A 139,657-nucleotide genomic window follows, 5' to 3' on the forward strand; every position below is an offset into this window, starting at 1 on the left:
AATGAAACTGTGGTATATACACACAATGGAATATTCTCAGCATTATAGAGAATAAAATGGGGGCTGGGGTTGTGGCTCAGTGGCTTTGATCCTCAGCACCACATAAAAATGAAGAAACAAAATAAAGATATTGCATCCATCTATAACTAAAAAATATTTTTTAAAAAAGAATAAAATCATGGCATATGCAAGGTAAATGGATGGAGCTGGAGAATATCATACTAACCAAAGTAAGCCAATCCCAAAAACACAAAGGCCAAATGTTTTCTCTGATAAGTGGATGCTAACCCATAATGGGGGTGGGGCATGGGAAAAATGGAGAAAATTTGATTGGGCAAAAGGAAGGGAGGAGAGGGTATGGGGGCAGGAATGGTGGAATGAGATGGACATCATTACCCTAAGTACATATATGACTGCACATGTGGTGCAACGCTACATTGCTATATCGTGTACCAAGAAATGAAGTTGTGTTACAATTGTGTACAGTGAATGGAAATGCATTCTGCTGTCATATATACCTAATTAGAATGAATAAATAAATAAATAAAAATAAATTTTAAAAACTGAATAATGTTGCATCATGTGTATATATCACATTTTGTGTATCCATTCATCTTTCAATGCACACAGGTTGCTTCCACATTTAGGCTATTGGGAATGAAGCTGCTATAAACATCAAGTGGATAAATATCTCTTCAAGACCCCACTTTCAATTTCAGATATGGACTCAGGAGTGGAACCTCTGGTCCTATGGTTGAGAATAGCCTGTCTTTTTTTTTTCGGGGGGGGGGTAGGGATGATAGAACTCAGGGGCACTCGACCACTGAGCCACATCTCCAGCCTTATTTTGTATTTAGAGACAGAGTCTCATTGAGTTTGTTAGTGCCTTGCTTTTGCTGAGGCTGGCTTTGAACTCCTGATCCTCCTGCCTCAGCCTCCCAAGCCGCTGGCATTACAGGCGTGTGCCACTGCGCCAGCGTGGCCTGGCTTTTGAATCAGAGAATTATTAGGAGCTTGGAGGGTATTAGCTGTGGGTCCTTAAGCTGGTCACATTCCCTCTTTGGGAACCGACCCAGGTTTCTAAAATGGGCACTTGGCAACTACACACATCCCCAGGCCCCATTTCCTGGGAGACTCTAATTCAGCGCCTGGCCTGGCACCCCGCTGACTTTTATCACCTAACAGGTTGAGGGATCACAGGGCTTGCAGCTCTGACCTTCTCTGACCTTGGTGGTTAACAGTCTCAGATGGTTCACTGTAGTTTCCAGTTGTCAACACCGACCCAGTGTCTTCACCACCAAAGGGGACGGGCCCCCTCGGGCTGTTGCATGAAATAAATAGAAATGAAAGAAAATAAGGCTTTAGCACACACCTAGTGCCAGAAGGAAGGGAGGACTGGAAGGAGCGCTCTATACCCTGCCCTCTCCCAGGGCCAGGCCGGGGTCCTCCTCGTAGGTGGGTTGGTGCCGCCACCTGGTGGTGAGGCTGGGTCGGTGCACCCACATAGTCTCTGCCTATCCCGCCTCAAGCCTGGGCTCTCCAAGAGGCTTCAGCCCAAAGTGGGAAGGCCTGGTGCCTGGGGATCCTAGCAGCCTACATTCTACTGCCGCATCCCAAAGATGGCGAGTTGGCGCCGCTGGGCCTCCCTGGGTAGATTCCACCCTAGGGCCCTGGTTTGATCTGGCTGGTGTCAGCTCTGTGCTGGGGCCTTTTATAGACTTCTCACTCACCTAAATCTCTTCCTAAGGTGGAAAAACATAGATATGCCTTTTCCCCAGAGGAAGAAACGGAACCTCAGAGAAGTTAGGTAACCTGCACCAAGTCACACATCTTGGAATGACGGAGGCAAGTCTCCGACCTAGGTGGATCTAGCTCCGGCAAGCCATAGGCCTCTGTCCCGGTAGTTTCCACTTTAGATGGACATTGAATTCACCTGGGGAGCCCAAAGGAATACTGATGCCTGGGCCCCACCCAGAGACTCCGATGAACCAATCCAGGGGGTTTCGTAAGGCTCGGGAGGGCCTCTAATGGGCGCTCAGGGTGAGAAACACTGCTGTGAACTTGCTGGTCCTGTTTCCTGTCCCTTGGGGCGCTGCCCTATGAACTGGGGGTGATAACAACCTGATCCGGCTGAGGCCGTCCACCCTGGCCCTTGAGCTGTACCCGAGGGCGAGCTTGCCTCCCAAGCAGGGGCCACCCCGGGCGTGGAAACCTGGATTGCGCTGCATCCTGGCTTCGGGGCCTTGGCTAAGTGACTGCACCTGTTGGGTATTAAGGGCGCTAATACAGATAAAGCGCAGAGTGCCGGAACCAGCAAGCTCTCCATAAATGTTACAAAGTTACATTCACTGTTAGCATCAGTTCCGGCTGAGACTACTCTGGATGCTGTCAGCCACTCCCCACCTGGACTCCTGCGGACTCTCAGAAGGATCCCTCTTTCCCTTTCAGAACCCCACTCTCCTATAGGATGGGACACATGACTCAGGCTGGCCCATCAGAGTATCCTATACTCACGTCCTAAACCCACAAAACCACCCTCTGCACCTAGGTTAGTGGAAAAGACAGGAACTCATTCCACCACAAGAGCATCAGCCCCTGGCACTGTTCCAAGTGCATTTGTGGGCCTCCAATGTGACTGTGGTGGTGGGGACACTACCTGACAGGCACTGCACAAGATTTCAATAGACAATTTATAAGATTTTTTCTTCTTTGCAGTACTGGGGACTGAACGCAGGTGCTCTCTACCATGGGCTATGTCCCAGCCCTTTTTCTTTTCTTATTTTGAGACAGGATCTTCCTAAATTGCCAATGTTGACCTTGAACTTGGGATCTTCCTACCTCAGCTTCTGACATAGTTGGGATTACAGGGACCACTGCTCCCAGCTGTTTTAAAACACTTTCAAACTGTTACATAAGTTGCAAGAATAGTAAAAGGAATTCTGGAATACCCTTGGCCAAAGACCCCTCTGAGTGACCCAAATAAATCCAGCCAGGCCCCTCTTGGAGGGGTCGACGGGAGTGACCAAAGCAGAGGAAAGCAGAGATGCTGAGGTGCATATTTCGAGCCCGGTGTACAGCTATAGCTGGGGTGAGAAGGCTTCTAGCCATCAGAGGGAAGGGACAATCAGTACCCTCTTGAGCTTCTGCTAGTTTGCACTGGACTTCTGTCACCTGCCATCAGCAGAGTCTTGCCTGCTTCCCCCAGGGACACTGTGGATTCAGCAGAGACGATGCCCAGAGAACAGCTACTGACCTAGAGACTGGGTGCTGAAGGCAGTGTGCCAATGACCTTAACTGGCCATGAATGAAACGTCAGCCTTGACCCACCCTCATGGGAAGGGACCAGGGGGACAGAAACCAATGCAAAGCTGGTTCTGCCCCTGTAGGACACTGTGGGGCAGTTTGCAAAATTCCAGAGTTCTGTTCTTGCAACATTGTGTCAATATGAAAGTGAAGTGTTTTAAGATAAAAAGCAAAAAGAAACACAATCTAGTAAATTGACTAGTGTCTTCACCCCCACATTCACAGGGGAGGCCCCCAAATTCACTTTGGCAGAAGTCCCTATCTTCTCCACCTGGGTGAAGAGGCAGGGTCAAGAATACCCCTCCATGCCAGAAATCTACCTTGAAACACTAGAAACACCAGAGTCACATTCTGTGGAGGCTGAAATAGGGTGATATGAGGACCTGATAAAGTTATCTGTCTCCCCCTCTCTCCCCTTCTCTTGCCCTCTCTCATTCTCTGTCTCTGTGTCACCAGCAGGGCCAGGCCCTGGAGATAGATTTACGAACAGGATGCACAATGTCCCTGTCCCCCTGCCACTTTCCATCCCCAGCTCATGGACAGGACATAGCTCCATCTTTCAGAGAAGCTGAGAACTACCCAAGGGTCTTTGTGCCTGGGGTCTCCTGGAGACCATGGTCTCCTGCAGGGATTTGCAGAACGCCTGGAGGATATGCTAATGTGCTGGAGCTGGCCGCCCCAGAGCTCCCAGGGCTGGGGAGACACATTTCTTCATATTCCCAGGTGCTCTGCTGCTGCTGCTCTGGGCACCCTCCTTCATGCTCTACTCATCCCTAGCGTAACTTCCGGTGATTTCCATATCCTAGTAGCCCTTCCCAGCACCGGCACCTCAGTTCCTTGGCCACCTCTCTCTCCTCTGTCCTCATGTCCCCCACCTCCCCTCTGCCACTAGCTTTCAGCATGACTCGTTTTATAACTGACCCCCAGAGGTCCGCTTCATCCCTCTCAGGCTCTGGCCACCTCTCTTTCTGGCTCATTCTCTCCCTCCCCAGCTCCCACCCCCTCCACCCTCCCCAGCAATGACGTCCACTGATCTGTCTTTCCCTGTCCCTTTGTTATTTTTCCCAACTTATAAAAACAGAAACAAAACTCAAAGCCCTTCCTCTCTCTGCACTCCCTGCAGCAGGACACCTTGGGTCCACTCTGTTCCTCCACATTCCTCTCCTTCCCTGCTCTCCTGACTCACTCCACACGGGTGTCACCACCACCCCGTCCTCCAAAACCTGCTCATATCTGTGTCACCAGTGGCCTCTGTGGTAGTGAGCCAGCAACCAACTTCCTGGCTCCTCTAACTGGGCCCATCCCATCAGAAGAGCCAGCAGGGGCTGGACATGGTGGCGCACGCCTGTCATCCCAGCAACTAGGGAGGCTGAGGCAGGAGGATCACAAGTTCAAGGCCAGCCTCAGCAACTAAGGAAGGCCCTAAACAACTTAGCAAGATCCTGTCTCAAAATAAAAAAGAAAGAAAGAAAAAGGCGTGGGGATGTGGCCCAGTGGTTAAGTGACCCTGAGTTCCATCCCTGGTACAAAAAAAAAACAAAACACAAGAGCCGACACGTACAGGGTTTGGATAACTGTGCCACCACCCCGTCTTCCAGCAGCTGACTGCTGCCCACTCCCTTCCTACCTCCCGGGTTGCTCCTTCCCTGTCTCCCAGGACCCCTAACTCTAGAGCGGTCCTTGCCTCCTCTGCCTCCACCTCATTCCCACCAGATCTCAGTCAGGTAGTGGGTTTTCACGACTATTTGAGGGCTGCTCACTCCTAACTCTATAACTCCTTATGTCCAAGTGTCCATGTGACATCTCCTCATGGAGTCCCCTCGGTACTTCCAACTGCCACGCCCTGCACTAGACTCCTGACCCCTGCCTCACTCTTCAGGCCTCCCATTCCCTTGATGTGACAGTCATGCCTGCAGGTGCTCAGACCAGGACCCTGGTGTCCCCCAGACTGCCCCCACACCCCAGGCCCTGCAGAACCTGCTATCTCACCGCCTCCTCACCCAGCTACTGCCCGGAGGACCACCATAGCCTCCTCCCAGGCCTCCTGCCTCCGCTGCTGCTGTGGATCTGTGCTCCACATAGGATTCTGGGTGATCTTGTTAGAACTTGCTATGTCCTATCTCTGCTCAAAGCTCTGCAAGGAAATCAATGGCATAGAGGAAAGGGACCAGTGGCAGGCAGAGGGGAAGAGAAAATACTTGGGAATGATACTGGGCAAAGTACATTGTCATATTGCGTGCCTGTCCACATGTGTAACGGTGAATCCCACTGTCATTTAAAATGATAATGCACCAATTTAAAACTATGGTGGGGGGAAACCCTCCAGTGTCCCCAGCTCTCACCAGCCCCTGTGTCTAGCCCTGGTCAGACCTCTTCCCTCTCTGACCTTGCCTGACCCTCCCCTCCGAACTCTGCTGCGCTGGCCCCAGGCTAGACCTTAAATAACTGTGGCGGAGAGCACTCCTGCCTCAGGGCCTTTGCACTTGTTCTCTCTGCTTGGAATGTTCCTCCCCCAGATACTGATGCAGCTCACCCCTCACCTCTTCAGATCCTAGCAGAAATATTGGGTCACAGGGAGGCCGTCCCCTGTTGCAGCACGCAACCTTCTCCCTCCTCATACCTGAAACTGGTTCATTCTTCACTGCGTTTATTTTCTGCATAGATGTTATCACCTCTTAACAAACTGCCTGGTCACTTAGAATGTCAGTGGCACAAGGTCAGGGACTTCGTCCACTCTGGTCATGGCTGTGCGTTAGGTGCCTGGAAGTACCTGGCAGCCTTCCTGGGGGCCTCACAGCCTGCCTGCCCCACCCCGGCTCCTCTGGCTCCAGCCCTCAGGTATCCCTTGTGTCCCTCTCCAGGTAACTGGATACAAACAGCTCTGGTCCCCACTCCCTTGTCCTGGACCCCAGGTGTTGGAGCTAGGGCCCTGGAGGGGGCTGTTCTTTCCAACCCCGGATCCTTGGGAACTTGTGGGGTGGAGGCCACTCTGGGTCAACTGAGGCTGTGCTTGTCCCACTGCAGAGGGCCCCGTGGACCACAGGAGTGGCCTCTTGTGCAGAGGGGCTCCCCTTGCCACTGTCTCTGTGTAGCATGATGACTTCAGAAGGTAGTGAGTGGCCGGTGCCTGGACAAGTGTGGGCAGAGGCGGGCCTCCTGCATAAGGAGGACCTGACAGCTGGAGGCCGGCTCAGATCTACCACCTATTCCGTGAAAAGTCATGGAGTCCCCAACAGCATCACCTGTGACTAGTCTCTAGAGGAGGGTGAATGTCATTGTTTTGTCCTCTGAACACCCATAACCAGCTCTCATCTCCCAGGCTGAGTTCTGGGGGGGGACAAAAACGGAATGATCCCCCAAAACCAGTGCCCAGCAGCTGCCCAGGGCTCTGTTCAACCAGCAACTGAGAAGCCCCCTGTGGGCCACGGCGGGGGCCAAGGCCAGACCCAGGGAATAAGAGCCAGGCCTGGGTCTCCTGGGAGTGGGGACAGTGACTTAACCTCCCTGAGAGGAGAGGCTGAGATCAGGACCCTGGCACTGGAGCCTGGGGTTCAGACCATCCGCCAGGGGCCGTGCGATGCGACAGCACATACTCAATAAGACAGAGGCCCAAAAATGGGACTCTTCCAGGTGCAGACCTGTGGGGCATCTCGGCAGGGCCCGGCCGCCCCTCCAGCCACACCTGGGGCTGAAGCTCAGCAGCCGCACTTTCCCAGGGCGAGTGGAACTTGCCAGGTTGAGAAACTGCTGTTCAGAGGGGAGGCTCCAGCAGACGGGCGCTTGTCACCCAGTGGGGACATGGAGCAGCAGACTTGCAGTCCCGTCCTCCACCTCCAGGTCACGTGGGCCGAGTCAGTGAGGCATGATCTGGAGTCCTCAGTTGCCTTATCTAGGAAATGAAGGTAAACGTAGCGACTAACTTGCTTTGTGGCCGGCGTCGTGCCAAGCACTGTGCTTGTATCAAACCATCTCATTCTCACAACTTCTGGAAAGACCGGTGCAATCACGGTAACCACTTTACAGCACTGAAAAACAGGTGCAGAGAGGCAAAGTCAAGTGTCCACATTCTTTCAAAGTTTCCATAGAAACTAGAAATAACAGAAATGATAACCAGGCACATAGTAGGTGCTTCATTCATGGTGTGGCTCCACTAAGCACCAGCTGTGTGACCTTGAGCAAGTTCCTTCACTTCTGAGCCACAGACATGAGAGTATGTTGTGGGGATGAATTAAGAGCAAGGGGGCCAGGGAGGTGGCTAAGGCGTGTAATCCCAGTGGCTGGGGAGGCTGAGGCAGGAAGATTTCTAGTCCAAAGCCAGCCGCAGCAACTTAGCAAGGCCCTAAGCAACTTGATGATACCCTGTCTCTAAATAAAATATATTTTTTAAAAGGGGGGGGGGGGCTGGAGATGTGGCTCAGTGGTTAGATACCCCTGGGCTCAATCCCGGGTACCAAAAAACAAAACAAAAAAAAAAACTGGGGTTCAGGGTAGGACCCATTATTTATCAGCATTATCTTTATTGCTGGTAGCAAAGCTTCATCTTCTGAAAGTGAACTTAATTTTAGGAAGAAGCTAAATTCGTGTGGAATTGAGTCCTGGTGACTCATGCCAGTGATCAAGTTGAGAAATGTCATTTTTAGTCCAAAACAAGGTGTAATTATAGGGCCTCGAGCCTGTTTTTCTTGAAGCCTGGAGTGCAGGAGTCAGATCAAAAGGTCCCGAGAGATTATCTATGTTCCTGATCTGAATCTTATCCCTAAACTGAACTCACATTTTAACCAAAATCTTGACTCCTGATCCCAAAATTGCCCTTGACCCAAATCTGAACATTTTTACATCTCTTGTCACTCCAGCCTCACCACCACCCTCAAGTTTCTCCTTATTCCTGTCGGAGTTCCACTGTGGAAATTTCTGGGGTTTTACTTATTTATTGGAAATTTCTGTTTCTGTCCTGCTCTAGACCCACACGAATTTTCAAGGGATGGAAACAAAAGGAATTGCATTCAAAAGCATACAAAATTCAAAGACATTCTTTTCAAAAGTGATGAATACAAAGGTTTTAAGTATAGAAAATTAAAATTATTTTCACATTTTCAAAAGTCACTTCTAAAATATTCAAAATTATGTATTAAATTAAAAAGGCTCCTGCCTGTAATTCCAGCGGCTTGGGAGGTTGAGGCAGGAGGATCACAAGTTCAAAGTCATCCTCAGCAAAACGGAGGCGCTAAGCAATTCATTGAGACTCTGTCTCTAAATATAATACAAAATAGGGCTGGGGATGTGGCTCAGTGGTCGAGTGGCCCTGAGTTCAATCCCCAGTAGCAAAAAATAAATAAATAAATTAATTAATTAATTAAATTAAAAGACAAGGGGCTGGGGTTGTGGCTCAGCGGTAGAGCGCTCGCTAGCACGTGTGGAGCTGGGTTTGATCCTCAGCACCACATAAAAATAAATGAATAACATAAAGGTATTGTGTCCAACTACAACTAAAAAAATAATTAAAAATTAAAAGACAAAAATGAGTAATGAAAAAATATTTTAAAATTAATTACACATAGGCTGGGGTGTAGCTCAGTGGTAGATTTTGCTTACCTAGCATATGTGAGACCCTGGTTTCACCCCCAGAACTGAAAAAAAAAAGTAATCAAACATATGCAACTTTCTAAAATTTTAATTCTATCTTATTATATACAGAACTGTTTGCAAAATAGCATTCAATGTCCTACTAGTTGCTGATATAAAGAATTACAAGCCAGGTACCTGTAGTCCCAACTACTTAGGAGGCAGAGGCAAGAGGATCCCTTGAACCTGGGAGCTCAAGACTAACCTGGGCAACATAGTGAGACCCTATCTCAAAAAAAAATTAATTTTGTTACCACGCTCCACATATTATATCGACACCTACATACAGCCAGGTGCAGTGAGGCATGCCTGCAATATCAGCAACTAGGGAGCCCAAGGCAGAAGGAGCACAAGTTCAAGGCAGCCTCAGCAATTTAGGGAGGAGCTAAGCAACTCAGTGAGACCCTATCTCAAAATAAAAAATAAAAAGGCCTGGGGGGTAGCTCAGTGGTAAAATACCCCTGGGTTAAATCCCTAGTACCAAAAATAAATAGATAGACCTACATATATACAAATTCAACGGTAAAGTGGAATGTTCCTTGGCTGCCACGGGCAACCTCCCGACATTTATTATTATTATTAATTTTTTTTAATATTTATTTTTTAGTTTTCGGCAGACACAACATCTTTGTTTGTATGTGGTGCTGAGGATCGAACCCTGGCCGCACGCAAGCTTGAGCCACATCCCTACCACAGCCCTGATACTGAGAGGAAAGATCTGAGAAATTATCTTTCCTTTCATCTAAGATCTGCTGCTCACTCTCCCCGCATTCCCAAGTAGTTTCCATCTCTGACATTGGGGCACAGCTCAGCCCAACACTGGTCCCAGATTTGGGTGCAGGCCGTATTGGTTTTGGGAACAGGAGGCTAGAGATGCGGAGAAGGAGGGTCCCTGAGGTCCGAGCAGTGTCAGAACATGGATATTGGGGTTTACAGTCCTGCAGACAGTGCTGAGCCCCAGCCCCTAGTGAGACACATGCCCTGTGGTTCTTAGAAGAGTAGCTCCTCTTATTTACAGGGGATACATTCCAAGACCCCCAGTGGATGCTTGAAGCTTCCGATAGAACCATATCCTACATACACTGTTTTCCTGTATGTACATACCTATGATAAAGTTTAATTTATAAATTAGACACAGTAAGACATTAACAATAACTTGTAATAAAACAATTATAACAATAGTCTGTCATAAAAGTTATGTGGTTGGTGTCTCGCTCTTGAAATATCTTGTACTTGCTCAGCCTTTTGTTGATGGTGTGACATGATGTAATGCCTAGGGGATAAGAGGGATGAGGTAAAGGATGTAAGCCCTGTGACACAGCAGGAGGCTACCATGTGACCATAGTTGAACACAAGCTTTGTGATTCTGTAACAGGTGATGTGATAACTGAGACAGTAAGGGACTAAATGCCAAGTAGCATATACAGTGTGGACACACGGGACAAAGGGCTAGTTCTCATCCCAGGTGGGATGGCCTGAGATTTTATCGGAAATCTCGGAACCGTGTGCAATTTTAAACTTATGAATTGTTTCTGGAATTTTCCACCTAATATTTTGGACTGCAGTTGATGTTGGTTGACTGCAACCGCAGAAAGTGAAAATGACAGATAAAGGAGAGCTCCTACAAATAACTTGCTTGGAGTTTAATTTCCTCAGGAGCTCTCTGAAGCGTGGGTCTCAGGCAGGGCTGCTCTTGCTGTGGTTCAGGAAGGTACTGCTCCAAGGCACCAAGTTTCTTGCTGCCTGCAAACAGTCCACACTTGCTGTGCCTTGTGCCTTGAGCATTCTCTTTGCTAGTCTTTGAAATCCCTCAGGGCCCATTTTGAAAATGCCCTCTTCAGAGAGCCCTGTCTAAATCCAGACAGGATTCCACCTGCTGTTCCCCTGGAATGTGATTCTTTCCACTTGTTGGCATTTATCACAGATAATAATGATGAGCTGGGTACACTGGCACACACCTGTAACCCAGCCACTAGGGAGCCTGAGGAAGACAATAAGTTCAAGGCCAAACCAGACAACTAAGCCAGAATTTGTCTCAATTTTTTTTTTTTTTTTTTTTTTTTTTTTTGGTACTGGGTATTAAACCCAGGGGCACTTAACCACTAAGCCACATTCCCAGCCTTTTTTTTTTTTTTTTAAGAGTCAGGGTCTCGCTAAGTTGCTTAGAGCTTCCTTAAATTGCTGAGGCTGGCTTTGATCTTACAGTCCTTCTGTCTCAGCCTCCTGAGCCACTGGGATTACAGGCCTGTGCCATCACATCAGGCTTCAAAATAAAAATTTTTAAAAAGTATTGGGGATGTAGCTCAGAGGTAGATAACTCCTAGGTTCAATCCCTCAAAACTGCAAAAATAAACAAACAAATAAATAATGATGAGATCATTATAATCTATTTGTATGTTTATGCCTTTACTTTCTGTTTTTCTCACATGATTATAAGCTCCATGAGGACAGGGACTGAATTCTTCAGTTCATCATTATATGACCCACTGCTTGTCATAGAGAACAAAGTAAGTGCTCAGGAAATACATGTTGACTGACTTTCAGCTACAAGTTTCCTTACTTTTAACATCGGATTATTAATGTCCTCCTCATAAATATTACTGTGAGGTTGAAGAGAGGTGGGGAGCAAGGGTCCTGAGACATAATAGGTGGTCAATTAATGCTATTATTATTATATATCCAGAGGTAGATGAAGACAGGACTCCTGGAGGAGGGGATTGGAGGTTGTTTAGTGTCAGATTGGGTTTATGTCACAGGTGGGCATTCCAGGAGGGGACAGCGGCACAAAGCCATGGAGGAGAGTAAATGCCAAGGCAGTAAGAAACCTGTGAGTCTAGATCAAGAGTAGGGTGGGGGATATCCAGGGAGTCAGAAAGGCAGAATGAGAGCTGGGCACAGTGGTGCACGCCTATGATCCCAGCTACTTGGGAGGCTGAGGCAGGAAGATCACAAGTTCAAGGCCAGCCTCAGTCAATTAGCAAGACTTTGTCTCAAAATAGAAATTAAAAAAGGCAGTGATGTGAGCTCTGGAAGAGCCCTGAATGTCACTTAAACACATTTAAATTTGGTCCTTGGGAAGTAGGAAGCCAATGAATGATTTTAAGAAAAGGAATCAATGGGGCTGGGGATGTGGCTCAAGTGGTAGCGGGTTTGATCCTCAGCACCACATAAAAATAAAATGAAGGTATTGTGTCCACCTTAAATATAATAATAATTATAATTATAAAGAAAAGGAATCAAAGGAAGAAGTAGTATTTTAGAAAGATGTGGCAAATCAAGTAACTAAGAAGTGAAAAAGCATCAGTTTTTCATTCAAAATCCATCTCTGATCCCTGTGATTATATGCACGGGTTAGAAGCAAAAGCTCCCACAGGACACAGATCTAGATTTGGATCCATTCAAATCCAGCAACTTAACTATGAGCACAGTTCACCTCCCTGAGTCTCAGGATCATTTCTACCCTACCCACCTCACAGGACTCCCGTGAGAATCACATGAAAAAAAGAAGACACTCATTAAAATATTGAGCCCTGGTCAAGTTGTATGATATATGCTATGAGATAGAGATGAAGTAGAAGTGCTCTGCACAGACCAATTATTGAATGCTTACTGTATGCAGCTTTCCACCTATTATTTCACCTTATCTACAAAATTTCACTACCAGGCTGGTACTATAAAATCCATTTACAAAGGAGGAAATGGAGACTCAGAGAGGCCAAGTATCTCACCCAAGGATGCTTAGCTTTTCAGGGGCAGGGCTCAGGGCTTGGGTTCAGCACTTACCCATGCCTGAGATGGCTGCCTCCCCCTATCGCTACCTACACCTTTAAGCACACAGCCAAGTCTGTGTCTTGCTGTGCCCTTTCCTGGTCGATTTTTTTTTTTTAATATATGCTTTAAAAAAATAAAAAGTTTTATTTTGTTTATTTATTTTTATGTGGTGCTGAGGATCGAACCCAGGGCTTGGCACTCCAGGCAAATACTGCACCACTGAGCCACAACCCCAGCTCCCCCCCTTTTAATTAGTCTTCAGAAAATTTCTGGGACCTTTGATTGGGCCCCTCCTCAGCTTTCTCAGCACTTAACCAAACCTCTCCCACGACATTAATCTCACCAATATTATCCCTGGACTCCAACTCTTTAAGAAAGACATGTCCCCTATCAGAAAAAAAAAAAATAGGTTTACACCCCAACATAGGCACAATCATACACATGCTTCTGGAAATCATATATTAAATACTTGCAAATCCTTGTTCTTATTTTTAATTTTTTTTTTAGTTGTAGATGGACACAATACCTTTATTTTATTTATTTATTTTTATGTGGTGCTGAGGATCCAACCCAGGGCCTCGCACGTGTTAGGTGAGCGCCCTCCCACTGAGCCCCAGCCCCAGCCCTTGTTCTTGTTTTTTTATGAGAAATAAAGATAAACACAGGATCTGGTCCAATGTTGTCCTGGTTGGCCGAATTGATCACTGACAAATTACAAATCGGCCCCTTGAACCCAAAGCTCCTGAGTGGGGGGCACCTAGGTTTTTAGGCTGCTGGGGTCTCAGAAAACGAGGGAGCTCGGCCTCTCCGGCCTCTGGGCTAGGTGGCCGGGACCGGTGGGAGGGGGCCTGGTGGCCGGAGCCCCTCCCACAGGGCTGCAGCGTGAGGTGGGGTGAAGCTGAGCCGAGATTAGCGGGTGGCAGGGGAGGTGCCGGCGGCCGGGCGCCCAGAGCGGGGTGCGGAGGCAGAGCGCCATGCCGCTGCAGGACGACACCCTCCGAGAGGTGTGGGCCTCGGACAGGTGGGAGCCCCGCAGCCCGCGCTGACCCCGGGGCCAGGTGGAGGGGCGGCGGTGGGAGGAAAGGGACAGTGACGGTCCGATCCCTTTGCCACCCTCAGCGGGCATGAGGAGGACAGCCCAAGCCCCCAGGTGCAGCGGCGCGCCAAGCAGGTATGTCGCCCCCCCCAGGAAGGGGACCGAGGGAAGCCCCGTCGAGGTACCGAGCAGGCGGGGCGGTGGGGGGCCGCCCTCCGCCGTCTGTGGGGGTCCCAATCTGGAGTTTCGTGGGGGGGGGGGGGAGAGCGGAGAGCTCTGCGGAGTAGGCGGCGTCGGGGAGGCGCGGGGCCGTGGCCCTGGAAGTGGCCCTGGACCGCAGTCCCTCGGCACCCCAGGAAGGGGCTGCAGTCCCCTCGGGATAATCCGCGGTTATTTCTGGCGGCTCAAGGGATTAGCGGGTGATGGGCAGCCCCGGAGCCCCCCTTTCCCTCCTCGCCGCCTCTTGACCCCCGTTGCACAGAGATCGGCCCCCGGACCCAAGTTAAGGAAGAAGAAGCCCGAGACCCCCGAGTCCCCCGGCGCCACGGGCTCCAAGCCGCGGAGGCTGGCAGGTGGGCGGGGCCGAGACGCGCTGGGGAGGCGAGGGGTGGGGGGACAGGGGACCCGGAGACCAGAGGCAGCGGGGAAGCTGCCGCAGGTGGGAATGGCATCCGGGAGCCCGCGCTGGACACCCAGCGCCTCGACTCTGAGCCCCGTGTCTCGGCCCAGCTGGGCGGAGGCAGAGGCCACGGGAGGAGGCCACCCCGGAGCCCACGGTCTACGCCAAGTTCCTCAGGGACCCCGAGGCCAAGAAGCGCGATCCCCGGGAAACTTTCCTGGTAGCCCGGGCCCCAAAGTCCGAGGACGGTGAGAGGACTGGAGGGGAGGGTTGGTGAGGGAGGGTTGGTGAGGGGAGGGGCTGGGCGGGAGCACCCCAGAAGACAAGTGAAAACCGCCTTCTGTGCTCTGGCTTTGACTTGGAGCCCGTGAGGTGCTAAGCACCCACCTCCGGAGGTTGATTCTCTTATTATTTCCCCCATTTTACAGACAGGGAAACTGAGACCCGCAGAGGTTAAGAGTTTCGCCTTAAGCAACAGCTAGGAGCCAGAAGTAGCCCAAATGGCACTGACTGGGGGTTCAGGAAGAGTGGGACAAGGACAAAGAGGAGGACCCAGTGAGAGGGGAGTGGAGAAAGGGAAATGGGAAGACAGAGAGGAAGGGAAGGGAGTCAGGAAGGGCTTGCAGTTAGAAGGGCTTGTTTCCCAGAAGAGCATCCTGCAGCCAAAGCCCACCCTCCCGACCTGAAAACCTGGGGATTTGGAGGCCCCCCTCATTCTTCCAGGAAGGTGCCAGCGCGCCTCCTGTCCCGGACCTCAAGGTGCCCATTCACCCCTTCCCAGCAATCTGGGAAGGGGGGCACACCCCAGCCCCAGCCCCCATTATGAAGAAGTTCTATCTACAGATGAGGAAGAGGAGGATGAAGAGGAAGACCAGGAGGAGGAGGAGGAAGAAGGAAAGAAAGAGAGGACCCCTCTGTCTGCTAAGAAACCCCCAAAGAAGGCTTCTGCAGACAGGAAGGAAAGGAGGTCCAAGGCCCAGGGCCCAAGGGGTGGGTACTGAGTTGTGGACAGAGGCAAGCAAATGTGGGCTAGCCTGAGGGCTGGGGCTCACCTGCATGCAGGCTGAACCTCAAATGTGACTAGAAGCTTCACAGGAGGGTTCTTCCTCAGAGTTTCTTCCCCCACAGTCCTTAAGGATATAGATCATTATGTGCTCCCACACACACACCCCTACCCTGGCCCCTGCCCAGGATACTCATTAAAAAAATAAATTGTAGTTGTAGATGGACACAATGCCTTTATTTTATTTGCTTATTTTTATGTGGTGCTGAGGCTCCAACCCAGTGCCTCACACATGCTAAGTAAGCTCTCTACCTCTGAGGCACAGCCCCAGCCCTGTTTTTTTTTTTTTTTCTTAACTCAATGTGAATGAGGGTTGTAATGTTTTATAAAAGTATCAAAGTGATAGCAGTAAAAAGAAATCAATGACCCAGACACCTTAGCACATGCATGTGAATCTAGTGGCTCCGAGGTTGAGGCAGGAGGATGGTGAGTTCAAAGCCAGCCTCAGCAACATAGCAAGGCCCTAAGCAACTCAGTGAGACCCTGTCTCTAAATAAAATACAAAAAAGGGCTGAGGATGTGGCTCAGTGGTTGAGTGCCCCTGAGTTCCATCCCCCAATGGCCCCCCCCAAAAAAATCAATCAATAAATGCTGCCATGGCTTCCTGGCCTGGGTGCCTCAGCCTGAAGGTGCCTGGAGTCTGACCCACATGGGATCGGGCAGCTAGAACAGTAAGAACCCTGGATCTCTGGGGAGAATCAGAGGACTAGGGATTCCGGCCTGAGCTGGTTTCCTGGAGAAGGTGGGACAGCAGGATTCAGGAGCTCGGGTAAAGGGCCTGGTGTGTGTGTGTGTGTGTGTGTGTACATGCTTTAATCTATTCATGTGGTAACTTGTTAGGCTCCTAGTTTTTGCTTCTTTGAACTGGGGGGTTGGGGACATAGACTAGCAGAAGGCTGCAGGCCCCCGTCAGGCCTCAGGAACTGGAGGAAGGAAGAGGAAAGTTCTTCAGCCCCGTGAAGCACCTTCTTTTCCTAGCCCCCATCTTCCATTTCCAGGGGACCTTGGAAGCCCTGACGCCCCTCGTAAACCTCTTCGCATTAAGAAGGAAGCTGGGGAGGGGACCAGGATCAGAAAGACAAAGAAGAAAGGTGAGCCCACCCAAGGAGGTGCAGGGGATTGTGATGTGGTGGGGGTTGTGACCCTTTAGCCTGCTCACTGTGCAGGGTCTGAAGAGGCTGACAAGGACCCCTCAGAGAGTCCAGCCAGAGTGAGGAAGAAGAACCCAGCCGCCATGTTTCTAGTTGGGGGAGATGGCCCAGCGGAGAAAGCTTTGAAGAAGAAAGGTGGGTAGCAGTGGCCTCTGGTGCCATGACATCTTGAGGCGGTCCCAGAGGTGGGCAGCTGGTAACATTTATGTCATGTGGTACAGCACAGGTGACAAGTGTGGGTTTGAGAGTCAGAAAATTTAGGGTGCTTCTTGATCACCCACTTTGAGAGCTGTGTGGTCCCAAGCAAGTGTCTCAGGCTTTCTGAGGCTCTGATAATAACATGGGGTGGACCTTCTTGTTGTGGGGAGGGTCCAAGTGAGCCCCAGGGTGTTGGAAGGCCTCAGACAACTAGGGTAAGGAGTTCACAGCCATTTTCCCTCATGCCCAGGGCTGCCCAAAGGCCCAGCAGAGGAGGGCAAGGAGGAAGAAGAGGAGGAAGAGGTGGCAACCGCAGTACCCAAGAACAGCAATCAGAAGGGCAAAGCCAAAGGAAGAGGCAAGAAGGTTAGAGCCCAGCGAGGGAGGGCCAAGGACCCTTCAGGGAGGAGTGGCAGGTCCTGGACTTGGGGCCCTAGAGCGTGGAGCCTTGTGGGTTGGGGTCTTGGGTCCACTAGGAGTTAGAATCTTGTCCCCCACCTTGGGACAGGATACAAGGACAAAGGACATCAGGCTTCTAAGAACAGGGGAGGCATTTGTGGGGTCACCAGGCTAGGACTGGTCACCCAAAGGCTTTATGTCATCTGGTGACTGAGGCCTCCCCTTTGCCAACACACAGACAGAGATGTCTCCATAGGGCCTTGTGAAGAGACACACATTTTTCAGTTCAAAGAAGGTGAGCACACAGGCAGAGGGACACATCAGTACACACCTTCGGGCACGTGGAGCAGCTGACAGTCAACTGGCTGTACCAGTTATTTCCACCCTGTTGCTCTGAGTTCCCTCCCCAGGACCTCCCACCATCTAAACAATCCAGCAACTAAAGAGTTAACGCCTGGTTATCCTGGGCCTCCAAGCTTCTCCTCCAAGCTTACCAGGGACTGGGCATTCTCCACAGGCAGAACAGGTTGTTAAATACTTTGGATATTGCCCCTGCTCACAAACAGAACTCAGGTACCAATACATTTCAGCTGGAGTGAAGAGGAGAGGGAGGTTTAACAACAGCAAAAAAAAAAAAAAAAAAAAAAAGTGATGAAAGATGAAAGTCTTTGAGGAACAGGTTTCCACAAGTGGAGAGAGCATGGCAAGGGTATGGCCCCGGTCTTAGCTTTGTGGGTTTATTAGTTTGTGCGGGAGTGGTCAGGTCTTGTGGGACTGATTCACATTAACCAAGATGGCCAGATGCTGATGTATAAACTGAAAGGCCAATTTATTATCTCCCAGGGGCAGTATAATTGCAGAATAGCCTTCAATGCAGTAGGCCCTTGAAATTCACAGCTGTGGAAGTATTTGAATAAGTTCTGGCTTTCTCCACATCACATACCAAACATAGTCTTGTGTTTCCCGAGTTTCTTCTGAAGCAGGATGGAGTGGAGAGTCGAAGGTTGTTTGCCCTCTGGCTAAGGGCCCACTGTTCCACCACACTCACCTCACACAGGGCAAAACTGCCCTCACTAGAAATGGCCAGCCATGGCACACCCGGGCTTCTGAGTGGGTTACGCAGAGCATTTAATCCTCAAGTGCACACACCATGGTGGTAGTCTGTTTTCTCCCTGATGTTCCATCAAGTTAGGCTTAGAATCTTGGATCCCCTCCGATAGAACATGAAGACAAAGGGCACCAGGTCTGTGAGAACAGAAGTGACCATTATGGGGCCACCAGCCCACCCTAGGTCCTTATGTAACTGAATGTTATTGGGAGTTTTCCTAAGAGCAAAGTGAGCATATTCACACATTCATGTATTAGCTAGGTATTGCCATGTAACAAATTTCCCCAAAACTTTGTGTCTTTAAACAAGAAATATTTATTTTCTATGCAGTCTCTGGGAGTTAGAAATATGGGAGGGGGTTGGCAGGGCAGTTCTGGCACAGGGTCTGGCATAAGGTTGCAGTCAAGGTGTCAGCAGGAGCTGTGGTCCTCCAGAGCTGGCCTGGAAGTGGACAGTGTACTTCCACAATGATTCACTGCCGTGGTGTTGGGTGGAGGCCTCTGTTCCTCTCCACTTGAGCTCTCCCCGGTGCTGCTATTTTCATGATATGGCAGTCGACTTCTCCCAGAGCCCAACAAAAAAAGGCAGGCAGAGGCCAAAATATCTTATGTGACCCAGCTTGCAGGTGACTCACCTTCACTTCTGCCATACTTTATTGGTCACAAAGACCAACCCTGACACACTGTGGGAGGAGACTAAAGAAGAATATAAATACTAGGAGGCAGGAATCACTGGGGCCATCTGGGAAGTGGGCTACTAGATCCACTGAGTGTTTGCTCTATGCTACCAATAATGGCAGCAGCTAACCCATGGACAGTGCTGCCACCACGGGGAGGACACAGCCGTGCTTCCATTCAGCCCCGGTTCACCCCTCTGATGCAGTGTCCTCACGAGGGAAGATCTGTCTAAAGTCTCTGATAACCAGGCTTGATGGTGCACACCTGTAATCCCAGCTCTTCAGGAGGCCGAAGGCAGGAGGATTGCAAGTTCAAACCCAGCCTCAGCAATTTAGTGAGGCCCTAAGCAACTTATGAGACCCTGTCTCAAAATAAAAGTTTTAAAAAGGGGGTTGGGGATGTGGCTCAGTGGTTAGGCACCCATGGGTCTAATCAATCCCCAGTAACAAAATGATAATAATAATAGTAATAATAAATATATATCCCAGATCCTTTGTGGTTCATGAGGGCGCTGACTGGAATTTCACCCCACCGTGTGAGATGTGTCTCCCTGAAACCTTGGTACTAGTTCCCTGTTACACAGTTAATGTGAAAAAAGGAAAGGGGACGATCAACAGGACAGGCGTTTGGTGGTGACCCAGGATTTGAACCCACCACGCCGTCCAGCTCCAGGGGCTGGGCTCTGAGCCACAAGCTAAGTCAGATAACAAGGAAGCACGAAGCCCCGGCGCCGCGGTGCGCGGGGCTCAGGGACCGGGCGGTGGGTCCTGGCTCCGGTCCCGCTGCTCCATCTGGACTCTTCTCCCCGCACAGAAAGCGGTGAGTGGTCCCGCCCGCCCTGCCCGCGTCCCAGCGCCCGGGACCTGCTGAGGGGGCGCTGGCCCGGGGCTGAGCCACCCTCTGCCCACCCAGAAGGAGGAGCGGGCGCCGTCCCCACCGCTGCAGGTGGACGATCCCCAGACCTTCGTGCTGCGGCCCGCGCCCCAGGGCCGGACGGTGCGCTGCCGGCTGACCCGGGACAAGAGGGGCATGGACAAGGGCATGTACCCTTCCTACTTCCTGCACCTGGACGCCGACAGGAAGGTGGGCAGGAGGGAGAGCTGGCCGAGGGAGGGTCGGGGCCGGGATCGGATGGGCCTTCTCGCTGTCCCCAGGCGCCCTGTCCTCCCTTCATCCTCTGCCCTCACCCCTCCCAGGTGTTCCTCTTGGCTGGCAGGAAACGCAAGCGGAGCAAGACCGCCAATTACCTCATCTCCAGCGACCCTACCAACCTGTCCAGAGGAGGGGAGAATTTCATTGGGAAACTGAGGTGGGTTGGCTTCCTGGGGCTGGGGCGGTCAGGTCACTAGGGGGCCGTAGGCAGTCGTCTCCGACCCACTGTGGCTAGCAGTGGCCCCATGGTTCAGGGCGTTTGGGGTGAGCCCCAGGCACTCCTTTTTCTAGTGAGTCCCCAGGTGACGTCCACACCCCTGCTCCTCGCTTGGAGCAGGGCATTGGCTCCAGGAGGGCAGGAACCACCCTGTCCTGTTAGTGGCTGAATGTCCAGCACCTGGTCTACAGTAGCCACTCAACCAGCATCCCTGGGTGAAGGAAAGCGCACAAAGGCCTTAAGCTGCTCATCCACCCTGGCCACAAGTGTGGAGGGGGGCACTGGGAAGTGAGGCCTTGTTGCTTGTTTATGCATTTCACAAAAACTTACATAAGGCCTAGGAACGCAGCAGGCATAACCTAAGCAACTTCCAGATATTAAGTCATTTCATCCTTTTATCAACAAAAGGAGGGGAGATATTCATTCATTTATTTATTTTTTTTGTGTGTGTGTGGTACTGGGGATTGAACTAAGGGGCACTTTACTATTGAGCCACATTCACAGCCCTTTTAAAAATTTTGGCACAGGCTCTCCTCCCACCTCAGCCTCCTGAGTGGCTGGGATCATAGCTGTGGGCCTCTGCACCCAGCCAGGGAAATATGGTCGTGATGTCCATTTTCTAGATGGAAAAGTTGATGCTTGGAGAGGTTAAGTTGTCTGCCTAAGGTCACACAGCCAGTGTAAAAGAGGAAGCTGGGATTTGAATACTGCTCAGTCTTCCTATAGATTCAGCTATAGGAAGAGAGGGAGACCTGGGGTAGGGTCATGAATTTCTCAGTCCTAAAAAAAGCCACCTTGCTCTCCAAACTTGAAGGCTGTGGGGCAGGATGTGGAATGCCTCCAGCCTGGCCTCCAGGTCCACCTTGCTTGCAGGTCCAACCTCCTAGGGAACCGCTTCACCGTCTTTGACAACGGGCAGAACCCACAGCGGGGAGGAAGCAGCACTGACCTGGGGAGCCTTCGCCAGGAGCTGGCAGCTGTGATCTATGTGAGAACTCCTCCTGTCCCCTGCCAGGCTCCTCCTCGTGCAGGGGGCCGGCCTAATGGGCATCTCCCTCCCAGGAAACCAACGTGTTGGGCTTCCGAGGTCCCCGGCGCATGACGGTCATCATTCCTGGCATGAATACAGAAAACGAGAGGGTCCCCATCCGACCCCGAAATGTGAGCCCAGCATCCCCTGGCCCCTGGCCCTGGAAGGTCTTGTTCCCTATGTGGCCCCCTCTGGGGAAACAGGGAGGAAGGGACCCAGCACCCAATCCGCTGACACACACACCAACCTCTGCACAAACTCCTTCTGCAACTGTGAAATGAATCCAGGTTCTTTGTAATTGAATTCACTGACAGGACCACACAGAGTTTTCCAAAGTGTTATCAAATCGTCCACTCATATTCACAGAGTTGACAGATAGCATGGAGCATGGAGCAGTGGCATGGAGCATTCTAGGTACCTGGAAGGCATCCGTGGACAAAACAAAGAAGTGCCCCTGGAAGCTGGCATTGTGGTGGAAGGAAGCAGCCACTAGACGATAACTGAGATAAATGAGCATGATAGTGGAAAAAAGGGAGATAGCAAGTGTGGGTGTTAAGTTTTCAATATCAAATATGATTGTTGGAGAGGGCCTCATTAAGATGAGATCTAAGCACTCTGGAAGGTGAAGGAGCAAGTCAGCAGATATCTGGGGGAAGGGCATCTAAAGAGCCAGTGCAAAGGCCCTGAGGCACAGGGTGCCTGCTTTGAGGAGTGGCTAGCTGGCTGGAGTGACCTGAGGTCAGAGGTGAGGATGAGGGCAGAGAGGGCCTACAGGGAGATAGGTGCCTAACTGGTTTTTTGCTGAGAGAAGTAGGAAGCCATGGAAGGGTTTTGAGCAAAGGCATGACATGGCATATTTTTAAAAGCAGAGATTGTTTTGTGTGGGCCTGGGGGGAGAGGTGTCCTGGAGATTGCCAATTCTGGGCTCTGCTCCTGAGCTCTACAAATTGGTGAGTCCAGGATTTCAGAGTGATTGGCTTGTACCATACTCACAGGATACTGATGTCACTTTACTCATTTACAATGAAAAGTAATACCCCTGTCAGCTGATCCCTCCACATCCTCTCCTGCTACAGAGCCAGGCCATAGCCAGGCCAGGCTGAGCTGTGGGGCACAAGCCGTGAGAGGCTCCATCTTGAGGTTCTCAGCGCATGGGTCCCACAGCTGCCCCTCTGTGCCTGGGGTCAACACACACATCTAGTTTGGGCTTGGTAAAAACCAAATGTGCAGTTTACTCATCCTGCAATCATTTATTAAACGCATACTCTGTGCAGGGTACCAGAGATCCAAATGCAACACAGTGGTTTGACTGCTCAGTAAATAATCTATTTATTTAAAACAACACTCTGTGCTCTAACACTCCAAGTGCTGTTAACCTACTGAATCCTCACAAGAGGCCTCTGGGAAAGAGAGTGAGGCACCCTGTTCCAACAATAGGGTGTCCAGGTCTGTCTGTTTCAGTGCTGTAGAGGGAGCATAAGAGCAAGAAGCCACAGGGACTCAGGGATGAGGTGCTTAAATTCCATGTGGGGTTCGGAAGTCTCCTTGTAAGAGATGATCTTGAACCCCGAATAGGTGACAAGGACACTGGGAAAGGACCATCTCACAAGCACTGTCCTACAGAGGCTGCTCCTTCCTTTCAGAAACTCTCCTCCAAGGACATTCTTTTTGGCCACTGTCTACCTGTCCGTCTTACCAAGCTCAACTGTGCTCTCCTGGAAGGTTCTAGAACATTCGGTTTATCCCCGTAATGGATGGCAGCCTGTGGCCATCTCCAAGGACCCTCAGGCACCAATGGCACACAGCCCCTGGGTGCCAGGGGCCCTTTTCCAGTCTCCAGCCCTCTACTTGGGCACCCCCTTAGACATACCCCATTCTCACGGATGTGCACCCTGGCCACTAGGACCCTGCCGGTGCCAAGCATGCTCTAAAACGCCCTGATTGGACATCAATGGCCAGCCTGCACACCTGTGGCTTGCCAGGGTCAGCACCAAGCTATCCCGGCCAGCTCTAACCATCCTCTCCCTGTCTGCTCTCCCCTACCTCACCCCTGGCTCCCAGGCCAGTGATGGGCTGCTGATACGCTGGCAGAACAAGACCCTGGAGAGTCTCATCGAGCTGCACAACAAGCCACCTGTCTGGAATGAAGACAGTGGCTCTTACACACTCAACTTTCAAGGCCGGGTCACTCAGGCCTCGGTCAAGAACTTCCAGATCATCCATTCTGATGACCGTAAGTATCTGCAGGCCAGGTCAGGTTGTTCCCCAGCATCCCTAGGACCAGGACCCCCACCCAGGCCTCTCCCTCTACATATTAGCCCGGCTCTCACTCTCAAGCCTGTAGCTGAAATATCCAGCATGGTCACTCTCCTCCACGGGCAGTCACGTTGCACTCCCAGGAACCTCAGATGTTGCACGCAGCTGTCTTGAGGTTTACTGTTCAAGTTCTTGTTCAAGCATTGACCAGAACTCTGGGGTAGGTTCTGGGACATTCTGGGTAAGACTGTGTTGAACGGAGCGTTGAGCTGCTGGAGTTTGAAAACCACCAAGAGCCCAACCCCTTTGTGGTCAAAGAGAGGGCTGAGGCTCAGAGAGGGCAGCCCTTTTCCCAGTCTCTCAGTTATTCCAGGCAATTAAACTGGCCCTCAAAATTTATTTCACCAAAATGACACAGTGCTTTCTATGTGCCAGACACTGTTCTTGGGATTTTGCAGATATTGCATCATTATATCCTTTCAACCCCATGAGGAAGGTACTATTATTATCTATATTTGGCAGATGAGAATACTATGGCACAGAGAAGTTAAGTAACTTGCCCAAGTTCAAACAGCTAGTAAGAGGTAGACCTAGGATTAGAACCTTCACAGTCTGTCTCCAGTGCCCATGCTCTTAACCCTCTTCAAGACGGTTGCCTTTTTGGAGCAGGGAATATTAAACCAACATTTCTTAGTGCCCGCTGTATGTCTTAATTGAGGTCAAAAGATAACAATTAAGTGAAAACGGCCCTGTTGCAAGCTTGGGGGAAAAGACCCCACTAGGGTGAGGAAGTTTAGGGATAGGACAGTGTCTCCCAAAGGACTCCAGGTTCACAGGGTTAGGCCAACACTAAGCAACTCCCCATCCCCCACTGCATCCTGGGGATGTGCCCAGTGTCACCTGTCCCCTGGCCTTGGGACTGCTTTCCAGATCACATTTCTGGTGAAGCCTGGTCTGCCACCAGACCAGGGTTTGGGAGTATTTTTAGCAACTTCCTGTCCCTATGGATGCTGGGGGAGGTGTTGAGACTGGGGCTGGGAACAGGGATCACAAGGGGAGAGTGGGTGAGGGGGAGCACTGGTTAAGGAAGGGAGCCTGGGGTAGAACATGGGACTTGGGGGACCAAGGATATGAAGAAGAAATAGGGTCTAAAGACAACAGAAGAATTGGGAAGGAAGGGTTCTGGGCTTGGTTAAGGTTGACAGGGTCGTCCTGCTCTTGATTAAGTGCCTCCTTCAGCATGGCTCTGGGCCACAGCAGATAAGGCAGGGCCCCTGTCCCTGGGGGCTTACAGTGACAGAGGGTAAAGTACAAGTGGTGCTGGTTGGATATGGAGAGATGGGTGGAGGTTGGTTGAGGATTGGCGCTCCAAAGGGAAAGAGACTTCTCCCTGTTAAGAGCATTGTCTGCCAGGATGGGGGTCCAAGGAGGTCTGGGACCGCCCCCACCGTCTTGTATCCACAGCGGACTATATCGTGCTGCAATTCGGACGCGTGGCAGAGGACGCCTTCACCCTAGACTACCGGTACCCGCTGTGCGCCCTACAGGCCTTCGCCATCGCCCTCTCCAGTTTCGACGGGAAGCTGGCCTGCGAATGACCCCAGCAGCCCTTCAGGGCTCGCCTGCGTGGGAGAAAGGATTCAGTGGAAGGTGGCACGGTCCCTCCACCACAACCCCCACGAAAGGCCCCTCCCCTATCGGGGATTGACCCCTCACTGCCTTTCGGTGACCTCGGTCCGCTCCCCAGCCTGGCACTGGCCGAAGCGGGCGGAGCTCAGACGGCGGCTGGGATGGAGATGAAGAACATCTGGAGTTGGAGCCGCACATCTGGTCGCGGAGCTCGCCTGCGCTGCTTCACCCCCCTCCTCCCCGCGCCCCAGTCACTTCCTGTCCGGGAGCAGTAGTCAGTGTTGTTTTAACCCCCTCTGGGACCAAGCTAGGGCTCGGAGGAGCTGGGGCGGGTTCGGAGGAGGGGGCAGTGGCGGGTAACGAGGGTCAGGTACCCACATCTCCAATAAAGTCGCGTGCCAGGCCAAGCGCAGCGGTGGTTCTTCGGCGCGCGCGGAGAGTCGGGGGCGGGAGGGTCCGCAGCGCGGGAGAGGTCCGGAGGGCGGGCTGAAAGCCTCTTCCCCGCCCAGCTCCCGCCTCAGCCCCGGGCGCTCCCGAGTCCCCTGCTCCCCGCCGTCGCGGGTCCTACCGAAACTCGGAGGGCGCGCAGTGTCGAGATGCCCCCCGCGGGGGGCCCCCAGGAGCGGCCCGAGAGGGAGGGCCCCGGCGGTCCGGGAAGAGGGAGAAAAGGAGAAATTCGAGAAACAAGCCACTCGGGGAGAACCAGACAAACCGGGTCCGGGCAGGGCGGGCACAGTCGCCAGGGCGGAGCCCGGTCTGGGGCCCCGGGAGTGGGGGGCGGGTTCTCGGGCGGGAGGGGGCGCCCGCCTCGGCGGCTCAGGACTCGGGTGGAGGGGTGGGGAGTCCCGAGGCCCGTGCGCTCCGGCTCCGCTGAACTCCTCGTGACGCGGCACCCCAGGCCCCGGACACCGACGGGAGCCCAGCCTCGGAGGCGGGAGCTCCGCCCTCGGCACCGCCCCAGGCCGGAGCCCCAAATTCCGGCGGGGTACTGGGGAAGGGTGAGGCTGGTGTGCGGTGGGAGGTTGGGGGCGCCGCGCCGCCGGGCGAGGAGCAGGGCGCCCAGGCGCGGGAGGCCAGAGCGGCCCCGGGTCCCGCGGGCGCCGAGTGGACAGCGCGAGCGCAGGCGGGCGGCTCCACGCGGGCCCGCCCCTCGCGGCCTGTGCCCGCCCCCTGCGCGCCCCGCCCCCTCCTTCCCGCAGCCCCCACCCCCGCCCGGCTCCTCAACACAAACTTTCCGTCCCGCTCGCTCCCTCCTCCACGCCCGGCGCCTCCCGCTCCGGCCCGGCTCATTCCGTACATTCCGGCTAGCCCCCTCCCCACGACCCCCCTTCCCCGACCCCCCTCGCGGCTCCGCGGGCCCGGTGGAGCTGCCCGGCCGGAGCGCCCCCCCGAGCTCGGACCAGGTAAGCCCGGCGGACGCCGGGAGGAGGCCTTGCTTGGGAGAGGTGGTTGGTTGGTTGGTTCTGAATCGGGGGAAACGCTCAAGAGGGGCAGGGTCCCGAGCTATTGTCCACCCTGAGCTGGAGCCCCGGATCTGGGTGCCGGGAAGTTTAGAGGGAAGGGGGAGAAAATCTCTCCGGGAAGCCCCGCCCACCTACCCCCCCCCCGCGACCGGGACTAGTCGGTCCGCGGAGTAGGGAAGCCGGGAGACTGTGTCCCCCGTGCCTTCGCCTGTCGGTCGGTTCGCGCTTCGGGTGTCCGCACCGGCACCTGAGACCGCACGGTTTGGAGGGCCTGCCACCCGGGACTTGTACCCGGGGCGCCCAGTCCCGGGCCCCGCCGCCCTTTGGACTCCCGGCCCGCGCTCTCCAGGAGCCCGCCGGGCCCCAGCTCCAGGCAGGCCTTGGGCCGGGCCTCCCGGCGCCCGGGCGGGTTCTTGCGCGCGGTGCCTGCGGCTGCACTGGATTGTGGAGGGTGTCAGGGAGCCAAGCTGTGCGCCCCGCCTGTGTGCCCCTCAAAAGGCAGGGGCTCAAGTTCGCTGCAGTTCTGCTGCCCGCGTCAGGATGGAAGTCGGAGTTCCAGCTCAGAGCTCGGAGGGGTGGGATTTGGGGCCTTCGCGGCACTTCTTCAGGGCCCTTCTTTAGACAGTAGAGTATTGGAGGGCGGCTGGTGCACCCTTTCCCACCGGGTCCCCTCATTGTGTCATGCCCTATTCCTGCCTGGGGAAAGGGAGGACTGGCGTGCTGGTCTGGGAAGGAAGGGTCTGTTTTCCAGCCCAACCAGGCTCTGGGGCAGTATCATTGAGACCCCACTCTGTCACCTTTCCCACTCTGTCCTGGTTCAGAGCTGAGATTCAGGGAAGGGGGCATGAGGCCCTGGGCGAGGGCTTCCTCTTTCTGTCTTCCCTCTCTCCAGGTAGGGGCAGAACCAGGTCAGGCCTGGACTTGTAGTCCAGCACAGAGGAGGGGGATGGGGGCTGCATACAGCTCAGAGGGTCTAGTGCTGGTGGTGGCTCTGTGTATCAGGGTCTCCTGAGGCCTAATTCTGTGAATACATGTTCCATCCCAGAGTTGGGTGCCAGGACATCTCCTTGACCAGGATGCTGCGTGCAACCTGGGGCCGGGAGGGAAAGCAGAATTCCTAAAAGGTTGGAAGCTTGGGGGGATTTCAGACTCCTATAGCCCCTTCCCAAGACCCTCTCCTCTAGAGGTACCCCCAAAGTACCTGGTTTTGTGCTCTTCTGGGTTCCTGCTCACCCTGTGGGCAGGGGATAGACCGATGTGTGTATCTTCCCAGATTGGTTATCTATCTGGTGAGGGTCACTTCAGGGTCCCTGTATCCCCACTCCTTCTGGAGTGGCTAGGAACCTATAAGCATCTCAGGCTCTTGCTCCCACCCCCATCTCCCAGGAGGTAACAGTAATTAATGCTAATTAGCACATATGTGCTGGGACATGGCTGAGCAGAATGGTCAATGGTTGGCAGGAGAGAGCTTTGAGTGTGTGTGCCTGTGTGTTGACATATGTGCCCCTGAGCATGCATGCCCTAAGCCCCATGCTGGCCCTCACAGGTTTGCAGACCCTAATATACACTGCTGGTTGGAGACAAACTAAATCAAGACGAGGTAGCTCAACAGAGGAGGTCAAGAAATTAGGGATCTGGTCCCAGGTGAACCTTTCACTAACTGTGTCAAGTTGAAGTCTTTTGGGTCTCAGTTTCCCTGCTTGGAATAAATGACTTTCTCGGGTGTCTTTTCTTGGAGCCCTCCCAGAGTCTCTGTATCCCTCCTTTACCTTCCTTCTCCTCCCCTCAGTGAGCTTGAACCAGGTGGGTTCAAGACAGTTGTGTGGGTTCTCCCAAATGGTGCATCGAAGAAGGCAAGACAGACAGGGTGGGAGGCGGTGAGGAGTAGCTACACCAGGTAGACATGGCTGAAAACTTTGCCTGCAGCAGGTGTCAAGGGACAGGGAGGCCCAGTAGAGTTGGGGAAACTTGTCGTCTGGAGTAGGGTATAGCAGGGCTAGATGAAATGGGGTATTCAGAGACCACCTGGATGGCTGCCCCTCTGTTCCACTCCCAGAGCCCTCTGGGGGCCCACTAGGGCTCACTGTGGAAGAGGCTGGAACAGGAGCTGCCTGTCCTACCCACCTCCTTGCTCAGGGTACAGTGGAGCAGAAAGGGAGTTCATAGTGAGAAGGAAGCTGGTGGTGCCAGCTGGGGAGCTTTGAGGGTCTGAATGCTGCCCTCTGTGGAGGTGCCCAGGAGGTTCCCGGCCTCTTTTTCCCACACAGGGCAGCAGAAGCGGTGGGGTGTAAAAGGTGGCCTTCAGGATCTAGGTCTCCGAGGACCTCTGGGCAGCCCTGAGGACATGGCAAGAGCCACCCAAGAGCCTCTCTAGTTAGAGCTGGGAGGTCAGCAGGTCACACTCAGCATTGTCCCCACGGCCTTTCCCTGGAGATCTGCTTCAGGAGTGGCTGCTGCCCAACTGGAGAGGGCCCTGCTCCTTCCCTTGGACCCACAGGGGGCTGGAGGCTAGGGCCCGTTGAGAATTCCATCCCCCTGCAAAACCTCAGCCCTTGGGGTTTCCTAGAGTGCTGATTGCTTCCTGTACTCCCTGCCAGGCTCGATTGGACAGGAAGTGATACGGGGAAAACAGTGCAACTGTGTGTGATGCTGGGTGTGCGAGAGAGGCCGGGAGTGTGACACTGTGTGGATGAGACCGTGTGTCGGATGAATGTGTGTGGGAGAGGCCTGTGCTCCACAGTTCCTGGGAGGTTGGAAATGTATGTGAGAGAAACTTTCTGTTACTTTGTGAAATTCATGCATGTGAGAGCCACTGTGACATTTTCTCTGTGTGACTGGCAATATAAGTCCCTGGGAGAATCTGCAAATCTTCACTGCATGCTTATGTGGGAAGCTGTATGGGTGACGTTCCCTGTGTGTGTGGCCATCACACTGGAGTCTGTGAGGGAAACTGCTTGGCCATCTGTGTGTGTGCCTGAGGAGGGTGTGCACAAATGTGAGGCTGCATGTGTCAGAGGCAGAACCAGTGACATCCTGGGTGACAGAGGATGCTGCAGCGTGACCAGTTCTGATGTTGTATGTTGTGAAACAGCATGAGATGGCCTCAGGTGTGACTGGATAGGACACTAGGTATGAATAAAAGGATAGGACCCACTGTGGCCGTGCTATGTGACAAGGGCACAGTGGTCACATCTGAGGTGTACTGTGGCGAGGATCTGAGTGTGAACACCGTGCACAGGGGAAACAGCGATTGCCACTCTGAGTGCGCATGTCTGTGTGAAAGAAACTGTGGGGTGTGACTGAGACCGGCTCTGTGGGTGGTCAGTATCTGAGCTGGTGTGGGTGATGTCCTCAGGGCTGTGCCAGACAGGGCGTGGGATCCTGTGGGTGATGCTTGTGGGGACCTGAGACCCCAATGCATGTGGCATCTATGTGGAAGACCATGAAAAAGATACTGTTCAAAACCATAAGAAGAAATGTCCTTGGTGCCACTCAATTGTGCACATAAAAATAGTTTCAATGGTAAAACTTATGTTTTATGTATATTTTGTCAGAATACAAATTTTAAAAAGGAAGGGGAGAGGCGCAGGTGACAGGGAATGAGCAGGACAATGGCAGTAAACAGAGCATGTGTGAGAGAGGAAGAGCACAGAGGAAGCCTGAGTGGCTGGTACAGCTCAGTGGGTGACCCAGGGCACCAGGGGCCCAAGATGCAGCCCACTGTTAATTGAGAACCAAGGGGTCCCCACTGATACCTGGGACTCCCTCCTTGGGTATGGGACCAGATGAGGGAAGGACAGTCTCAAAGAGCCGGAGAAGGTCCAGAACTGGTCCCTTCTCTGCAGGAGACTTGAAAACTCTCTCCAGCCTGCCTCCTACACTGACAACCTATGGATGAGCTTTGGAGAAGGGAGCCTGGGGGGACTATCCACCCCACACTGGTCCCAAGAAAACCCCCACCCCAAGTGGTTGGAGGAGGAGGGGTAGAGGCTTGATTCCCAAATTGGAAGCACATTAATGATCTGGGGGAGAGGGGCGGAGGCCCCCATCTCCTCCTAGTGGGCTCTGCAAATTGCTTCCTCCTGTAAAAATCCCGGATCCTGCTCCAGGGAAGAGGGTCCTCCCTCCGCAGCCTGGCAGGGTGTGGCCACTTGGCAGGGTCCTTCAAGGGTCCTTGAGCTGGAGGTGGGGGATGCAAACATCATCCTTACCCCCTCCCCCCAGCACAGTCTGGTCCTAACCAGAGCGTGGCCACTTCTAGGGTGGGAGTCTTGGCAGCTGGAGAACAGCTGGCCCACTGTGGGGCCGGTAGGTGGGGGTAGGAGGAAAGGCCAAGGGCTGGGGAAGCTCTCCAGGTCCCCCCCCCCTTGCCTTCCCATGCTCAACCCTGCTGCTCAGCCAAGCCCAGGGTGAGGACAGGGGGCTCATGCACTTCACAGATCCTCCCACACTTGAATGGAGGGCCGGGGTCTGGGGAGACAGGCTGCCCTGTGGACTGGTGCAGGGTGGCAGGGAGGCGGGGTAGGTGTGCTCCTGCCAGTCTGCCTTTCCCACCAGGGTACAGTTCTGAAACAGCTTGTGCTTCGGCCTGGACCGCCCTCCCCCTGGTGGAGGAGCTGTATAGGGCCCGGTGGGCTAGGGACAGGGACGGGGCTGGGGCCTCTGCAGCAGCTCAGCTCTGGCTGCATCCCTGGAGCTGTCCAGCCAGTTCTTCCAGCAGGTCTGGCCTCAGGGTGGGGAGTGGGCAGTAAGGTGCCCCTTATCTGCTCCAGGGCCCCAAAGCCTGCTCACCTAGCCTCCTAGCCCCTGTGCTTGCCACCACCACCCAGAGCCACCTTCTGACCCCGGAAGGCTGAGGGCCTGGGAAAGGCAAAGCAGGTGGGGCTGGTCAGGCAGGGTGAGGCTGAGGAGCCCACCTGAGGGCTGCGGCCTGAGCTGGAGGTGGAGGGCTGAGCCCTGGGACAGGACGGGGCGGGATGGCCTGGATGTGGCTGATTCCACTGTGGCCTTCCCCGTCACTCCTTCTTTTTTGGTCTGCCCTGACCTCTGGGTATCTCTGTCCTTGTCCCTGTCTTTCTCTGCACCCCCGCCCCACCCATGCCTGTCTTATCTGGGTTTATTGGCTTTTCCCCTCCTGTCCCCTTTACTCCCTCTGCTGCATGCCCCCTCCCTGGGTCTTGGTCTCTGTGTGGTGTGACCACTCTTTTTACTCTTCTCCCCCCACCCCAGCTTTTTCCATCTGTCTGTGGCTCTGGCACCCCGTCTCCTCTGGCTCTCTCTCTGGGACTCTTGTCTGTCTGTCCTACCCTGTCCCCTCTGCTCTCAGGCTCCACTCCCAGCCTTCACTGGGTCTCCTGCCCCTCTTGCTGGCACAGCCCAGCAAGGTGGTTTGCCCCGGGGGCTGCGTCCCTCCCAACCCCTGCCTGCCCTCCTGCCCCAGTCAGCCCTCTCTGGATTTCACACAGGAGCCTGTAGCCACTTCTGTCACCAGGCCAGTCCCAGTGGGGCAGGGGCCAGGGGGTGGGCACCTGTGAATCGCTGTCCTTGCCGCAAACAGGGTAGTAATTCTGGGAGACAGCAGCCAGGTGGCTCCTCACGCTGACCCTTCCTGCATGATGAAGTCGCTGGAGACCTCACCAGCCCCCAGCAGCTGCCCGCTGTGATTGTCCACTTGCGCACCTCCTCCTGGGGTAGGAACACAGCAGCAGATCTGCTCACTGGTGCTGCTGGGCAGAGGTCTGTTTTGGGGGTGCCACCTGCAGGCCCCTGTGTGGGCACCTCTGCCCCCAGGGGCTTTCCTGGAAGGTCAGTCCTGTGGGTGCCTAAGAGCCAGCATGAGGGACCAGGGTCCCCATTCTCTCCTTGACTCGTCCTTTGGGCCCCCACTGTGCCCCTCCCCCTCCCCAGCTGCCCTAGTCCTGCCACCAGGGGCCACTGCCCTGCCCCCAGTCTGTCCCAGCTCCAGGCAGGCAGTCGCTGCTCTGTTCGCCATATTTGGCCACAGTGCTCCCGAGGGGGCGGGGCGGGGCTGACATCACCCGGGAGGGGAGGGGGGGCACCTCCTGGACAAGGGAGGCCGCAAGCTGCTGCAGAAGTCTGGGGCTGCCAGGGCCCCCATGCACTGGGTCCCATGCTGCTCTGAGGGAGGCCTGGGGAAGGGGTTGAGGACTTCCCCAGGAGGGTGGAAGCCAAGGAACCCCTCTTTCCCTCCAAGAGCCAATTTGGGGAGAGGCCCAGCTTCCCAACAGCTTCAACATGAGAGTCCCTGGCCCCTCAGCATCCCTCCCCCACCAGACAGCACCCCTTTGTCCCCTCATTCCTATCTAAGCATTGACCTTGAGGCTGGGGGGGTCTGCATACTGATTCCTGGCGTGAGGGACAGGCTGGGGATGGGGGAATCTGGCCCTTCTGACTCTGGCTACCCACTGGCCCTGCAAACAATTTCCTAGTGGTCTTGCAGGCCTCACACGAAGGCATACACAGCAGTGTGTGGCGGCGGAGCCGGGGGTGTCTTGAAGTTGCTCCAGCTGCTTGGACTGAGGGGATCCCCTGGCCTGGACCCACTGAGCAGACTCAAGGCAGCTGCTGTGAGAGCTGGGCGTGCTTGGTTAAAAGACTCCAGCCAAATACCCTGGGCTCAGAACCAGCTCTAGCACTTACTTGCTGTGTTTCCTTGAGCCAGTTGTTGAACCTCTCTGTCCTTGGCTTTCTTATCTGTAAAGTAGGAATAATGATGTCTTTTCAGTAGGATTATGATGCGGATTAAATGAGTCAACATGTGTAAAATTCCAGAGCCATGCCTGGCACATGGCAGGTGCTGTTATTAGTAGTAAAATTAAGTCTAAATTCAATGTCTGCCTGATACTCAGATAACCCCATTCCACTAGTGACCCCCTTAGGCTTCTCAGAGCAAACAGGTTGCTCCACAGGGAGAAAGCCCCCATACCCCCACCCACACCCACCCCTGCTGCCATTCAGCAGGGCCTGTCATATTCCCCTCCCTGGTTCCTGATGGGCTCCCCACTCTGAGGATACCCTGCCCACTGTGTTTTCTGCTGCCCAGAGCAAAGCTCTAGGGTCACAGCCCCACAGGCCCTGTGGCCCCTGGACTCTGATATGCATCGGTCATGCAGGTTCTGGGTTGAGGGTTTGAGGAGAGGCTGTGCTTTGCGGGGACTGGCTGATGTGCTCTGAATTAATAACCCAGCCCGGCAACTGCCCGGAACTCAGTTTACAGAGCCCTGGCCCATCTGCTGTGTGGGTCAGGACAGGGGAGGCGTGTGGGTGGTTTACGGGCTGCACTGGGGCCCTGGAGGTGAGGGAACAGGAAGTGGGATGGAGGAGCGGGTGGGGTCTGGCTTGGCTGTTGGCGGGGCACCTTCTCAGCCATTCCCGTGCCAGCCAGCAGCCATCGTCGCTGTCTTCTTCCAATTCCTGGGGCATTTCCTGCCCTGCGTCTGGGTTCCTCGGCAAGGTTCTCCTTAGTTGTCTATTTAGGGAAGGAGCAGCCATTCCTCTCCCAGGTCTGGGACCCTCTTTATCCCACCAGTGTTCCTCAGCAAGGTTGCATTGGTTGGGTAAGAATGAGAGGTAGGGTCCCTGGTTGGGCATCTTCTCTGCTGGGCGAGAGCCACAATGTCCCTCTGAGAGCAGCAGAAACCCCTTGCCCTGTCCCTGCTCCTCCTAGCTGCTCCTCTTGGTGCCTTGGCAGCCGTTTGACTTGTGAGCCTCAGTTTTCTTTACCGCAGTAATGGGCATTGCTCCTGTTATCCCTTCCCTGCTGTGGCTCTGACTGAATGCATATGCAAGTGCTTTTCCCCCAGGAAGAGCATGTGTGTGTATGGGAAAGCAGGTGTATGGCATTGTCGCTGTTGCTGTTATTGGTCACTACCAGGACTATTTCTTGAGTGTTCTGACAGGCATTGTGGTTGGTACTTCGTCATGATCTCATTTAAATTTTTACCCCTACAACCCCCCTAAGGAGGCCCTTTCCTCATTTTACAGGGTGAAGGCTCAGAGAGGTAAAGTAGCTTGTCCACACGGCTCTAAAGAAGCATGACCTCTGGTGACCTCCATCCCACCTTGGAACACCTGGGAGCCCCTGCCCTGGAGTGGGACTGGGGGTGGGGGCAGGGTCCAGAGATGACTGGGGGATGGGAGATGGCTGTGGGCAGAAGGACCCTGGCACTCACCCTCCGCCTCTGCCCCCCAGGCTCAGGCCGTCCAGTGGGCTCAGGCCCAGAGCCCAGAGCAACCAGCACCATAGCGTCCAACAGCTGGAATGCCAGCAGCAGCCCCGGGGAGGCCCGGGAGGATGGGCCCGAGGGCCTGGACAAGGGGCTGGACAACGACGCCGAGGGCGTGTGGAGCCCGGACATCGAGCAGAGCTTCCAGGAGGCCCTGGCCATCTACCCGCCCTGCGGCCGGCGCAAGATCATCCTGTCGGACGAGGGCAAGATGTACGGTGCGTGCGGCAGGCACGGGACACGGACGGCCGCCCGGCCCCGCCCCCTGCTCTCTGCCCCTCACCCAACCAGTCGGGGAAGTCCTGGGGCCTGGGCAGGCGGCCTGCGAGTCTGGGCGTGCAGCCTGGTGTCTGGGGCCTCCTCAAACCAGCCGGGCGGCCCGCAGCCCACACCTCACCCCGCCTGCTCCGCCTCTCCTCCGCTGCCGGCCTGGAGGTTTCGGGGTGACTCAGTGGGCCCAGGAAACTGGGTCAGTCCAGTGTCCAGGCCTGGGCGAGGGTCCCTGCCTGGGAGGGTGTGGGAAGGAGGCCTGGGGGCGAGGCCCGCCAGACAGCTCCGCACAGCTCCTGCCAGGGTCGGGTGGAAGGTCACGCTGTGACCAGGGCCTGTGCTGGGAGGAGGACGGGAGGACGGGGCCTTTTCAGTTCTTCAGACGCCCCTCTCCCTGCCCGCTCCGGGTTTTCTGGCCCCTTCTGCCGTCTGGCTGCTCCAGAAGGCAGCGCGGGTCCTGCGCAGCACCACCCGAGGGAGCCCCCAGAGCTGCCTTCTCTGGAATAACCGGCCCTCTGACCTTCCGCCCTGGTCTCCGCCAGCTGCGCAGCCCTCCAACAGCCTGTGGCTGTGGAGACAGGCCCCCAGCCCCTCTCCCAATGGCAGGACTCTGGCAGTGTGGGAAATGGCAGGCCTGTGCCTCCTTCCGTTCCACCCCCGGTGCCGCGCCTGTCCTTAGCACCCGAGCCCCCTCTTCCTGCGTAGGCAGATGTTCCAGGGTGCCTTCTAGAGGGTGGGGGCTTCCTGCCCCCACTGCCACCTCCCAGATGGCCGGGGCAGCCCCACAGGGTATTTTTAGACAGGGTGGAGGGAGTGGGGTGGAGAGGGGCTGGGTGATGGGCGGAGCACGTGGGGATGGCTCTGTCATGGGAGAGGAATTTGGAGAATGTGGCCATTCTGTGGAGGCCAAGGGGTTGGGGGACAGTGGGCTTAGATTTTGGGGTAGAGGATGCTGGCACACACCCAAGCATGTGTCCAGGGGCCCCCTCACAGGGCCAGTTCCCCAGGGTTCCTGGGGGCTGAGCAGGGCCCCCACGAGGCTCACAGGCAGCTTGGCACTCTTAGGGGTAGGAGAAGCAGCAACCTAAGATATGGGACGGCAGGCACAAGGACACCGTGACACACATAGTGACACCTTTCTCACAGGTTGTCCGTGTAGGAGACAGGTTCCATACGTCCACTCCTTTTATCCTGTTTTCCCGGTCTTTCTTCACAGAGGAAGGGAAGGGACTTGTCTAGGGTGCCCCGTGACCAGGACACAGTGAGGCTGGACCTCAGTCCAGATCTCTCAGGCTGTAAATGGGCATGTGCTGAGGTGCCCACCCGCTGGGTCACCCAGATATGAACACTCAGCTTCCAAGCTGGTGACCCAGGAGAGAAGCACTGCTCCAGGCTGCGAGTGACAGGGGTGCCACCCAGGCCAGGCCCTCTGGGCCCCCTGTCTGGCTGTCCTACAACACACCTGCCCCAGGCATCTGCAGGACACCTACTCTAAAGCCCCCATCCCCATCTCTCCTGATGAGCCACCCCCAGGTCCCAGCACCTGGGACTCCCCAGCCACCCTCACCTGCCCACTTGTGCAGCTTGGGGACAGTGAGGAAGGGTCCCTGTGGGGTCTCCGCTCTGCCCTCTTCCCTCGCCTCATTTTCTCTCTTACCTCATCTAGGTCGGAATGAGCTGATCGCGCGCTACATTAAATTGAGGACAGGAAAGACGCGGACAAGGAAACAGGTACCGAGACCGGTCACTCCCCTAGACTGCACCCCCCGGGCCTGCTCCGAGCTGCCCCCTCTTCAGAGCAGCCTGCCCAGCCTGCCCTGCCCTGCTGCATTGATGCTCCCCTGTCCCGGGTGTCCTCCCGGGCCCACTCGTAGCTCCTGGGGAGGTGGCCCCACCGTCTTCCCTGACTACCTGCCACCCACCCATGGCCTGTACTTCAGGGCCTACAGAAAAGCCACCACCTGAGTGGCCCAGTCACCGTCAGGGAGACAGACAAGTACAGAGCAGGATGGCCTGGCTGAGACAGGGGTGTGCAGGGCACTGATAGACAGGCAGATGAGCATCTAAACCAGACCAGGCCAGGAGGAGGGCGAGGGAGGGCTTCCTGGAGGAGGTGGCACCTGAGCTGCATTTTTAAGAGTCAGAGAAGAAAAGGAGGACCCTTTCAGGCTGAGCAAGTTGGCTATGCAGATTGCAGTGCAGTCACACACCACGTAATGATGTGTTAGTCACCGGAGGCCATGTGTACCACAGTCTGTACCATGCAGCCTAGGTGTGTGGCAGGCTGTACCTCCAGGCTTGTGTAAGTACCCTCTGATGTTTGCACAGTGGCAAAACAACTTAATGATACACTTCTCAGAACTCTTCCCATCCTTAAGTGACACCTGGGTATAATCATAAAAATCCTAAATCCCTGCAAAACTCACTTTATACCAATTTATTTAATCCTCTCAGCAACTTAGGAGGTGGGCACAGTGATTGTCTCCATTTTTCAGATGAGGAAACTGAGGCACAGGGAGGTTAAGTAACTCCTCCATGTCACTGGGCTGGAATGGGTGGATCCAGGATTCAGCTCACTGGACAGGGCGAGCCACCCAGGGGCAGTGTAGTGTGGAGTGGGAGAGGCTGTTGTTCAGCTAGAAGTGTGGGTGACAGTGTCCCCCAGGGTGGCAGGATTCAAGGCCGGTTTAGAGAGAGTGGAAGGTGGAAGCTGTGGAGGAAGGAGGCCCTGGGTCAGCCAGGGCAGTGGATCAGGGAGGGCCCGGTGGAGGCAGGGAGACTGACCGGGAGGTGGAGAAGGCCCTGGACAAGGGTGACGGTGACGGTGACGGTGGTGGTGGGAATGGAGAGAGAAACAGTGATGGCTTCTGGTCCAGAGAAAGCAGTGGGTGGTGGCAGGAAACCCGGAGGGCCGTGGGTTTTGCTGAGTTGCGTTTGGGGTGCCTGGGAGTGAGGCTGGGCTGGAGGCAGGAACCTGGAGGAAGGGAGGGAGGCCGTTCCCACCTTCAGCCTCCCACCCTCCCTGTCTGGGGGAGATTTGGACCATTGACTAAACATTGACTAAACACCTCCCTGCCCCACCTCGAAGGTGCAGCGTGAATTCACTGAGCTCACTCTGAGGTTCCACGCTGCGCAGGCTCCAGGGGGCGGCAGGCAGCTGCCCACCCCGTCCCTGGGCCCATGAAGGAGTCGAGCCTGTTGGTTAAGAACAGGGACTCGGGGCTCAGACCCCAGGTCCAAAACCCAGCTCTGCTGCCAGGGGCAGGGGGGAGTCCCCCAGCCTCAGTTCTTCAGCCGTTAAGGGAGCCAAGGTGTGAGGGCTGGAAACCGTGCCCTGTAAGCGTTTGCCACTGTCACTGCTGTTACGGTCACTGTCCTTACTATAAACAGAGCTGTCCTGGGCCAGGAAGCGGGCGCTCTGAGCCCTGCTTCATGGCCAGCCTGGTGTTTACAAACCACCGTCCTCATCCTTCTCCACCAGTGGGACTCCCTCCAGCTTTATTCTCGGTTAGGACTCTGGGTTTTACGTCTAACGTCCCCTTCAAAAAGGGGACCCATCCTGTGGTTGTGTGGATGGGGCTTGTCTGTGTGTGTGACAATGACCAACTAGCTGACGGGAGTTTGGGACAAAGAAATGCAGTTTTAGTTTTTTTCAGATTAATTGCATGCAGCAGTTAATAGCAAGTGCCATGCCTCCACGTTGACCGAACAGCTGAATATTAAGTTGGGATTGAGTCCCATGTGACTTTCAGCTGTCACAGAGCTGGCCATTTGGAGGTGGTTCCCTGTGCCTACGGGTCTGAGGAGTCCTGGTAGAATAGCTTGGTAGGGAAGCAAGTGGGCTGGGGCATCCGGCAGCCTGGGTTCAAGTCGCAGCTCTTGCACACAGCTGGGTGTCCTAGGAATAATTGCTTAACCCCTCTGTGCTTAGATTTCATCATCTGTCAGAAGTTGGATTAGTGCTGCTACAAAGATCAAATGAATTTGTGTGTGTGTGAAGTGCTGAATTCGTGTGTGCTTAGTGAACATGGCATCTCGTGGCCTAAAGTGGTCCTTAATCTCGCTGCCCCTGAGCCTGATTCCTGTGTGCAGTGCTGCCTGGGAGGAGGCCTACCAGGTCCTAACCCAGTAGCAGAGCTGCTGAGCACCACATACATAGTAACTTTCAGGCTGTGATTAAAAAGGAAAAGAAACTGTGTCTCTGTGGGGACAAAAGCAACTTGCAGAGAAAGCCAAGAGCCAGTGCAGTGGCTGACAGTGGATCTCTGGGACTCGGTTTGTTCCTTGAGGACGTCAGGCACACGAGCCCAGGACATACACACTAAGAGTGGGATTAGCTCAGGGTTGCCCATAGAGGCTGCAGGAAGGAGGTTGCTGGCAGAGCCCGAGGTGCAATTAAGAGCACTTACTGTGTACTTACCCCAGGCCAGCATGTTAGTCCAAGGAGAGGGAAGGCACATGTGTTAGGAAAGAAGCTGGGTTTATGGGCTAGCAAGCTGCCGTGGTGGACAGGAGGTGGGCAGCGGTAGCAGGGAGATCTTGGCCTTAGTGTATGACCTAATGACTAGCTGGAGCATCCTGGCTATTGCTATCCTCTGTCGTGTGAGAAAAAGGTCTCTCCTCTAAGGACACCAGTGAGAAAAAGAGGGGGAAAGACACCCTTCCTCTGAGCTAGGTGCAGCCCTGTACCAGGGCTAGATTTCAACTCTCACTGGTACCCTCTGGCCAGGTATTTTTGTGCAGTGAACAAACTACATAACTGTACATGGTGGTCCTGGAAGACATGGTGGGCTCTTAATCAATACAAGACCAAGATGAGAGCAGAATTGGCAGTGCCAGGAGGCAACTGCCCACAGTTCTCCCATTTACATTTGGTCCCCCAGAGATGAGGGCTGGGATCACCCTGCCCATGGCCCACCCCGCGGCTGTGCCTCCTCACTGTCTGTGTTTTCCTCTCGGCGGGACGCGGGGCGGCCCCTAGGTGTCCAGCCACATACAGGTTCTAGCTCGGAAGAAGGTGCGGGAGTACCAGGTTGGCATCAAGGTATGTTGGGCGCCTGACTGGGGCCTCAGGCCTCCCTGGGCCCCTCCTCACGGTGCCTCTGCCACTCTGCACAGCCCGGGCCTCTGCCTCACGGCTCTCCAGCCCCGCCGTGCCTCTTCTCTGGCTAAGCTGTGTTCTTGCTCTCTTTCCGTTCTTTTTTCTTTCTTTCTTGCTCTCTCTCTACAGGTCTCTAGCCACTTGCAGGTTCTAGCCAGGCGGAAATCTCGGGAGATTCAGTCCAAGTTGAAGGTATGGGGCTCCCTGTCACTCGGCCTGGCTCTGCCCAGGAGAGGGCTGAGGGCTGAGCGCTGAGCGGGGGTCTCAGAAGCACAGGTGTGAGCCGGGAGCCCGAAGGCCGTGACAGGCTTCTCAGGGCCACAGCCCCTGGAGACTGAGCAGGAGCCCGAGAGTGGGGGGTGGCAGCCCTACAGCGAGAGAGAGGGAGACCGACTTGGGGCCACTAAGAGCCATCTCTCCTCTGATTCCTTTTCTCCTTCATTCTGATTGCTGCTTGCTAATCGCATGGGGACTCCAGGTGGGCAGGTGGATGCTGGCTGGCAGGGCTGAGGAGGTGGGCACGCCATTTCCTCATGGTCCTGGCTGCTCTGTGCCTGAGGACCTGGGTCTGGGGTTGAGGAGCTGCCCGGATGCTCCTTTCCCTGCCCCTAGCTCCCCATCCTAGACACAGTTCCAGGGGACAGATGCAGGGTGTGCCAGCTTGTCCCCCCTTCATCCTACCCCTTCCAGGGCACCCCCAGCTGGCAGGCACTCCCTTCGGGGGGTGGGCAGTGCCCACGGCTGCCTCTAAGCTTCCCTGGGCTCCCCGGGAGCTGATAGCCAGGTGGGCACTGGGTGGGGGTAGGTGAAAAGACATGTCCCCTTGCCCCATGGAGCTGTCACCATGTCTCTTCTAATCTGTCCTCCTCTCCTTCACAGGCCATGAACCTGGTAAGTTGCACCGCCTCCCGGGGGAGGGTCTAGAGCGCCACCTGTGGAGTTTTCAAATTACAGAGTCCAGGGGACTGGACTGTGGCTTGGTGGTAGAGGCTTGCCTAGCACGCGCCAGGCCCAGGATTCAGTCCTCAGCACCGCAGACAAACAAACAAAAACAAATTATGGATTATGAAATCAGTTTAACACGTTTGCAAGCAGCATTTGTAAAAATGAAATGCAGTTGTTCACAGGCTTCGGTGGGAGGCAGGTCCCCCGGAGGGGCTCGTTCAAACAGGCCTCTGGGACTTCCCTCAGGGTTCCTGATTCCTTAGGTCCATGTTGAGGCCTGAAAGGTTAATTTTCTCACCTGCTCCCTGGTGATGCTGGTGCTGTTGGTCCACGTATCATACTTGAAGACACCCTGAAGAAATAGAAATTACGAGTGTGTGCGGTGTCCATCAAGGGGAAATATTTTGGTAGATACTGCTAGGCTTCTGTTTCCATGGGTTCTGAACCTGGGGATTCAACCAGCCCCAGATTTTAAAATATTTGAAAAAGATTGTCTGTACTGAACACATACAGACCTCTTTTCCTTGACATTATTCCCTAAAAATTCTAATATAAAAATTTTTTATGCCGGGTGCAAGGGCACATGTAATCCCAGCAACTCCAGAGGCTGAGGCAGGAAGATGTTCAAGGCCAGCCTCAGCATCTTGGCAAGACCTCTCTGAAAGTAAACTGTTACTCGCACCCATGCTCCGGGCCTCTTGGGGGAGGACAATTTGCATATAATTTGTATTGCGCTAGATATTAGAAATAATCTGGAGATGATTGAAAGGACACAGAAGAATGTGTAGGTTCTTTAAAATGCAGAACCAGTTTACATAAGGGACTCCTGAGCATTTGGATCCTGTTCCCCATGGATCCCGAGGGACGGCCACAGTGGGCTATGGCATAAAGCAGTGCTGTTCCTCACTATGGGTTGTGGTCAGGGAGTTGACGTACACCTAGGCGATTGGGCTCAGGGAAGACACTCAAGAGACCTCATGGCAGAGCTGGGACTGGAGTCCACACCTGGCCTCCCAAAGCCCTCTGGGCCGGGGGGCCTGGCACAGGTCTCACTTCTACCCTCCCATCCCCAGGACCAGGTCTCCAAGGACAAAGCCCTCCAGAGCATGGCATCCATGTCCTCTGCCCAGATTGTCTCCGCCAGTGTCCTGCAGAACAAGTTCAGCCCGCCCTCCCCTCTGCCGCAGGCCGTCTTCTCCACGTCCTCAAGGGTACTGGATCCTGGGAGATGGGGCTGGGGGGTCTGGGCCTTCTGGGATTCATGGATCCTGAAGGCCCTGGCTTTGTCCCATCTGCAGTTCTGGAGCAGCCCCCCTCTCCTGGGACAGCAGCCTGGACCCTCTCAGGAGTGAGTACTGCAGGTCCCCTCCTGCCAGCCACGGGCTCCCCCATCTGGGCCCCAGCCCAGCTGTGCAGAGCTGGAATGCAAAACTATAGGACCGGAGGCTGCAGCGGGGCTCCCAGCTCTGTGCTCCTGGGCTCGTCACCTGCAGCCCCGCCATCCGCTTATGTCGGCCCTTGGTTTATTTTCACTGGGTTCACCTGAGTCAGGCAGGTGGTCAAACTACTGGCCTTCTTACAACACGTATTGTAAGTCACACCCGCAGTTTAATGAACAGCTTTCCAGGGTGGGGGTGGGGCTGAAAGGCGACCTTCAACATGTCCACCAATGGTGAGCGCAGAGGATTTCATGAAAGTTAAAATGTGAAAGAAACAGAAAGGTTGCGAGTTAACTTGTCAGCAGACATTCCTGGGCTTCAGCAGAAAGGCTGGGTGACTTCCTATTGGGGTCCCAGATGAGGCACTGGGGCAGGTGAGAGGTGCCAAGGAAAGCCTCTAACCACACCGTCCTGCCCGCAGCATCAAGCCCTTCGCGCAGCCAGCCTACCCCATCCAGCCACCCCTGCCACCCACGCTCAGCAGTAAGTGCCCCGGCAAGGCTGCCCACCACCACCCCTCCCTTGGCAGTGCCCCTGCAGTGTGCACATGTGTGCCAGAGTGTGTGTGTGTGTGCGCGCTCACGTGTGTGTGTTGTGGAACTCTGGTGTACCACACCTACAGGAGATTGGGACTTACAATCTTGCTGTTGCTTCCGGAACTATTGCAGAAAACGATATGTGGCCAAGACACAGCTCATTCACATGTGTCGCTGTGTCTGGAAAGCTCCCGTAAACATCTTCCCAAATTGTCTCTCTAGGTGTTGGGGTTCTGGGTAGTTGTTATTTTCTCTTTTTACTTTTTGGCATTTTCTGTTTAGACACATTTTAATAGTGACACAAAGAAGCGTGTGTGTCGTGTGCTGTAAGGGCTACCTTCTGTGGGTGTACAGTGTACAGGACACCTCGCAGGAAGTCAGAATCCAGCCTGTTCCTACTCTGAGGGGCACCATGGCACCGGGTGCCTATTTGCGCAGAGCCTGGTGCAGGCCATGGCAGTTCTGTGTGTGATAACACACCTGTGCCCGTGCAGAGGAGGCTCCATCTCACCTCACAGGTTACGAGCCCCTGGCCCCGCTGCCCCCAGCTGCTGCCTCTGTGCCCGTGTGGCAGGACCGCACCATCGCCTCCTCCCGGCTGCGGCTGCTTGAATATTCGGCCTTTATGGAGGTGCAGCGAGACCCCGACACGGTAATGTGTGTGGGGCGGGGGTGATGCTGCGCGGTTCAGGACCCTGTGTCAGGATCATGAGTCCCTGTGCAGCCCCCTGTCCAGGCCTGTGTGCCCAGTGCCCCTGACCCTGTCTGGGCCCTCCCCACAGTACAGCAAACACCTGTTTGTGCACATCGGCCAGACGAACCCCGCCTTCTCAGACCCGCCCCTGGAGGCAGTAGACGTGCGGCAGATCTATGACAAGTTCCCTGAGAAAAAGGGTGGACTGAAGGAGCTTTATGAGAAGGGGCCCCCTAATGCCTTCTTCCTTGTCAAGTTCTGGGTGAGCCACCCTGGTCCCTCCCTGCTCCCAGCACCCTTCCCCACCCCAGATGGGCAGCACATCCAGCTTCCTAAACTGACCCTAATCCAGCTCTTCTCCTGTGGCCTGTGGGCTGAGTGCCAGAGACAGGTCCTGGGGTGTGACACCTCCCACTGGCCTCTGCCAGGAACTGAGACATCCACTCCCACCCCCTGCCCTATTCCCAGGCTGACCTCAACAGTACTATCCAGGAGGGCCCAGGAGCCTTCTATGGGGTCAGCTCCCAGTACAGTTCTGCCGACAGCATGACCATCAGCGTGTCCACTAAGGTGTGCTCCTTTGGCAAGCAGGTGGTGGAGAAGGTGGAGGTGAGTGGGGCCATGGGACAGGGTGGGTGGGCCAGTATGGGCAGGCTTGGTGATGTCTTCTGGCCCTCCCAGACGGAGTATGCCCGGCTGGAGAATGGCCGCTTTGTGTACCGCATCCACCGCTCGCCCATGTGTGAGTACATGATCAACTTCATCCACAAGCTGAAGCACCTGCCCGAGAAGTACATGATGAACAGCGTCCTGGAGAACTTCACCATCTTGCAGGTGTGTGGGCAGCAGGGCTCACCGGGTGTCCCAGGAGGGCCACAGGCCAGGGAGCTAAGTGGGGTAGCAGAATGGTGGCTGAGATGAGACTTGAGACCAACGCAGAAGGGCTCATCCAGCTCCCTGCCCCTGGCTGCCCCCCGTGAACCGCCCTACCTGCCCCCCAGGTGGTCACAAGCCGAGACTCCCAGGAGACCCTGCTCGTCATTGCTTTTGTCTTCGAAGTCTCCACCAGTGAGCATGGGGCCCAGCACCACGTCTACAAGCTTGTCAAAGACTAGGGTGTTCTCTGCGCCTCCTCAAGGTTGCAAGATGAGCATCTTTTCCACACACCTGCCTGGCACCCCCAGGAGTCCAGGTTGAGAACTCTTCCACCTGCCAGGCTTCAGGCCCTGGACCCAAGAGGCCTCCCCGCCCATCCCTGGCACACACACTCCCTGCCACTGTTCTGCGCTTTAATTGTGAGAGAAGAGAGGAGGGCTCAGTAGTGGGGCAGCTTGCCCAGGGCACTGACCACCATCAGCTGGTTCTGTGGGGATGGAGGACCCCCTCAGGCTCCAGTGTGTGGCTCCTGGCCTCCAGGGGAATGCGATGGGCAAGGTAGAATGGAGACCCAGGGAGGCAGCCTGCAGAGGGGGAAAGAGCATCAGGTTGGGGGCCTGGTTGAGAGGGGCCCATGTTTCTTTGCATCTCCTGTGTGCCAGGTCTGAAGCCAGGCTCCTTATGTGTGGCCTGTGCAATCCTGACTCTGCAGCTCCCAGTGGGGGATGGGTAGAGCTAGAGCCCAGGTTTACTTCCTGGGGGCTGGTCAGTGGTGGGTCTGTATGGGAGTGAGGAGTGGAACTGCCAAGGACTGGTGGGTTGGGGGTCGGGATATAGTACCTCCTGCCAGCATTCCCCACTATGGGGAAGTACCTGTTTGGACAGGGCAGAGAGGCTCCTAGGTACTCGAGTCTGCAAGCCAGCCAGTGGCACCAGAGCCTCCATGTACCCTACAGGGTAAGCCCCCTGCTCAGATCTTGCCCTGGGCAGCAGCTTCCCAGTCCCGTTAACCCTTCCCCATACCCAAGCCTCTGAGAGCTGGTGGACTGTCCCCCAGCCACCTTCACCTCTGGGTATTTATAAGTTTCATATGAAGTACTGTGCCCCTTCCTTACCACCACCCCACCTTGCCCGAGCTTCCTGAAGGTCCTCACAGTTTGCATATTGCTCAGGCCACCTCCAAATCCCACCTAGGTTTTATAATGTTTATTATATATATATATTTTTGTGTATTTTTTAAATCCAGCTGTGATGGGTTATATTATAAATGTGGTTCTGGGCTGGGGCAAGGCCCTCAAGGCCTAGTTCCTGCTCAAGAAAAAAAAAAAAATTAAAGTTATTTGTTTGTGGGTCAGTTGTGTTCCAAATCTTACTAATCCTACTCTAGAATTCTAGCCTGTGAGTTCATCTGGTCCAACCTCAAATTTATAGATGGGGTTTCCATACTGAGTCAGGTCCACTGAACTAGAAAGACTGCGTGTCACTTGGATGGGCCTCCTGGAGGCAGGTATTCATTTAGGGAGGACCCATATGCCTGGCCTAGGGGTGAAAAGTCATCCCTGGATGCAAGATCAAGGCTCTTAAGAAATGGGCCCTAACCTTTTCCTATTCCTTTACTAGCTTAACAGCCAGAAGAGGAAGGAGGCTCTGCCCAGTACCTTGCAACTCAAGCTTCATGCTCATTCCCTTTACACTGTAGTTAGCTATCTTACCAGAAAGCAGGAGTTACAACTTACTCAAAAAATGCAGGGCCAGGGGCTGAGGGTATGGCTTAGCTGTAGAGCACTCACCTTGCACGTGCAAGACGCTGGGTTCAATCCTCAGCACCACATAAATTTTTTTTAAAAAAATGCAAGGCCTGTAATCCCAGCAGCTCTGGAGGCTGAGGCTGGACTGTTGAGTCCAAAGCCAGCCTCTGCAAAAGTGAGGCACTAAGCAATTCAGTGAGACCCAGTCTCAAAGTAACAAAATTAGCACTAGGATATGGCTCAGTGGTTAAGTGCCATGAGTTCAATACCTGGTATCCCCTCCAAAAAAGCAAAATCTTGGGTGAAAACTTCATTTTTCAGTCCAATGACAAAGCTTGTCTCAACTATAGCATTATCCTTTGGATTAACCTTTCAGGTCAAGTGCACTGGTATATGCCTTTACTCCCAGCTACCCAGGAGGAGCCTGAGTTTAAAGCCAGTGTGGGCAACCTAGGGAGACACTGTCTCCTCAAAACCACACACACCCTGCATAAGGATGCACTGATTTTTCTGTTTACCAAAGTTAAATGAAGCAGATCCAAGACAAAGGTTAAACCAGCATAAGCATTTCTGCATCAGCATTGGATGCTGGAGTCAAGTACTGTAACAGGGAAGGTCTTAAGGCTAGGGAAGTGGTTGAGCTGCCTGGAACAAAGAGCTTGGAAATTTCCACATTCTGACTCCACCCACTGCTTGTTCTACAAAGTTATCACCAGAATCCAGCAACTAAAATTCTGTGTTATTTGTATTTCCCCAGACATTTACCTTTCAATCTAGAACTCAAAATACAGGATCCACAAGATACTAAGGACTCTATAAAGGGGGCCCTGGATTCAATCCTCAGCACCACATAAAAAATAAACAAAATAAAGGTGTTTGTCCATTTACAACTAAAATACATATTTTTTTAAAAAAAAGCTTCAATCTTGTCAGCAACCCTACTATCACATACTCTAGGTATGAGGGCTCAAGACTACATGACTTTGGTGGCAGGAAGGAGAGTGCAATCCATAGTATGGTACCCAACTGCCCATCACCAAGGTGACAAACCATATACAACTAGCTACCAATAATTCTAACACATGCAACTATCAGCGCAGAAAACAGAGTCCATTTCTAATCACAGGCAGACTAAGAGATGGTAGCACTAGGATTTATTAGGATGTGCCTTAATACAGGCGCTGGGGCTTGCCCATGGTGCTCTTGATGTATAAAGCCCGGACATTCTGCCAATTCTTCTTGAGCAATGACACCAGGAAGTTGACAGCCAGGTGGATGTTATACACAAGCTCATCATCTGTCATCTTCACATGACCAACAGCAACAGCCAGACATAGCACCTGGATGGAGGGAAGAGGGTCAAGTAAGGTTAGTAAGGGGTGGCCGACAGCTCATCCCTCCTCCCACAGTGACCCAAGGAGCAATACTTGGATTCTAGACTCCAATGAGTAGAATGAAGCTTTCTGAATAGCTCTGACTAGAGCTATTCAGAAAAGAAAGCTTCATTCTACTCACTTCCCCTGCTGTCAAATATCCTGTGTTCAAGGAAATATGAACCAGAGTTCTGATGGGCTCTGTTTAGGCTAGATAAAACCTGAAATTTAAAAATTCTGCCAACACCCCTCACCCATGGCAACAGACCAGACTGCATTACCTTCTTCATCTGAAACTTGATTGTGGATTTCACCTCATCAACTTTGGCCACCATGTTTTCATTGTGTGTCAGCAGGGAAGGGAATTTGCCAGCCTTATTTAGGCCTGGACCCAGGATTCGTGGAATCTGCTTTATCAAGGACTCTGAAGCCAAAAAGGCATCATACTTCTTGGCTGGAAAAGAGGAAAACATTTGGCTGCTTAGGTCCTAGACAAAGAGACTGCTAAACATGGGTGTTAGGGTCAGAAAAACACCTGAATCAACCACAGAAATGAACTACAATCCAAGCAGCCCCTTGCCCCCAGCCCCAGGGACCAAGTCTTTTCAACCCTTCACACGCCCATGCAGTATCTAGCTCCATCCTCAGAAATGGTCCTGAAACCTCGCTTCAGAAGACCAGAATGACCCCAAATCCATGGCACAGTGCATGCAAAGCACTCTCTACTCAAGATTGGCTGGGTTCAAATTCTTCCTCCTCTCTTTCTAGCTGACAGATGACAACTGAGGACATCAGTTTCTTAGCTGTAAAACAGATCTAATACCATTGCTTAAACAAATCCCAAATCACAGCACCTGGGCTAGTTGACTTAACTTCACATGACACTATCTTCCATAATCAGGCCGAGTATGTTTTCATTACAGTAAAATCTCACCTCCTAAAAGCCAAATGGCCACCTTTATAAAATCCTAACCCTCCAAATATTAAAAGAAAGTCCACCAAAACTAACTAACCAAGTATAGCAGTCCTTACTTTTGTGATCCTGACTGTGGTCATTAAAAAACCCAAATGGCAGAAAAACCATTCTACCACCATCATATCCCTCCTAGAACAAAAAATATAAATCCAGGCCGGCTGGCTCACCCAGCTTCTTGACCAACTTCTTATTCTTGTTGAGCTTCTTCAATGCCTCGATGTCCATGTGGGGGATATCCACAGCCTTGGCCTCGTCACAGTGCTGCTGGTCCCCCAGGACGCACACAGAGAACTTAGGGCGGGGAGTGGACTTAAGCCTGCATTTGGGGGGACAGAACAGGTCATGCCCAGCCCTGGGCCCCAGGGGCAGGTGGAGGGGCTGGGACCGAGCACACGTGAGCTTACCCAGAGTCTCCACATTCACCAACAGCCAGCCTGGCTTCTCAGACTAGCCGGCGGGCTCGGCCAAGGCCTCCCCACGCCTCCCCTCATGTTTTACGACCCAGGGTGGGGGTCCGCCCAGCCGCCTGCCCGGGGCAGGGCGCCTGAACTCCCCTGGCACGTCAGTACGCACGGGGCCGCCCGGGCTCGGCGAGAGCCTCAAAGGGAGCAGACCGGCACGGGGCACTGAGGGCCGGGTGGGGTCAGGACGGTGCCAACCTGACGGTGCCCGAGAAGCGCTTGTCCTTCTGGGGATCATAGTTCTTCAAGCTGATCTGCAGCTCCACCGTTTCCAGAAACCTTGGAGGAAGGGACAACGTCACCAGCGGCCCGCTTCCCACACCACCCGGAACCTGGGCTTCCGGGGAGGCCCGCACTTACTTGCGGCGCTTGCGCTGGTTTCCGTGCAGGACTTCCCGCACCGCCTCGTACAGGGTGTCGCGAGAGACTTTGCTGCTGCGGGAGAGAAGCGAGCGTGCTCAGGGCCGGCCCGCCACCCACTAGCGCCCCGGGCGTGCGACCCAAGACAGGATCCTCCGGCACCGCATCGGGCGACTGGAGCCCAGAACCTGGCGGGAAAACAGGCCCGCAAGCCGACCCGCGGTAAAGATGCCCCATGGTGAAGTCAGCCCGGCACCAAGAAATGCGGATGAACGCGGATGGCATTCTGATGGTACTCACCTCATGGTTCCTCGCGCCGCAGTAACAGAAAGAGGTTAGGGCAATTTGCGCACGCGCAGAAATAGCGGCCCTGCTCTCGCGAGAAATGTCGTTCCCGCGGACTACGTCCAGAACGCAGTCAATAGGCTCAACCCAAAGGAGAGCCGCTGCGTGTCGCCGCTGGGGGGCGCCCGCGCCATACAGCGGACCCACCTGAAATGTCCCCATTGGCCAGCTGCTGCCAGGCTCTTAGGGAAGGCGCTGAGTCTGAAACAGCTCAGAGACCACTTCTGCTGACTCCCTGATAAACCTTACCTGACCCTTGTCTTCCAAGACAATCAGGTGAACTATATTTTCATTTAAGCCTTTGAATCTGTTGGTCAGGGAGGAAGCCTCAAGGTAGCTAGCCCCGCTGGCCTGCTGTATAATGTCAACTACAGTGATGAGAGTAGCCCAAGGAAATAATTATCTCTGCTGTTGAGATTTGCAAAACTGAAAAGCATCTCCTGACTGTGAAATTAGGATCGTGCATCCTTTGGTCACAAACCTCCACCTGTGAGAAGGTACCCACCAGTCTGGGATCACCCATTTCCTATATAAACTGTCCCTAAACTAGCCTCCCCACAAGAGAGAAGTGAGAGCTCTCAGGGCTGTGGACGAGAGTCTATCTTCTTGATTAGCTGGTTTTTCAGTCAACTTACTTTCTTCCATACCTTGCCTCTCAACTTAGTAACTACAATGCAGGGAGCAGCCAAAGAGGTCCAGGGCCTGGGGTTCAGTAGTCACACATACTGGGTACAGTACTGGTGAAGGCCACTGCCAGCATGCAATTCTGGCATGTTTGTCCCCTAAACACCTGCCCACTTCCTCCTGCCCTCTGCCTCAACTGTTATTCTCAAAACAGGGCTTTAGGGTTGGGGTTGTGGCTAGAGTGCTTGCCTAGCACACGAGGCACTGGGTTTTATCCTCAGCACCACATAAAAATAAATAAAGGTATTATATCCATCTACAACAAAACAAAACAGGCTTTATCCCTAGCCCTGACCTTCCTCTCATCATCATCTTGCTTGAATAGTGGTTTGGGGCTTCCTAGGAAGCTGTGGTCAGGGAAGTGACCAGAAAGTTCTGTTCTTGGTCCTTCAATGCCAGCAGCTAGGAAGATACTGTAGTGAATGTTCACTTGACAGCTGACTCAGTAACATTTACACGTTCAAAGTGTTTTCTGTAAACAAAGGGCTTAACTAGGTGCCTTGGGAATACAAAGATGTAAAACAGGCTCACAGCACTGCCTACCTTTAAAGTATGTTCTGTCCTCTTCTCTGCCCACAGCAGTACCCCCAGGACCGCCCGGCCCTTGTCAAATGTTATTGGGCCCAAACCCTTTCCCAACTCTGGCCTGAGATACTCCACCTTTTAAGTCCTCATTTCCACCACACCCCTGCCCAGTGGTTGCTACATGCCTCACCTACTGTGGGGCTGTGGGTGGTGGTGGGTCACATATTACTGGCCCACAGGGAATGCAAATTAATGAATTTCAGAAAAAACACTCTACACTGTTCCCCTCATAAGGAAGAGGATGCCTCCTGTTACTGAGCAGGAGGTTGCAGGGAGTGGGGGATGGCTCAATTGTACCCAGAGTTACTTGGGAAGGTAGGCAGGCACTGCTTCTAATAAGACATCATTAAACCACCTGCTTTTTATTAAACGCTATTGATAATTTATTCAAATTAGAAAACAAAGACAGAGGGTCATAACATACCTGAGCCTAAGAGAGCTGTGCTGAGCACAGAGGTGGCCCAGGTCCCCTCCAGCACTGTGTGTCTATCATTGACCCCACTGAGCATCGCCATTGACTACTTAGGCCTGTCAGAAAGTTTCCATTTCTGCAGCCTCAGAGGTGATGAGGAGCAAGCCCAGGGCCAGCAGCCCTGGCAAACAGTTCATTCAGCCCCCTCCCTTCACCCCAGAGCTCTCCCTCCTGACTGGGTGGCCTCTGCAGCCTGGAACAGGGAGGCAGTTGGTCAATCTGGATCGGTGGGGATCAGTCTGAGGCAAGGAGTCAGGGAGAGGTGCTGAGGGCAAAATCTCCTTCAGGAAACTGGTGTCAGAGCTCCAGGAGGTGATCCCTTGCTGGATGGTCAGTGGCCCAGATGTTTCAAGGAAGCCTGCAGGGACTTCCTCAGGAAGGTGGTGTTGGACTCTAGGACCATGGCCAGGTCCAGCTTCTGGGCCTCAGTGATCTGCGGAGGAGGAAGAATCATGTCAAGATTCCAGCGACTGGTCCTTCCCCTCGCCTCTCTACCCCAGGGGCCCTGTTTAGGAAGGAGAGAGGAAGCCAGGACAAAGGACCAGAGGAGGAAGAGCAGGAGGCTCCTGAGCGACCACACCTTATTATTTCACCATGGTTAGCCAGCCATGGATCCAGGTAGGTCTAGAATCAAATACTAGTTGCACGACTTACTAATAAGTTAAATTAACAGCATTAGGCAAGTGTTGGGGGCTTACATGCGGCAGACCTGCACACATTCCTCCGTAGTCCTCACAGCCCTCCCTTTTACAGATGAGGAAACAGGTTCAAGACTCCACTGTGGCCGCCACCTTCCTTTGAGACCTGCTGGTGCAAGTCCTGACAGCTCCCAGGCCCTCTCCAATCCCCACTCCTCAAGGAAACCAGGGGCTTCTTTATAATGCAAATGTGACCAAGTAACTCTCCAGCTAAAGGCCCTTAGAACACTCCTGAAGCCCCACATGGGGCAGTCCTCTTCTGTGAGCTATAGAGGGTCTGGAAGCCCCCTGAAATTATGCAGCAGAGTCATGCTCGTATTTTCACTTTTCTGGGAGGATCTATAGTAAATTTCATGAAATTAACAAATAGGTCTGTGATCTCCAAGAAAAAGGTAAAATGCCAACAGCCAAGAACTAAAGCCCAGTCCCTGACTTACTGCGCCCCCTATAAAATGCTGCCAGTCCTGGCAATGTGACCTTGTGTAAATGACTTTAATCTTTCTGAGTCTCCATTTCCTCATCTATAAAATGGAGCTCAGACACCATGGCATGTGCCTGTAGCTAGATTTGCCACTTGTGTTGATAAATCATAGTAACCACAATGCAGTCCCTCCCCTTGAGCTGACCCTGTCCTCCAATCTCAGGCTAGTGAACAGGAAAGACATGATAAATAGTTAACTGTAATATCTGGCTCAAAGAGGTGTTAGCTGGATGAATAAACCCTAAGCAATCCCATTTCTCAGTTCTGGACTTGAACTTGTGTTTCCCTGGCAAGTGTTTTATTCCTTCGAAATCTGAATACCCTCATGGCAGACCCAGAGCAGCCTGGCCAGTAGGACCAGCTCCGGTGGCCCTATCAACACTCACATGAGCCTGGTACTTGGTCATCACCGTCAGCACGAGCTTGGCATAGGCCAGGGAGGTGGTGGCTGTCAGCCCCTCTTTACAGAGCTTCTCCATCAAGACACTGAACTTCTCTGGGGTCATCTCTACCTGCACACATTGAGAGATGGAGCAAATCACAAGAAAGGCCTGCGCTCTTCACTCAGCTTCTCCTGGACTCAATTCCTAACTCCACTATTTCCTCACGAGGTGACCCTGGGCAAGTAGCTTAACCAAATGCTATAGTTTGGGTCTGGAATGTCCCTTAAAGGCCCACGTGCTGAAGGCTTGGTCCCCAGGGTGGCACTACTGTAAGGTGGTGGAGCCTTTAGGAGGTGGATCCTAGCAGAAGGAAGCTCCGTCACTTGTGGTGGGCCATGGAAAGGAACACTGGGACCCCTGCCCCTCCTCTCTGTCTGTTTCCTGGTCACCGTGAGGTGAGCAACCTCCTCTGCCACATGCTCCTGCAGCCAAGATGTATTGCCTCACTACATACTCAAAAGCAGCTGGGCCAACTATGGACTAAAGCTTCAGAAACCATGAGCCAAAATAAACCTTTCCTCCTTGTAAGCTGTTTATCTCAGACATTTTGTCACAGTGATGGAGAACTAAGCTTCAGTTTCCACATCTGTAGCATGGGGCTCAAAATATCTAACTCTGAAAATTGTGAGAAAGATAAATGAAATAATGCACACAGGATCTGAGACAGGTCTCAGAAAATGGTAGCCATTGTTGCAAAGCACCAAGGTGAAATCAAGGATACACAGTCTGCCTTGTGGCTGAAGATATAAAGGAGTGAAAGATCCCAAGGGACACTGCAGCGCTTCATAAAAATTTAATCAATACTATGCATCAGGCACAGTTCTGAGCACTTTATACCAATTACCCCATTGAAACTTTATCCCAGTCTCATAACTCTCCTTTCTTGGGTCTGGGGTTGTGGCTCACCTAGGGCATGTGAGGCTCTGGGTTCGATCCTCAGCACCAAATAAATAAATAAATAACTCTCCTTTCTTAAAAGAGGAAACTGAAGCATAAAGAAATGTCAGCTTTCCAGGCACAGTAGCATATGCCTGTAATAACAGTGACTTAGGAGCTTGAGGCAGGAGGATTGCAAGTTCGAAGCCAACCTCAGCAACTTAGTGAGGCCCTTGGCAACTTAATGAGACCCTGCCTCAAAAAATAAAAAAGGCTGGGGATTTGGCTCAGTGGTTAAGTGCTCCTAAGTTAAATCACCAGTACCAGAAATAAGAAAGAAACAAAGAAAATTTATGAACATTAGAATCTATTACCTATTCAAAACTTAAGTTTACACATACATATCAAAAAATCCTGGGGCTGGGGTTGTGGCTCAGATGTAGAGTTCTCACCTGGCACGTGCAAGGTGCTGGGTTCGATCCTCAGCACCATATAAAAATAAATTAAAAAAATATATATATATTAAAAAAAAATCCTGTCCTAGAGCCCCAAGCTTATTAGAGGTAGAGCTAGATGGACCACATGGTCAGCTCTGCTCCCAACCTTGCGAGCTGCAGGGCTCTCCTCCTGTCATGGGGCACCATGCTGTAGGGTGATTGTCCTGCTTGCCTCTCACCACTGAAAAGACCCAGAAACCCAGGATCCCTCTGTCCCCTATAGCACTGCAGCATTTCTCTGCCCTCTTGCCTCCAAGGCGGTCTGCTCACCTGCCGCTCCAAGAGTGACTGCAACACCAGGAAAGTCTCCTCCCTCCAGGACAGCTCTAAGATCTGCCTGCGGAGAAGTGGCCCTGGTGAGAAAGGCCCAACTGCTCATCAAACCTGAGTTTTTACTGCTCTTGTTATTTTGGCAGGGCAAGGTTCTGGGGCCAGCCAAGATCCCTGCCAACAGAGTAGTCAGAGCCCTGTGACGTGGGCAGTAGCCTCAGCAGCTGCTGCTGCAGAGCCAATACAACCCAATGTCACAACCCAAGATCCCCAGGAGCTGACGGTGAAGGATATGGTAGTGTGATGGTGAAAGGTGTTACGGTTTGCATCTGAGGTGTCCCCCAAAGCTCCGGTTAATGTAGGAGGTACATGATTAGATTACCAGAGTTGTGGTTGTGACCTAATCAATCCATCCTAATTTGAATGGATGAAATGGGTAGTAACGATAGGCAGGTGGGGTGAGCCTTTGGGGTTATTCGTCTGTAGCACCTCCATCTCTCTCACTCTCTGCTTCCCAGTAGCCATAAGCTGAGCAGCTCTTCTCCATCATGATGCTCTGCTTCACCTTGGGCACTGAGCAAGGAAGTCGGCTGAGCATGGAGTAAACCTCTGAAACCATGAGCCAAAAAAAACTTTTCCTCCTCCAAGTTGGACTTGTTGGGTATTTTGGCCACAGCAACAAAAATCTGATTAATATAGTTTCCTACTGAAAAATAACCAGGAGTCAAGAGTGCATCTTGAGAACCAAAGGTGAAGGAAACTCAGAGAGGAGGAAGGCGACACTGTGGGATGACACAATAGGCCTCCTGGAGCAGGTGGCCTTCCCTGCAAAGCTCCACCCACGCCATGGCCACTCCAGCTGCGCTTCCTGTTCCACTGCACAGCCCTCCCCTCATTTCAAAATGCAGCACGTCACAGTGGAGACTTGTGGCTTCCTGAGTGGGCAGGCTTGGTTCATCCCACTTGTTGGCTGGGTGACCTTTTGGCCAAATGCCTTAACCTCTCTAAGCACTTTTTCCAGCTCTCAGGTGGCAGCACTCCTGCCTCACAGGACTGAATGAAGTATATGAGACTCTAAAGCACAGAGAAAATGCCCAGTGAGTGGCAGCTGCTATTATTTTTTAGGCAGAACTCTCCTAATTAGCATTTTGTATTTCACATCTGTGTCCAATGAGGTCCGTCTTATTCATTATTTCATGTCTGTATCAATTTTAATACCCCAATTTAACACTATTTTAATATCAATTTTGAGCACTTATTAGATGCCAAATATTGGGGCTGGGGTTGTGGCTCAAGCGGTAGCGCGCTTGCCTAGCATGCGTGCGGCCTGGGTTCGATCCTCAGCACCGCATACAAACAAGGATGTTGTGTCCGCCGAAAACTAAAAAATAAATATTAAAAAATTCATTCTCTCTCTCTCTCTTAAAAAAAAAAAATTAAAAAAAAATAGATGCCAAATACTGTGCTGAATTCATTACATTCATCATCACATTTGATATCTAGAAAAGTCCTATGAAATGAATATCACCCCCATTTTTCATATATGAGGAAATGAAGGATCACAGAGGTGGAGTTTGAGTTCATGTATCTAAATAAAAAGAGAGGTTAAGATTTGAAGCCATGTCTGACTGCAGAGCCATGCTCTTAACCACTGCGCCACGTTCCAGCTAGGCCATGAAGCACTCCAGAGCAGGGACCTGCCTCTTATCTGTATTCCCAGGGCACTTGGCATGGAGCTAGCCCCACACCCCACAGAGGCCACTGTGGGGAGAAGAACAGCAACCCTGGGCTCGGGAAGTGCATGGGAAAGTGAATGGAATGGCAGTGTGCACAGGCCCATTGGTGGAAGGCATGAGGCAGGTTCAAGCTGGAGTGACAGGGGCACCAGCTACACCACATCCTGTCTTTGAGGCCCAGGGTCTGGTGCCCAGCCGGCTGCCACCTGGAACAGGCCTGGCCTGGGGGAAAGATGGGAGTGGGGGCAACATGGAGTCCTGCACACTTACCCCAGCATTAGGCCCTGTGTGTCCGGCTCCAGGGACTCGTCCTTCATTAGGCCACACAGTAACTCTGTTTGAGCTGGACCTGGGCCAGGGAGAGCAAAGGGGAGGAGGTGGGCCTGGGGGGAACAGGATGCCTGTCACCGCCAGGGAAGCAACAGGTGTTTTCACCCACTGAACACTCAACTCCTACCAGCAAAGGGTGCTGGGCACAGAGGGCAGAGGTACCAGGTCTGGGGCTGGTTCTAGAATTACCTATGCCTGGGGCCTGGAGAAGGGGGACAAGGAGGGCGCTGCAGACGGGGTAGGTGTACTTGGCACAGAATGAAGTCAGGGCCATCCTGAGCAGCCGGGAAGCAGAAGAAGTCAGGGAGAGGATCTGCAGCCAACAGGGAGGAGACAGTAACTCATTTCTCTTCCTTCAATAAATGTTTATCTGAGATATATTTCAGATAGTGATACATGTTGTACAGGGAAAAATTACAAGATCTTTTATCTAGGGCTCAGGGGACCTATTCAGTGGAAAGACACATAGCTTCCCTCTCCAACTCCCAAATCCCCTCAATCAGCTTCTGAAAGAATTCTGAGGCCCTAGAAGGAAGTTAGATGCCAGGAGACCCACGCCCAGCCTGTTGAGCAGGGCCCCAAGCTGCCCAGCAAGACCAGGCGCCTGCATGGCCAGGAACACCCTCTCCCATGCAATTCTCTTCCAGGGCTCAGACATTCTCCCCATTGTCCTGGGGGCTACCAGTGAACCTACCCGTTCAAGAAAGAGGCTCCTGGTCAGCACAGTGGCACTGCTGAGACTGAGGTCTGGGGACAGGGCCAGCAGCCAGGTGCAGAGCTGCAGGAGGCCTGCTGCTGAGAGCTGGGGGAGCTGCAGCTGGACACACAGCAGCTCCATCTGCCCAAGGACAAGGGGACACACGGGGATGCTTAGTCTAACTCTGCTAGGCTGTCACAAGCCAAGTGGGCAATCAAAGGGGCAGAGCAAGGAAGCTCCAGGACAAATTAAGGGTGGGCGAACTGGCCTATAGGAAGGAATCGAGGGCTCAGAAAAGCACTCAGGGTGACCTACCCGAGAGATAGAGAGGGCAAGATTCCCTTAGGAGGTAAGGAAACAAAAGTTAAAGTGGAAAAAGGTGGGGGGAGTGGCCATAAACTCAGAGACAAACAGTCTTTCTGGCCTCACCTGGCTGGAACTACACTCATGGAAAAGTTGCAGCTCACTTGGTGGGGCAGCCTCTAACCGATCCATTCCCTGGGGAGGTAAATCCCGTTAGGGCTGGCAGAGCCCTTGATGACAATTCACTGAGGCCACCCCTTCAATTGGTGATGGCCTGTCTATTCTCGGGCCAAGATAAGCCTCAGCAGTGACCGTCCTCAGACCTTCCCTCCAACCCCACCCCCCACCAGCCTGATCCTCAGTGTGCTGGGGCTTCCCGGGGCATGGCTGAGGTCTGGGCAGAGGTGGAAGAAGGGCTACAGTGAGTAGGGTAGGGTCAATCACCTCCCTGAAGGTCTTCAGCAGCTGCTGCAGCCTGGGCACCTGGTCCTGCAGAGGAGAGTTCAGTCACTACCCAGTCCCAGCTCCCTGCCCCTGGTCAGCAGGGCACCATAGTGTATGCCCATAATCCCAGCAATTCAAGAGGCTGAGGCAGGATTGCAAGTCTGAGGTCAGCCTGAGCAATTCAGTGAGACCCTCAGTAACTTAGCAAGACCCTGTTCTCAAAAAAACGAAAAATAAAAAAGGACTGGGAATGTAACTCAGTGGTAAAGCAGCCCTGGGGTCAATCACTGGTATTGGCATGGGGCGGGGGAGCCTGTTAAGTGGGAGCTAGTGGACAAAGATGAGTCAAGAGAGCTAAGAACATGAAGCCTCTATCTTGCAAAGTTCCTAAGAATCCAAACCAGATAAGGTCCATGTAAAATCCAGTTGTCCAGACTTATTTTCTCTCCATCCAACCCTAATGAAGTAAACCCGGCCCTGGCTGATAGGGCAGATATGATTCCCCTTAACCCCTAGGACGGGTGACAGGGTGGCCCCAGAGTCTCTTGCCTTGCCTGGCACCCTTTTACAACTCCATGTTACAGATGGTTAGAAGTGTTTCCCACCGCTAGTAACTCCCTCCTTAACCCTCTCCATAAGGCTGGGCAGGGGGGACTCCCTCCTCGTAGGCCTCCATCCCCCTGCTCCATGGATCCCAGTTGTGAAACAGCGTCCCAACCAGCATGGATAAACCCTGCCTCCCCACCACAGTACCTGGACAGCTTTGGGCAACTTCATGCTTGTAGCAAGACCCTTGGCTTCCTCCAGACTCAGGCCAGCCTCACTGGTCTCAGCTCCCACATCCAGCTGGTTCTTAGTAGGTGATGTGGTTCCTCCATCACCCAGGGATTCCAATGACTGGTGTTCAAGACTCTCATCCTTGTGATCTTCTTCCCCCTCCCAATCCCGGGACCTTTTGGGGGCCCTCTCCCCCTCAGGACTGGCAGGCTCTTCCTCTGGCTCCTTTCTGCGTTTCCCACGATGCTGTGAGTTCCTGTCCTCCTCCTCCTCCTCTTTCCCTTCAGGGTCTGCAGCCTGGGGCAATTTCAACCTCCTGCCCTCCTGGCCCAGCTGCCTACACAGGCCTTGGAGCCGTCTCTGGCACCCTTCGGACAATGGAGAGGCTCCCTCAAGAGACACTCCAATCCCCAGATCCCTTTGTAGCAATGTTCCCAGGGATTGGAGCCAGGCATCAGGAGCAGAGACTGAGTCCTGTTGGGCAATCCGCAGCAGAGAGAGGAGCCTGCTTTCAGGCAGTGACGGCCGAACAGCCATCAGCAGGGACATCAGATTCCTCCGGCATAATGTGGGCAATCGCAGCAACAGTGGTTTCCTGGGTAGCAGAGGGAGAGCAAGCAGTCAGAGTGTCTTGCTGGAGGAAGCTCAGGGCAGATTAGGGCAGGCTGGGGGCACAATGGCAGAGGACAGATGGGAGACAGACATCAGCACCTGCAAGAGTTGGTGTGGATGGAGAGAGGACAGCATGAGTCATTGGCAAGTGTTCACTGAGCATCTACTATACACCAGGCCCTGCTCTTAACCTCTTGGATATCTCCTATTTCAACTAAGAAATTAATGTTGGAACTTATTCTGTAAGATTATGCTTCTGGGCTGGGGTTGTAGCTCAGTAGTAGAGTCCTTGCCTAGCATGTGTGAGGTACTGGGTTTGATTCTCAGCACCGCATATAAATAAGTAAAATAAAGGTCCATTGACAACTAAAACAACAACAAAAAAAGATTCATGCTTCTTCTTGTTGCTGCTGTTGTTGTGCAGTGCTGGGGATGGAACCCAGGGCCTCATGCATGCCAGGCAAGTGCTCTACCACTGAGCCACATACCCAGCCCCAGGCTTGTTTTGTATAACAAAGAAAAAAGTCTATTTCCATATTTTAGGTCAAAACAATACTACCAAACAACACTCCAGGATGCTGTGTAAGCTGTCCTGAAGCCCCACCTGACAATCCCCTGGAACTGTCAGGGTTACTTATCCCACTATCTCCCTTGTTCCTGTCACAAAACTGTGAATTACTGAAAACCAAAGGCAGAGTCTCCTTCCTCTGGGTACTAGTATCGCCTAGGTGAACATTTATTGAATGAATTAACTTTCTGAGAATAAGGGTACAGAGATAGGCAAGGGCTGCTGCGAACAGAGAAGGCTTCACAGAGGAGGCAAGACTTCAAACAGAAGGAACCATCAGATAATAATCTTCATTACAACTTTAGTTTCCAAACAGTATTCACAGAAGCAATGGGGGAGAGCAGGGTGGGAGTCTTTTCTTTTGGAACCCTGGGGTAAGGGCAGAAGGAAAACTCCTTCCTGTAAGCACCCAGCGTTCTCTGATTTAAACACTATCCTCCCATGCCCTAAAGGCCCATAATGCAATGTGGTGGTCTGTAATTTTGCAGAGGCACAAATCCAGACCCTGTGTGACTTGAGGCTTGATATGGCAAATAAGTCATGGCTGCATCTAGCCTACCCCCTATCATGCCTGAGCTGCTCCCTCTGTGCGACTTTGCAGGGCTTTATGTCATATCACACAGAGGTTCTTGGCATGAGAGGAAAAAAAGCAAACTTTCACTTCTTTGTGGAAGATGCAATGTGGCAGGGCATAATGGCACATGCCTGTAATCCCAGCAGCTTGAGAAGCTGAGGCAGGAGGATCACAAGTTCAAGGCCACCTTCATCAACTTAGCAATACCCTCAGCAACTTAGCAAGACCCTGCATCAAAAAATAAAAAGGGTTGGAGATATGGGTCAGTGGTGAAGAGCCCCCAGGTTGAATCCCTGGTGCCAAAAAAAAGGGAAAGAGAGAACTACAGGAGAGAGAGAGAGAGAGAGAGAGAGAGAGAGAGAGAGAGAGAGAGAAAAGATGGTTAACTTATGCCAGGATTATTCTTGGGAGTAGAGAGATATGGAAGACCCTACTCCAAGGGTCTGTGGTGCCAAGGGATCCATGGCATCTTGTTTAGTGCCATGAGCCCCTTCTCTGAATGAGGGTTAAATACATTAAACAAAATACCTAGGATTACAAAGGAAATTAAGTGTACTGAAATATAGTTCTATCCATGGGCCCTAGGTTAAGCCTCTTGCCCTCCCTTACTGTATCCATTAAAAAGGCAGAGAACTGGACAAACATTACTATACTTTTCAATTTAGGGATTCAGACAAGTTATCCTGACCCATCTCTTCCATGAAATTAAGCACATCTGTAATCCCAACAACTGCAGAGGCAGAGGCAGGAGGATTCCAAGTCCTAGGCCAGACTCAGCAACTAAATAAGACCTTGTTTCAAATTTTAAAAAATAAAAACCAAGAAGGGTTAGGGATGTAGCTCAGAGGTAGAGCACCATTGGGTCCAATCTCTAGTATTACAAAAGAAAAAAAAAGTTCAAAAAAGTATGGGAAGGCTATATTAGAACTCCTACCTACTTATCTAAAACACAAAAAATTACACAGTACAAAAATTTAACATATAGTTTGCTCTCCATATACCAGTTTCCAGGCCAACTTTGGGGAACCTGGCCCAAGAAAGGAGGAAGACCTGTACCACTGGAGCTGAAGATGGGTTGGCACCTCACTCTGCATTTTTGTGTGTTTGAGTTAACTATGCTACTTAAATGCAGTTAAGATCTGTATTTTTTTTTAAAAAAAAAACATGAATCTTCACACAATGGACAGGTGGCTTAAAAGGATAGGATGCCTGCAAAGAAACTAAAGACCAAGGATGAGGCCAGTAAAGGAAGCACAATCAAATAAGAAAACGGCCATGCAACACTAGAAACTCATAGTAGGAATTCCTTGTCAGCCATGAAAAGAGGTTATGAAAAAGTCCAAAATCATTCAAAAAACTGGAAATTATCAAGAACACCAAAATATAGATTTGTAGTTACTATTCTCAAGGAAAATGTTCTTTCTTGCCTGAAAGTGTATATCACTTTGAAAAAAAAAACAAGTAGAAAGCCACCAAAATTAGCAGATGTTTATTCCATCACTTATCACATCTGTTTTAAATAACTATTTCTGCCTGTAATCCCAGCTACTCGGAGGCTGAGGCAGTAGGATCACAAGTTCGAGGCCTGCCTTGGCAACTTAATGAGACCCTGTCTCAAACAACATAAACAAATAAAAAAAGAAAGAAAAAAGAACTGAGGATGTAGCTCAGGGGCTAAACGCTGGTGAATTCAATCCCCAGTAGAATACATAAAAAAAAAAAAAAAAAAAAACTCTATTTCGGTTTATTTTATAAGGTACATAGGTTAACAATCGTGTGCACTTCATACGTAAGTTTATCTATAGTGAAGGTATACATTCTATTTTTCTTAGAAATGAAAGTATACAATCAAAATCTATTTAACTCTACTTATACTCATTTATATACGCCCAACAGAAGGGGTGTCTTAGTATCCAGTGTCCAGCACTGCCCGGCACACAGTAGGTGCCCAGTGAGGGGTGCCACTCCTCCCAGGCTGCGCGGTAGCGCGCCCTCGCGGTGGGCAGTGATTTAACCTCTGTGCTCAGTCCCCTCCGCAGTAACAGAGAGGAAGCGACCGTCGGGCCTCTGGTGACTGCAGCGGGGCAGTAAGCCGCGGACTTACAGCTCCAGGCGGGCGTCGGGTCCCCAAAGGACTGGCTCCTCTTGGCACAGAGCCTCCAGGAAGCGGCCCCAGTCGAAGGGCTCCCCACCACGGCGACCCAGCGTCCGCAGCACCCCGAGGCCGCGCCGCGCCCCCTCCGGCCCAGCCTGCAATGCCTGCAGCAGAAGGCGGGCGGGTGCTTCCAAGGACGCCCAAGGTGCGGATCCTTCATCCCCAGTCCCAGGGGTCGCCATCCCGGGCGCAGGTGCCGCGCCACCCTACTCCCCTCGCTCTAATTAAGGCCTCAGCTTCGAGGCTGGCCCAGACGTGACAGCGCCTCCTCCAGCGCGGGACACTACACAGACTCCGTCTCAAACTCGAGCGGTTCCCGCGCTGAGGAGCAGGGAGACGAGGCGGGGCCAGGGTGGGAGGCGAGGCGCGAGTGCGGACAGGAAGAGGCGGGTCCACAGATTGCCAGGCCGGAGAGTAGGTGTGGCGCCAATGACGGGGCGTGTCCGCGGGCGGGGCTGGGCCAGAACGGGCGGTTGGCTTGTGGGCGGAGCGCGTCAGAGCGGGATCTTAATGGGGCGGGGCTTAGTGGAGGGGCGGATCCTCGGGACTGACCCTAAGCTCATCTTCTTCAGTCACCCGCAGAAGCGGTGGGGCAGAATAGAGGCCCAGAGGCTGGGGCTGTAGATCAGTGGTAGAGTGCTTACCTGGCTATGCTAGCACCTGGGGCGGACTCCCCAATACCGCAAAAAGAAAAAGGGAAATTTATGGTATTTACCCTGCCGTTTAATTTCAACCAAGTCAAATGCTGCCCCGTTTGGTGTTTCAGTCATCTACAATTATTTTGTGAATCTTTCAAAGACCAAGTAGCAGTCTTGCCTTGATTGTCTATAGGTGCCAGGAGTGGCGCCACCTTCCACTTAGAGGATGCAAGAGATCACTGAACTCCTCTAGGAGTAGGAAGAGCCAGCCCTCAGCGCCCCATAAATCTCCACTTTGGGAGCCAACTTGTACTGTCCGTCCTCCCAGCTCTGGTGCCACACAGAGCCATTCATTCAGTAAGTGTTTACTAGGGGCTGGGGTTGTGGCTCAACAGAGCGCTCGCCTAGCACAAGCCAGGCGCTGGGTTCCATCCTCAGCACCACATAAAAATAAAGGTATTGTGTCCAACTAAAACAAAATACTATGGGCTGGGGATGTGGCTCAAGTGGTAGCGCGCTCGTCTGGCATGCGTGCGGCCCGGGTTCGATCCTCAGCACCACATACCAACAATGATGTTGTGTCTGCCGATAACTAAAAAAATAAATAAATACTAAAAAAAAAAAAAAAAAAGTGTTTACTGAGCACCTAGGAACTGGGAATACAGGGGACCAAACACAAGTCATTGCCTTCATCACTGACATACAAGTGAAGAGAGAAAGCTAAATAAGTAAGCAATAGAATGTTTGTGATATAGAACTTTCAAGAAGCCAGATACAGTGGTGTGCACCTATAATCCCCGCGACTCTGGGAGGCTGAGACAGGAGGAGATGGCAAGTTCAAAGCCAGCCACAATAATTTAGAAAGACCATCTCAAAATAAAAAATAAAAGAACTGGAGGTGTAGCTCACTGGTAGAACACCACAGGTTCAATCCCCAGTACTAGAGGGGTGGGGGACAGCACAGAAGGGAATCAGGGTGAGTAATCAAGATGTGGGTAGGCCATGAAGAACCAGGAATCCCTGCCAGCCTCAACTATAATCTCACTCCCTACTCTACAGCTCCCGCACCAAGATCTGCATCTAGCCAACTGGAAGGAAAATGGGGTTAAATTCTAAACAGTTCAAGGGCCCTGGGAGATCCCAAGATCCTTTCAAAGACTTTGTAAGGTCATAAAAGTTTTCATGATGTTATTTGCCTTTCTCATTTGTCTCCTCTTATGTGTGTACAGCAGAGACTTCCAGAAGCTAAGTGACAGGGAAAGTATAAAAGATTGAATGAAAGAGCAACCCTACTCCCCTTGGGGGTGGGGCTGGGCTATAAGCAGATCATTCTTCAGATGCACAGTGACAGTTTAGGTGCATTTTATTAGTTTTCTTCTAAAATCCTACAAAAGAGCAAAGTTAAAAGCCAAGACACTGGCAAGCAGGTAAGAATCCTTTCTCACTCCAGAAGCCATCCTCCATTCCTGTGTCCCTCAGTTGTGTCACTGCTGTCGTTTACAGGGGTAAAGGGTTGGCTACTTTTGCCTACCACTAAACCCCACAGGGGAAAGAACCACCAGCCCTTCCCCTCGTCCCATCTCCTCCAGCCGATCCTGGTGTAGCAAGCCATAGAGAACTGTTGAGACCTAGCAGGAGTTCTGAACCTCAGAGAGCCAGAGCCAGGGCACAGTCTGTGAAGAACATATCCTCTTCTGGCTTGGTGGCCCCTTAAGAACAGTGCTGGGCCCAGTACCTGGAACTAGAGAGAAAAATTATTGAAAACCCATCAGCTTCAACTGTGATTGTCCTGGAAACAGGAAGCTCAAGGCTCACGTGTGAGCTGGGCAGGTTGGACACAGCACAGTAGTGTAAGCACAGGCACCATCCACACCAGGGAGCTCAAGGCTCACATATGAGCTGGGCAGGTTGGACACAGCACAATGGTGTAAGCACAGGCACCATCCACACCCCAGACATCATACAGAGGTTTACAGTTACCATGGACATTAATTATACACCATGACCAGGAGCCTCCCTGATCCCATGTCCCTACTGTTACCACCTTACTCCCAGAGACCAGTTGAACACTGTCAGGCCAAGGAGGACCAGAGACCGGGGTCTTAGCTGGAAGCTGGTGCAGGTAGATGCAGTCAGATTTGAAGGGGCAGCGGCCTCTCCCCCTCATGAAGAACCGGCAGGGGATCTGGCTGTGACAAAGTAGAGGCAGATAAAGACTATCATCTCCAAGCTCTGTTGTTTCAGGAATAAGGAGCTCTCTAGGCTGACACAAGGTTGGGCAGGTTTTACCTAGCATCCCATCTAAGCCAGTACTGTACCAGTGTAGATTTTACACTTCTTCCACTCTCTTCCAGCAGGTGGCAGTGAAGTATCTTAAAGGGTATCTAATTTTCATTTTCAAGGGCTGCCCTTCAGTACCCTTGTCAGCGACCCCATATTTTCAAAGATCATCAAAGCAAACAACATACATTCATATCAATGTATTTTCCTGTCTTAAAAAAACACATTGAAAATAGCTAGGCATCGTGGCACACATCTGTAATCCCAGCTACTCAGGAAGCTTGAGACAGCAGGAGCACAAGTTCAAGGCCTGCAACTTAGCAAGATGCTAACCAAAAAAAAGGACTGGGGATGTAGCTTAGTGGTAGAATACCCTTGGGTTCAACCCCCAGTACCTCTAAATAAATAAATAGATAAATAGATGAATAGAAAGAGATAGAAAATTAACCCTGCTGCCATCTCAGACCCTGTTATTAAACAGATTTGCTAAAATTATAAAAACTGGTCACAGCCTTTTGGGCCACTTCTGAGCTTCCAGTGTTTGAGGATCCCAGGCTGAGAGCCACCTCCCTCCTCCCCACCCCGCCAGCCTCACCTGGTCCAAGCCTTGAAATTCCTGATGAGCTGCTCCTTCTTGGGCCCCTCGCCCACCCAGAACTTGTGGGGAATCATGTAGCTGGAATGAACTCGGCACTGGGGACAGGCCCTGCATGAGATAAGTGGGGGTTGAATGGGGGGGGCAGTCACAAGCCCACAGGCTGGCCTCCTGGTCCATGTCTCTGTGGGCAATTCCCTCCCTCCCTGCTGGCACCTGTATGACACTGACTTGATGACATTCAGCGGAAGGTTCTGATGGTTCTTCCGCCAGGTACGGAGGCAGCCCAGGCAGTGAGCATGGGTACAGTTGGGCAGGATGCCAAACACCCGCTCAGCTTCCGGCTTGTCCCACACTTTATCCATACAGATGCCACACACCACATCCCGACTGTCCTGCTTTCCCTGCAACCACAGATGGGGTGAAACACTTGCCCACTCCTACCCCCCAAACAGCCCCAGAGCCTTCTCCAGTCCCCTCCCCCAGAAGGTGGGGGCATCCCCAGAGGTGCAGCAGCAGCCAGTTTCTGTCATCCCTTCCCTGCTACCTGCCACTCCTCAAGGTCCAGGCTCTGAAGTGGGGCTGTCAGCTCCGGGAAAGGGTGGGACTCTGGCTGAGAGTCCTGGGAGTGGCTGAGATGCCCGCCAGCAGCTGTGGGGAAAACCGCATCCATTCACCCACTGATGTAGCATGCAAGGTTCAGAGCTGGCCCCAAACCCTGCCCCACGTAGTTCAGAGTTCAGTCCTAATCTTATTTTAAGATACTGGGGATCAAACCCAGGCGCACTCTACCACGGAGCTACATCCCCAGCTCTTTTTATTGTGATCAGAGTCTTGCTAAGTTGCCCAGGCTGGCCTGGGACTTCAGATCCTCCTGCTCAGCTTCCCTAGTAGCTGAAAATACAGGTGTGCACCACTGCACCCAGCACTAACAATGCTTAATATTCACTGCATAATGAATAACATTGATAGCACTGGATATATGCTTTGATAATGTTTTAATTAGCTTTTTCATCGTTGCTACCTAAAGACCTGATGAGAACAATACAGAGGGGCTGGGGATGTGGCTCAAGTAGTAGCGCGCTCGCCTGGCATGCGTGCGGCCCGGGTTCGATCCTCAGCACCACATACAAACAAAGATGTTGTTTCCACCGAAAACTAAAAAATAAAATATTAAAAAGAACAATACAGAGAAGGAAAAGCTTTTTTTGGTTCATCAGCCAACTCCATAGATCTGGGCTCAAGGTGACAGAACATCATAGTGGAAGGGTATGGGGAGGAAAGTATCTCAGAACATTAGAGCCAGGAAGCAGAGAAAAAGCTCTGCTCACCAGGGACAAAATATAAACCCAAAGGCATATACCTCCCAGTGACCTACCTCCCCTAGTCACACCCTGTCTGTCTAGAGTTAATGCTCAGTTAATCCATTTCAGTGGATTAATCCACTGATTAGGTTAAAGTTCTCATAATCTTCTCATCTCTGAAAATTCTCTCATTTTCTCACACATGAGCTTTTGAGGGACACCTCACATCTACGGGTTAAACATTAAAAGATATATTAGCTTAAAATTTGAAATTTTAAAAAGTTGCTTTTACTTTTTTTAATGTGGCTACTAGAAAAAATTTAATTTTACATGTGATTTGTAAGATGGTTCAGCCATTTTGGAAAACAGTCTAGCAGTTACTTTAAATAGTAGACATAGCAGGTCTATATTCCCAGCAACTCAGAGAAGCTGAAGCAAGAGGATCACAAGTTCAAGGCCAGCCTGGGCAACTTAGCAAGATCCTGTGTCAAAATAAAATAAAAGGGCTGGGGATGTAGCTCAGTGGTAGAGCACTCCTGGGTTTAATCCCTAGTGTATGCGCATGTATGGCAGAGTTGATATGAGTCAGCAATTCCATTCTGAGGGATACACATAAGAGATATGAAAATATGTCCACACAAAAACTTAAACATGAATGTTCACAGAAAATAATACCTATGATAGCCAATTAACAATCAAAATGTCCATCAGCAGGTGAATGGATAGATAAGATGTATTCTATCCCTACAGTAGAATGTTATTTGGCCACAAAAAGGAATGCAATTCTGATACATGTTACAACATAAATGAATCTAGAAAATTCTAGGCCAGTGATCATTTATGTGACGTGTCTACAATAGACAAATCTAAACAGAGAGAAAGTAGACTAGAGTTTACCAATGACTGGGAAGGGGGAGGGTAGATGGAAAGTGACTGCTAAAGGGATTCTTCTTGGGGTAAAGATAATTTTCTAAAATTTAGATGGTTATGTTTGCACAACTCTGAATACACTAGAACACATTGAATTGTATTAGTGAATTTTTTTGGTTTGTGAATTGTATATCAATAAAACTGTTACAAAAAAAATGCATCTGTGCCATATATTGCCTTTGGACAATGCTAATTTGGGGTAATCATTTAAAAATAACCACTACCACTAACAATTGTTGAGTGTTCCTTTATGCCAGGCACTAAGCACATCATTGCCCTTGAAATGACCAGTGAGGTAAATAATTGTCCTTTTTTCTTCTTTTTGTAATTGCACTTATTTACAGGTATCGGTGTCCTTTTGAAGATGAGGAAACTGAGGCCCAGAGGTGAAGCAACTAGTCCAAAATCACACAGCTACCAAATGGTGGAGTTAGCATTTGAAACTAGTTGCTCTGCCTCCACAGGCACCATGGGATTCTGCTTCCAAAACACAGAGCAAGGGAGCCAGAGGACAATTTCCCTCCAGCTGGGAATCCTGAGGAAGTTAGAGGGGAAAGGAAATAGAAAGTCTGCTCAGAGGCAGAACAGGAACCCTGGTGTCAGATCCCACTTTATCCCACCTGCATCCCTTGATGACTCACGTGATGGAGACGGAGACAGAGGTTTCCAGGAACTTCCACCAACCTCCCGCAGATCAGGCTCCATGTCCCAGTGGGGATGAGGCCAGGCCCAGCCTATGGCCATAGCAATGGAGGGCAGGTGGGTGGGCTCCGAACCCCTGTGGGTCAGTCCCAGCTGGGGCTCCAGAAGAGTGACATGTGGCTCTGGGTGGTGGTGGCCCCATTCTGGGGGCACGGGGGGTCTCAGGTTCTGATAGCTGTATGGGGAAGAGAGTGAGGAGACAGGAATAGCCTCTAGGGCTCAGAGCTAGCTCAGCCTGGAGGCTGAGTAGACTCAAGGAGGACACAGTCCACAAAAAGGGGTTCTTCCAGCATCCCTGCCCCCAGCCCCTCACACTTACCTGCATCGATCTTGGTAGAAGCAGAAGCCCCGATGGAAGTACCTGCAGACTTGGGGCACCTTTCTGTCATAAGCACGGCAGCTGGACCCCCAGTGATCAGCCCTGAGAACAAAGTTTCTAAGATATTGCCTGAGCCATGCCCAGCTCCATTTTAGTTCCTGCCTTTGTGATCCTTAGAGAGGCTGCCATGGCACAGGGAGAAGAACCCTGGCTCTGGAATTGGTCCTGTGTTCAGAACTACACCTGGGGGAACTTGGAGAGTAACCTAACTTCTCTAAAGCTTAGGTTCCTCAAAAATGAGGTAATAATACCCACCCCCCACAGGGTGGCTGAAAGGGCTTAAGGTTTTGCACACTGCCTAGAGCAGGTGCTCAGTGAAACACCATGGTTATGATTATTTCCTCCAAGTGTAGAGTCTGTGGGGTCTGGAGTTAGAATCTGGGTTCAAATTCTCGGGTACCAGGGCTGGCTACCAGGGCTGACTGGGTGTGAGCCCGCACAGTCACAGGGGGCCCTACATTGGCTTTAATGCTCTGACATTGCTATCTTGAAATTAATAGTCGTTTTTGAATAAGGGACCCCCTCATTTTTATTTTGCACTGGGTCCCACAAATGATATAGCAAGTTCTGCCTGGTACCACTATGTTTTGGCTGGATAAGTTTGGACAAGCTGCCTCCGTCTCCTTGTTAGTAAAATGAGGGCAATACTAGTACTGACGTCAGAAACTAATGTCAGGTTTGATTGAGACCATCTATATAGCAGCTGGCACACAGCCAGCCCTCAGGACATATTTGCTGGGATCACTCCTACCCTCAGCATCAGCATCATCCAGGAGCTCTTGAGGTTAAGGGTGGGAGGGGAAGAGGAGGAGGAGGAGGAGGAGGTGGGCAAACTTAGAACCTTCCTAAGCATCCAGGCATAGGCATGGGTCAGGGGCAGGTTGGGGTAGAGAGGACCTCTGCTCCTGTCACACCCTGCCTTGCTCAGAGGGGAATGAGCACCCATCAAGTGGCCAGGGGAGCAGGCATGGGGACAGAGGCTGCCTGGGCAGGAACGTCTCACACCTCTGACCAGAGTGCACCCAAGAGCGAGGGGCTGGCAGAGAAGCTGGCAGAGGGCAGGAAAGGCAGAGATGAGTACCAAGGGGCCGGATGGTTAGTCTTGTGGGCCTCCATCTATAATAAGGTGATGACCCTTTCTGTATGCCTTGGACCCTGCCCGAGGGGCTCATGGGAGATGAGAGAGAGAACCAAGAAACCAGGGCCAGGACTCGGGGCAGGGGAGTGAGGTACTCGCCTGGGCCACAAAACTTCAGGGGATGCCAAAAACACTTAAGTCCCTAGAAGAAATAACACCTAAGGGCAATATTGTAAAAGAATCCACAAGGAACAAAATATCAAACTTTTGGATAAAGATCGGCTCCAACTTGGCATGACCCACCCCTTCCCTCCCCAGTCCAGGCCCAGCCACAAGACAAGTAACCCAGATGGATGCAGATGGGGGCAAGGGCTCCCAGGAAATAAACTAGCAAGGCAGGGAGTGGCTGGCAGGAAAGGGGAGGAAGGGGCGGGGCAGGGGCGGTATTGTGGACAGGGTGGGCAGGGAGGCCATTAAGGAGGTGCTAGCAATGGTGACCTTGTTACAACTGCTGTGTTGTTACATAATGACATACTTATAACAAGTGTCATTTTTACAGAACTGTTGAAGGCCAGGGGTATAAATGTAAAATCATGAAACAGTTACTCTTGTTCACAGATCACTATGTAGGTTTCACCATATTCAGAGGAAATTCAAAGAATTGCCTGCCCCCATTGGACAAAGCCCCCTTTAATCCCACCCACTTATTGGCATGAACAACATTGTCAAATGCTTATAATGTATAAAGATTAAAAACAGAAATTGAGGGCTGGTTTTATGGCTCAGTGATAGAGTGCTTGCCTAGCATGTGTGAGGGACTGGGTTTGATTCTCAGCAACACATGTAACTAAATGAATAAAATAAAGAACCATCAACATCCAAAAATAATTATGTGGGTGTGCGTATAAATTGAATTAAGAGTGAGCCCTCTCCTTCTAGCAATCAGTGATATTTACCAAAAATATATGTGGTTTTTGGGGGGAGGAAAAGGAGGGGAAAAAAAGCAAGCCTAGTAAAATACAAGTCCATGCCAGTAATTCCAGTGGCTTGTGAGGCTGAGGCAGGAGGATAACAAATCAAGGTCAGCCTCAGCAATTTACAAAGGCCCCTAGCAACTTAGCAAGACCCTGTCTCAAAATAAAAAACTAAACAGGCTGGGGATGTGGCTCAGTGATTAGACACTCCTGGGTTCAATCCCTGGTATGAACAAAAAAAAAAAAAAAGAAAAAAGGAAAGAAAAACAAAGTACAATAATCCCATCTATCTCAGGAGAAAAATAAACAAACAAATAAATTTTCTTGGATTATTTCCCTATAGTCTCCATCATACTGGGGATTAAACCCAGAGATACTCTACTACTGAGTTCACCGCCTGCCCTTTTTTTATTTTTATCTTTTGAGACAGGTCTAAGTTTTCCAGGCTGGCCTCAAACATGTGATCCTCCTGCCTCAGCCTCCTGAGTCACTGGGATTCCAGGTGTGGGTCACCGCACCACACAAAAATTCGTTGCTTTATTGACTGTTACTGTATTGTATTTAAGTTGCTTTCACCAATTAAGTACTACTCATAGCCAAGTCTAGAAAAATTTATATTTCACAAATATTTTTGTTGCAGAAACATACTATTGTGATCATGATGAGCTCCTCTGGGCACGGTGTGCATGCCCGTAATCCCAGTGATTGGGAGTCCTGAGGCTGGAGGATCGAGGATTGCAAGTTCAAGGCCAGCCTTGGCAATTTAGCAAGGTCCCGTCTCAAATAACAAAGGACTGGGGATGCAGCTCGGTGGTAGAGCACGGCTGGACTTGATCCCTAGTGCCCCAAAGGGAGACAGACAACTGTGGGGAGTAGAAGAGAATGCAGGCATCCAGGAAGAAAAGGGGATGATGTCTGTTCACACACAAAGAGTTTGTTTTTGTTTTCAAACAGGGTCTCCCTATTTTTCCCAGGTTGGTCGTTTGTTGCTGTTTTCTTGGTACTGGGGTTTAAATCCAGGGGCGCTTTACCAGGAGGACATTCTTGGTCCCTTTTATTTTTTAATCACTAAAATGTGACCTCAAACTTGCAATCCTGCCTCATCCTCCCAAAGTGCTTGGATTACAGCTGTGTGCCACCTGCCCAGTTATTTTTTCAAATGGACATTATTTGTTACATTTCCATGATATTTAGGTGCCATCGTAAAACATTTTAAAGAGCAATGTCCCAGCTGGGAGTGTACTCAGTGGCAGAGTGCTTGCCTGGTATGCACAAGGCCCTGGATTCAATCCCCATTATGGCAAAAAAAAAAAAAAAAGTAACACTTTTACACAAACCTGCCCTTCTCTCTCTTTTCTGGTCAGCTGACCACACAGCAAGTAACTGAGAGGACACAAAGCACAACCTGAAATGCCCATGACAGATTCTGCAAGGCAGATACCCCCATCTTCATGGAACCATCTTCACTGCCTGGTTTGGAAACAGTGAGATACCCTGTGCAGGAAGACTGAGGCCCAATTCTTGGGGGCCAAGAGCTTTGAAAACATGCCTCACAGTCTTGGCTTAACCATCAGCCTTAGAAAACAAAAGATCCAGAATTGGTGAAAAGCATTTGATTTACTACAACAACTATTCTTCAAAAACATCTTTTAAAAGAATCTCTTTTGAACTCAAAAACCTTAATACCAAAAACCAAAATAGCCCATTCAATAAACGAGCTAAGGAACTGTACAGGCAGGCACGTCACAGGAGAAGAAATACAATTGATCAACAAATATATGAAAAAAGGTTCAATATGTCTAGCAATTAGAGAAATGCAAATCAAAACTACACTGGGATTCCATTTCACTGCAGTAAGAACAGCAATTATCAAGAACACAAGTAACAATAAATGTTGGTGAGGATATGGGGAAGAAATTACACTCAATCATTGCTGGTGGGACTGCAAATTGGGGCAACCACTCTGGAAAGCAGTATGGAGATTTCCTCAGAAATTTTAGAATGGAACCACCATTTGACCCAGATATCCCATTGCTCAGTTTATACCCACAGACTAATCAGCACACTGTAGTGACGCAGCCACATCAAGGTTCATAGCAGCTCAATTCACAATAGCTTAGCTATCAAACCAATCTAGGTGCCCTTCAAGAGATCAATGGATAAAGAAATTGTGGTACATATACACATGGAATATTACTCAGCCTTAAAGAAGAACAAAATTATGGCATTTGCTAGTAAATGGATGGAACTGGAGAATATCACGCTAAGCAAAATAAGCCAATCCCAAAGGCTGAATGTTTTTCTGATATGTGAATGCTACTTCACAATTGGGCAGGGGCGCTAGGGAAGAATAGCAGTACTTTGGATTAGACAGAGGAGACTGAAAGGAAGGGAGGGTGTATAGGGGTAGGAATACCCTATATGCATATATGATTACATGACCTGTGTAACTCTATGTCATGTATACAACCAGAGAATGAGAAGCTACACTCCATTTAAGATGTGTCAAAATGCATTCTACTGTCATGTATTACTAAATAGAACAAAAATGTTTTAAAAATTAAAAAAGAAAAAATCTCTTGAAATTAAAATTAAAAAGTAGGGCTTGGGATGTGGCTCAAGCGGTAGCGCGCTTGCCTGGCATGCGTGCGGCCCGGGTTCGATCCTCAGCACCACATACAGACAAAGATGTTGTGTCCGCCAAATACTAAAAAATAAATTTAAAAAAAATAAAATTAAATTAAAAAGTAATATATTTATTCAACTGTAAATTGAAGATATTGATAGTATACTAGAAGTTATAACCTTTGCAACAACATAGGTTTATGACAAAAAAAATTTGGTAATTCAGCATGCAGAGGGGACTCACAGTTTTTCAAATTCATTATTTTTTTTTTTTTTTCAAATTTCTTTTAGAAAGTTTCCACATGAGAATGTTGAAAGAGCCAGGCGTGGTGGTGCACTGTTGAGAGCCACAGCAGAGTCAGAATGACGCCTGGCATATTGCCAGAGGGAATGGTTGAAAGGTGACGCCAGTGAACCATTGAGATGATGATTTGAGTTAAGCTGTATATAATTGCTATGATGCTGGATTGATTGAGTTGTATATGGACCCTGCTCCGGGAATAGGGCGGCTCCAGAATCTGCCTCCCTGGAATCTGCCCACTACTTTGGAGTTCCAGCAGTTCTTGTGCAAGCCCGGTGGAAGGAGTGTGTTCCTGAGTAGTGTGTGTGCAGTGGTGGTGAGAGTTGGGGAATAAAGAGTTGCTGTTTGAACCTACAAGGCTTTGTGGCGGCTCGGTTATTTGTGCCCAGCCAGACTGCGGCAGTGCACACTTGTAATCCCAGTGACTCAGGAGGCTGAGGCAGAAGGAGCTCCAGCCTCATCAATTTAGCAAGGCTCTGTCTCAAAATAAAAAGTTTAAAGGGCTGGGAATGTGGCTCAGTGGTAAAGTCTCCTAGGTTTGGTCTCAGGTACAAAAAAAAAAAAATAATCAAAATTTAAAAGGTGTCTGGATTTTGGTAGGAGGAGGCAGAAGATGGGAGGAGGGTGGGTTGAAGTAGTGATGAGACCACGTGATGGCCAAAGTTAGGCAGGGCTTAGAGGGGAGCGAGGCTCTGGGAAGGGTGGGTGATCCTGGGGGGTAGAGACTCTCATCTCACAGGGTGGAGCTGGAGACACTTTAGAAAGTTTGACTTTAGGCACCTAGGAGGCCAGGCTGACCTCCAGGACTCAGGAGTTACCACGCTACTTCCTCTACAAATCCAAGAGGCGCAGGGCCAGAGCTCTCCTATGTTCCGAGAGACTTCACTACTAGAGGAGCTGTGGAAAAGGGGAGTAAGGGCTTTGTGATCAGATCAATTGGAGAAACTCTTCCTCCTGTTTTTTTTTTTTTTTTCCTTCATTGGCGCTGGGGATGGAACCCAGGGAGGCTGTGCCTCTGACCTAGACCCCCAGCTCTTTTTACTTATTTGAAACAGGGTCTCATTAAGTTGCCCATGTTGACCTCAAAAATCCTCTTGCCTCAGCCTCCCAGGTGGCTGGGATCGCAGGTGTGTAGCACGGTGCCTGGACTCTGTCTCCTGTTTTCTTAGAGGCTTGTTGTACATGAACACATTAAAGGCTCTGATAAATCCTGCCAAGGAACACGTTCAGTTCTACAGAACCCATTTTGTTGTTTGCTTAGGCCTGCTACCCAGACACTTCTTCTTTTTTTTTAAATGTATTGTTTTCTGTATTCCTTTTCTTTAATATCTTAATTTTATTTATTTATTTTTTATGTGGCACTGAGGATCGAACCCAGGGCCTCACACGTGCTAGGCAGGTGCTCCAGTGCTGAGCCACAATCCCAGCCCCCAGACACCTCTTAATATACAGGCAAAACACATTTTGTTTCGAGAAATGTCAAATGAGATCATTTGCTCCTCAAAACTAGCCTTAAAAGGCAGGACTTTTTTTCCTGGTTTCAAAACGTGAGATTCAGGAAGGTAAAGTAAGGGCCCGAGACTCAGAACAAGAGCTAAGACTACCACCCAGGTGTCCGCACTCAGTTAAGGAATTCTCTACTCAGCCAAGACTGGCTCATCAGGGGCAGGAACTGCTGGGTTTGGGGAATTTCTGGGGCCCAGTTCTGAAACCAAGGGTAGGGGGAGAGAATAGCCAGAGGTCACAGGTAATCCAGGCCTGGAAGGTGGCAGGAGTTTGGGGACTGGAGGAGAAACAGGGACAGGAGTAGAGGACCCTGGGGGAGTGAGCAGGGGTCAGGGCTGGCCTTTGGGGGTGAGGCATCAAGACGGCAAGGAGGGGCAGTGGAACCTGCCAAATGAGTCTCTGAGTTTTATAAATCAAGAGCCTATACTTTGTCCAGGCTTCCACCTTCCTGGCCCTGTGCAGGAAGGAACAACTGGAAATCTCCTCTAGTAAACATCCTTTTTTTGCCTTGTACTAACTGGCTACCTTTTCTTCCAGCAGGAAAAACAACTTCACACTGAGACTCCAAGTTCCACAATTATCCCTCCTTGACCAAACTTCAGTCCTCCTGGGAGAACCGACTGCTTCCAGCTTTTGGCAAACGACTCCATGCCAAAGTATGAGGGCCTGATGGAAGGCCTGGTGGGCTTGTTGGCCCTGTGTAGAGCCAGCACAGCCAAAGGAATAACTCTCTAACGGTGAAATGTCCAACCTAATACCTGGTACCATGCTAAGGGTTGGGGCTACAAAGATCAGATTCCACCCTCAAGGGGATGTTGGGTTTTTCCAGGTGGAGAAACTTGGTGGGGAGGGGGAGAAAGAAAGCAAGTTGGGGAATCGCTGCCCTAAATGGTCGGAACCTGAGTTAGCGCCGAGTTAGCCGGGGAGGCTTGGTGTGTTCCTTTCCCCTCTCTGGGTTCAGTCTCCTCGTCTGGACAACGAGGACGTCAGGGATGATTTCTAGACCCTTCCAACGTTGGGGCAAGGAGCCAGAAATCCTTAGAGGCTGGGCTTTCAATGGCAAGACTGAGCCGCAAAGAATTCTTCCCACCTTCCCAGTGCTTCCCTGAGACCCGGACCCCTACCTGAATGGCCGCTGGGAATGGGGCCTGTTCTCCCCACTGTGACCGCGATCCTTCCACCCTGGAGGGTCCATCCCCTCTGCAGGCCCCGTGAGAACCTGGAGGGGCTGCAGGGGCCTACTTTATCCCACCTTCCAGGGTGGGGCCAGAGAGAGGAGGGGCTCCCTCAGGCCCGCCCCCTCCCATTGCCCTGGCCTGCGGAGGGCTGTGGGCTCCAGCTGCCAGTCAGGCTCAGGGATGGGGTGTGGTGTGAAGACCTTCAAGGATTTCTAGAGGGTCAGGAAAGGCAGGATGACCTGGGACGGAGCCAGGAGGACCTAGAACCCAGGTCGGAGGACCTGGGGGACTGGGAGTCCTGAGCTGGAGAAGTAACCAGTACTGCCCAAGGCTAACTGAGGGGATAGATGAGACCCTCCTCAACTCCAGAGGGGAGCAAACCCACACCCCATGCGTGGAACCCCATCCAGCTGGGATGGACCCTGCAGGGTGGGAGGACCGCGGTCAAGGTGGGGAGAACAGGCTCCATTCCCCATGGCCATTGAGGTAGGGGTCTGGGTCTCAGGGAAACACTGGGAAGGGGAAGAATTCTGGCCACCGAAAGCTGAGGCTCTCACCTGCCCTAACCTTGTACTGTCCAGGTGACCTTTAGCTGAGTTTCTACCAGCCCTCATCTTGCTGTCTGAGAGCACAGGATTCCTGGAGACCAGAGGCCCCCTTCAGGTGGGCTGGCTGAAGCTAGTTGCCAGATGGCTACCACAGTGACCCCCAGACAGCCTCTGACTTCATTATAATCCAAACTGGCCACGTGCTGGACAGATCCAGGAGGCCTGGGAACCTGGCCTTGGATCCAGGTCACTGTGGCCTGGTCTGTGCTTGTCAATGAAGCCAGCTTGCCATTCTGGACACAAGAAATTAGAACAGTGTGATGCCCCAGCAAGGGTCCCATTGAGAAGTGGACAGGAGGGCTTGTGGGAGGCTTTGTCTAATGAGGACTCATAGGGAGCAAATCATCCAGTCGGAGCCTGTCTGGGGTGGTATGAACACCTGTGCATTCTGAGTAGTGGGTCACTTAGTCTGGGACCGAATGCCGAGTGACCCTGAGGCATGTGTCCTAGTCTCCCGAAAAGGCCTGTTGAAATGCCTGTGTTGGCAGCACTGACCTAGGAGTGACCCTAAGTCCACCTCCCCATGGGCCCCTCTGTGGGGTCCTCAGGTGGATGCTTCACACTTCCTTGAACCCCTTGGGGCCTGGCTGACACCAGGGCTGACAAACACTCTTGGAAATCCACCAAGAACCCGGCCGGACAAGGTGAAGCAGAGTAGATTTACCCCACCAGAGTCCCCCTGTCCCTCATGGTTAGCTTGGGCAGTATGGGCAGATTTCCTATCTCAGGGAGTCTGTCCCCCACACTGGTCCTGAGAACAGCAGTTGCCAGGGTTGGGCTGTGATGGAGTGACTGTCTTGGTGTCCCCCTCTTCTCTGGGGAGAGATGCTGTGCAGTGGGCACAGGGACATTGATCTGTGTTGATGAGCCTCTGTGTGTGGCAATGGGGCTGCCTGGAGGTTTGGTGAGCTGCAATAGGCTTTAGAAACTCGCCTTTCCAGGTAAACAATCAGTTGTCTGCAGTTGTTTGCAGCCAAGAAATCTGATTAACTGATAGAGTTGTTGTGAGGATGAAATGAGGTCATGGCTGAAGATCTCTTGGCCAGGACCTGACATGCAGCTCAATGTGAGTGTACAGCAGTGGGCTGGGAGCCAGGAAACCTGATGTGAACTTGGACAAGGTACTTCCCAGCCCTTGGCTGGGGAGATGGGGCAGTTAGGAAGAGCAGTGAGGAAGAGCTCTTCCAGCTCTATTTCTAAGACTCCCCCACCCCCACTGCATATTTGCACCTCATTCCTCCAAAGCCCATGTGCTCTCCACTAGTCTTCACTGCCCATTTGGAAGGTAAGGAGGGAAAATTAAAACAGATCAAATAAAAAGAATTTCCTTAAGTCAAGGGGAGATTCCCCTATCCCCCCCAAACTGAGGATTGAACCCAGGGCTTCACTACCACTAAACTACCCTTTTGAAATTTTTATTTTGAAACAGGTTACCGAGGTTGGCCTTGAACTTGGGAACCTCCTGCCTCAGCCTCCCAAGTTGCTGGGATTACTGGTGTGTGCCAATGCGCCCCCCCCCCCCCCCCCCCCCCCCCCCGCTAAAGGGGAGATTTTTAAATTGAATTTTAGCAACTTCCTATGTCCGTCAGCAAGTTGAATCATTGCTTGGAAAATCAATAGTCTCAGATGTTTTTGTTATACATTTTGCTGCATCAAATGTTTCTCATGTTTTGATTTCACTTTATATTTTAGATAATGTGAGACACTTATTTTCTATACAATGGTCAATCATTATATTTTTTGAAGCTCTGAGCTCTAGTTTCACTGGTTGTTTTGTATTTTGTATATTTATTTTCATGCAGGCTTTTTTTTTTTTTTTTTTTGGCCTAGTGCTTGGGTGGGAGAGAGCCCCAGGCCTCCCCTCCCCGACACTGGGCAGGTACTCTGCTACAGAGACACCCCCAGCTCAGGGCTCATTTCTTCCTATTTGTGATTTTATGGGAATTCTGTGCTTGTCTGTATCCAACCTCCAGAAAGCTTTCATATCTACTTCTTGCTCTTTTATTTTTTTTAAATATTTATTGTTTTAGTTATAGATGGACACAATTTGCACTCTACCTCTGAGCCACACCCCAGCCCATATCTGCTTCTCTTACCAAGGAAAAACCTACATTAAATCCTCTAGCTTCATTTGCTCTTAATTGACTAAAAAATCACCAATTTTGGAGGCCAAACACCTGGGTGATAGCTTATTAGTCTCTCATTAGCTTTGCTGTAGGTTAACACCTCTACGTGTGGGTTATAGTGACATTGGTTGCCTAGGTTACTCTTCAGGGACCTGAAGGCCACTTCTGCTGAGAACACTTTTCACTGGGGCCTACAATGGGATGGAAAGACTTGACATCTTTGTCTTTTCGTGTTGTGGCCTTCAGTTTTTGGTCAGATTCTACTCAGTTCTGCATAGAGACCTGTTGAGAAATGTTCTGTCCAATGCTATACAAGAGCGTTAATTTGACCTAGACTTGCCTCGTCTCTCTCTTGCCCCTTCAAGGCTAAAAGACACCTACCAGTCACATGATCAGAAACACCATGAAAGGAGTGAAGGGAGGGGCCTCCAAGCTTCTGGAAGATTATGGCCTGTTTCCAGAATAGTCATTAATATCCCCCTGTCAGGAGTCTATTCCTTTCCCTCTTACTCCTATCCTAGGAGTACTTCCTAGCCCCTTGGAGTGGAGAAGCTGATGTGTGAGCTAAGTTCCTTTTTCTCTATTCTTTGGCTACTGAATAAAGTCTTTTGTCCTCTCCAACATTCATCTCTTGGAAATGGCTGTTGTGTAGAATGAGCCCCTGAACCTGAGTTTGGTCACACTTCTACCAGACTTGTGATCCCAATTCTTTCCTTTTATTTACTTATTTTTTGTTTTTTGCAGTACCAAAGATGGAACCCGCGGGTGCTCTATCACTGAGCTACATCCCTATTCCTTTTAGTTTTTTGAGACAGGGTCTTGCTAAAATGCTGATGCTGGCTTCAAAATTGTGATCCTCCTACCTTGGCCTTTTGAGCAGCTGGGATGATAGATGTGCACCGCCATACCAGGCTCTTTTTAAATTTTATTTTTATTGTCAATTTGTGTGTGTATGTATGTGTGTGTGCACGTGTGTGTGCACACGTGTGTGTGCGTGCTGGGAATCAAACCCAGGGCATTGTGCAAGCGCTCTGCTGTTGAGTCACATCACAGCCCCTTTTTTCTTTTTGAATTTATTTCAGAATAGTTTTAGGTTTATAGAATATTGCAAAGAACCTCTCTTCTAATCATCTTCAGGTTGCTTTCTTTTAAAACTCTAAATGTTTGATTCATTTGTTCTGAGCATCATTAAAAAGAGACCAGGTGACCAATTATTTTTCCCCAAGGGTTTGCTCATGAGTGAAAAGCAAAGACCCCAAGGCTGGTGAGGAATACGGCTCGATCGGTTCCTCCCCAGCACGCTTCCTACCCTCTCCCCGTGCTTCTGCACCTGGAAATGGCAGGTGTCGACACTTGCCTTGGAGGGTTGTGGTGAGGATTAGAGGTGAGGCGTGGATGAGGCACCGAATTCAATAGCTGCTTAATAAGGAAGAGCAATTAGTGGTGGTAATAACCAGGGCAGAGTGACAGGACGCCACCTGCCTTTTGGTACACTATCAGCTGGGTAACAGTAGGACACTGGTCCTGAGACTGAGCCTCACCTATGAACTGAGATGTCGTTAACTGCTATCTGGTATGTATTCTTACCTCTTTAGGGCTGGGAAGAGGGTTGGCCTTTAATAGTGGAGACATAGCTGTTAACTATTTTTCTCCCACTTGACAGTCTGGGAAAGGATGGGGAAGACAGGGCTGGGGATGTAGCTCAGGGTAGAGAGGATGTTTAGCTTCCGTGAGGCCCTGGTTCAATTCCCCAACACCTAAACAAGTAAACCAGAGTTTTTTGTTTTTTTTTTTGATACTAGGCATTGAATCCAGGGGGGCTTAACCTCTGAGCCACATCCCACCCCTTTTAAAATTTTATGTAGAGACAGGGTCTCACTGAGTTGCTTAAGGTCTTGCTAAGTTGCTGAGGCTGGCTTTGAACTTGCGATCCTTCTGCCTCAGCTTCCTGAGCTGCTGGGATTACAGACGTGTGCCACCACGTCCAGCTTAAACCAGAAGATTCTATTACTAATTTCAAATATATCTGTTCCACACATGCCTCCTTTCCTTCCATTACCCTGGGGCTGTCACTTTCCTGGCTAAGATGACCCCCAGGGGACCTGACAGTTCAGAACGTTCTGCCACTGACTGCAGAGGGAGAGAACAGGGAGGCCTGTGTGGTTCTAGCCTGTCACCTGAAGCTGGGAGCCTGCCTGGCACCCTCCCCGGGAGCTGGTGTTGGCACTTTATGTTAGTTTGCCTGTTGGCCCGTGGCCAGCTCCTCCCTTTCTACATGCTCCTTGAAGCTGCAGGGGCTGGAAGTGTACAAATGACCCTTCCCATTAAGTGTCTTCAGTGGGAGGGGAAGCAGCAGACAGGAAGAGACAGGAAACCTCCCACCTGTTCCCAAATGCTGATGGCACTTCTGGCAGGGGCCGAGCTGGGGCTCCAGGCTTGAAGGAGTGGCGAGGTTCCAGGGCAGTGGTGGTGGTGGCCGTGGGCGTTCTGGCCGCCTGGTGTTGGGTGCGAACTGGCTGTGGCAGTCTGGTTCTAGTTGGCTCAGCGGCAGCCCCTTCTTTTGTAGCCATTATGGAGATACGGTCCCCAGGTGGAAGTGTCTAGCCCAGCTTGTCTTTCTGAGGAGCCAAGCACCCATACACACCTGCTGGGGTATGGAATCTCAAGGCTGGCCTCCAGCTTGGTGCTTTGGGAGGAGTCAAAAATTGAAGAGGTAGGTCCTTGCAGGAGTTCTTCAGGTCCTTGGGGATGTACCTTCAAAGGAAATCCTGGGACCGGATCTTTCTTTCACTTCCAGGCAATGAGGTGGGCAGCTATGTTCTGCCACAGGCCTAAGGCAACAGGGCCAACCACTCATGGACTGGAACCTCTAAAACTATGAGTCACAATACCCCTTTTCTGTTTATGCGCTGATTAGCTCAGGTCTTTCATTACGGTGAAGGAAATTTGGCTTCTGCACGTACCCTGACCTCACCTCACACTGTGGCTGAGCCCGCTGGCTGCTGAGGGCCAGATCCGCTAGTCTCTGAGTTGGTGTTAGCTGAGGACAGGGCAGTCCTCATGGTCAAGTGGAGTGGCTTTTTCAAGTCCCGCCAGTTGAGGCCTCTCTCACCACACGTTGCACGCTCCTCTCTGATGATGCGGTGGTGCCAGAGCCTCCTCAGAGGTACAGCCCAGGGCAGTGTCTTCTCCTCCAACTCCAGACTGACAAGGGGTGAGTCGGGGGACAGTGGCAACCACAGTCAGAAGGGACCTCCCTCCTGACACCCCTTTGACATCCACACCCCCAGCCCTGGATATGGAGGAGGGGGAGGAGCCCAGTGGCCCTCAGAAAAGCACACAAAGAACTGAGTCAGCTTCAAGTCAACTCTTAAATACTTAATTCCCATTTATTTAAAGTTCTGTCAGTCTGTGTACACTATTTATATTAAAAACACAGGAAGCTGGGGCTCCTAGCAAAAATATACATTTCAGTATTGGAGACTGCTCAGCCACTGAGAAGAGCGACACCTCAGCACCAGACCTGGGTGGGGACAGGGACAGGCAAAGAGCTCCCTTCAGCCTCGGCCCCAAAGGCCGCACCCCAAGCTCCAAAATCTGGTCAGCTGAGGGGGAGGGGAGAAGAAAGGGTCTTGCTAGCAGAGTGATCCTGGGACACAGAAGGCCACCAAGCTGGTAGGGGCAGATGCTGGGCTTGTCCTCTCTCAAGCCATCACCTCCCAGAGCTGCACTCGGATGGAAAGGCCCCTTGGGACCAGATAGGGTCCAGGAAGTCCAGGCTGTAACCCTGGCTCTCCTACCACCTTCTGAGACCCTAGCTGGTCCCTCCTCACACAGGCCTGGGTGGGCACACCTCCACTCAGGAGCTGGGGGCAGGGGCCAGACCCACAGGTCCCAGTTATTTGAGGAGGCACAGGGAGAACTCCAGGTGACCAGTGGGCTGAGAGCAGGGCAGGGAGGGTGGCAGAAGGCAGGGCTGAATGAACGGGGGGGAAGCACAGGATCCCAGGAGCAGGTCCTGGCTGGCTCGGCAGGACAGTCCTGCCCACCCAGAGGTCTGCCAGCCCTGGGAACAGCCCCTGCAGGCACACCTCTTGGGGAAGGAGGGAGGGTGGGCCAAGACCTGTGGTAAAGTGATTTCAGTGCTGTGGTGTGTGCTGGAGCATCAGCTCCAGGGAGTGTGTCAGGGAGGGGCCGGTGCCAGGGGCTCCTGGCTAGAGAAAGGTGCGGTGGCACTGGGTTCTGACAATTGTGGCTGCTACAGGGTAGGGGCAGTGCGGTCCTGATGGAAGGCCCGCCCCATACCCCCTGGCCTCTGACCCCAGGACGCAGACCCTGATCTCTGGGGTCAGAATGAAGTGTGCTATAACCCAACCACCCCCACCTTTCTCCTCTTCAACGGGGGTGTGGGGCTTCCACCTGGAGGGAACCCTGCTTTCCCTCCAGGCTGGGGGGTGCCCCGCAGCGGCCAGCGCAGGGGATCATCAGTGACGTTGTTTAGAAGACTGGTATGAAGAATGGAAGGACGCTGGGTGTCAGAGGGCTGGACTGCTGTTATAGGGTCAGCCAGCTTCATTCTTGGGCAGGGGAGATCACTTGGGGGAGGCCTCTGGCTCTTGGCCCAGCCCCCCGGCCACTGTACCCTACAGCAGGGACCCAGTGACTGCAGGTTATTGCTGCAGGCATTCCAGGCCAAGCTTCCCCAGGAAGCCAGGCCCAGAGGGCATAGTGTTTCTTTGGATGGCTCAAGTCTTTTGCTTGAAGAAAGGAGACAGAAGTGGGCCCCCTGTGCCTGCAGCGCAGTGTGGGACAGAGGACGCCCACTCCTTCCCCTGGGAAAGGAGGGGCAAAAGCAGAAGTTCTGTCTTAGGCTGCTGGTGAAATAGTACAAAGTTCTCACAGACGAAAGAGCAGACAGACGTGGGGCTGCACGGAGAGACGAGAGGAGGGAGGAGGAGGGGACACAGCTGCAGAGGGGAAGGCAGCGGAAGAGCCAGAGGCACTGGTAAGACAGGAACCAAGACAGGGGGACAACAAAGGCAGACAGAGTCAGGGAGCAAAGAAGTGGAGGAAAGGGACCATGGAACCAGGACCATGGGCGTGGGAGCGCGAGAGTGTGACCCTGATGCTCTGAGCTGTGCTGAGTGCTTTCCAGTGGCTGGACCCCTCTGCAACCTGCAGGTGGCCTGGACACTGGCTTCAGTACATGTCCTTATAGATCTCCTGGAGTAGGGGGTGCAGCAAGGTCTCAGTCTCAGTCTTCTTGAGCCACTGCATCATCTGGGCGTGCTCGGTAACCAGCTGCCGCAGGTCAGCCATCTTCTGCAGCAGCTTGGGGAAGAGGTACTGGGTGTCGGGGTGGTTGGCCTGCAAGTGGAACTCGAGGGCACGCAGGATGGTGTCCTGGATGGCCTCCACCTGGGGCACGTTCATGAGGCCTGGCCGGTCTGTGGGGACATGCATGGGGTCTTAGAAGGGCAGAGAACCTCCCCTTCCCCACCCAGGGGAGATGTGGCACAGGGCAGGCCTTCTTGCCTGGGCCAGACCCACCCTGTCCTCTCAGTGATGGCTCCACTGAGTGCTCTAGGACCCCGACCCGGTCTCCCCATCTCTCTCGTTCCTTGCCAACAGTTTTTCCTGGCTGGACAGGGTGCTATGTGTGGTGGTTAAGAGACTCAGCGCCTGGCTTCAAGTCCTGCCCTTCCCAAAGACTCTCCACGAGGCTCTGGGCAGGCTACCTGGCCCGTCTGGGCTTGATTCCTCATCTGAAAATGAGGATAATAAAAAGAACCTCTAGGGCGGGGATGTGGCTCAAGTGGTAGCGCGCTCACCTAGCATGCGTGAGGCCCTGGGTTCAATTCTCAGCACCACATAAAAATAAAAAATAAAAAAAAGAACCTCTAGCCCAGGTTGTGGAGGACCACATGAGTTATAATCTGCAAGAAGAACTGGAACAGGGGCCAGCAGGAAGCAAGCTTTGTGCCACTGCTGGCGAGCAGGGTTGCTGCTGTACTTATTGTGTTGGAATCTGGAAAATGCAGGTAGAACACGGACTATTTCTGCACCGCCCATAAATACCCCTGTTCGCAGGACGGTCAGTCTGGTTTCAGTCTTTTTCCTTCTGCCTCCATCTGTATGATAACGTGGAGCTGATTCTGCACGTGCAGTCAGTGCTTCACCTGCTCCACTATCGGATCACGTGGACGTGTCCCCATGCGTCTGGGCTCAGGCTTGGCCCTGCAGTGAGGGTCCAATCCCCAGGGAACGTGCTGTGGGGCCGGCCCACCTGCTCAACCTCACTCACCTCCACACAGGATAATGGCTGCGATGAACAGAGCCAGGTCGCTGTCGTCAAGTTCCAGGGCGTTAAACTTGACAGCAAACTCGAACTTGGGTTCAATGATGTCACTGAAGGGCTTGCGGAGGCTGCGCAGGAACTCATGAGTGACAAAGCCACTGCCATTGGCCACCAGCAGCCCATCTTTGTTGACAATGGAGGCCAGCATGGCAAAGATGGCCTCATGCACGCCATACTTGAGAAGGGTCACCTGGTCATTGAGGAAGAGATTGCTGAAGTTGGGGATGCTCTTGGCAAACTCGGTGAGCTCCCGCACGGTCTCCACTGTGGTGCACTGGCAGCGGTAGAACACGTGCACGCTGATCTCTTTGTAGGGCGGCAGGCCGTTCACCAGCTGCTTCCACACCAGGCCCTTCTCTGCCTGCCACAATGTCTCGATGTCGTGGATCACAAAGGGCTGAAAACCAGGCCCTGTCAGAGGCCAGGCCTCGGGGGTCCCCGCCCGAATGTCCCCACACCCCTGCCTGTACCATGAGTTAAGGGAGGGAGGAGGCGCGGTTCTCCCAGGAGTCAGGTGTGGCAGCGTGGACCAGAGCTGGGATTCTGCCACGCTGGGCAGTGACACTCACCGCAGTGTGGCTGGACTTGCCAGTGAGGATGCTGCGGGCCTTCTTTTTGGTCATGTTGAAGTTTTTCAGGTAGGCGTTGTAGATGTGCTTGGAGAAGGCCTTCAGGTCAGCCAGCTGTGGGTTGTGCAGGTGCCCCTCGCTGGCTGTCAGCCCCGCCACCAGCTTCCTCTTCTCCGCCTCTGGCATCCGGCCGAAGCGGATGGCTGCAGGGGGGGCGGGGGACGGGACACGGGACAGTTACAGAGGAACCAGGCACCTCTAACCTTTAACCCTGTCCCTTTACAGGTGCACATGTCAAAGATGGAGACATCACTCTGGGGCCTGAGGCCTCAGGGATTCTAGAGCCATTAAGGTGGTAATGTTGAAGCCGCCCCTCAGAACCTGTGTCCCTCACAGTGCCCAGCACACAGGGCCTGAACTTGCTGAGTGATTGGCTGCCCTTGGTGGGATGCAGCACAATACAGCGTCTAGAAGACAGGCTCTGGTGTGAAGGCCTGCTCCCCCAGTCCAGCTCAGCACCTACTAGCTTTGTAACTCTGGACAGACTATTTCACCTTTCTTAAAACTTAATGGGTCCAGAGGCAGTGACTCGTGCCCATATCTCAGCCACATTGGAGGCTGAGACAGGAGAACTTCAAGTTCAAGGTCAGCCTGGACAACTTTGCAAGACTCTGTCTCAATTTTTTAAAAGGGCTGAGGGTGTAGCTCAGTGATAGAGTGCTACTTGAGGTCCTGGGTTCAATCCCCAGTACTGCAAAAATTAAAATTAAATTAAATATAAAATAAAAAACTTAATGGGTGGTTGGAACAATTGAACCAGAATATTCTCTGTAATCCCAGGCACCCACCCAGGAGGCTGAGGCAGGCAGATCATGTGAGCCCATGAGTTTGAAACTAGCAGACTAGGCAATGTAGTGAGACCCCCTTCTCAAAAAAAAAAAAAAAAAAAGGCAAATAAATAAATATTCACCCAGCACTCATAAATCACAGTCAATGGAACAGGATATGAATCTGGCTTCTATTAGAAGGAGAATGAGGGAAGGATTCCAGCAGTTCTGAGATGTCCTAGGAACTTCCCCAACGGCCACAACGGAATGAGGACCAAAGCAGACACAGACTGAGGGGCAGAATCAAGCCACACACATGCCAGACCCCACCACCCTGGACAAGAATAAAAGCTGCCCAGGGGCTGTCCTACCATGGAGCTATTTTAAAAAAAATATATATATTTTTTTAGTTCTAGTTGACACAATATCTTTATTTTATTTATTTATTTTTATGTGGTGCAGAGGAACACAGTGCCTCCCGCAGGCGGGGGGGAGGGGGGAGGGGGGGAGGGGGGGAGGGGGGCTCTACCACTGAGCCACAACCCCAGCCCCACCATGGAGCTATTTAAATGTAAATAGGAGACTCTCCCCTGTCCCCTGGGGATTTGACCCAGAGGAACAGAGGGGCAGATGGACTTTACAATATCCTACTTTAGGGGTCTGAAGAAAAGACTCTGCAGGAGGCGGAGCACGGGGCAGGGTTGACTGTGTTCTGGGAGAGACTGGCCTCTGACGCAGGAGGTCGCTCACTGGTTCCTGCCTGCTCCCAACAACCAAGAAGGGCTGAGGTCATCCAGCCGGGCTGAGGTTCTGGGACTGGTGCTCCGCACCTGGTCTGAGCTGGGGGCTCAGTTCCCTTCTGGGCCAGAGCAGGTAAACCTCAGGCACAGAGAGGTGGTGGCTGCCCAGGTCTGTCCAGGTAGATGCCAGACAGCGTGGGGAAGTGGCAGATCTTAGGCCCCAGGACCCAGGTCAGACTGGCCAGGTCCCAGCTGACACACAGTTCACTGTGTGCCCAGCACTGCTGTGCGGGTACCTCCTTTCAGGATACACTGGGTACATTCTGGATCCTGGTTTGAGGTCCGCAGATCCAACAGCCCCTGTGCCTTGCCGGGGTCAGCTCTCACCATTATGTGACATGCCCAGTGCCAGGCATTTCTGGAAGCGGCAGTACTGACACTTGTTGCGGTTCTTCTTCTGGATCTTGCAGCTCCGATCACACTTCTCATATTCCAGCTTCATGCGAATTGTCCTTCGGAAGAAGCCCTGAGGGACCAAGCATAGGTGAGGAGAGGTCGCCATGAGGGGACAGGGCTGGCGAATCCTGCTCTGCCCACTGGGCTGTGTCAAAGGCCTGATGAGGCTGACTGATGTAAACACTGCTACAGTTTGGAAGGAACGGGGTGGGCTGGGGGTGTTAAAATTATACAACACATTTACTTTACCTGCCCAAAGAAGCCTTAAATCTTCTTTGTTAATTTGATAACAAAACTGTATCATGGCTAATTTGGTTTATTCATAAATATATCTGGTTCTTTGTATTTTGTAGGTGGTGGTTTAATAAAATAATCTGTGAAATTCTCATGGGTATGCAGTTAGAAGGAAAAACCTAGCAGCACCACTGGAAAAAGTGACAGCCCCCAGTTCAGACAGGTGGGGAACGCCAGTCCCAGAATCTCATCACTGTTTTTTTTTGTTTTTTCCTCAAGAAGTTCTTGAAGTTTTGAGGTGCTAGAAACCCTGACCTCAGAAGACCTCCTGGCCTGGTCCCCAGGGAGGGGCACCAGCTACCCACAGAGTCCGAGTGTCTGGGTCCACCCTGCAGGTGCCCAGCAGGACAGGCCTGGAGAGGAACCCTCCTTTCCTGCAGGGCCCAGAGCTCAGACTTGGGCGGCCCGAGGGGTTGAGCAGCAGTGTTCTCAGAGTCCAACTCTGGGGCAGGGAAAACCCACATGGTAGCTCAACCTAACGTGAGCTGCAGTCCCCCAGTGCATACCTTGCACCCCTCGCACGCATGAACACCGTAGTGGAAGCCTGAGGCCTTGTCCCCGCACACTCGGCACTCCATGTTGAGGCTGCCGCCCGAGGCCCCGTCACAGCCCATCTGGAGCTGGTCCAGAAGCGAGGGTGGGGAGGAACTCTGGGAGAGGTCTGTGGACAAAGGACAGAGAGGCAGCTTCACACTCTGCCAGCTAGGCCTGGGAGCCAGGGGTGGGGAGGGTCCCTAAGCCCTGGGCTCAGCCTCTTCAGAGCTGTGTGTCCTGGTGGGGGGAGGGATTTTTTTTGACCTGGAATGTGGGGTTAAGGACAACTTCTCTGGGAGGATGGGGCAAAGTCTCCAAGGCGAAATTCCCCCAGAGCTGCCACACGGCAGATGTCCAGGACACACAGCTCGGTCAGAGCCTTCCTGCTCTTAAGCATGGTAAGAGGGTGCAGGGTTGGCCGTGCTTTGAGAGGAGGAATAGGTAAGAGGAAGCAGACTGAGGATCTGCAGCTGGTCCTGGGAAGCAGCTCTCTAGTGGCTGGTTTAGAGGTGGCGCCGTGCAAGCCCATGTGGGGTGCTGTGGAAGCTGAGGTGCAGACCTCTGTAGGGCCGGCTCTCGCAGGAAGTTCTACTATGGACATTCCAAGAGGCTCAAGTTTGCCAGGGTGGCGGTGGATGTCTGTAATTCCAGCTACTTAAGAGGCTGAGGCTGGAGGATCTCAAGTTCAAGACCCATCTAGGCAATTTTCTGAGCACTCTGTCTCAAAACAGAAAATCAAAGGGCTGGGGATGGAGTTCAATGTAGGGCGCCCCTGGGTTCAATCACTGAAGTAGATGAATGGGGAGAACTTCAAATTCATTCCCATGAAACGTCTTGCTTGATAAAAAGAGCATAGGTGTCAGTCACATTGAGTAGTATGCTGCGGTTCCCTAACCAGCGTACAGATGTTTGAACCATGGTGTTTGGAGTCTTGGCAAGGAAATAGCTGTGACTATGGCTTCAGGATAGATATGCTGTTAAATGACTCAGTAAGAAGCTGTCTTTTCTGATTCTCCCCTCAGACACGCGGTGGAATAAGTGGAAAGGGGACCTATACTGGGTCTCGATCTCCTGACTCCCAGTCCAGTGCTGGTTCTTGGCCCACAGAACTGTCTGTCCTGCCTCTCTCTTGCTGGTTTTCCAATCTCTGCTCTCTCCTGGGATAGCTGGGCCACCTCCTTGAAGGCAGGTGCCAAATTCCCAAACCCAGGAACCAGCCACCTAAGCAGGAGCTCGGCAGGAGACCTAAGCCATGGCAACAAACCCAAACTAATATTTCCCAGGCCTGCAGCCCTGTCTGTACAACACAGGCCAACCGACTGAGGACCCTGCCTGGTGGGCTGCTCCTCTCCTAGTCAGTGAGGTTCAGGGGTGACACAAGTCCCTAAAATGTCCTGTCTTGTCCCAGTGCCTTAGCTCCCAACTTTGGTCATTCCAAGGGGAGTAATAGTCCCCTACCTCGAGCTGGGGTGAGTGGGCCCCTTGATTTCTTGGGCCAGGTGCTCTGACAGGTGAAGCCTCTGTGGTCTCTCGGCCTTCACTGCCACCTGCTGCAGTCCCTGCCTGTTTGTTCCTCGCTGAGCACCACCCACTAGACGTAAGCACCACAGGGCAGGGCGCTGCTGTGGCTCAGCTCCAAGACCTGTGAAGGGTGCTGGACACGTGGCAGGTCCCACTGCCTCGGGGGGACCAGCAGTCCTCATGCTGCCTGGGGTCCTGGCCTCAGCACAACTGGCCAATGGAGCTGGGCAAGACTCGCCACTCCTGGAGGCCTTAGAACAGGGACGACAGGAGTCAGTACCGGTGCCAGAGACTGTGGTAAAATAAAAGCTCTCTATGAGGCCTGCTCGGACGCTGGGGCAGGCGGACTCCGGGCACTTCCTGAGTGGGGTGGTCTACTGCACGCTCGCTTTGCGGTCCTTCTTGTAATCAGTGCTGTTTCTGTAGTTTTGCCTCCCCAGTTAGACTTGCCTTGTCTCTAGCATCTCGGGGACCACCTCCTTCACAGAGTCTTGTCCAAGTGACCAATCTCTGCAGTTAAGTCCCTTCCTCCTCCCTGTGTGTGGCCCTGGAGGCTCAGCAGGTGTTTGATCTTGGGGTTGCTGTTGGCCTTGCACATGGCAATATTTATCAACAGACATTTGATAAGTACCTGCTGTGTTCTGGGAAGGACTCTCCTCACATAGCTGAGGAAGGAGGAGATAAGCAAACTGGAACAACTAGATGGGGTGGCGCTTGCCACCTAGTGACTGGGGAGGCTGAGGCGGGATGGCCAGCCTTAGAAACTTAGTAAAACCCTGTCTCCCCAAAGAAGAACTGGGGATGTAGCTCAGTGGTAAAACACCCTTGGGTTCAATCCCCAATTAAAAAAACACACACCTTGATAAAGGGCACAATGGCAGGTGAGTCAGTGATGCAGGATCTCAGAAGAAGCCATCGCCTTTGCCTGTCCCCACCAGGGCAGGTGACTGCTCCTCTCTCTGGGCTCAAAGGTGAAGCTCTAAATGACCTCCAAGTCAGCTTCTGGATGCTCAGAACAGCAGGCCGGGAGGGTGAGAACTCAACTCAGGAGCCACAAGGCCCCGTTCAGATCCCATCTCCAACCAGCAGTTCTGAGGTAGAACCCATGCGTCCTCTGGCACTTGGGCCTTGGTTTCCTTCTTTGTAGAATGGATATGGCAACAGTACCTGAGAGGCGTGGTGAGGCATGACGGGGGTAACACAGAGGAGGCACTAAGAAGGTGGACATGCTAACTAGAAAGCTGCGGCTCTGCAGTCTCCAGGCTGTGTGCACACAGAGTCCAGGAGGGCCCTGGAACAGGCTGTCCTCTTATCTCTCCTGTCCTGCTGTGGCCGCTGGCTCAGGAGTGTCCAGAGCTCTGGGAAGCCTGGAAGAAGCCAGATGCTCAAACCCAACTGGCCATCCAAGGTTCCCAGAACTCTGAACTGTAAGAGAGACTCAAGACTCATTGTCCCAGGAGGATCCCAATTGGGAACTAGCACTAATGGGCAGGGAGAAACAGGCCTAGAGCAGCCAGGGCCTGGGTGCTGAATGGACATAACTCAAGAGTGAGTAGTCAGGGGGGCCTTGGTGAGGACGCCCTGCCTATTTAGCAGAACAAGAGACCACAAAATACTGACACACCAGCTGAGAGAGGGAGGGGAGAGGCTGGGCTGGGGCAGAGCACAGTGTTGTCCTGGGATACTGGAATGGCGGTAGTTTATGGGTGGGTTTTCCAAAGGTAAAGATTCTCTTTCTTTCTGATTGACCACTTGGCTTAAAGGTTTGTCCCAAATCATCATCACATGTGGTCTAACAGCAGCAATGGCAGAATTCTCCCCATTCCAGGGACCAGGCTCTGAAGGCCCTGCTCCTATCTCATGACCTCCTAGTTGGAGACAGGGGCAAGAAGGCGAATGGAGAGGCCCTCCTTCCCACGGGGAGTTCCGCCTCATGTTCCTTGGGCCTACTGGGTGGGAGTGAGCTGGGCCCACCTGCCAGGGCTGCCTGCCTGCACCGCCTGCCCACCTAGCCCCAGGCAGAGGCCTTGCTCTGGTCTATCTTGAATGCCTCCCAAAGGCCCATGTTTTGAAGGCTTTGTTCCTAGCCTGTGGCACGACTGTGAAGTGGTGGAACATTCAGGAGGTGGGGCTAGAAGAAGTAGTCAGGGTACTTGGAGGTGCCCTTGAGGGGAATATTGGGACCCCGGACCCTCCGCTTACTCTCTTTGCTTCCAGGGCCCCTTGGGGTGAGCAGCTCTTTCCCCTTTACCATGTATCTTTGCCATGATGTGCTGCCTTACTGCTGTCCCAAAAACAATGGGACCAACCAACCATGGGCTAGAACCTCTAAAACTGTGAGCTAAAAGAAACCTTTCTTCTTTTTAAGCTGAGTATCTCAGGTATTTTGTCCAGTGATGAAGAGCTGACATAGTTCTCTCACCCTGCCCCCATCCCTGCCTCTCCTCAGCCTCCCTTCCACTGCTTGGAGGAGGTATGCTTGGTCAGCTGAAGGGTCCATCATTTGGGCCCTGTGGTCTGCCTCTGGGCATTCTCTTGAGCCACACCCTGCCTGGCCTTCCCACCAACTCTTCAAACATCTGCCAGGGGCCTAGCTGCATAGGAGGGGAAGGGGAAAAGAGCCACATCTGCCAGGCCCCTACTAAGCACCATGTTGTTAGTGTCTTTATGCCCATTTCATTATCACCTTGAAGGACAATATCATCCACAGATAAGGAAATTAAGGCTGGGTGAGATTAAGAGATCCACCCAAGGTCACTTGCCTAAGTGGACTTAATCTAATCTGACTCACCTGCAAAGGCAGTGTGTACACACCAGTAGTGCCTTCTTGTTAGTGCACACTTACTGTGTGCCAGGCACTCTATTGGGCACCTCTCATCCATTCAGCTCGTATAGAGCCTCAGAACAACTCCTCATGAAAGGCGCCCCTTACTCCTACTTTACAGGTGAGGAATCTGAGACAATGGCGGTTTTATGTGTCAACCTGTCTGTGTATGACACCTAGGTTCTGGTTCAAATACCAGTCTAGATCTTGTTATGAAGGTATATTTTTTTAAAGATGTGATTAACATTTAAATCGGGAGACTTTCAGTGAAGCAGATTACCTTCATAATGTGAATGAGTCTCATTTAACAGTTGAAGGCTTAAAGAAGAAAGATTGTGTGCCCTCCCTCCCAGGAAGAAGGGACCCTGCCTCCATACTGCCTTCAAACTGAGATGCCATGGCAACTTCCTGGGCCTCTAGCTTTCCTGTGAATTCCTAAAACTATATCCCTACACTCACGCATGTGTGCACCCCTGCCCCTACTGGTTCTGTTTTCTCTGGAGACCCCTGAGACAGAGGCAGTGGGACAATTATAAGCAAGAACATGCAACTCCTGGGGCTGAGCTCAGCCACTGTGTCTGCTGCTACCCATGTACTATTAAACAACATTGCTATATGATAAGCATCAAGACAAGGTCATTGCTGAGGAAGACACCAGGTCATTACCCGAATGTTTGCACTCCGTGTAAACACCAGCCCCATCACCCAGAGAGTCAAGTATCTGTTTCACCATCTTTGATTACAAGTTTGGCAAATAGACACTATTGACCTTATTCCCACAATTTATGTGTGGCTGAGATCTCTCCTGCACATCCCGTCTCTATCACTGGAGGCGTACTGTTGTCACAGCTGGGAGGGCAGCCAGGAGGGCCAGCCCCGTCTATTTACTTTGCTGGCAGAGCGTGTAGAAAACAGGCTCCCTCTAGCTACTGAGGTAGGGGCGAGTCCTGCAGGGACTGGGCTGGGGGCCGAGTGGCCTTCTTGCTCACAGCTGCACTGTGAGCTCCTCGGGGCAAGCACTTCTTGTTCATCATGAACACTAGCCTGGCACAGTGCCTGGCCCTGCCTGGACGCCACCAAGTACTTGCTGAGATCAGGAGGACAGCGTCTCTCTCCTCTTCCTTAGAGATGCATGGGTGGGATGCTCTTGGCAGGAGGAGACGAGGATGGAGGACGGGGAGGGGTGAGCCCCAGCTCCCGTCTCTCCGCAGCTGGGGGATGCGAGGCAGGTGAATTTCTGGTAACTTCAGCTTCCTCACTGCTGAGAGTTAAGGTAAGGCCCTCTCTGCCTGCCTCTCAGGTGGGGGGAGGTGCTGAGTCAGTACAGGGATGCACAGAGAGCACAGGGGGGCAGGGGGCGGGGTTCAGCCATGAAGCAGCGGAAGCCTTTCTATGTTCAGCAGTTCCTTATGGGTCCCTGAGGGGACTCTGGGCCAATGTCATAGATTCACAGGTGCCGAGAATTGCAGTGGGTCAGATACACTTTCTTCTCGCATGGCCAGGCCTGGGGTGGGCAGGATGCAGCCTTAGCAGCGAGGAGCCTGGTTTGGGTGCTCTCAAAGCCCTCCAGCCCCCAGCACTGATGAGGGTCTGTCTCTAGGACCCTCACCCGTCAGCAGTCTCCTTAAAATGTTGAGCAATTAATTTATTTTAACCTTATGAAGTAAAGCAGTACAAGCGTGCTTCAAATTATGAAAGTAGAACAGACTTGTTGGGAACGACACAGAGGGTGTGCAGCACCCGATGGCAGAGCCACCCCAGCAGGACCCGCTCCCTCAGTCAGCCCACCCGGCCTTCAGGGACACTTCTGCCATCTTACATGATACCTAAGGATTTTTAAGCAACAAGATCCTTCTATTTGACAGGACCTCATTTCCCTGTGTGCATACAGACCTACTTATCCTTCCTAATGACAGAGCATCCCCCGTGGGGCTCCATGGCTGACATGAGCAAGTCCCCCCAGATGCGCCTCCCACTTCTGCTCCTGTAGCAGGGCTGCCGCGAATACGCAGCCGGGGCGTCTCTGCACGCTGAGCAAGGCTCTACACCAGACGCCGGCCCTAGGGAACTGCAGGGTGACAAACGCGCACCCAGGCTGCCTGCCACCCTCAGGACTGGAAGGCCAGTCCTCACCCCGGCCAAGGGTGGCCATATGGTCCCTTGTGCCAATCTTACAGGCTAAATAAACCTCATCTTAAGACGACTTCTTTGACCCTTGATTAGACTAGCATGTTTTGTATTCTGGCCATTTGCTAACTGGGGACTGTCTTACCTGTTTTGACTTTTTGTTTAGTGGCTTTCTCGTAGAATTTGTGAGAACTTTCTATAGACTATGGTGTTAGCACAGTGACCATGTGAAACAGCCCTCTCCTGTGCCCTACCTCCGCTGCATCCCTTTATTGATGAGCGAGGTCTTTTGAACACCATATTGTACACAGAACCATGCGCGTGGCTAGGTGCCCCCCCCCCCCCCCCCCGCCTTTAAAACCAGTAAAGCTGCCCGAGATGCCAATGCCACACCGGCCTCTCCTGCCTCTGCTCCCAGCACTGGGCTGTGGCCTACACGGAACAGTGATGTGCCACTGGGCCCCAGAGGGATGTGTAGAGACTCCAGAACAGGACATCTCTATCTGCCCAGGCCCAGCTGTGGGGATCAGGTCACTAATCTTGTGCCTTCTCTTCCCTGTTCACTCTGGTGTCCTGAGACGTCCCTGGCTCGGGCAGTCCTCGTATCTTCCCTCTGCTTTCTAACCGCCCCTGCCTTTCTCAAGTTCAGAAGGTGAATTATCACCTCTGGGCACACAGTCCTCGCTTCAGAGAAGGCAGGTCTCCAAAGCCATCCCAGACATCAGCGAACACACAGCACATGGGTTATTCTGAGGGGCGGGTGTTGGCTCTTTGGCCCCATGTCACATGCTCTGGTCACTGCTGGTGTCTGGGTGGATCAGGACTGAATGACAGCTCTCCCTTCACCCCAGCCCACCTTGACCCTGCTCCCTGAAGAGGAGGAACCTTGCTTTGCAGGTTCAAGATGGTGTGGCTGCAGGATCAGGCAAGAGCCTGTCCTAGCTCCACAGCCCTGCCCTGCCCTGACTCAGGCACCATCTCTCCTCCCACCCCACGCAGACACAGGGTTCAGAGCCCATCCCCTGCAGGAAGCCTGCAGGGCTGAAACCAGCAGTAAGAACAGGTGTCCCCACCCGGGGGTACAGCCTCTCATACCAGAGTTCCCTCTGAGGGAAGGGAGCGGGATCAGCTGGATGTGCTGAGTGGCTCTTAAACACCTGTGCACTCACACTAGGTGAGGAGAGAGGCTGGGGGGGAGTGGGAAGGGGCCTGAGCAGCAGGGCAACATGGCATGATGAGGGCTGAGGGGCAGACACCGCATGATGATGATCAGGACAGAATAGCACAGGCCACCAGGGAATGTCTACACCACGGCTGACAGTGGACCAATAAGGTGAACAAGAGAATCGAGAAGCTGAAACTGGCTGCACAAAAGTGACGTGAATTACAGTCATCCATTCTAACTGCTTAGTACTAATGCCTGATCCAGTGCAGCTCATCAGGATGCACAGATTTAGCACCAGGTCAGCTGAGTTGAGTGCCCACTGATCCTAAGAATCACAGGAACAAACAACCTTTCTAGTGACTTAACGCAGATTGGCCCTGGATGCTGGTGGCAGCAGTGGTAGGATAACACAGGCTCGCTCACTCAATTTTTGCAGAAGCCCACATCGCCTACCATCTCTGTTATCCAGAAAGAAGGGGGGCAATCTGCAGGAGGTCCTGCAGCTGCAGAGCGGCAGGGAGGGGCGGGAGCCAGGCCGCTGGGCTCCAGTCTCACTCTGCTGCTCTGCACCCACAGGATGCTGTCTGCAGAGGGCTAGGAGCCTAGTTCCGCCTGCTCTGCCCCTCTGCCCGCGTCCCTGGCCAGCCCTTTTCCTCACCCGTGTAGCTGCTGGAAGGAAGTGCAAGCTCTGGTCCTCCATTGAGCTCTGGGGCTCCTTCAGCCTCTGCCACTTCCGCTTTCTCCTCCTCTTCCCGGACCTCAGGGGTCTCCTCCTGTGGCTGCTCCATGGCTGATCTCCCCTCGGTGCCACACCTGCAGGCCTGGTCATAGCTCTGGCATCATCTGGGTCTGAGTGCAGATGGACCTCTACAGGGCAGCTCCTGTTAGCCTGGACAGAGGGGAGACAGGAAGAAGTTGGGGGTGGCAGTGAAGAAGGGAGTGGCGAGTGGGGCTCCTTTGAGGGCCATGGGGAAGGAGGTCTGCTCCAGCTCCTTCTTTGGCTCCTTCCTCGGTCCCTGCTGTGCTCCTCCCAGGGTCCCTCCTCCTGTGTGGTGGAGTCACTTGCCCTCCTCCCGCCCTCCCACATAAGGATGATGGGGTTGAGAGCAGTTTTCACTAACCAAGTGAATGATGCGCCACCGCCACCCATCGCCATTGTGCTGCCTTTCCCTGCCTCCTCGGCAGCAGCCTGTTTTTTGAGCCTGCGTCTCCAGAAGCCATGTCAGAATGACTTGAGGGGCTTTTCCCACTTCCCCAGGCCTCTTGGAGACCTAGATATGCATCGCACCTTCCGACTCCCAGGCGCCCCACCAGCACTCAGGTCCGGAACCCCTGCTGTCCTGAGCTCCTGCTGGGCTCAGCTCCTACTAACAGCCCTGCAATAGGCCTGGGGAGAGGAGCTTCCCCCTGGGGTCGTTCTCAGGTGGGTTAGAGGATGCGACCCGTGTCCACATCACCTGGGGGAGGACGCTCCATCCCTGTCAAGTAAAATACTGTTCACAAATGCCGCAGTCGGAGGTAGTGAGATCAGGAGGCACTGCGAGACCTCCTGGTACGGAACTGCAGGGACACAACCAAAGCAGAGTAGGCCTGGGGCAGGATTAGGGGTGGTGGTGTAGATCTGCCTCAGGGATATTTAAGCATTTGTGGGGCCATTCTCTTGGAAATCCACAGGTGGGTCAATCTCAATCTACACCTAAGAACCCTTCTTCTCTCCCCAAACTGCCCCTCCTCTGGGAATCCCCACTTTGGTGACCCACCTGCCTACCTACCCACTCATCAAAGCCAGAACCTGAGGGTGATCTGAGACTTCTCCCCCTCTTACCCTATTCTAGGTCCACCAACTTCAATGTTGGAATCACTGAGGAGTTTTTAAAAATATGGATGTCTGGGTCCATCCCTGGAAATTCTCACTTGGTTGGTTTGGGGAACAGTTTGGGCACTGGGATTTTTATTTTTTAACCACCCTGGTGATGGAAAAGTATAGCCTTGAGTCCACTGCTCCCCAATGAGGCAACTCCAGCTGGTAGTAAGCCGCCCCTCACCGCATTTGAACCCTACCCACTCCTTTTCCCAGGCACTCCCTTGCTTGGGTTTGCACAGCAACCTCTTAGTTGGCCTCCTAGAGGACCAACTAGACCAGCTAAGGGTATTCAGAGTCTAAGTGGTTGGAACTGGGGGGTTAGGGACCTGTAGATATGGGAGGCACTCTGTTGATGTGATAGCCGTGGGAAAAGGTACAGTTCACCAAGGAAAGCAAGCAACGTGTCCAGGTAAGAAAAAGGAAGAGGTGCTAGGCAGGCAATGGGGTGGTGGGCAGAGAAAGAAAGGACCCGGGGCAGCTATGTGTCTCAGAATCAAGGGAAGGGCTATTTCAAGGGGTGGCCAGCCGTCTCAAACACTATGGATATTCAGAGTGATCAACTGGCAAACAGCCATCAATGACCCTCTGAGGCAAGTTTCAGTCAAATGGTTGGGAGGGAAGAACAGGGATAATGAGGAAACTGGGATATAGTGAATGGAGACTAGTTTGGGGACAAATATGTTAGGGAAATAAACATACAAGAGTATGCTAGCTTGAAGAATGGTAGCAAGGCCACCAAGAGGTTTGTGGTCAGAGAGGTCAACAGAGAAAGACTGAAGATTCATGGAGAAGCCAGGGCAGGATGAGGGACAGAAGGAAATAATTCAGGGTTACAGGATGAAGAAGATTCAAGTGACGCCAGGTACAGTGGCATTGGCATAAGCCTGTATTCCCAGTACTACTCTGGAGAGAGACCCCATCTCAAAATAAAAAATAAGGAGCTGGGGCTGGGGCTCAGCGGTAGAGCACTGGCCTAGCATGTGCAAGGTGCTGGGTTCAATCCTCAGCACCACAGAAAAATAAATAAATAAAATAAAGGTATATGCCCAACTGCAACTAAAAAAAAAAAATTTAAATAAATAAATAAAAATAAGAAGGGCTGGAGATATAGCTCAGTGGTAAAGGATCCCTTGGGTTCAATCCCTAGTACTAAAATCAAAGCAACTATTTGATAAAAGAAAAATGCAAATTAAAATACAGACACAACTTTTTTTTTTTTAACAATCTGATTAAAACCTACTAACATGCTGGGCATGGGGTTCAGTGGCTGCCCAGCATGCACAGGCCCTGGGTTTCATTCCCAGCACTACAAAACAAGATACTCAAAACACACATTGCTGCTAAGCATGTGTTTGCGTTTGGTATACTGGTGCAGCCTCTATAGAGGGTAATTTGGCCAACATCTAAATTACAAGTATAAATACTCTTTGACCCAGAAATACCCATCCTGTGTTATATCCTACAGTTACTTCCACATAAGCAAAATGATAAAGTATCAGTAAAAGATTATTCATTATAGCGTTGTTTGACTAGTAAGGGATGGGAAATAAGCTAAATGTCCACTAACAGGGGACTTATTCAAAATAAATTATAATATGAACACATGGAATTCTATGCAGCCACAGACAAGCATGAATTTGTGTGTGTGTGTGTGTGTGTGTGGTTTTTGAGGTATTGGGGACTGAGCTACACCCCCCTACACTTTTTTCCTGCTTGTATACAAAGTATATTCACACCATTCGTGCCTTCAAACATGCACTTAGGGTAATGATGTCCATCTCATTCCACCATCATTGCTAACCCCCTGCCCCCTCCCTTTCCCTCACACCCCTCTGCCCTGTCTAGAGTTCGGCTATTCTACCCATGCTCCTTTCCCTATCTTACTATGAATCAGCCTCTTTATATCAGAGAAAACACTGGCATTTGGTTTTCTGGGATTGGCTAACTTAGCATTATATTCTCCAACTCCATCCATTTACCTTCAAATGCTGTGATTTTATTCTCTTTTATTACTGAGTAATATTCCATTGGGTATATATACACCACATTTTCTTTATCCATTCATCTACTGAAGGGTATCTAGATTGGTTCCACAGTTTAGCTATTATGAATTGTGTGACTATAAACTTCAATGTGGCTGTATCCCTGTATGTAGTATGCTGTTTTTAAGTCCTTTGGGTATCCCACCGAGGTGTGGGATAGCTGGGTTAGTTTTCCAAGGAATCTGCATACTGCTTTCCTTATTGGCTGCACCAGTTTGCAGACGCACCAGCAATGTATGAGTGTGCCTTTTCCCCCACATCCTCGCCAACACTTATTGTTGTTTGTATTTTTTTTTTAAAGAGAGAGAGAGAGAGAGAGAGAGAGAGAGAGAGAATTTTAATATTTATTTTTTAGTTTTCGGCGGACACAACATCTTTGTTTGTATGTGGTGCTGAGGATCGAACCCGGGCCGCACGCATGCCAGGCGAGCGCACTACCGCTTGAGCCACATCCCCAGCCCTGTTGTTTGTATTCTTAATAGCTGCCATTCTGACTGGAGTGAGATGAAATCTTAAGAGTAGTTTTGATTTGCATTTCACTGATTGCTAGAGATGTTGAACATTTTTTCATATAGTTGTTGATTGTATATCATCTTCTGAGAAGTGTCTGTTCAGTTCCTTGGCCCATTTATTGATTGGGTTATTTGTTTTGTTTTTTTTTTTGGTGTTTAGTCTTTTGAGTTCTTTATATACCCTAGAGACTAGTGCTCTATCTGATATGAGAGTGGTAAAAAATTGCTCCCAAGATGTAGGGTCTCTATTCATCTCACTGTTTCTTTTGCTGAGAACAAGCTTTTTAGTTTAAATCCATCCCATTTTTTAAAAAATTTTAATTCTTGCTCTATAGGAGTCTTATTAAGGAAGTATGGCCCTAATCTGACATGATGGAGATTTGGACCTGTTTTTTTTCTTCTATTAGACACAGGGCCTCTGGTTTAATTCCTAGGTCCTTGATCCACTTTGAGTTGAGTTTTGTGCATGGTGAGAGGCAGGGGTTTAATTTCATTTTGTTGCATAAGGATTTCCAGTTTTCCCAGCACCATTTATTGAATAGGCTATCTTTTCTCCAATGTATGTCTTTGGCGCCTTTGTCTAATATAACTGTAATTATGTGGGTTAGTCTCTGTGTCCTCTATTCTGTATCACTGGTCTACCAGTCTATTTTGGTGCCAATACCATGCTGTTTTTGTTACTATTGCTCTGTAGTATAGTTTAAGGGCTGGTATTGTGATGCCATCTGCTTCACTCTTCTTGCTAAGGATTGCTTTAGCTATTCTGGGTCTCTTATTTTTCCAGATGAATTTCATGACTGCTTTTTCTATTTCTAGGAGAAATGCCATTGGGATTTTGATTGGAATTGCATTAGATCTGTATAGTGCTTTTGATAGTATGGTCATTTTGACAATTCTGCTATCCAAGAGCAAGGTAGATCTTTCCATCTTTTAAGTATTTTTTTTATTACTTTCTTTAGCATTCTGTGTGTTCATTGTAGAGGTCTTTCACCTCTTTCGTTAGGTTGATTCCCAAGTGTTTTATTTATTTATTTTTTTAGTTGTAGATGGACACAATTTCTTTATTTTATTTATTTTTATGTGGTGCCAAGGATCAAACCCAGCGCCCCACATGTGCTAGGCAAGTGTTCTACCACTGAGCTACAGTTCCAGACCCCCAGCCCTTTTTATTTCTTACTTTGAGACGGAGTCTCACTAAGTTGCCTAGGAAGACCTCAAACCTGGAATCCTCCTGCCTCGGTCTCCTGAATAGCTGAAGTTACAGTATGTGCCACCATACTCAGCAAGAATAAAGTTAGTTATGGGGTAATACGGAAGTATCTCTAAAATATAAGTGAAGATACAAAGAAGCTGTACTGATCTCTGTGAAGCAGCTCTGGAAGGCTACATACAACTTTGGGAACACCAACAGCTTGGGGTCAGGGGACTGAGTTTCAGGTTCACTATGGGAGAGAGATTTTTTTTCACTGTACCTTTTGAACCTTTTAAATTTAGAACTACAGGAATGTTACCTTTTCTAAAAATAATTTAAATTGTAATAAAATAAACGGGTAAATCTTACAAACAGCACTGAAGGTTAGAGGGAGCGGCGCCATTTGGTTGCTCAAGACCTTTTACTTTCAGATGCTGACCAGAGATGCTAACATACAGTCCCGTCAAATATACGTGGAAAAATTTAAATGACTACTAAGATGCCATAAGCAGAGTGTATACTTTCCAAATTATTAGAGCAGAGTAGGACAAGTTAGAGGAAAGGTGGGGGAAGTCTCTCGCTTTTGGACTAAGGAAAGCCTCACAGACAATGAGCAGCCTCTGGAGATGTAACTACAGGAATGTGGGATCCTAGACTGGATCCTGGAACAGAAAGACAGGGATGGAAAAGCTGTTAAGTGTGCTAGGTGTTGTAGCAGATGCCTGTAATACTGGCAGCTTGGGAGGCTGAGGCAGGAGGACCTCAAATTTGAGGCCAGCCTCAGCAACTTAGCAACTTAGTGCTAATCAAGCTCAGTGAGACCTTGTCTCTAAATAAAATTAAAAAGGGTTAGGAATGTGGTTCAGTGGTAAAGTACCCCTGGGTTCAATCTGGTAAAAAAAAAAAAAAGGAAAGGCTGTTAAGTTCTGAATAGTCTCTTTAGTTAGTTAATGGCATTGTACCAGATGTTACTATAAGGGGAAAGCTGAGAGACAGCACACAGAAACTCTTCATTCTCTATTCTCGGCAACTCTGCTGTTACATGAAAAAGTTTTTTCAAATTAGTTTTTTAAAACACTTTTTTAAAAAATCTGGTTTCTGGCTTCTCTTAAGAACGGAGCAGACCTGGCCACTGGGAGCCCACCACATGGCCCTGGCACCCGTCCCAGAGCTGAGCAGCAGCGCATCCCATGTGGCTCTCACTACAAGATCACAGGCAGCCACTCCTACTTATCTCCCTGGTCCCATCCCCTGCCTTTCTTGCTGAGTCCCAGTCTTCTTTGGATCAACAATGTGCCTGGCTCCACATCAATTCCCAAGCTCTTTTGCGGCTACAGTGTTCATGTGACGTAATCCTGACCAATAATATGTAAACAGGAATCTACTTGAGGTGCTTCTGAAAAAGCTCTTCTTTCCTAATAGAGACAAACTTCTGCACTTCCCTACTTCCTGGCTGGTCCAGGAATACTGTGTGGGTGGGGGCAGCAGATCCAAGCAGCATACCTCGGGGGCAGGAGAACACAAGTTGAGAGGTGGAGAGAAAGTCAGCGGGAGCCTGGGCACTGTAGCACTGTGGAGCTGCAGGACTAGCCCTGAAATGCCCACCTCCAGACCACCTGTAAGGTGAGAAAACGAAGCTACTTTTTACCACGCTGTCTGCCAAATTTCTGTTGACTGCACTTGCACACAACTATACTACCTGAAGTGGAACACGAAGCCACTGAGCTAAAGAGCAGAGACGGCTTGTGGGTGGGGTTTGGCAGCAATACTGGAAAAGGAACTTGGAGATCACTAGGAACAATTGTGACTGCTGTCGCATTAGTAAGCTCCAAAAACATGTGCTACTGAGCAGGGCGTGGTGGCACAGTCTGTAATCCCAGCAACTTGGGAGGTTGAGGCAGGAGGATCGTAAATTTGAGGACATCTTCAGCAACACAGCAAGACCCTAAGCAACTTAGTGAGATCCTGTCTCAGAAAATAAAAAGGGCTGGTGATGCGGCTCAGTGGCAGAGGGCCTGGATTCAATTCCCAGTACCAAAAAAAAAAAAGGAAGGTAGCTATTATCCAAATGACAAGCACCAAAGAGACAGGTCTTCATGTTGCACAGGATGAAAAAGCCTGGAAGTGGAGGAGGCGAGTGGAGGGGAGGAGCCCTCAACTAGACTGACGGTAGGAGGGCCCAGGAGGCTTCTAGAGCATCAGGAGAACAGGCAGCACTGGGGAGACAGGGTCAAGTGATGTGACTTCAAGGACCACAGGCACAGTGCAGGCACTGACCACAGGGTGAGCAAGATGGGGTTGGAGGACACTCTGGTTTGGGATCCATGCAGTCTGGACTGCAGCACAGTGGTTAGATCTCATCAGATGCCTCCTGCATGATTGACAAAGCATTTTCTTGCATGTCCCTCATACCCTCTGATCCTCTGAGGGGCCAGAGGAGGAAGGAATGGAGTTCCTGGTCAGGACTGGGCACTGTCCATATCCCAGGCTCTCACTGGATCCTCCCAAATACCACAGGCCAGCCTTCAGCCCGTGCTGGGCAGAAAGTGACAAAAAGCCAAGCCAGAGGACCCTGATGGTGCCTTTCAGAGGACCTGCCAGAGGGCAAAGCGGAAGACGGCAGAGCTCCTGACACAGGGTTGGGGCCTGGCCAGACCTCTGACAGCAGTATTCTCTGGCCATGTCACCAGCCCCGAGCCCAGGTTCCTGTTCCAGAATACCAGTAGTAGATCAGAACTGTTCTGTTTCAGGGTGCAAGTGGTTGTCTCTTGGGATCAAATGTAGTCCTGGGGTCCCTGGCTCCTGTGCCAACATTTCTCTGAGCCTGAGTTGTCTCCTCTGGTTGTGACCTCTTAAGGACATCAGCTGAAAGAGGAGGGGAGCTGTGGTTCAGCTGTTCTGAAACCCACATGTATCCCTCGGGCTGTTTCATATTTAGATCTAACCACTGTGCTGCAGTCCACCCTGTATTTTGCCAAAAGTCATAGACTTTTATATAGCCCTGCCTTCCTTCTACGCTGAGGTCGGCCATCTACCTGTGGCCAAGGCTGCCCCCCACCCCTGGCTGTGCTCAGCTCACACAGCCAGGAGCAACTCTGCCCAGGCCCTCTCCTGACCCACTGGGCCAGGCCACAGCCTGGATCCCTACCCACCACTGCCCTGGGAGGAACCCTGCTCTCCTTTCCTCTCCTCAGCCCTGTCACTAAAAATAGCACAGCCGGGCACTAGGTTTAACCCCACTTGGTTGAAGACACTGATTTGCGCTGCTGCTCCCGGTGCTGTCAGTCTCCCCTCTCCACAGGCCAGGGCCATAGCCCTCTGATCAGGAGCCTCAGAGCCTCAGACAAGATAAGGGCCCTGCAGCCATTAGGAGGGGCGCATAAAGTAGTTGAGTACCCCCCTCAAACAGTGGAGTCGCCAGCCAAAGAATTTTTGTGGATAAATCCCAGGAAGCTCCATATCTGGGGTGCCTGCACGTGTACACACAAAGCCAGTCCTACTGCTCCTATCCCAGCTCCCACTGTCTTGCCCCATGAAGAGAGACAGTCCTTTGGGAGCCTAGGTGCAGGGGAGGTACAGTTCCATCCACTTCCCATTGGGCAGGTCAATTTTGTGGGCAGAAGTAGTTAGGAGCCTAATGCAAATGGCTGCTAGCTCCAGAAAGGCCTGGAATGGGGTCAGAGTGACCAAGCCCCCTGGACTACTAATCCTTCCCACCAAGACCCACTGTCCTGGGCCCCACTCTCTACCAGGGGCAGGGCTCCTCTCTCCACCAGGGGCAGGGCTCCTTTCCAGGGCAAGCCGATGGCTGGGTAATTCTCAAGTGCTCTTTGTGTTCCTCCAGGGCTTCTGTGCTGCCTGCAGGCAGGCTATGCGCTTGGTGGGAACACTTCTGCCCTGCCCTGGGGATGAGTGGGGGCCAGGACTCCTCCACCAGCCCCCTCTGCTGTGTGAGGCAGCCTGATGGGCCTTCTCCCTGCACTAGAGCCTAAGCCCGCTGCTGCCATCACCCAGGGGAACTGGCTTCCATTCTCTGGGGCTTACTGTGGCCAGGCTCTGCATATGCTAACACTTCTAACTTGTACAACCCTAAGAATTTGGGTACTATTATCATCTCCATTTACCTGATGAGGAAACTGTAGTATGAAGAGGGAAAGTAACTGGCTCAAGGTCTGTCACGGTGCCTGCAAGTGGGTGTTCAACATCCACTTAACTGAATGAATAAATACACTAAAACCAAATCTGAGCCACGCCGTTTTCAGGTGTAGCATTTGCCAGGTTACCTATTCTCTGCTACTACTATACTATCACTGAGATGAATCACTCCACAGAAGTTAATTCTATCAGAATCTGTGTCAGGCTTGGGGTCAAACCCTGGCTCTGTCCCTTTCTCTCTGTAACTTGGGGAACATGCTAACTTCTAGGAGGTTCTCAGCCCTCAAGTTGAGATCCTAGCACCCAAACCAAAGATGGTGTGTGGAAATAAGCATGCAGTAAGTGCTTAACAGTGCGAGGTATGCAGTAGATGCCGACTAGAGATCCTGGCTGCTGCTATCCTCATCAGCACTGCTCAGACGCTATGCCAGATCTAGCCAGCCCACTGGAACCCCAGGGGACCTTGCCAGACAGAGAATTCCCCAGGTCCCTGTCTTACCACTAGCCAGAGAAGTGGAAACTTCGAGGGAGCTCCCTGGGCACGAGTTTCTTCATTCAGAGAGAAGGGCCCAGACCGTCCTCTACTTCTTGCCCCTGGTGCAGCTGACCCAGTTGCTACTTCCTCCTCGCTTCTATGCAGGTGGGGTCAGCAGTGTCTAGGGAAAGGGCAGAGGCTGCCCCAGGCCCCTGGCAGCAGGGAGGGAGGCTCTGGGAAAATGGGTCTAGTTGATTCTCTCCTAACCTTTCCTATCAATTAGTAATCTAGGTGCTGACCTAGTGCCCGGTTTTCCAGGCCAGCAACTCTACAGTGCTCTCTGCTTCCCATTTGCCAATCTAGGTCACCCCACTCCTCTCAGGGCACACAAGAGCAGGCTGGATTCACTCCGGCAGGTCGCCTGAGGCCAAACCCCCAGGAATGGCGTGGGGTCTGTTTCTTTTTTTCTTTTCTAAGATAAATATAATTTTTAGTGTCTATTTACTATACCCAATGATGGGATTTACTGTGGTATATTTGCGCATGCATAAAAACATAATTGGGCTAATTTTGTTTGGAGCATAGCTGCGAGGCTCCCTGACATGCTAACACCCTCCAGTTGCCTCAAGAGTTAACCCCTAAGTGTGTGAAGAGGACCTGAACTAAAATAAAAGGAATATCATCCTTGAGGAGCCAGAGAATGTTCTGGGAAAGGGAACAGAGAGGAAAGGGTGCTCTTGCCTGAGAGGAGAAGAGCCAGGACAGAAAGAAGCCTGGAGTCGTCCACAGAAGGGAGAGGGAGGCCCCGGCTCTGGGTGGCAACCCCTGCCAGGAGGGCTAATTGCTGCCCACCTCCAAATACCGCCACTAAGACCGAGAAGACACTAAACTCTCCGGGTTCACCAACAGAGGGGCTGGATGGCATGAAAATGCACATATGCGCAGAGAAACAAAACCGGAAAGACGTGGCCCCGGTGTTAACGTGCTTCTCTCTGAGCAGTGCAGCTGCCCAGGATTCTTATTTTCTTTATGATAATGTTTCCCTGTGTTCTCCAAATTCTTTACAGAGGGACTGGGGTACTTTTATGCTTGAGGAGAGAGGGAAAAACATTTAAGTGTTTTGAGTGGAAAAAAAAAAAAAAAGATTCTGAGATACTGCTGAGGTATAGGAAAGGCCTGCCCAGGTTCCAGAAGGACCCAGATCTCTCCTGCTGAAGCTGTAAGGCAGAGAGGGCTCCACACTACTCAGAGCACTTCCAAAGTCAGGGTGGTTTTGCGGGCAGGCAAAGGGACATGCTGGGGGACTCTGCAGTGCCCTTCTCACCTAGGAACCTAGGAACTATGGCAGCTGACACCCTCACTACTCCTCCACCCTCCTGGTCCCTGACAGCTGCTTTCATTCACTACTTCAACAAATATTTGCTAAGTATCTACCATCATGTGCCAGGCCACGCTAAAAAGGCAAGGAACTGACACAAACATCTGTGACCAATGGCCAGGGCTTATAAGGACAAGTACTGACTACTGTGGGGCACACTCAGAACACATTGGTCTGGGATGATTGGCCAGGGGGGGTTTTCCTGAGGACTAGGCCTCAGGACAGGCAAGCTAAGTAGGGTTTCCTGGAGGTGGGAAGCAGATGTGAGGGAACAGAGCAGGAGGAGGAAGATAGGGTCCCTGGGGAGAGAAGGGCCGTGTAGCTGGTCCAGCTAAGGCTGGGTTCCCTGAGTGCAGAAGGGCACCGTAAGCATGTGGGTGTTTTCCCTGGTGCAGCAGAAAGCCTAGCAGGTTCTGAAAGGATCTGCAGGATCATGGCTGTATTTAAAAAAATAACAACAACAAATCGAAAAACGCCTCCCTCAAACACCTCCCGCTGCTATAGAGGACAGATGGGAGATGATCTCAGCTGGATTCTGAGAATGGGCAACAGCAAACTCAGCAGGCGGAGTGGGCAGGAAAGGGAGCCCTGCCAGTCTGGGAAGCACCAGGCTGAGAAGCACAGGGCTGGGACTCAGAGCCCAGAGCTTTCCTGCTGTCCCACTTGTGTCCTCCTGAGCAAAATGCCACACAGAGTTAAATATCTCCAAGGCCCTTCCAGCTCTGCCCGGCTCTGCAGAGCTGTTCTGGCCTCAGTGATTCCTGGCCATGACACACACATGCCACTGGGAAGCAGATGCAGCACACTGCATGAGCCCGGCTGACAAGAAAAGCCACATGCCTGGACCTGCCCACTCCACAGCCCCCAAACCCTCACACTGCTCTAGTCACCAGCACCCACCTGGGTCAGCGGCCCTGCTCTAGGTCTCTGTGGTTTCAGGGCCTGGAGCAGACACTACTGCTCACACTCGTTCCTTCTCACACAAGTAGGGCCTTTATGTTCCCAGAGTGCCTTCTCATTCATGCCATTTAGGTGACTCAGGCAGCAGAGCAGGCAGGACTAACATGTTAAACACCAGCAGTGGAGTATTGCGTTGTTTTTTTTAAATAGTGAATTTATTTTATTTATTTATATTTAATGGGGTGCTGAGGATCGAACCCAGTGCCTCATTCGTGCGAGGTAAGGTTCTACCCCTGAGCCGAGGCCAGCCCTGGAGTATTTTGTTCTAGCACTGCAGTCGTCTCTGGGGAAGCTCTGCCTCCTGCTGGGCTGATGAACACCCTGGGTGAGGGGTTCAGGCTAATGTCAGGACAAGGGCAGTGTCAGAACATGGCCAGGCCTACTGAGGGGGCATGATATCAACCTGCCCAGGAGAAATGGGACTCACTAGTACAGCAGGGAGCAGGAGCGGGGTGACTTCTGAACCCCAGGGAGAGAAGAGACATGAAAGAAGGGCACAGTTAAAAAGTGACTGGGCTGGGCTTGTGGCTCAGCGGTAGAGCACTCACCTAGCAGGTGCGAAACACTGGGTTCAAATCTCAGCACCATATAAAAATAAATAAATAAAGATCTTGTGTCCATCTACAACTAAGAAAATATTAAAAAAAAAAAAAAAAAGTGACTGGTCAACTCTGTCCAGGAGAAACTGTGGCTGCAAATTCAAGCTTTACCTAAAAATGTTCATGTCTCTTTCTCTCTCTTTGTTTTGAGGTGCTAGAGCTGGAACTCAGGGCCTCACACATGCCAGGCAAGCATTCTATCACTGAGCTACAACCCCAGCCTAGTTCATGTCCTTTTACTCTATGATTCTTCTTGTAGGAAAACACAGAAGTATTTATTGCTGTGTTGTTTATAATACTGAAAAATTAGAAAAGATTCAATGCACAGTAATAGAGGGGTGGTTTAGAAACTGGGCATATCCAGAAAATGGAATATTATCCAGCCATTAAACTTATGTTTTCTTAGAATATTTAATAACTTGTTAATAAAGAACAGCAGAATACAGCTAGGTGTGGTGGCACAAGCCTGTAATCCCAGTTACTCAGGAGGCTGAGGCAGGAGGATTACAAATTTGAGGCTAGCGTGGGCAAATGAGATCCTGTCTCAAAATAAAAATTAGAAAAGGGGCTGGGGATGTAGCCAAGTAGTGATAGAGTGAACCTAGGTTCCATTCTCAGTACCAAACAAACAAAACCCCAAAACAATATAAAACCACATAAAGCACATGATGTCCATAAAAAGAAGTACAGAGGAATAGAAGGAAGTTCCCCTACACGAACAGGGTGGTAGGTGATTTATTGGCTTTTTATGTTGCTGTACTTTGGAACCTCTCTGTAACGAGCAGGTATTATCTTCACCTTACCTGACCAATAGCAGCATGTGACCCGGTGCTCAGCCCCTCCTCTGCACCTTTTCTTCCCTGGGTTCCCAGGCTTTCCTTCACCCTCACAGGCTCCTTGTCAACCTCCTCAGCTGCTTCTTCCTGGTTTCTGAAGGTCTCTGTTCTCCACCTCTGCCCCTCCTTTCTTCACAATCATAGCTTTCAATACCTTCTGTATGCTGATGGCTCCTAAATTTATTTCTCTAGCTCTAGCTTCTCTGACATCTCCACATGGATGTCCAAAGATATCACAAACTCATCCACCCCAAACTGAGCCTGTGGGCCTTCCTCCTAGTCTTTCCCATGGTAGTACCTGTAGTTCAGCTACTCTGGAGGCTAATGCAGAAGGCTGGCTTGAGCCTTGGAATTTGAGGCCAGAATGGGCATTAGAGTGAGACCCCATCTCAAATAAAACAAGAACAACAACAAACAAACATCCCCAAATCCTCCAACCTTCCAGCTGGTAAGGCCAAAATGATAGAATTAGCAAATCCTGTTGGCTCTGCTTTTAATCAGGACTCAGAATCCATCATCCTCCTCACCTTCACTGCCTCGGCCCTCATCTGAGCCCGCATCGTCTCTGGCCTGAGTTAGTACAGCAGCCTCCTACTGATTGATTCTCTACTTCCCTTTCCACCCACTTGCCATGTAGCAGTCAGAATGAGCCTATCTGTCCAGGGAAATCTGTCCCTTCTAGGGTCAAATCCCTCCATGGGGTTTCCACAGGCCAATAAGGCCTTCTGGGCTGAGCACAGTGGCCATATTCTGCCATGGGGCCCTGCAGCTGATGCTGCCCCTGAGTTCTTTGCAAGTCGTCTATCTCTACAGATCACTGCCCCACCTTCAGGTAGTTCCCCAAATGTCACCATTTCAGTGAGACCTGCCCTCACCATCCTATCCAAAACTAGCCCAACCTAGAGTACTTGCACCCTCCATCCCTGCCTCGACGGTCTCCACAGCTCCTACACCACCTGGCGCAGAGCACACATATTTACTCAATTGCTTGGTGCTTGGTCTCTTCCCCCCAAAATATAAGACCTGCAGGGCAGAGATTTTCATCTATTAGGTTCACACTAACCCTCAAGTCTTAGTGGACTGGCTCTCAGAAAGTAAATGTCAGTGATTGTTCGCTGAATAAATGAACACCATTATATAATTGAAAAAAAAAAAAGATGTCTGTTTACTACAGAATGAAGCAGGTCTGTAGAGATCAATCCTCCACCAGCCTCAGTTTCCAGGGGCATGTGACCCTGCTCTCTAGACCATTCCAGACTCCCCCCGCTTGGGGTGGGGTGGGGCTAGGGATTGAACCCAGAGGTGCTTTACCACTGAGCTACATCCTCAGCCCTTTAAATTTTTTTAAATTTGTTTTAATTAGCTATACATGACAGTTGAATGCACTTTGATACTTCATATGTAATGAAGTATAATTTCTCATTCTGTTGTACATGATGTAGAATCACACCGGCCCAGCCCTTTTATTTTTTTTATTTTGAGACAGAATCTTCCCACGTTGCCCAGGCTGGCCTCAAATTTGCGATCCTCCTGCCTAAATCTCTTGATTCACTGAGATTCCAGGTGTGTGCCACCGTGCCAGACTATATCATTCCAGACTCTTCAAAGGAGGAGTTCCGAGGGTCATGGCACACTGGTAGAAATGCTGTGGAGGGGAAAACACGGAGCCCAGAAACCGCTGGTTGAAGTGGCCTAGCTGGGTCTGGCCAGTTCTTCTGGCAATAGACAGGAGAACTTAGGGGAAGTGGGGATTTCATTTTTTTTATGGGGAAGCAGTGCTGGTTCTGCTATCCCTCCTTTGGCTCTAAAATCCTCTCACTGAGCAGACTCCAAAGTACGACTCATGGAGGGAGGCCTGGGAGACTCAATCCTGAGCACAGACTTAGGATCCAGTAAGGAGGTGGTGCCAAATCCTCAGGTGCCTTTAAAGCTTTACTCTTCAGAGAGGAAGGTAATACCTGCAAATACCCAGAGGAAAGAACACAATGAGGGAGGAAGGAGTGAGCCGAGGCCTGGGCAGCTGGAAACTGCTTCTACTGCAGGCCTCAGAGGAGGTTCAAGGTCAAGTGGAGTTGGGTCATACAGTTTAATCTTAGAAGTAAAATAACCTCATCATACAACATACTTAAGAGTTCAGAGAAGAAAATGAAACCAAGGAGTGGCAGATTTATAAAAAATAAAGACCGAGGTGAGGGTGATCTAGGTGGGAGAAACGCAGAACCCAGGCCAAGGAGAGAGAGGCAGAGAAGAAACATGGAGACCAGGTGGCAGGGAACAGAAAAGCTACAGAAGCAGGTCACAGACAAAATCCAAACGGAGACCTTTCTACAGCTTCCATTATGTGGAGCCTAACCACCCTCTGCTTGAAACAAACAGCACAAGCCAGGCCTACGCTGCCCTCTTCACTCAGTGACGCACTCAATCTCACAAGTAGACTGAGACGTGCTAAATAAAAATCATAGGAAGCTGTTGTTTTGGACTAGGCTCCTGCACTGGGCCCCAACAGACCAAATGTCAATGTAGTCACTCATGCTAAAGCTCCGCGGCATCACACCAAAGCCAAGCTTTCATCTGAATCAGAGGTAGTGACTGTCAGATTCCCCAAATGGGCTCGTTTCAACTGGCATGATCACGAAACTCCCTCTGCTTTAATTTTTACAAAAATACAATGTGAAGTAACCTGATTTAACCCGTTCTTATTCTTTTTCTTTACACAATATCTTTATTTGTTTATTTTTATGTGGTGCTGAGGATCGAACTCAGGGCCTCACACGTGCTAGGCGAGCGTTCTACCACTGAGCCACAACCCCAGCCCAACCTGTTATTTTTCTACTGCTCTGTCTCCCCTCTGCCTTATAAGAAAAGTAACTTTGAAATGACCAATTTACTTTTTGTTCTTCGTTTCTTTTTGCTTCAGCCTTTCCATCTATAAAACTAACCCCTTCCATGGAAACATTCCTTCTATTTTGTGGAAGACAGTGTTGCCTGATTCTAGACTCAACTGACATCTTTAAATTGTACTTTTGTAGCAGCACAATTCACAATAGCTAGAATGTGGAACCAACCTAGATGCCCTTCAATAGATGAATGGATTTAAAAAAATGTGGCATTTATACACAATGGAATATTACTCAGCACTAAAAAATAATAAGATCATGGCATTTGCAAGCAAACGGATGGCATTAGAGCAGATTATGCTAAGTGAAGTTAGCCAATCCCTAAAAAACAAATGCCGAATGTCTTCTCTGATATAATGGGGGTGACTCAAAATGGGATAGGGAGGAAGAGCATGAGAAGAAGACTACCACTAAATAGGGAAGAGAGGTGGGAGGGAAAAAGAGGGAGAAGGGGAGTTGCACGGAAGATAGAAGGAGAACCTCATTGTTATACAGAATACATGTATGATGTTGTGATGAGAAAAAGAAAAAAAAAAGTGTGTCACATTAGATTGGATAGAGAGAAAGGATGGGAGAGGAGGGGAGGAGTAGGGGGGATAGAAAGGGCAGCAGAATAGAATAGACAATATGATTGATGTATGTACATTCCATGTATGTATTATATGTCAAAATACATTCTGCTGTCATGTATGACTAAAAAAAAAACAAAATAAATCATATAGTTAAAAAAAATTGTGCTTTTGTCAGGCTGGTATCATCATCACCCCCATTTACAGGATGGGAAACCTAGAGTGAGAGAATCCCAACACCACAGGGGCCAGAGGTCAGTGTCAAGAGCCAGTCTGCCCCACTACATGCCTTTCACTTCCAGTCCTGAACTTGAATGCTAAGAAATTCTTTTATACCCTGACTAACTGGACCCTCTCTCAACTAACTGCCATTCTTGGCCCTTTCTGCCTGGCCTCTGGTCACCAAGTCTTGGCCTGCGCCTCTTCCTCCCCAAAGCCATCCTCTCCAGGGGAACCTCATAGCCACAGTATTTGTCCTGGGAGTTCCTAGGTTCCTTCTCTTGCTTATGTATCATACCCTCCCACTGTGGCTCCTAAAATTCTCAATAATCAAAGTGAACTTCATGTGCTGAAATGCATGTCCAATAGTGGTCCACAGCGGTCACTGATGGAGCATCAAATCAGGCTTCCCTGCCATGTGCCTATGGAAATGGAAGATACTGTTTGTCTCCACTCCTTTTAAACAGCACCCTGTTGCCTCTGGCCTATAGTTAGAGCCCTGTGAGGTTTTCAGTTTTGGTGCTGAACCCAGGGCCTCATGCATGCTAGCCCTGTGCTCCACCATGGGGCTACACCTCAGGCCCCCTCTGAGTGGTTTCTAAGCCTATTCTGTGCTCCAAACCACAAACAATCCTCACCTGCCACCATCTATAAATCTGAGCAGCATGTTTTCTGACTTTTCTCCTAAGTCTATGAGGTGCCTTCCTGTAGGTACTGTCTATTAACCTTTGACTTAGGCACTTCAATGAATCTGAAATCCAATGCCCAAATTACTCTCCATCCAGAGGTGAGAAGACAGTGGAATACAGAGGAGGGAAGCGTTAGTGATGGATTATATGACAAGTGCACCCCCAGCTCTGTCTACCACACTGTGTACCACTGGGCAAACATCTAACCTCTCTGTTTAGTTTTTCCATCTGTTAAGACAGGACTAATTATCACCTGCCTCCCTTAATGAAGGCTTGGATGAGATACTGGATGTGAAAGACATCTATCTGTCTTACACAATCTACATAACAGAATTTACTTCTCAAGGGTAACATTTCATTTATTCATTCATTCATTGATACTGGGGATTCATTCATTCTGTCATTGGTACTGGGAATTGAACTCAGGGATGGTTTACCACTGAGTCACATCCCTTTTTATTTTGAGATAGGGTCTTGGTAAGTTGCTTAATGCCTTGCTAACTTGCTGAGGCTGGCCTTGAATTTGCAATCCTCCTGCCTCAGCCTCCTAAGCTGCTGGTATTAAAGGCATGAGCCACGTGACTGGCCTCAGGGGCAATATTTTTTTATTCTTTTACTGTTTGTCCGATTTTTAAAATTTTTCTATAATAAACACATGCTATGGTTATTATACAAAATTTTTTTTTAAAGCATGATAAAAATGATTTATTTAGAGACCAGTAGGGTGAAGCAGAAAAAGCTGAAGAAGTCATTATCAAGAAGTTACATTCTGGGGCCGGGGTTGTGGCTCAGTGGCAGAGCGCTTGCTTAGCATGTGTGAGGCACTGGGTTCTATCCCAGGAACCACATAAAAATAAACAAATAAAATAAAGGTACTGTGTCGATGTACAACTAAAAAAATAAACATTAAAAAAAAAAGATGTAACATTCTGGCTCATCCACATCATGGAATTCTCTGCAGACCCCTGCAACAGCGGGTGACAGAGACGCGGGACCATGGCAGGATGGCCATGACAGTCAGAAGACAGCCAGTCTTATACAATCTACATAACAGAATTTACCTCTCAAGGGTAACATTTCATTTATTCATTCATTCACAGTTGGATTATGCATCGCCACAGTGAATTTTGTTTAAAACAACACAGAGTTACAGACATTTGCCCAACAACATGAACAGCTGTGAAGGGAAAGCAGCCTGAGAACAGGAGGAGGAGGGGACAGTAGAAATGAATTCCCATTACCTTCATATATGTCTGTATTTGAGCTGATTTTAAAGCAAACATCAGTGCCTTTATAATAAGCCGAGTATAAGAGCCTAGGGTGGACTTTTGTGAAATTCCTTGTTTTTCCCTTAACAAGAGTATTTTGTGAAATTCCTTGCTTTTCCCTTAACAAGTGGCTAAGTGGCAGAGTGCTTGCCTAGCATGAGGGAGGCCCTGGGTTTGATCCCTGGCACTGCAAAAAGCAGGAGGGAACAAAAGCTTTGGGATTTCTCGAGTGAAAGCAGCCTAGGAACTAAGACCAAATAGTGACACCATGTGAAAAAGCAAAGCTATCCTGGTGCTGAGTCTCAAGAACATTTTAAGTTTTGGTCTCTGTCTCCCTTCCCCTTCCAAGTGCACACCTACCTGGATGCTTTCTAAGGTCCCAAATAAAGGATACTTTCAAAATATCTAAAAAGTGAAAGAGCAATACAAGTGTGTCAAAAATAAGAGGATGCGAACCTCAGAGAGCCCAGAAAAGGATTTTTAAACATCAAAGCATCCTAGTGAGCCAGAAGAGGGGCCCATGTCCTCACCTCCCAGGTCACCTAACATGACAGCAGCCTCTGGAATTTTCACCTACATGACAGCCTGTAAGAGCTGTTGGTGAGAAAGCTGGTCAAAATGGCAATCTCACTCCTCAGGACCCAGAGCCGGAGGAGGGGCGTGCAGAATAGAGAAATGCCAGAACTAGGGTGACGTAGTAGTAATGACACTTAGGCAATGCATTCAGAGAGCGGAAGCCCTCGCCTGTCAGGTCTTGTCAGGCTCCCAGCACCACTGGCAGCAGGAAGAAGGCGCTCCCTGGGAAGAGCCAAGCAAAGTGCCACCACTGTCCACCCGGCTTGCACTGTGGGCCTGCGGAGCCTGTGGGGGCTGTTTTCCTCCAAGCTTCCCTCCTGGAGCCCCTGCATCCCTATCTACCTGTCTGCCAGAACCCTGGAGGTCTCCCATGATGTAGAGCTCTTCCTAGGCTCACAGGGCAGGGCCTGCTCCTTGCCAGGCCACTCTGGCCCCGACTCGGAACTCTACCCCTTCCCTGCACGCCTTTGAAGAGGGGCAGTGCAGGAGGAGCAGTCGGAACCTGGCAGGAAAAACTCTCCTGATGGCTCAGTGCAGTGGGCCACCAGCCCTCCTTTCTGGCTGTCTCCAGAATCTCCACCCAAATCCTGGGGTGTCCAGAGCCAGCAGGCATTATCTCCCCACCACAGTCTCTGCACACCTTTCCCATGCTAATGTTTCCTGTTTTCCTCAGGAACCCAGGATGGCAGAGGTGGTGCCTTTCTTCATCTATCTGGACACCCTTTGGATTCACAAGCAAATTTGGGGATCCCAGGCACTGACCCTAACATGGGCCAGGGACAAGTACTGTAGCTGACACTCTTCTGTCTGGGCAGTTGGAGGTTGGCAGGGTGCCTTCAGCACATCTTTGTAACAAAGCATGAAAACATCTCTCCCAGGGGTGGCTGGGAGTGCCCAACAGCCGCCTACCAACCTGCCTGAGGTGCTGGGGCCTACCCACATGACAGCCTGCCACACGCAGAGGAACCTGGGCAGACGGGCATCTTCTCCTCCCACTCACCTAGCAGAGTCTACCAGGGGTGGTGCTCTCTGGTTCTAAGTACTAGAACCTAGTGCTCAGTGTTACCACAGTGCTGATGAGCCTCCTCAGAGGAGACAGCTGGCTTAAAGACAAGGGCAGGGTCTTGTCCACAAACAAAAATGGGTCTGAATCCTAGCTCCGTCATTCACTAGCTGAGTAGCTTTGGGCAAAGTTCTTCACTTCTCTGAGTGTCTGTTTCCTTATATGTACAATCTCACGCAACTCAAGAGAGCGGAAGTAACTCATCTATAGCTACGAGCTAAAAGAGTTGTAGAGCTTGGTCCCAAGCCCCAGGATACTGGCTCCCAGGGCCTGTCTGACCACACAGGATGTTCTTAATTGCAGCTACAAATAATGCAGAATGGTAGTCTCTTTTTCAAAACAGTTTTCAGAGATTCCCAAATGCAGGGGAAAGTCCCTTCTGGAGCTCTCTGCCTTAAAACAAAAGTAGCCGTCACTGATCCCACTCCCTTGGTGATTGAATTCCACATCCTGTCTCCAGATATAAGCCTCAGGTGGTACACAACACCATGTGGGTTCCACCAAAAATGCCAGCCCAAACTTAATCACAAGGAAACCACCCCACAAATATGGAACATGAATAGTCTATGACACAATGTCAAGTAAATGTAGCAAACCTGTTAGCAACTGGCTAATCTCAGCAAAGAAGATACAGGTTCACTATATCTCAAGACCTTTGAGAGTAACTTTTAAATATTTGTGGTATTATCCTTAAATCATCCACTTATTTTTACCTGGCATTCATTTTGTGTTAATGCTCTCCTCCTTTAACATTTTCTATTATCAAATATCTATATAAGAATGAGATAATTTTTACATGTATGCTCTTGTCACTATATGTCTCTAATAATAAACCATGTCCATTAATAAGAACCATTAAATATTACATATTTCTTTAACAGGAAAAACCTCTGAAACTACCACAAAAAGAATTTGGTTTATTAATGTCATTCTTATTTAAAAACTCAAAAGTATTATGAAATATGCAGAATAACTTATGCTCTTGGGAATTTCCAGGAATTTCTATTTTTTGTTCCTGAATCCTATAACTAATAACTGTTGGGAATTTGGAAGCACCAGCCTTGACACTTTTCCAGTCTTACTAAGATGTCCCACAGGGGCCTTCCACACACTTCCAGCCAGAGAGCCCCATTCAGATAAAACACATTGTGAGATGGATGAGCATGGTGCCCAGAACCCACACGAGGGAGCGTGTCAAAAGGAGTAAGACACAGCCTGCTCTCAGAGAAGGTGAGTGTGCAAACGCACGACTGTGTGACAGGGCCATGCAAGAGGTGGACCCAGCAGGGAAAGGTACCTGACACTCAGAAGCAGCAGGGATGATTTTGAACTAGTACTATGGCCCTTCTTTCGGCTGGGCCAGAGGTTGGGAAAGACACTCAGGGAAGGCCAAGGTGAGCCCCAGGAAGGCCACAGCACCGAACACCGCTGGGAATGGCAAGCTGTCCACTTTGGCTGAGGCATCTGTTTTCTCAAGGACAGATAAGGGGCCAGGGCACAGGTGACCTTGAATTCCTCGTTCCTAAGGCCTGTGGACTTAATTCTCAGGCTAGGGGGAGGGCAGAACCATAGGGGTGCTTTGGTTCTAAGACCTATAGAAATGGGAAAAGGCAGAGAGAGCCACTAGGAGGCTTCTGAAATAAGTGAGAGGAGGGGGTCTGAAATCTCATCTCACCCTTCAAAACTGTGTACTGTTCACCTGACTTTCCAGCACGCCAGGCTATCTTTGGGCCCTGACATAGGTTTACACCTAGGAAAGCTTGTCCCCTTCTTAGCCTAACTTAGGCCTCTTCCTCCTTCAAATCTCAGCTTCTACATCACCTCCTCACATAAACTTCCTGTAATTTGCTCCTAAAGTCCCTGTATTTCCCCAATCATAGCTCTCTCCACACTTTTAAAGAATAGTTTGTTTTCATTATATATAATACTAGGATTCATTTTGATATAATTATCCAAGCATGGAATATAATTTGCTCCAATTCAGTCTCTGAGACTTCTCACTTTCCTCCCCTTTCTCCACACTTTCTTGCTATTGCATTTTACTTATTTATTTTGGGAATCTACTTATTTGCTTGTTTGCTTTATAATGGGGGTATAATGGACCTACGGTTAAGGGACGCAGCAGCATTAATCTTAAGCATATGTAGCTCCTTGGAGTCTCACTTTATATGCTACCACAAAATGACTGCCCAAGTCAAGATGGCAAACACTTCCAGCACTCAGAAGGTTCCTGGAGTCTCTGCTCAGCCAATCTCCCCAGGAAGAGGCAACCACTCCTCTGCCTGCTGTCACCATCAGTCAGCTCTGCCTGTTGTTGGGCATCCAGTACCTCCTGGCAAGTCTGAGAGGCCGAGGAGGACTGGCACGGAGTGGTTCCCGCTGATTGACGACCAAAACTGGGGGGTGACAAAGAGGATGGCGAATACCTGGGACAGCAAACCTCTGCCTCTGCCCATGCTGCTCTCCTGCCCACAATGCTTGCCACTTTGCATCTGACTCATTCCTACCTTCCCCACTTTTAAAAAAGCTCTGGTTCAAGTCCCATCCCCTTTGGAAAGCTCTCCCTTCTCTCCCTAGGGCATAGCTCAGACCAGCCCTCCAGTCTGAGTCTCTCAACCATGTTTTAATCTTCAGTAAGTAAGTCTCTTACTTCCTGAGGTTCACAGAGAGTCCTGAGCTGCAAAGATTCTCTTTGTTCAGCCTTCTCCCCAGGGCTGAAAGGACCCCAGAAAAGACCCTGAGGAGGTTCCATAAGCCACAGTGCACTTAACAAATCTAATGCAGCTTAATATCTGGCTGCACAAATGATTAAAAATTATGGTTAAACTATATATACCTCATATAGACAATAAAAAGATTTTAATAAAATGCAGTGGACCAGTACATACTGCTATGGAAAGATTCCCAGGAAATACTTCAGTAAAAAGAACTAGGTGTCAAAACAAATTTGTGCTCTCCACTGCTATAGGAGGAAGATAAAATGCTCATATACTTGAGGGTGTGTATGGAGAAACCAATCACCTTCAGCTTCAGCCCTAGGGAGTGGGGTTGAAGTCCTGGGAGAGTCCATAATTTTCTGATCTATGTGCTATTTTTATATTAATAAATACTTTAACATAAAAATAAGCTAGTATGAAGGGGTGAATTTGGACTACAACATAGTCCTCTCCAACTGCCTGGAGTTCATCCTGAGGGTAAATTGAGGGCAGTCGGTGGGCTCAGGCCTCAGAAGCCAGATAGACGCTGCAACAGGCCTAGAGGCAGATTTTTAGCACAAATCAAAGTGCAGAGATAACAGGGCTGTGAGCTCACCCAGCTCACTCCCTGGGGCCCTGGTGAGGAGCAACAACTGATGCAACTCTACCTCCTCTGGAAGCTAAAAGCCGGGAGTTTAGAGCCTAGGGCTAAAGGAGCAACAAAGGGTCCAGGCCTGCCTTGAGCCAGTGCTACCTACCCTGTTTTGTGGCCCAAACTGACCTTCCCCAAGAAGAGGCCTGTTTTCCCCATCTCCCAACAAATATACAAACTCAAGATCAGAAGAAGCACCTAAGGGAGCTAGCAGAAGGGAAAAGGCCTACAGGGTGCTGCTAATCCTCCCAGTGTGGAGAGCTCCACAGAGCACAAAGATGGGCTTCCTGGGAACGGAAGCATCCCTGTGCTAGAGGAGTGGGAGAAAGACTGTAGCAACCTATCTGCAAGGTCACTTCTACATCTGAAGCCTCACTCTGGACCTTGAGTTGACCTTCAGGGTTCACCAACAAACTCCACTGTCATGTCCACAATCAGGTGAACACTTGGCAGGGGTCTTGACCTTGAGATTAGACTCCTTGAAGATATCCCTTTATCCCCCCAGGATACTCCAAGATCTAAATAATTCAAGGTCCAAATGAACTCAGCACTGTTCCTCCAAATCCTAAATATCTCCCTTAGTTTTCACTTGAATTACAACAACATCTCTAAAGAGCCTCTGCTTTTACTTTCTGCCCCTCCAGCAACTTCCCCGCTTAGAACTCTTCAGAAATTCCCTGTTACTGTCAGAATGAAACCCAGCCTCCTGACAGGACAAGTCCTACTGTGACCAGGCTCTGCCTCTCTTGCTCCACACATAGGCCTTGGCCATGTCCTTCTGCAGGCTCCTCCTTCCCCCCCTGAGGAAGGCCTCCTTTAGGATGCGAGCCTTCCCTGCCCCTGTGGGAGGCTGTCTGGGTTCACTCCAGCCTCTCAGTCAGAACATGGGGCCAATCTCCCTCACCTGATATGCTGGTGAGAGGACACAACATGACAATGTGAAGGGCCTTAAAAAGTGTTAAGAACCAAACAAATACAAAGTATTAAATAACCCGTAAAACACAGCCCATGTGAGGAGGCCTTGCCAACTCCTCCTATCCACCAGTCTAAGAGGCCCGTGCTGCCTGTCCTGCCTCCACCCACTCTGCAGTGGCAATGGCAGCTCCTCCCTGCAGGCTTCTCAGGGTGCTCTGCGCTCTGCTTCTTGCTCTTCTTTGGCCCACTCTTGAAATGGTGATCGTCCCTCATCGCTCCCCGTCCACTGGGTCCCAAGCTTGGCTCCCTGCTCTCTGTGGATTTCAATCATAGCTGCACCCCCACCTGTGTGCTGACCTCTCTTCTGCTGACTACGACATACACACAGAGGCCTGGCGGGGCCTCGTGACATATCTGACCACAGTCAGTTATCTCCTGCCAGGCCACGGGCAGCCTGCCCCTCTGCTTTCCTGCCATCCACACCTGCTCCACCTCAGGTATCCTTGCATAGTCAATGGGACACCAACTCTGGTCACACCTGCTGGAACTCCAAAGTCATCAGGTTCTCCTTCACTACTCACTTATCCAACCTCCATTTAAAGCAACGATAAAATAAAAAAATAGAAGCTACACTAATACCTGGAGACTAAATAATATGCTGTTTAATGACCAATGGATAGCAGAAGAAATCAAGGATTAAATAAAAAATTACTTAGAGGTAAATGAGAATAATGATATATCAAATCTCTGAGATACTATCAGGCAATTCTAAGAGGAAAGTTCATTGCATTGAGCTCATTCATTAAAAGGACAGAAAGTCACCAAATAAATAACCTAACATTACACCTCAAAGCTCTAGAAAAAGAACAAACCATCTTCCCTTTTCCTTGACTTTGCCAATGTCCCAGTTCAGGCCCTGCTTACCCTCCAGATGCTCCTCCATCTGGTCCAGCCCCCAACTCCCACCAGAGACATTCCTGAGCCCACACATGATCTGCCACATCCCTGCCCACAATCTCAGTTTTTAATGTGGCATCCAAGGCCTTCAACTCTGGCCCTAACATGTAAGCGCACTATCCCATAATACTAATGACATGTACTGAATGCTTTCCACAGGCCTTTTGTGTGTGAGAGATACTGTGGATCAAACCTAGGACCACATCTCACACACGCTAGACAAGCAGTCTGCCGCTGAGCTCTGTCCCAGTCATTCCTTTGTTTTGAGACAAGACCTCATTGAGTCGTCCAGGCTGGTCTCAAACTCTTGGTCCTCCTGCCTCAGCCTCCCAAGAAGTTGGGAATAAAGCTCCACGGGCTCCACAATTCCTCTAACAACCCTGTGAGGGAGGAACTGCCAGGACTAAAACCCGACAGATGAGGAAACCAAGAACACAAGGGCAAACGCCCAGGTCACAGTCCACATTTCAAGGAGTGCCCTTTACCGTGAATGACCACCTCCAACCTCTCAGTTTTCCCTGCAACATTCTAAGTCCTTAAGTGGGTGATGCCAAGGGCCAAAATCACTACATGCCTCTTAAGAAATCTGTGCAACAGCTTCTCACTGCCTCTCTGACTTCCCAAAGGGAACAGACATATATCAAAATGTCAAAATGAAAAATAATGTGGGTTGCCCAAATTATTCCTAAAATTTCCTTTAAGTTTCAAGAAGCAATGGCAATGTTTAGTGGTCAATAAATGTTACAGTAAGTAGAAGTAATGTTTTTATGTATGTTAACACTTTGGCACACCAAGACTCCTGCTTAGTCTGTGTAGATAAACACTTAACTCATTTTACACCCCTGAGAGGGATTTCAGTGTTGTTAAAGTTTCATCATTTCATGATGCCAGACGCCTGGTGAGGAAGGCCCCTCCTGATGATGATTATGACCCTGTTCCTGGAGCCAAGTCTGCCACAGTGCATCCAGGAATAAGATGCTGTCCTGCTACTGGCCTCTGTCTTTTGGGCCTGGAACTTGGCTCTTCAAATGCGTGGCTCCCATGCCAGAGGTTTCCACTCAGCCACCAACTGTTCCTACTTCCTCAGGTTCTAGGTGCAGGTGTTGGGGTCAGAATAGAGGGGTAAAACAAGTCCCAGTGACAACAATGACAAGAATAATGAAAGATAGAGAGAAGAAGACAGGGCACTAGGAACTGAGAGGGAGAAAAAAGGCCAGGGGTAAGCTGGCAGCCGCTCTGAGGCCTGGGGGTATGGACGTTCCTCCTGTCTTTCCTGTTCCACCTGCTTCCTCCACCTCCTCACTCCGTACTGTGCTTACTGACACGAACATGCTTTCCCTCTAGAGTGAGGGCACCTGACCGTTCCTAAGGACTAGAGGACAGTAGGTGCCAAGTTAATGCTGAATGAACGGTGCTGACTCTGCTTCTCGTTTATCCACTATCCACCATCCCCCTCTTGTTCTGTGTCAGAGTCCCAATTCTATTTCAGGTAGTGATGGGCCCAGCTAAAAGACTTCTTAGTCTCCTCTGCCATTATGGGAGGTCAATGAGGGGAAGTTGAAGCTGTTGGGGGAGACTTTCAGGAAAGGTCCTTCAGAGGGGGAGTGTACCCTTGGTGCCAGTCACCATGGTTATTTACAGAACACTCATTGCAGACTGAGCATCAAGTTCCAGGCACTCCATATGTATTCTTCCCAATCCTCACTCTCCTGGGATATTCTCATGCTTATTTTACAAATATGGTAACAGTGACTCTGAGATATTAAGTAGCTATCACTCAGTTACAGAAATTATAGAGGCAAAAGATTTTCTTGAGGTTTCCTTCAAAAAGAAACAAGCCAAGTGCAGTGGTACATGCTTGGAGAGAGGCTTGGGAGGCTGAGGCAGGAGAATCACAAAGTTCAAGGCCAGCTTCAGGAACTTAACGAGACCCTGTCTTGAAAATAAAAGGGACTGGGTATGTAGTTCAGTAATAGAATGTCTCTAGGTTCAATAATTCCTCTTCCTTTCTTCCTCTCTCCAAGTGCCTAGAATGTGGTATGACAGCTGAAGCTAAACTGTTGGGGGGCGCGAATCAAGTCAAGATGGCGCCTGGCAGTTTGCCAGGAGGAGTGGTTTGTGAGGCAACACCACCGAGCCATTAAGATGGTGGGGATTCCTTATTGGCTGATTGCTGTATCTGGATGATGCTAATTGAGTCAGGCTGTGTGTAATCAGTTAGGTATATATACCGCTGTTGTTCCGTAATAAAGCAGTTCCCGCTTCAACCTTCAAATTGCTTGTCACCTCCCGGTTATTTTGCCCAGCTGGACTGCGGCACCAAACCATTTTGGATCCTAAAAACAGCAGCCACATCCCAAGAATAGCAGAGCAGGGACTGGAAGAAGCCTAGGTTGCTTATGACCTAATGGAGCTTCCACAACTGCTGAGAAGGAAGGCACAGGACCTATTTAGCTATGCTGAGGGCTGAGGACCACAGACACTTAATTCAGCTGGTATCCGCCCCCATGGATACAGCTAAAACAACTTCGGATCTCAATTTGCTTCATTTTCCTCTGATCTTCAGAAACAAGTTCCAAGATCCACTCCCAGAGATCCTGACTCAGCAATGGTGTTGAGATATTCTCTCCTAGAAAAATGTAAAGTCAGACTTGAAAAGGCAAGGAAGCTATCTGAGAGCCACAGGACAAACCCTGATGCCTCAGAAGTAACACATGCAGGTGACTTGTCCTGGGAGACCTTGGAAATCAGAAGGTGACACTGTATGTAGTCTGCCATTACTTAGAGAAAAATAAGACCCTGCTCTCAAGGGATTCAGAATCTGCTAAGGACAGGACACATGCAGGACCCACAGAGTGATACTTACTTTAGAAACAGACCCCAAGAACAGAGGAGGCTGCTCAGGGGGGAGGGATGAGGAAAGAGGTCAAGGGAGACAGGCACCTCCAGGGAAGGAACAAGTCACAAAGGCAGAAGCCAGGGCCCACGGCCCGCTAGAGACAGCGACATGGGGGAACTGACGGGCATACAGCTGACCATGTGCCAGAGAAAGGAGTTACAAAATATATGTCATGAAAGGAGGTTCCAAATCAAATGGCTGGATTCTAAAATCTGAGGTTTGTTTTTTTTTTGGTCAGTACTGGGCACTGAACCCAGGGATGCTCCACCACTGAGCTATAGCCACAATCCTTTTTATTTTTCATTTTAAGACAGGGCCTCCCCAAATTGCCAAGGCTGGCCTTGAATGTGTGATCCCCTTGCCTCAGCCTCCCGAGTAGCTGGGACCACAGGCGTGTGCCATTGCGCCCAGCTAAAACCTGAGCTTTTAAGCATTACAGTACCTGGTATTCAAATAGCTGGTTTGTTGAAGTGTAATACTGAAGAGTCAAGCTAATGTGGGAGAGGAAGATGATCTGGATCATGCAGGGTTTCAATACCATGCTAAGGCTTTGGACTTGAACTTTGAGCAGGGCAGCAGACTGAATCAATGGGAAAAGCTCCCACTAGAGTCACATAGAAATACTGGTTAAAATAAAGCAAATGGTATCCTTAGCCATAATCCAAGCTTCAGAGAAAAATACCCCATGTGCTAGAAACGATAAGAGCTGAAACATAAGCAGCGAGTGGAACTGACACCACCAGGACCCGTGCGCTTCTGCGTCATGTGTGCAGGACGGGGTGTGATGCCTGGCTGCGGCCGAGAGCCCCAGTATCAAGACGAGAGCCTCACAGGGCTGGCTCAGCGCAGGAGGGTGACGAGCTGGAGGGGTGTGAATTCACCCTGCCTGCAGGTGAAGGGGTCCAAACTGAGAAAAGAAGATGAAAACTGAGCCAGGACCACCAAAACAGTGATGGCCCCTGCTACGGTGGGGATGTGTTCCCCAAAGTCCATGTGTTAAAAGCCTGGTCCCCAGTCTGTGGTGCTCCTGGAGGTAGTGGAACCTTCAGGAGGTGAGACCTGGAAGGAATTAGGTCACTGGGGCTGCTACCCCTGAAGGAAGTACTGGGACCCTGGACTCTTCTTTTCTCTTTAATTCCCAGCATCTACAGGGCTTTGCTCTACCACGCACTCCCCACCACCATGTTCTGCCTCATCCAGGTCCAAAAGAAACGGGCCCAGCAACCATGAACTAGAACCTCCAAAATTGTGAGCCAAAATAAACTTTTCCTCCTTACAAGTTCATTATCTCATGTATTTTGTCACACTGGTGGAGAGCCGACTAACACGGCCCCACTACAAGCAAACAGCCTGCTCCCAGGACCCTTTCCCAGCCCAAGATTCAAGACTCATTCAGGTCACAGATCCTTCCTGTAAATGAGCTTATTACCCACAATAACAAACTCTACCAGGAAACAGACCACCAAGGAATAAATATCATGCACAAAAAGAAAAGCAGCACCCTAAGAATTAGAAATAAAACTAACCTCAGACTATAAAATAAGAATATTTAAATAATTAAAGAGGTAAGCCAGGCAGGTGTGGTGGCACAGGCCTGAATTCCGGTTACTTGGGAGCTGAGTTGCTGGAGTCATAGGTGTGTGCTACCACTCTGGGAGAACCTCCCCTTCCTGCTACACACAAAAAAGGTAACCATACCCCAAGCCCCAGATCAGGACTAACCATGACCTTAGCATCAACAGTGTTCCTAAGTTGGCCTGGCTGGCCCATCTAAGCCCTACTCCTGCTGGGAGGTGGGAGAGCAGTGACAGACTCCAAGAGCAGCAGAGCCAGGGGCTTCTGGAGCCTCTCTGAGTCCCAGGAGCAGGATGGAACAGCTCTTTGGAAGCAGGAGACCCTGCATCTATGCAGCATAGGAGAAACAGACTCAGCAGCTGCAGAGATCAGGAACCAGGCCCCAATGGTTGCTACCTGCCAGGTGACCATTCCCACTGGTGGAATTTCCAGGTTCAAACCAAGTCATCAGTTTCCCAGTGCCCAGGCTTGACCTCGGAGGACATGCAGCAGGGTGAAGGATCACACCACAAGAAAGGCCACACCAAGCTCCACGTGAGAAGCACCAAGAGCCACAGAGATCCAAGAATGGACCGCTCCTCCATGCAGTTTAGGGACGGAATATGACGCTGTGAGAAAGGTGGTGTTCCTTCCCAGCATCCCCGTTACATGATACCTAGCACTGTAACCCCTGTGGCTGTGTGCCCGGTGTCAATGCCCTCTAGGCAGCAGAAGCTGCTATTTTATAATAATGACACCTAACTATTAAATGCTTACAAAAAGCCAGGCATGTGTTGGATGTTTTACACGCTTTCTTTCATTTACCCACCCTCCACCCCGTACTGGGATTGAACCCAGGAGAAAAGAATTTGGGGTAAGAAGTTTGGATGAGAATGGTCACAGCCATGGGAAGGGACAGGCACAGAGAAGGAGAGGGTGACAGAAGCAGAGAGAAGGCAGAAGCCTAAGAAATGTTCACACTCAGGCCGTGGAAAGGGGAAGAGGAACCAGGTCAGCAGAGGCATGTGAGAGGAAATGGAGGCCAAGGGAGAGCAGGCCCAATTAACTTCCCAGAGCTTACTCCCTTTCTTCTGCGTGTTTCCAGAGGCTAATAAAGTGCTAGGCACAAAGTAGCACCTGGTAACTGCTGAAGTAATAACACAATAATGAACAACTTTGTAAGAGAGACCAAACACAGGAGAGATTCTCAGGTGCAACGAAAAGAAGTTCAAGGCATCTGGAATGTCCGCGACCTGGGCAAAGGTACAGGGGCAGCACCTTCTGAAAGGCCTGGGGAAGGCGGGGAGGCTACCACAAGGGGAGCACATAGGAAAACCTCGAGAGGTGAGTACAGGACGACCAGCCAGCTGCTAAGGGAGAAGGTGAGTCCCAGGGCCTTAACTGACCCACCACAGAGCACCTGCGACCGCTCTGTGGCACGCTGGAGCAGCCTTGGCCATCTGGCTTTTCCTGATTCCCAAGTGTACACTACGCACATTTATCTAAAACACGCAGCGATGCCACACTCATGTGTGAGGAGGACGACTGCAGTGAAACCTCTCCGTGAGAGGCAGCCGCTGGGACCTAGGTTTCCTGTTCTGCACCCTCAGCGAGTCCTCTGCTGTCTCACGGTGCGCAGCAGGCTTTCCCAGACAGGAAGTGTGTGGAGAGAAGCAGCACCAGCAGCCAGCGGGTGACTCAGAAGGCGTTCACAGCCCTGTGGGTGCCCACCACCTCTGAGCAGGCAGACGGCCGCCTGCACCAGACTTCCTGCTGGAGCATTCCTCACTTCTATTTCTGAAGGCACACAACTTCCAGAGTGACATCTCCCAGTGACTTCAAAAGGCATCAAAATCAGCAGCCAGAACCAACATCCTCTTACACAGTTTCTACCCACCCAACTCCACCCACCCCCAACACACCACGCACAACAGAAGCAGTGGCAAGAGAACTCTCTGAGGGACAGGAAATGATGCAATGTCACAGTGAGGACGCAGATTCCAGTGTCACCCAAGAGCCAGGATATTCACGGCCCACAAACAAGGACATACGCATCAATTCTTTAACTGGTAAACAGGTCAGACAGTGTTATAATCTAAAAGATCACAGGACTTACTGTGAATCAACCCAAATTCAAAGGGTTGAGGGTCAGGTACTCCAATACTGTGGTGAGAGGATAAATTAGTATAACTTTCTAGAATTGGGAAAAGCCTCCCATTTTGATTCATTCAAAACTACATGCACATATTTTAGAAATAATATCTACCAAATTCCAGGAATTAAGCTATGGGGCGATTATGTTAACCAGACACACCAGTGGCTGCTCTCAAAGAGCTTCTGTTCTGGACAGGGATTCAGACAACTCACCAGCAAATCAACATACAAGTGATCTCAGAGTGCAGGAGCTTTAAAAGTACAGTGCCCCCCCCACCCCACGCACATCCTTGGAGATACACTCCAAGATGGTCTGCAAATACCTGAAACTGAATAGTACCACACTCTCGCTATGCTACACTTTCTTCCATACATACAAACCCAAAATAAAATTCTTATTTTTTAATTTTTTTGTAGTTGTAGATGAACAACATGCCTTTATTTTATTTGTTTATTTTTACGTGGTGCTGAGGATCGAACCCAGTGCCTTCCACATGCAAGGCAAGTGCTCTGCCACTGAGCTACAGCCCCAGCCCCCAAGATAAAATTTAATTTACAAATTGAAAACATAGAGAGATTAACAACAATAAGTAATAATAAAATGGAACAGCACAATAATGCAATAAAATATCTTTTATATCTGGAATTTTCCATTTGATATTTTCAAACCACAGAAAATGAAACTGCAGATAAGGAGGGCCCACTATAACAACAAAAGGTGAGAAAGGCCCTAACTCTGCATCAGCAGGACTGTGGAGTAAGATCAGACACCCGCAGGAGACGGGATACTGCCCTACTGTTCAAGACATATTCTTAAAAAAATAAATAAAAATGCATTCTTTTGTGTGTATGTAAAAGATATCACAATGAATTCTACTATTTTGTATAAGACAAAATGGATTCTTAAAAACTATATTCAAATTGCTAGTGATATAAATGCTTCAAGCAGATTTCAAAACAATATCACAATTACATTCGGTGAAAGAAGCCAGTCACAGCTGGGTGTGGTGGCGCATGCCTGTAATCCCAGTGCTTTGGGAGGTTGGGGCAGGAGGATCATAAGTTTGAGTCCAGCCTTAGCAACTTAATGAGACCTTGTCTCAAAATAAAAAAATAAAAAGCCTGGGGATGTCATTCAGTGGTAAAACACCCCTGGGATCAATCCCCAGTACCCTCCCACAAAAAAGGTGGAAGAAGGCAGTCACAAAAGACCACAAATTATAAAATCATACTCATATGAAATGCTTAGAGCTGGGCCGGGGAAGAGACTGGAGAATGGAATGCTAATGGATTACAAAATTTCTTTTCAGAAAAATAAAAATGTTCTAAAACCAGGTTATGGTGATGGTTGTGCAACTGTGTAAACACAAAACCATTAAGTTGCATGTGTCACCAGGTGAACTTTATGGATTATGTCTCCTGAAGCTTCCAAAAACCAGCATCATGATATTATTTCACCATGGTTTTCAAAAAGAGGGTGCGTGAAGGATCCGAGGAGAAATACAAGGAATACCCATCAAAATATTAACCACAGTGATTTCTCTGATAGGAAGGTTCTAGGTGATTTTTATGTTCTGCTTTATGCATCCTGTTATTTTCCAGGCATTCTAAAATGTATAAGGCAGTCTTTTAACTGACAAAGAAAGTATCCCAGGTTTTAAAATCTACCTGCATAACTGCACCTTAAGGTAGATCTAAAGCCCGGCATGAGTAAGGTCCTAGCTACATCTAGGGTTGTCATATTCTACACACCAAAGATACCAACCAGACAACTAAGCAAAGGAATTCCACATCCAGCTAAATCAGCCCATGACAGTCCTGACCAGAGAGGGTCTGACTGCCATAAAAGCTTGTCCCCCTCTATAAATACTTTAAAAGAAAACCACCAGCCCCCACAAAGCTCAGATAATATCAAAGAATCCAAAGGAAAATCAAAGATCTGAGCAGATTCTGTCAGATACTTCCTGGACACCTTCAGGAATCACTTCCTGGTTGTGAAGAAGGGCCTGCAAAGGATTAATTCTCTCTCATGTGGCCTCCTCTGGCTGATGACTTCAAAGGCATCTTTCTGAGGTCACTGGGACTGAGGGGGAATGCCACAAATAGAAGTCAGTGGTTCCCAGTCAAGCTGCACCCCCAAATCAACAGGGAGCTTTAAAATGCAGATTCCTGGACACCATGCTGGAAATTCTAATTCAATTGGCCTTGGGCAAGGCCAGGAGTCTACATTTTTCCCAAAATTCCCTGGTGAATATGCCAGTCGAGCCATGTGTGGGAATCACTGAACTGCACACCATCTGGGGCAACTGGAAACCAGGCCAGTCTGCACATCTGGCTGCAATGCAGCAAGCACCCCACTCAGCCAGCCCTGTGAACCAAAGGCCACTAAGTGCAGAAAGGGAAACTCCACGGGGAAATTCCAGGCTCCTCTGGCAATCAGTGCTGTAGCCTGGGAGTAGCTAGCAAATCCCCAGGGCAGAGCCTATTTTGGCCCAGTGATCTTGGATGCTGACATGTGAAGGGGTGAGTGGTGCAACTTCAATTCAGAAAACCAGAAGCAAAACCAGCTTTGCAGCTTCCTAGGAGTTAGAAGCAGAAAAGGACACAGCATGGTATGACAGAGAGAGGCTTGCATATGAGTCACATAGATCTGGATTCAAATCCCAGCTCTCCATTACTGGCTGCCCATGGATTAAAGATGGCCACAAACCCCTGGCCACTCTTCCTGTCAAGAGGTGGAATCTAGTTCCCATCCTTGAATCTGGGCTGGCCCACTGACAGTGTTGGCCAGCAGAAAGTGGCCGAGGCAAGGTTCTGGCCTGAGCCTTTCACCCTCTGGGCCCCCAGCTGCCATAACATAAGAAGTCCAGGACAGTTTACTGAAGGATTAGAGGAAGGACATGCACAGAGAGGCCACCTTGGACATGACAATCCAGCTGGGCAAGCTCAGATGACATCGTGTGAGGCAGAGCCACACAGCTGGTCCTAGGTAACTTACAGAATCAGGAGAAAGGACACGTGGTGGTTAAGGTACTGAGTTTCACGGCAAGTAACTGGAATCCAGACTCTTCCTGAGCTAATCAATTTTCCTCTGAGCCTTGATTTCCTCATCAACCAAATAGGGAATAATGACAACCTTAACAGGGTAGTTTTAAGACTCAAAAGAAGTGAAAGGGCTCTGAATGACTACCACAGCCAAGTGTCACTTGCTGTCACTCTCTGGGCAGATCAATGCTGCACAACATAGGACCAGAGGCCCACCACATGTGTACCAGGGGCTAGAGGGCACCTGTCAAACCCACCGCACCCTCTTCCCAGTAAGCTCCCACTCTTACAGCACTTTCTGGCCGCAGGGTATGTCTCATATCCAAAGGACACTAACTGGCCAGGACTCTGCCCAAAAGAGCCCCATGTCCCAGGACGACCCACTCCCCTGCCACACCAGGGCTCCCTCCAGCTCCTCTTCTTCTACTAGTGTCATTGTTGTCCCAGCTTCTCACAGTCTGTCAGACTCCTCCATCTCCCTTCAGAATCCAGGAAGGACCAAGACCCTGCCTCCCCAGTCACTCCCCTCTTGCCACTCCCACCTCCACCAAAGGCACAGTCTTCAAAGCTGGGTAGATTTGACTGCGGTTCTGTAACTTTGTACCTGTGTGACCATGTACAAGTGTCTTAACTTCTCTCAGCCAAGTGTCCTCTGTTGCAAATTGGACATCAATTAATAGTTCCTTCTTTCTGTAGTTGTTTTGAAGATGAGAGAAAACACAGCTGAAGAGCACAGACGGGAAGTCCTCAACATAACTGTTAGCAAAGGCCCAGGAGCTTCCCGCCTCGGTTACTAAAGCCATCTCCTACTAGTGCGCTCCCTGTAATTCTCTCCAATTTGATCCCTCAGGTATGATGCTAGCAGATTAACTGTCCTAACTTTCCATACCCTCCCCGCGTCTTCTTAAATCAGTCCTAGCCTCTCAGCCGAGCAGGTAAGATCTCCAACTGTAATGGCCCCATCCTGCAGCCCTGATGTGCTCTGGTCCATCCCAGCCTCACTGGCACTTGGTACAAGGCCAGTCTTCTAAAATGGATGGCAACAATCCCATCTCCCGGTATTCACATCAGCATGAAATCCCCTCCTGACCTTGGCAACCACAAGATAATAAGCACTGCTTGAAGCCACTAAGTTTGGGGGTAACCTGTTACCAACACTCTTGACTTCCCATCACCCCTGAGCTGTTGCTCGCACTTGCCCTCCCCGCACCTCTCGGTCTGCTCAAGTTCTGCCCAGATGCGAGGGCCACTGCGATTACAGTAACTGCTGTATTATCTGCGAGGCCACTCAGATGCCAGTGCTCACACTGAGCCTTCCTTGCAGTACTAGGGATCAAACCCAGGGGCACCTGTCACTGAGCACATCCCCAGCCATTTTATTCATTTATTTATTTTAAGTTTTATTTTGAGATAGGGTCAAGTTGCCCAGGCTGGCCTCAAACTTGTGATCTTCCTGCCTCAAGTCTCCCCAAATAGCTGGGATTCCAGGCCTGCCACCATACCCAGTCATGATCTTAGATATAGAAAATCCTAAGGGATCCACAAAAATCCAGAACTGCTAGAACTAGTAAGTACAGCGAGGTTTCAGGATACAAGATCAATACATAAAAATTAATTGTATTTCTATACACTAGCAATGAACCAAGAAATCCAAAGTACAGTCTGTCTAACAAGAGTCAAGAAGCAGAGTCCAGAGACATTGAGAGGGGAAAATATGCTAGAAAAGTTCCTGGAGATCCCAAGAGACTTGTCTTTTGCACAAGCACCAATATGGAACTAATTAAAGAAGAAAAATAACTAGATATATCCTGGTGATGTGTTTGAAATACAAGAATAAAGTAAATTCTAATGTACTTCAGAGAGGAAAAAAATATTTCTTACAAAAGACCTAGAATGTGACTAACCTCAGCAGTTGCATGGCACTTCCTCAAAAAAATCAAGGCTCAGTTGTGGAGTGCTTCCTGGAATGCCACGAGGCAGGGATGCGCTGATCCCAGCACCACTCAGAATAAACGAGTAAACGAACAAATAAAATCGTAAGTTACCATGTGATACAGCAATTCTATCTTGGGGTATATATATATGCCTAGAAGAACCAAAAGCAGGAATATGAACAGCTATCTGTATACCCATGTTTACAGCAGTAAATGCTGTAATATTGAAATAATCCAAATGTCTGTTGACGGATGAAGAGATAAACAGATGTCCTACACAGGTACAATGAAAACTTATTCTGCCCTAAAAAGGAAATGGGTGTTATTATTTTATAGATCTGGAGTTTCATTTTTGGCTATTATGAAAAAAATTCTGGAGATGGACAGTGGGGTGATTACAGAAGAATGTAAATTTTCTTATTACCATGGAATAAAACACTTAAAATGGTAAATTTTATGTTATACATATTTTACCATGATTAATAATAAATAAAATAACCAATAAACAAAAAAGAATGAATGAACCAGTGAGAATATGGCACAACCACTTTGGAAAACATTGTAAGGTTCCTCAAATGTTAGAGTTATCATATGACCCAGCAACTTCACTAGGTACCAAGAAAACTTAAAGTACATGTCCACACAAAAGCCTACACATAAATATTGAGAGTGAAAGAATGAAAACAATCCAAATGCCCATTAACTGATGACTAGATAAACAAAATGTTGTACATACACACCATGGAATATTATTCAGCCATAAAAAGGAATGTTACATTCTACATGCTAAGTGAAAGAAGCTGTACACAAAAGGATAAATGCTGCAGGAGTCTACTTATACAAGATGTATAGAAGAGGGGAATCCACAGAGAAGGGAAGAAATGGTTGCCAGAAGATGGGTGAAGGTAGGGAGATATTGGACTACATGCTAATAGGGATGGAGTTTGTTTTGGGGGTGATTTAAATATTCTGGGATTTGATTAGTAGTATTCAACACAGTGACTATATTAAAATCCACTTAGGTGGACACTTTAAAGTAGTGAATTTTGTGTTATGTGAAACATCTCAATTTTAAGTGCTGTAAAAATACATAGACTATAATACACAATGAACAGCTCACATTCTTTCTTTGTGGTTCAGTGATCCAGAAGCTTCTCTCTGTCTATGCCCTCCAGCCCTGCAATGCTGCCTGGCTCTTTTCACTGTCTGTGTCCCCTGGCCCTCTCTGGCTGCTCACTTGTCCTTCACCTCCCCCAGGACTTGCCACTTTCAGACACTTGGCCAAAGCCTGCCCTCGCCTCACTGATCCACCTTTTCCTGGCGGGCCATACCACCTACTCAGACCTACCGGAGACCATCTGGAGGCCAAGCACCAGTCCCAGAAGTCACCCCAGATGAGCTGCCCAATGACCAGGGCTGCGGTTTCAAGCGTGTGTCAGCTGAGGTATACTGTTTCACATGGGAACTTAATTATAGCTCAGGAGTGGAGGAAGGGAGAGGAATGGGGCAAGCTTCGAGGGGACGAACAGGAAGCCATCCGGCTGTCAGCTGGACGGGTGTCTGCCAGGTCTTGCAGGAGAACGCGCACCATCCAGGCAGATGCCTGGGAACACACAGCCTACGGACATCAGCCTGCGGTGAAGTGTGAATTCTTGGTATAACCTGCACGCAGGCCCAAGTGGCCCAGAAAAAAACCTCCACCAGCTCTCAGGGCCCGAGAGGCCTTCATGCCTACAGCAGGAGACCTCGTTTTATTCTGCAGGAAGTGAAGGGAGTTTTCCCCGGCCTCTGAGCTGCTTTTCTGGAATGGAATCTTTGCTACGATCTAAGGGCGCATGGAACATCCTCCCCATGCCTGATTACTATGCTCAGATCCCCACCCACTGCCCAGGGAGGTGCTACGGGGCTGTGCAGAGGCTGCCACATACGTGTCAGCAGGGCACAGTAGCTGGCTGTACCAGACTTGTCATACCACATGGGGCCTGGGCAGGCCAGGGAACTGCCAGGTAGGGAAAGCAGATGGGGGAGGGGACAGAGAGAAAACCTCTCTAGGAGGATCACGGACATACAGACTCTGCTTAGAGAAAAAGGTCCCATCAAGGCAGACTTTCTATTCCCTGTTTCTGGCCGATATCTGGACCCCTTATTCTCTAGGCTTCTTCCTGGACAGTTTGCTTGCTATCCGAGGAAGTCTCCACAGCCACCTGCTGCCTGCCTGCCCCAACCCATCACCCAGTTTCTTTTTCTAACTGCCCCAAGATAGAGCCAAAGACCAGGTCCTCCTCCCGGCTACTCCTCCAAGACCCCGTCCCCAACCCAGAGACCACCCTTCCCATCTCCTCCCTATGAACCGCTTTTCTGAGCTCCAGAGAGATTTCTCCCCCAAAGCCATAAAAAGAAACCTTCAGACTGGAGACGGTCCTTTCCTGGATATGTACAGAAGAGGAAAAAGAAGTGGTCAGAGAGGGCAGTGACATGGAGGGGGAGAGAGCCCAGGACAGGCGGATCCTGGGGGGAGGCAGAGGCGACTTTCGCACCACCCATCCTCTGCCCTTAGGCAGTTAACACCAAGGGACAGCCCCTTCAAATGCCTTCTCCACAAAGGGCAGGGTTGGGCAGGGGCAGTCAGAGGGTCATAAGAGACACAATGAAACCACCTAAAATATGGGTAAATCACAAAACTGAGTGTTAACAATCCCCACCCCCTTTTTTGTATCAGGGATTGAACTCAGGGGTGCTCATTCTCTGAGCCACATACCTACTATCCCCAGTGGCACCCCTCCTTTTAAATCTTGAGACAGGGCTTTGCTGAGTTGCTTAGGGCCTTGCTTAGTTGCTGAGGCTGCCTTTGAACTTGTGATCCTCCTGCCTCAGCCTCCTAAGCAGCTGGGACTACAGGTGTGCCACGACTGCCAGCCTCAGTCTAAATCCCAGATAGTTTTCTGAAGGCACCTTCATTGATCGCTGCTAGTGAAATAAAAGCCTGCCAGCAGCGAGCCCTTCTTCCATGACCTCCTGCCCAACTCCCAGGACCACCTGCAGCGACACAGACCCTGACTGCTCCCAGGCTCACATTCAAAAGCCAGGGCCTCAGCAAGGTGGAAGAACAAAGCCGGCCTGGCCTCTGACAGCCTCGGGATAAGACATTCCTCAACACACTCCTTCCTCCACCAGGGCCCAGGCAGGGGCTGGCAGGGGGATACCAGAGGTATCCTGCCACTGGGAGTGCCCCATGGGGTCCCACGAGCAATCACCAGACTTGGGTTAGTACCCACTTAAGCCCACGTTCAGATGCAGAGAAGACAAACAGTCTTAAATTCTGTTCAGCACTTCCCAGCCTTCACCTCCACTGCTGGCTTCAACGAGCCGAATAAACAGTCAAACTCAAAGACACTCCTCTGGACCCTTCCGCACTGCAGCTCAGTTCACCTCGGGTGCAGGGTCTAGGGTTACCACCCCACGGAGGGTAAAGTGACAAGTCCAAGGTCACGCGGTTAGAAACTGGCAGAGCCACAACTGACTTCCCTCACAGTCTGGCTTTACACCACGACCCCACATTCCCTCGAAGTTCTCACCCTTAGAAGCGGGCGGCAAGCTAGAGTTACAGAGCCACATGCTGCTTCCTGCTCTGCTCCTTCAGAGAAACCAACAG

At 50.8% G+C, this 139,657-nt stretch overlaps 5 protein-coding genes, 1 long non-coding RNA gene and 2 other non-coding genes across 16 annotated transcripts; 3 read left to right on the forward strand and 5 right to left on the reverse strand.

Annotated features, from left to right (window-relative positions):
- The first annotated feature begins 13,670 nt into the window (after nt 1-13,670).
- Tulp1 (TUB like protein 1) lies at nt 13,671-25,516 on the forward strand. Of its 2 annotated transcripts, XM_027943729.2 has the most exons (15): nt 13,671-13,717; nt 13,816-13,867; nt 14,214-14,304; nt 14,462-14,599; nt 15,195-15,341; nt 16,413-16,505; nt 16,581-16,700; nt 17,014-17,129; nt 19,761-19,766; nt 19,860-20,030; nt 20,144-20,256; nt 21,190-21,304; nt 21,379-21,477; nt 23,408-23,579; nt 25,067-25,516. In XM_027943729.2, the coding sequence occupies exons 1-15, from the start codon at nt 13,671-13,673 to the stop codon at nt 25,198-25,200; spliced, it is 1,614 nt and encodes a 537-aa protein (XP_027799530.2). In that variant the 3' UTR covers nt 25,201-25,516. The 2 variants fall into 2 exon arrangements, with proteins under 2 accessions (XP_027799530.2, XP_027799531.2); XM_027943730.2 differs by lacking the exon at nt 14,462-14,599.
- LOC114099436 (small nucleolar RNA U13) lies at nt 19,436-19,541 on the forward strand. Its single transcript, XR_003583897.1, has one exon. It is a non-coding gene; the product is annotated as a small nucleolar RNA U13 (small nucleolar RNA).
- A 311-nt stretch (nt 25,517-25,827) lies between the features above and the next one.
- Tead3 (TEA domain transcription factor 3) lies at nt 25,828-46,229 on the forward strand. The gene is made up of 14 exons (XM_027943559.2): nt 25,828-26,001; nt 26,130-26,634; nt 34,907-35,158; nt 36,877-36,941; nt 40,192-40,254; nt 41,191-41,202; nt 42,330-42,467; nt 42,555-42,604; nt 43,117-43,178; nt 43,750-43,883; nt 44,014-44,187; nt 44,394-44,534; nt 44,607-44,759; nt 44,927-46,229. Exons 1-14 carry the CDS (start codon nt 25,828-25,830, stop codon nt 45,038-45,040), a joined length of 2,037 nt encoding a protein of 678 aa, XP_027799360.1. The 3' UTR covers nt 45,041-46,229.
- A 1,452-nt stretch (nt 46,230-47,681) lies between these two features.
- On the reverse strand, nt 47,682-50,060 carry Rpl10a (ribosomal protein L10a). Its single transcript, XM_027943715.2, has 6 exons — nt 50,020-50,060; nt 49,720-49,794; nt 49,558-49,638; nt 49,066-49,214; nt 48,204-48,376; nt 47,682-47,889 (listed from the first exon to the last, which is right to left on the reverse strand). The coding sequence occupies exons 1-6, from the start codon at nt 50,022-50,024 to the stop codon at nt 47,719-47,721; spliced, it is 654 nt and encodes a 217-aa protein (XP_027799516.1). The 5' UTR covers nt 50,025-50,060; the 3' UTR covers nt 47,682-47,718.
- Nucleotides 50,061-51,692: 1,632 nt separating this feature from the next.
- Fance (FA complementation group E) lies at nt 51,693-63,634 on the reverse strand. Of its 7 annotated transcripts, none has more exons than XM_027943711.2 (10): nt 63,216-63,634; nt 59,334-59,952; nt 58,581-58,625; nt 58,263-58,331; nt 57,831-57,974; nt 57,326-57,449; nt 57,077-57,155; nt 55,071-55,137; nt 53,371-53,496; nt 51,693-52,238 (listed from the first exon to the last, which is right to left on the reverse strand). In XM_027943711.2, the coding sequence occupies exons 1-10, from the start codon at nt 63,446-63,448 to the stop codon at nt 52,137-52,139; spliced, it is 1,608 nt and encodes a 535-aa protein (XP_027799512.2). In that variant the 5' UTR covers nt 63,449-63,634; the 3' UTR covers nt 51,693-52,136. The 7 variants fall into 7 exon arrangements, 6 of the variants coding, with proteins under 6 accessions (XP_027799512.2, XP_027799515.2, XP_071469569.1 ...); XM_027943714.2 differs by having other exon boundaries at nt 59,334-60,068; nt 63,216-63,301; XR_003583884.2 differs by having other exon boundaries at nt 52,148-52,238; nt 55,071-55,153.
- Trnaa-ggc (transfer RNA alanine (anticodon GGC)) lies at nt 60,387-60,459 on the reverse strand. Its single transcript has one exon. It is a non-coding gene; the product is annotated as a tRNA-Ala (tRNA).
- A 1,700-nt stretch (nt 63,635-65,334) lies between the features above and the next one.
- Nucleotides 65,335-66,864, reverse strand: LOC114099303 (uncharacterized). The gene is made up of 3 exons (XR_011707878.1): nt 66,780-66,864; nt 65,949-66,093; nt 65,335-65,645 (listed from the first exon to the last, which is right to left on the reverse strand). It is a non-coding gene; the product is annotated as an uncharacterized lncRNA (long non-coding RNA).
- A 16,996-nt stretch (nt 66,865-83,860) lies between these two features.
- On the reverse strand, nt 83,861-98,785 carry Ppard (peroxisome proliferator activated receptor delta). Of its 2 annotated transcripts, none has more exons than XM_027943545.2 (6): nt 98,564-98,785; nt 90,241-90,395; nt 89,372-89,510; nt 87,418-87,620; nt 86,795-87,038; nt 83,861-85,937 (listed from the first exon to the last, which is right to left on the reverse strand). In XM_027943545.2, exons 1-6 carry the CDS (start codon nt 98,691-98,693, stop codon nt 85,690-85,692), a joined length of 1,119 nt encoding a protein of 372 aa, XP_027799346.1. In that variant the 5' UTR covers nt 98,694-98,785; the 3' UTR covers nt 83,861-85,689. The 2 variants fall into 2 exon arrangements, with proteins under 2 accessions (XP_027799346.1, XP_027799344.1); XM_027943543.2 differs by having other exon boundaries at nt 86,795-87,245.
- Between the last annotated feature and the right edge of the window lie 40,872 nt (nt 98,786-139,657).

This window comes from Marmota flaviventris, chromosome 6 (genome assembly GCF_047511675.1).
Source record: "Marmota flaviventris isolate mMarFla1 chromosome 6, mMarFla1.hap1, whole genome shotgun sequence".
Taxonomy (NCBI): Eukaryota; Metazoa; Chordata; class Mammalia; order Rodentia; family Sciuridae; genus Marmota; species Marmota flaviventris.

Bases quoted from the DNA above. Each gene is read 5' to 3' on its own strand.
- Tulp1 (XM_027943729.2), top strand. From the start codon at position 13,671: ATGCCGCTGCAGGACGACACCCTCCGAGAGGTGTGGGCCTCGGACAG. The intron at 16,701-17,013 runs GTGGGTAGCAGT...CCTCATGCCCAG, and splicing joins GAAAGCTTTGAAGAAGAAAG to GGCTGCCCAAAGGCCCAGCA. The intron at 23,580-25,066 runs GTAAGTATCTGC...TTGTATCCACAG, and splicing joins GATCATCCATTCTGATGACC to CGGACTATATCGTGCTGCAA.
- Tead3 (XM_027943559.2), top strand. From the start codon at position 25,828: ATGCCCCCCGCGGGGGGCCCCCAGGAGCGGCCCGAGAGGGAGGGCCCC. The intron at 26,002-26,129 runs GTGGGGGGCGGG...GCGGCACCCCAG, and splicing joins CCCGGTCTGGGGCCCCGGGA to GCCCCGGACACCGACGGGAG. The intron at 26,635-34,906 runs GTAAGCCCGGCG...TCTGCCCCCCAG, and splicing joins CCCCCCCGAGCTCGGACCAG to GCTCAGGCCGTCCAGTGGGC.
- Rpl10a (XM_027943715.2), bottom strand. The intron at 49,215-49,557 runs GTTGGCACCGTC...CCCCAAATGCAG, and splicing joins CGCTTCTCGGGCACCGTCAG to GCTTAAGTCCACTCCCCGCC. The intron at 47,890-48,203 runs GTAATGCAGTCT...CCCTCCATCCAG, and splicing joins TCAAGTTTCAGATGAAGAAG to GTGCTATGTCTGGCTGTTGC.
- Fance (XM_027943711.2), bottom strand. From the start codon at position 63,448: ATGGCGACCCCTGGGACTGGGGATGAAGGATCCGCACCTTGGGCGTCC. The intron at 58,332-58,580 runs GTGATTGACCCT...TTACCTCCCCAG, and splicing joins TGCTGAAGACCTTCAGGGAG to GGAATGGATCGGTTAGAGGC. The intron at 55,138-57,076 runs GTAAGTGTGCAG...ACTTCTCCGCAG, and splicing joins ACACAGGGCCTAATGCTGGG to GCAGATCTTAGAGCTGTCCT.
- Ppard (XM_027943543.2), bottom strand. From the start codon at position 98,693: ATGGAGCAGCCACAGGAGGAGACCCCTGAGGTCCGGGAAGAGGAGGAG. The intron at 90,396-98,563 runs GTGAGGAAAAGG...CTTTGTCCACAG, and splicing joins TCCTTCCAGCAGCTACACGG to ACCTCTCCCAGAGTTCCTCC. The intron at 89,511-90,240 runs GTATGCACTGGG...TTGGTCCCTCAG, and splicing joins ATGCGTGCGAGGGGTGCAAG to GGCTTCTTCCGAAGGACAAT.